At 41.6% G+C, this 116,172-nt stretch overlaps 2 protein-coding genes across 3 annotated transcripts in view; both read right to left on the bottom strand.

The window, feature by feature from the left end:
- Positions 1 to 8,320, bottom strand: part of LOC136381487 (serine/threonine-protein kinase MARK2-like) — a 14,837-nt gene extending 6,517 nt beyond the window's left edge. Inside the window, exon 1 of the mRNA XM_066350219.1 lies at positions 6,034 to 8,320. Coding sequence (XP_066206316.1) covers positions 6,034 to 8,320 — 2,287 coding nt within the window. The remainder of the gene's footprint in view (positions 1 to 6,033) is intronic.
- Positions 8,321 to 30,149: 21,829 nt separating this feature from the next.
- ZNF527 (zinc finger protein 527) lies at positions 30,150 to 89,900 on the bottom strand. Of its 2 annotated transcripts, XM_066348363.1 has the most exons (5): positions 89,689 to 89,900; positions 86,918 to 86,992; positions 82,789 to 82,915; positions 81,896 to 81,991; positions 30,150 to 34,740 (listed from the first exon to the last, which is right to left on the bottom strand). In XM_066348363.1, the coding sequence occupies exons 2-5, from the start codon at positions 86,948 to 86,950 to the stop codon at positions 33,182 to 33,184; spliced, it is 1,815 nt and encodes a 604-aa protein (XP_066204460.1). In that variant the 5' UTR covers positions 86,951 to 86,992; positions 89,689 to 89,900; the 3' UTR covers positions 30,150 to 33,181. The 2 variants fall into 2 exon arrangements, with proteins under 2 accessions (XP_066204460.1, XP_066204461.1); XM_066348364.1 differs by lacking the exon at positions 89,689 to 89,900 and having other exon boundaries at positions 82,799 to 82,915; positions 86,918 to 86,994.
- Positions 89,901 to 116,172: the final 26,272 nt, after the last annotated feature.

A 116,172-nucleotide genomic window follows, 5' to 3' on the forward strand; every position in this document is an offset into this window, starting at 1 on the left:
TGCGAAAGAGTGGATAGACTGGTTTAAAAATATTATAGTCCCATTTAAAAAGTAAAATATATTTTGTTTTGTTTTAATCTATAGACAAAGATCTATTTGCAATGTTTGCCTTTGTGGAACTAGTTTTGGAAAATTTTATATAAGTGATTCAAATCTTTTTAACCTTGTTAAAAAGACTTCTGTAATTTGAAAGTTTTACAAATCTATAACAAGATAGTATTAATTTTCATTGTTTCTATTAATTTCTTATATTACTTATTTGCATTTTAACAATATAATTAGTCTATCACCAATATTAACAAAATTAAATATCTATAATAATGACATATGGATCAACTGTGGTCTTCACTTTTAAAGAGTTTCATGGGTGGCAGAGAAACCCATTTGAAAGCATAAAAACTTTGCTCTTTTAACTCTAAGCTTAACGATTTTGACAAAAATAACTGATAGGTTCCATTTCAAACAACTGAAAATTTATATATTTCAGAAGTTACTTATAAATAAAATAGCCAGATAATTCATCCTTTCAACCAGGACAAGTAAAAATAAAATTGTAATAAAATAAATATAGGAATTTTTAGGAAAATTTTTTAATTTTTATTTTTCTAACAGAGACAGAGAGTCAGAGAGGGGGATAGATAGGGACAGACAGACAGGAACAGAGACAGATGAGAAGCATCAATCATTAGTCTTTTGTTGTGACACCTTAGTTGTTCATTGATTGCTTTCTCATATGTGCCTTGACTGTGGGGTTACAGTAACCTCTTGCTTGAGCCAGCGACCTTGGGTCCAAGGTGGTGAGCTTTGCTGAAACCAGATGAGCCCATGCCCAAGCTGGCAACATCAGGGTCTCGAACCTGGGTCCTCCGCATCCCAGTCCAAAGCTCTATCCACTGTACCACCGCCTGGTCAGGCTTAATTAATATAATTTAATAAATAATTGTTTAGTGCAAAAAACATTTAAGGTCTCATGTGAAGATTTGAAGGTGATTTATGAAAAACATGTTACTTGGCTAATCAGAATAATGCAGAATTCAGCATAAAGTAGGTGGGTTCATTCCCATGTCGCCGAAGGTTTCATAACTGAGTTGCCCACAGGCCTCACTATGATACTTTTCTCCTACGTCACCAGGACTTGATGGAAGTGCTAAGAGTGAGGCTTCAAGGTGGTCTCAGTGCGTCATTTTCCTTCTAGGAATGTCACTGTAGTTTCCATGCTTACAGCTCTGCTACTACTGCTTCTCTACCCAATGTTTTCTGATACAGTTCATTGGTATCGACATTATTCACAGTCCATTCACAGGGAGAGAGATGAAGGGAGTGGCTGGTGTGAGGGTGAAGTTGAACATAATTCTGGGATAACTTTGAAGGAAAAATAATAGAGTACATTTGAAAAGGCTTTTCTTTGTAAGAGTCAGTCTTGTTGAGAAGTCAGTTCTTCCCAAATATCTCTATCAATTAATTCCAATCAAAATTCTAAATTGTGTGTGTGTGGAAATTGACAAGCTTATTATAAAATTGATGTGAAAATGCATCAAATCTAAAACAATCTAAATGATTCTGAATAAATTTGGAGGATTTGCACTAATTGCAAGACTTCTTAAAATGCAAAAGAAAAAAAAAAGGCTTTTCTTACTCATTATCCCTTGCTGCTAAGTACTGTACAATGATACCTCGGTTTTCGTCAATAATTCGTCTAAAAACAATAGGCGAAATCCAAAACCAACAAAAACTGAGGCAATTATTTCCATATGAATCGATGTAAATCCAATTAATTCATTCTAGACTCTCCAAAATGTATACTAAAAACACATTTTATAGAGAATAAATGTAGTGTTTAATACTAAAATCAATAAGAAATTAATATAAAAGACTAATGTAAAAAATAAATGAACATTTAACATGGCATTTACCTTTCTGAAGACTCTTCTTGGCGCATGGAAGACGGTGAGGAGGGGAGAGAGAGGTGCAGATACTGTATATGCAGTGATCACTTACATGTCATTTTAGAATTAGCACTTGTAAGCAAATTAAAAAAAGCACGAAAACACTGGAAAGCAATGGAATTATTCGGCTAGACATGCGGGGTGATGCTCACACAATGAGAGACAATGCCACACTGAGCAGGAGAATGCGTGGGTCGCCCTTTGTTTTCGCAAAATTAGCGGTGAGGTTATGTGGGCAAACGGATGAAATCCACGGCAACCAATGAGAACCGAGACAAATTTTTCGTGGAAAAAGCGATGATAACCGAAGTCAACCAAAACCGAGGTATTACTGGAGTCCTACTTATCATGTATTAATAGAGACAAGGCATTTTCACACAGAATGTGGCAAAAATCAAAAGCCTGTAAAAAGAAAATAATTTAGTGTCAAGGCGCTCTATTGGGCTTATGTGTTTGAATATTGTCTACCATATCATTTCTCAAACAAGAGCCACTGCATCGTATCCATGGAAACCTCCCTAAGATCAAAAGACAGGAGCTGTCAAAGCAACTGTCTCATAACTATAAGAAAGACAATTTTTTCTTTATTATACTTTATCTCCAACTATGGCCCTTATATTGCAAATAGGCCATCCTTTGTAAAGGTTTTATTGAACATTTGCTTTAATGAACTTCTATGTGTTGGTCACTAGAGTCAAATTTAACGATGTCCAAGTACAAATGCAAGTTGATGTCCTTCCACCCCCATTCACTTCACCAGATCACTTATCTTTATGCAACAAATACCTATGAGACTCTCTGCGGTATCCTGCACTGTGCTGAGAGCTTAGAGAGACGTTTGACAGAAAAGCAAACTTTTAAAAAGTGTGACATTGCAACCTGTGGCACAACCTGTGAAGAGGCTCATGGTACTCTAAGGACATATAACATTTTAAGTAATTTAAGATTAATAATTTAAAGAATCTTAAATTTAACAGGGTCAGAAAGGCCAGGGGAGGTTGGCCCAGGAAGTGATGGTCAGAATTGTTAAAATCTGACCTGAAGGGTCAGGTGAACTAACTAGAAGAGGGGAGGGAGCAGTGTTCTAGGACAGGTGACAACATCAGACTTGTGTTTTGAAAAGGACACTCTGGCTGCATTGTGGGGGACATACTGGGAGGAGCATACACAATGGATGAAAGAATTCTTAGAGAAGACTGTTACCTCCTCTAGAGAGAGAGGAAGCTTGCCAGTACTGTATGCTTACTGTTGTTGCAAATCTCTGCCCCCCCCCCCCAACTGTAGGCCACCAGGTTGGACATTCCTTTCTTGACTACATGTAACTGATGGTGAAGGCACAGATCTGTGTGGATTGTAGGGAAGTGGGCTCAGTTGGATTCCTGAAACTAGGTGCCTTTAGGATGAAGGTTGTGCTGATAAGTAGGAATGGATTTAGGATCCTTGACTGAGCAGGGGTCATAGAAAAATGCAGAAGGATCAGTCTGATTTAGGAAGCTAAATTTTTGTTTGTTTGGTTTGTTTTATATTTGTATATTATTTTGGGGCACTACTAATAAATGCTCTTGTTTCTATAGAATAGTTTTCTTTAATAACACACAAATGTACTGTCTTGGCCAGATTCTTTTTCCAGGTCAGACTTCAGCTTTCTTTCTCATAAGAAGTGGTTTGGTGAAGTGATTAAATAGGCCATGCTCAGCGTGATGTGCACAAAGCCTGGCTTAGTCACTTATTAGCTCTATGACTCAGGAAGCTTCCCAACCCTTGAGGCTCAGTTTCCTCTCCTGTAGGGTGAGCGCACTAGGTACTCCCTCATATGAGCTTACAGGGACTAGGTAAGGTAGAGCTTGTGAAGCTCCAAGCGAAATCCCTGCCATTCAGTAATCAGATCACACACACCATTGCTCTTGTTAATCCAGAGTTGTCTGACTATAGATAAGCAATTAGGAAAAATAGATGTCTTAGCACCAGCTGGCAATGTTCTCGGCTCAGGGTTTTAGTCAATCTAGGTTGGACAGGTTCAAATGACTCACTTTAGGCAGTTCTATGCCACTCAGAATAGATGTGACCCAGTGCAGTGGCAAAGCAAGTTTGCTGAACTTGTGTAGTAAGGGACACAAGATGACTGTTGGAGAGTCTATTGCAGCGGTTCTCAACCTGTGGGTCGCGACCAGGGCAGGCGTCGAACGACCAAAACACAGGGGTCACCTAAAGCCATCGGAAAATACATATTTATTATACATTTTTAAATAAAATATGTATTCCCGATGACTTGAGGCTGTGTTTTGATCATTCAACCCCCGCCGGGGTCGCGACCCACAGTTTGAAAACCGCTGGTGAAAACGGAGTTCTGTGACAGTTATCACTGTGGTTTTTGCTTCCTTTATAATGGCTCAGCATAGGCCAGCGTTATGAGACCTGCTCTCAGGACACACGGGGGCTCTCAGTCTTGCCTATGATATGCCTCAGACAGCACTGCCTGTAGCACTCCAAGAGAGCAGGAGTACCTAAGGACTTGGCCCTGGAACCTGGGCACCTGCACAATGGTCTGACTTTGAAGAGCCAGACAGGAACCTGGGCCATCCGACTCTTTAATATGTCCTCTCTTCCATTATCAAATATGCTTTGACCTCTTGATGTTGTTTTTGGCATTGGATTAACCCTGTAGTAAATGACTTCAAAGGCGGCCAAGAAGAGGGACATACATATTCACAGACATGTATTCTTAAATCATCCCTTTTAGTCTTCTTCAAATACATAAAGCAAGAATAAGGGTAGGTTAGGCTACCTAGAAGATTGAAATATGAGCTCAATGTAAATAATATGGAAACTCAAGACAACAGGTTTAGTGGGATTTGTTATTTATGGTCTCTCAACAATGTAAATGTAAATGAATAATTAACATATGTGTGTGTATGTGTGTGTGTCTACTAGTTTGGGCTGTTCAACAGAAAAAGGAAGATATTTTTAATGTTTAAAATTTTTATGAATGAAAAAAAAATTTTATGAATGTTAAATGCTATTGTGGACATAGAACTACTATATATTTGAAAACTGCATTTATGGGAGTTAGTGGTATTGATTTTTTTTTAATATCAGCACTTTTTCCCTGGGCTTGTCAAAAGAGAAGAAGCTGTCATGATTTCAAAGAGCATGCAAACAATGTTTATCAATCTTCCAATTATTTTTGAATTTTAACAATAAACTGACAGCTTGAGTTAGAAGTAATCACACCTAAATATTCTGTGCTTGGGGATGACTACCTCCATTTACTTAATCTCTCAAAACCATATAAAAGTTAAATCTGTTCGTTTACCAATGCTTCATGAGAAAATGGATATGTGAATAGTCACCAAATTTATTGGTTATGTTTGAAATGATTTGATGTAAAACTGTAAGCTGTGTAGCATCTACAGAATTCACTTTGGGAGGCTCTGAAACCAGCCCAAGGAGAGGGATTATGAGGATGGCTACCAGTAAATATGAAAGGAAAGTGGGAGGTCGTCTGACTTTAAAACACAGACATAATTAAAATTTATGATATATTCCCTTTTGAGGGCCACTGTAGACACCTTAAATGGAGGAAAATTCAACTTCCAGAGGTTAAAAGTGAGGTCCATATGCTGCTCTTTGGAAAAGAACTATCCTACATTTTGAGAGAATTTGTATTGTGAAGACAGTCAGTGGTTTTAACAAATAATAGGACAGATGCTCAGAATTCCAGGCATTGATTTGCATTTGAGCTGTTTCTCACATAGGCAACTCTGTTTCTTACTCAAGGACTAATGGCAGAATTGTGGCAAGGATCTTAAACACACACACATACACGAATCATGGTTAATAGTTTTCCTAAGAAAAGTTGGAAAGTGCACCTAATAGAAAATATACCTCTTATTCAGCATTGAAAGTACTGACCTCACCCGCATCTTGCCTTGGCCATCAACAAGTCAAACTGCTAGGCCTTGCACGCTTTTCACTGATGACTTTGTCTTGCATAGGCCACAACAAAAACATTTTAAAAATCCCCTTAACACTCTCCTGGTCACCTTCCGCCAGCCCTGGTGGTGGCCAGGAGAGGCTGGGGTCCCACCATCAGAGAGCCTAGTGTTTCCTTCTTGGGTTCTACTCCCGCAGCTGGTGTTATTGCTGCTGGGTGTGGTGGGAGAGCTCACAGGGTCAGGCTGGAATGCTGGGCTGCAGGCAGCAATCATGGCTTCTTGGCTGGATGTTGGAACTCTGGCCCTGGCCTCGTGGCCGGATGTTAAAGCGATGGCCCGGGACGCTGGGCCAGATGGTAGAGCACTGGCCTGGGACACTGGGCTAGCTGTTGGAGTGATGTCCCAGTAGGCTAGGCCGGGTGGTAGAGAGCTGGCCCAGGAGGCTGGGCCAGATGGTGGAGAGCTGGCCTGGATCACTGGGCTGGGTCGTGGAGTCATGTCCCAGGAGGCTGGGCTGGATGGTGGAGAGCTGGTCCGGGAGGCTGGGCCGGGTGGTGGAGTGCTGGCCTGGGAGGCTGGGCCGGGTGGGGGAGAGCTGGCCCGGGAGGTGGGGCCAGATGGTGGAGAGCTGGCCCGGGAGGCGGGGCCAGATGGTGGAGAGCTGGCCTGGGACACTGGGCTGGGTGGTGGAGTGATGTCCCAGGAGGCTGGGCCAGATAGTGGAGCACTGGCCTGGGAGGCTGGGCCGGGTGGTGGAGAGCTGGTATGGGAGGCAGGGCAAGATGGTGGAGAGCTGGCCTGGGACACTGGGCTGGGTGGTGGAGTGATGTCCCGGGAGGCTGGGCTGGATGGTGGACCAATAGCCTGGGATGCTGGGCTGGGTGGTGGAGAGCTGGCCCGGGAGGCTGTGCCAGATGGTGGAGAGCTGGCCTGGGTCACTGGGCTGGGTCGTGGAATGATGTCCCAGGAGGCTGGGTCGGATGGTGGAGAGCTGGCCCGGGAGGCGGGGCCAGATGGTGGAGAGCTGGCCTGGGACACTGGGCTGGGTGGTGGAGTGATGTCCCAGGAGGCTGGGCCGGATGGTGGAGCAATGGCCTGGGATGCTGGGCTGGGTGGTGGAGAGCTGGCCCGGGAGGCAAGGCCGGGTGGTGGAGTGCTGGCCCAGGAGGCTGGGCAGGGTGCTGGAGCGATGGCCTGGGACACTGGGCTGGGTGGTGGGATGATGTCGCAGGAGGCTGAGCCAGATGGTGGAGCTCTGGCCTGGGAAGCTGGGCCGGGTGGTGAAGCGATGGCCCGGGAGGCAGGGCCGGGTGGAGGAGCCCTCGCTCGGCACTCTGGGTTGGACATACCTCCTCCTAGGGTACTGACAGAGACCTCCGCCACCGAAGCCTGAGATGAGTAAAGGATGATGTCATGAGTCTGAGGGCAGGGCCTTATAAGGACAGTGTATGACTTCCTCTGATAGTTTCTTGCCTCCACGAGGAGGTAGGTCCCCATTATGTGATTGTATGACTGTTCGCTCAGTGCCTTCTCTATATCACGGTGCTGGAAGCCCATGCGGATCATCTGTTCTACAATTTCGGGGTCCAGGTTCCCCCGGGGCACGTCGCCGTATGGCTTTAGGTGTTCCTTTTGGCCATTATTTACCCATGGATCTTTGAGGATTTCTTCAGCAGCTGACCTCTCGCTGGGGTTGAGAGCCATTAACTTCTTTAGTAAGGCTTGACATTCTACTGACAAAAAACCTGGTATGGTAAATTTTCCAGCCATAATTTTCTTTTTCACTTTAGTTAAGTCCCGGTCCTTAAATGGCAGCTCTCCTGTCACCATCTGAAATAGAATTACACCGAGGCCCCAGATGTCCACCTTCCGGCCCTCATAAGTTCGGCACTGCAGCATCTCGGGCGCCATAAACCATTCGGTCCCACAGTATGTTTTCAGTTCATCCTTTTCCACCTTCCTCCCTAAACCAAAGTCTGTGACTTTGATGTTTCTGTGCGCATCGACCAGGACGTTCTCCAGCTTTAGGTCCCTGTGGACGATACCCACCCAGTGGCAGTACTGTACTGCCGAAATGAGCTGCCTGAAAATGTGTCGCGCTTCCGACTCGGTGCTTGGGCGGTTGCTCGGTAAGTAGTTGGAGAGGTCACCGCCGCTGACATACTCCATAACAATGAATAGTGTGGAGTCCGTGACAATCACCTCCACCAGCTTTACCACATTTGGATGGTTTAAAGATTTAAGCAACTCAACCTCCCGGAAGACTTTAGGGTTAAAAGACTTTATGCTTAAAATTTTTACGGCGACGAGCATGCCCGTTGGCACGTGCCGGGCCAGCTTTACCGTGGCAAAGCCCCCTGTGCCCAGGGTGCGAATGAACATATAGTTTCCCACAGTGCCCAGCTTCCACTTACTGGTTATGTCAAAGTAACCAGACATGGTGACTTGATGATGTTCAAAATCTGGTCTAACTAAATCCAAAGCGCCCAAACCAAATCAGAATCCAAAAATCAAATCCGAGTCACAGTCCGAGTTCCAAATCCAATACAATCAATCCGAGTCCACAAATCAAAATCCAAAAGGAATATTCCAATTGGAAACCAAATATCAGTTCAAACGTGTCTAAAACCTCAGGTCACTGTAACGCTTCCTGGGCTGTAACAGACAAAATGCTCAGCCCAGCCAGGGCCTTCTATAGGTCAGTTTGGAATTCCATCACCATGGTGCCCTCATGAGGTCAGGGCCAATCATGGCCAATCACAGCTGAGGATAAACCACTGTGTTTTTTTTCCCCCATTTGTGTCTCAGGACACTTTTACTAAAGAAAATAAATAAAAGAACCCCCAAAGAGCTTTCTGTTATGTGAGATAGTAAATAAAGATTGATATTGACTATATTGAAAATAAAAATCTAAGATGCAAAACCCCTGGGGCAGGACCAGGCTGTGCGTGAGGAGGCCTGTGTGGCTGGAGTAAAGTGATGAGAGAGGGGGAGAGAGGGGGAAGGTGAAAGCAGGGAGGGGAGGGGGGCAGGTAGTGCAGGGCCTTGTGGGTCACTGTGAAGGCTTGGGCTTCTAGTCCAAGGGATGGAGGTGGGAGCCCTGGAGGGCAGTGGGCAGATGGGAGACAGGACTTGACCGGTATTCAGAGGCCTTTCTGGGGGCAGCCGTGAGCTTCTGGGGATGTGGGAGAAAGAGCAGCTGGAGGTCAATACTCACTGAAGAGGCCTCTCCGAGGGTTTGAGACCTCCACACCCTCCTTTCTGCCTTCCCTGCAGAACGCAGTACAGCCAGGTCTACTGCCATCGCCCTGCCCTGACGAAAGATAAAAGAGGCCAGACTGGCCAGATATCTGGGAAACTCTATTGAAACACGTCCGTCAGCCCAGCTGGGCCAGGCAGCTCAATACTGGACGGCCTAAAACCAGCAGCAATGCCTCCTAGGAAGGTGAGTCCTGGGTATGCTGACTGAGTGTGGGGAGGGGGACCCCTGAACACTCACAAACAACAGAGGCTGCCTGCCTGCCCCAATGGGGTACAGCTCAAGCTGGCTCCCCTGGCCACAACCTGGTGTGCTCATGCCCCAGAATGATACTTTCTTTTAGATCCAGGAGAACTCTCAGTCTCAATACATGCCTGCCTGCGGGGTGAATTCATGTTAGAAGACACACCCTGTGACTGGCCCCCCTCTCCCAGGATGCTCAGGATCTGAAGACCAGGTAAGTCCATCCCTCCTTCCCTGGCCTTTAGTTTGTCAAACACTATGAGGTGAATGCAGTCTGCCTGCAAACTGGAACCCTGAGCTCTGCCTTCTAATGTCAAGAGCAGAAGGGGAGCCAGGCAGAATTTTTCTCACATTTGCCCTACCTGGTGATCAAACCCAGGACCTCTGTGAGCCACGATGACTCTCTATCCACCAAGCCACCCAGCCAGTGTACAGCAAGAAATTTTCATTGGCTAACATTTTTACCCAGAATTGACAAGACAGGAGCCTATAATTTCCTTTTTGTTCAATGTTAGGTCATAAGGTCCAACCTAAAATCAGGGTCATCTTCAAGGAAACCAATGTAAAAGTTTGTTAAATTTGTGTTCGACATGGTACCACATGGTTTAAAATTGACCACAAAACTGAGGAGTCTTGCCTGAATAGTCAGGTTTTTTATTCTTCCCTCAAAGATCTCTGTTGTGGATGTTGATAGTCCTATTTTCTGCTGCTTTGTTAAATATATAGTGTTTCCTTTATTCCTCCTACCTCAATGCCCCACTCATATTTCAGGCTGGGACCTACTCCTAATTTAGAGCTCTCTTTCCCCCTTTTGCCAACTTCTATTATGAATCTACCTTTGCCACCCAGCTTAGTGTATCCCAAGGTTCTCTTTACCATGCCACAGTTGCAGAGCTCCAGGGAAAAGCAACCTGGCCTCATCTCTCCAGGCAGAGGAGAACAGAAGCTCCATATCCACACATGCTGCAGATGGCATTTCCAGTCTACCTGAATCATTACCAGCTGGAAGCAGCAGTCATTGGCACTTGGACGTGAGCTGCAAAGTATAGAATTGTGACAACAATTCCAGTGCCATGTGGACTTTTCCTGGATGTGGACTTTTCCTGGACTCCTGCTCCTTGTGACAGCTCCTTACAGACTGAACTGGGGTTGGGTTGCATTTTTCAGGGATTTGGCATGGTGTTGGGGCCAACTTGGATTTGGTGAACATGTTAAGGACACTACTCTTTTATGGATTCTTGCTGTATTGGCTAAGAGTTTGTTTAAAGGCTTTAATCACTGTAAAAAAAATATAAGACTGGATAAAGAAGATGGGGCACATATACACCAGGGTATACTATTCAGCCATAAGAAATGATGACATCGGATCACTTACAACAAAATGGTGGGATCTTGATAACATTATACGGAGTGAAATAAGTAAATCAGAAAAAAAACAAGAACTGCAGGATTCCATACATTGGTGGGACATAAAAACAAGACTAAGAGACATGGACAAGAGTGTGGTGGTTATGGGGGCGGGGGGAGGGAACGAGGGAGAGGGGGAGGGGTCGGGGAAGGGTACAAAGAAAACTAGATAGAAGGTGACGGAGGACAATCTGACTTTGGGTGATGGGTATGCAACAGAATTGAATGACAAGATAACCTGGACATGTTTTCTTTGAATATATGTATCCTGATTTACTGATGTCACCCCATTAAAATTAATAAAAATTTATTTATTAAAAGAAAAACTGAGGAGACTGGGGAGAAATGAGGAAGATTAGTGAAACATTCTTTTGGCAGCAGAGAACTAGCTTATTTTAGACCAAAACAGTCATCACTTCTAATCCTGTACATAGAAGCATAAGACAAATGATAAAGACTGATTACTTGCCTGACTGCCTCCAGCAAAAACACTTAATAAGTCCAAGATACTTTCAGTGATACCTCAGTAAGAGTCTATCAACTTATTTTGATATCATGAGAAATCCATCACTGGGGAACCCCCTGACTCAAACCTTTTTATAGACGCTTGGTTTCCGGGAGCTGAGATCCACCCTCTGATGCTCTCCCGGTCCTCTGAACCACTCCCGCAGGTAGAACCTCTTCAGGAATCGCTGCTGCCCACAGGATGTCCTCGGTGTCCCTTTCTAAGACTCAGTCCCGGACGCTGGCTCACCTTTGAGGCTTCTTCACACACTGCCTGGACCTTCCTTTGGCTTTTGTGACTTGCCCTCCTCCTGCCTCTGACCAGCTCCACTATGTCTCCAAGGGTCCCGCTCTTTCTGCCACCCGGTTTCACCGAGCTCTTTCCCAGAGTTCACCTCTCCATTATTTTCTCACACTGCACATCAGGTCCTGCAAAAAACCCTGAGCTTCCTTCGGGAATGACGAATTAATGAGTGTGTCCTTAAAGTCATATTCTGTAAACATGACTAGTTCTGCTTTTACAAAAAAGCTCTTAAAAGCTTGAGGAAGAAATTTATTTTCTGTGACTAGGTACATTTTGATTGCAGTACAACTAAGTGTTTGTAACTTAATTTTTATTTGCCCATATACCAAAATATTGGAAAAGAGAATTATTCACAATGTCATTTTCCTCTCACATCTAGTATTTGCTTTCCTGCATATTTCCCATTCATGTGTCCAAAGCTTGTTTTAGTAAAAACTTCATCCACATTTTTCTCTTCTCTTTCAACTTGATTTTCTTAAAGTTATATCTTATGTACTATTCCACAAAGCGAAACTAATGCAATGCTTTCATGCCAGATACACTGTTATTAACCACGTTTCATCTTTATTTGCACTGTTTTCCATTCCTCATATATCATAATCTACAGGATTTCTTTATCAGTTGTTTTTATTCAGTTTGGGACTTTTTAAAAACATTTAGGTTAAAGACTTTCCAAATACAGGCTTCTGTGAGTATACAGTGTGTCCGTAAAGTCATGGTGCACTTTTGACCGGTCACAGGAAAGCAACAAAAGACGATAGAAATGTGAAATCTGCACCAAATAAAAGGAAAACTCTCCCAGTTTCATACCTATCCAGTGCAGTCCAATGTGGGCTCACGCACAGATTTTTTAGTGCTCCTTAGGTAGCTATCCCGTATAGCCTCTACAGACTCATCACTGACTGATGGCCTACCAGAACGGGGTTTCTCCACCAAACTGCCGGTTTCCTTCAACTGTTTATCCCTCCGAGTAATGTTATTCCTATGTGGTGGCGCTTCGTTATAAACACGCCGATATTCACGTTGCACTTTGGTCACGGATTTGAATTTAGCGAGCCACAGAACACACTGAACTTTCCTCTGTACTGTCCACATCTCGACTGGCATGGCCGTGGGCTGCTCCGCTGTATACACGATGTTACATCATCATCTGTGCATGTGCACATGCTGCCACATCATCCTACAGAAACTGGGAGGGTTTTCCTTTTATTTGGTGCAGATTTCACATTTCTATCGTCTTTTGTTGCTTTCCTGTGACCGGTCAAAAGTGCACCATGACTTTACGGACACACTGTATATTTAAATTCTTCAATTGTACCCACGTTATTGGGAGCTCAGGGGGCTTCACTCTGGCTCATGGGCTGCGATGAGCCTGAGCACCGCGCCACCCAGAAGGAAGGTGACTCCAAGCTGCTAGCACCCTGGCTTCATCCCCTCTGAGTGTCTGTGTTGAACAGCCTACCACCACCTTTCCTGCTAAGGGCTCCTGGAGGGCCTGGAGGCCAGGATGGGGCCACGGGGAGGAACAGGAGGTCGTGTACGAGATACGAGGTCACGGAGGTGTACAAGGTTGGTGGGAGGTTCAGGGCTGCGCCTGTCAGTGTTTAGCTGTGTGTTTGGGTTTATACACGTTCCTGACTTTAGCTCTTACTCCTTGGGTTTGATTTATCTGTATTGTAAAGACTTGTGTTTTGGGATATAAGTGTGTTTCTATGAGTGTGTCTGCAGCAGCATAATCCTGTAGCGGTGTCCTTGGTGGGGAGAGTGTGTCTGTGTGTCCATTCATCTTGGGTGGGTGTGTACGATTCCAGCTGTGAGCCCATGAAAGTCTGAGGAGAGACCACAACACACAGCACAATTATTCTGGACCAAGGAACTGAACTGATGGGGCCAAGCCCCTTTACATCAAGGTGGTCTATTACCCACTGGAGGCCGATAGAAGCCAGATAAGAAGGAGCAGCTTCCTGGTGGGGAAAGTAATGAGCAGACATGTGGAGTCCCATCTTCTTTTGCTGCCTGGGGCCCTCACCTGAACAGGGTCTGAGCTGGGGCTGGGGTGGCCTGGGCCCGGGACCACACACTCTAGTTTCCTGAGACAGGCCATCTTGAGATGTGTTCCAGACATTCCCACATACGGGCAACCAAGAGCGGCCCCTGTGTCTGACTGTGGCCCGGTTTGCTTTTCTTGTACACGTGTTCACTATGGTGATGAACTTGCAGAGCCTGGCAGCCCTCTCTGAGGGAGAGAGGGCAGTACAGAACCCGCCCCCAGGTGTTTGCTCTGAGGCTTGGGCACCTCTGTAATGAAGGGGCCTGTGTGTCCCTTTCTCCAGGTGGAGGAAAGGGGTTACCAAGTGAATCTCAGGAGCCAGAGAGCAGCCGGGCATCCTGGGCACAGTCAGCTGGAAGCCCTGGGCCAGAAACCCAACAGGACAGCGTTCTTCCCTAGAGGGTGGAGTCTGGGAGAGAACCCTCAGAATGATAAAACAGGCCAGTCTCTAGAGCACCCTAACTGGCCTGAGTTGGCTGTTCATGCATGTTTGTCCAGGACCTATGCTGATTTGTTTGTTTGTTTGTTTTACAGAGACAGAGAGAGAGTCAGAGAGAGGGATAGACAGGGACAGACAGACAGGAACAGAGAGAGATGAGAAGCATCGATCATTAGCCCTTCGTTGTGACACCTTAGTTGTTCATTGATTGCTTTCTCATATGTGCCTTGACCACGGGCCTTCAGCAGACCGAGTAACCCCTTGCTTGAGCCAGCTACCTTGGGTCCAAGCTGGTGAGCTTTGCTCAAACCAGATGATCCCGCGCTCAAGTTGGCGACCTCGGGGTCTCGAACCTGGGTCTTGCGCATCCCAATCCTATGCTCTATGCACTGCGCCACCGCCTGGTCAGGCTATGCTGGTTTTAACATCAATAGTCCAGGGTCCAAAAAATCCCCATGGCCTGGGCACCCATGACATAGGCCACTGAAACCCAACCCAAGAACCAAACTGGGGCCTCCTGAGAGACCACTGTTTCTTGCCAGGAAGTGACCTCAATCCCCTCAGATCACTGTGTGGTGGCCAGGGACCAGGGCTGGGAAGCCTGGCTATCAGGCTCACCCACCTGAGACTGGCCAAGGCTGTGTTAGCCCGCGGCTCTGGCCCATGTCCTCCTTCCCTGGCACCAATGGCTCAGGGTGGGCTTTCTGAGGAGATTCAGCTGATGCAGCTTTTGGTCACCTTACCTTTGGTCCCAGACCTACTTCCTTAAGGTCCTGGAGCAATCCCACAAACCCAGGGGCAGAGAGTGTGGCTGGGGACCCATGCACAATTCACACAATCTCATTCACTGCTTCTGGTGAGAGAGGTAGACAGGTCCTGGCCTCATGCAAACCCAACAAACATGATTCCGGTGGGTTAAAAACAAGCAAGTTCTGCTATGTCAGGTGGGAGGTCACTAGCCTTTCATGTTAAAGTGTTAAGAGAAGAAACAGCTATGGCAAGGACACCCCTCCCCAACCACCCCTAAAGCAGCACAAGTGCCAAGACTGAGAGATTAGTGCTGAGGAGAATGTGGAGAAAATAACCCTTGTGTGCTGATGGTGGGAATGTAAATTGTTGCAGCCACTATGGAAAACAGCATAAAGGTTTTTCAAACAGTTATAAATAAAACTACTTTATGATCTAGCAACTCCACTTCTGATTATATATCCAAAGGAAGTAAAAACTACTGTATTTCAAGAATGCATCAGCATTGTTCATGGTGGCCAAGACATTGAAACAACCAAAACGCCTTCCAACAGAGGACTGGATAAAGAAGATGTGGTACATATATACTATGGAATACTACTCAGCCATAAAAAATGATGACATCGGATCATTTATGACAACATGGATGGACCTTGATAACATTATACGGAGTGAAATAAGTAAGTCAGAAAAAAAAAAAAAAGAACTATGATTTCATACATAGCCGGGACACAAAATTGAGACTCATGGATATAGATAAGCCCGCGCTCAAGCTGGTGACCTCGGGAGTCTCGGACCTGGGTCTTCCACATTCCAGTCTGACACTCTAAGAGTGAGTGGTTACCAGTGGGAGGGGAAGGGAGGAGAGTAAAAGAGGTGGGGGAGGGGAGGGGCATAAGGAAAACCAAATAAAAGGTGACTGAGGATGATTTGACTTTGGGTGATGGGTATACAACATAATAAAATGTCCAAATGAACTGGAGATGTTTTCTCATAACTCTATAGGTGCCCTGGCCAGTTGGCCTAATGGTACGGCATTGGCCAGCCGTATGGCTGTCTCGGATTTGATTCCCAGTCAGGGCACAGAAAAGAAGTGACTATCTGCCTCTCCACCCCTTTCACTCCCCCCCCCCCCCGTCTTCTCTTCCCACAGCCATGGCTCGATTGGCTCAAGCGAGTTGGCCTTGGGCACTGAGGATGGTTCCATGGCCTCTGCCTCAAGGGCTAAAAAATGTCTCTGTTTGCAAAAGAGCAACAGCCCAGACGGGCAGAGCATCACCCCCCACTGTGGGATTCCCAGGTGGACCCCAGTAGGGTGCAAGTCAGAGTCAGTCTCTCTGCCTCCCCTCTCACTAAAAAAAACATTTAAAAAAACATTAAAAAAAACTGTATGATCTCACTGTTGGTGGGAATGTAAAGTAGTACAACCATTATGGAAGAAAGTATGGTGGTTCCTCAAAAAACTGAAAATAGAACTACCTCATGACCCAGCAATCCCTCTACTGGGTATATATCCCAAAAACTCAGAAACATTGATACGTAAAGACACATGCAGCCCCATGTTTATTGCAGCATTGTTCACAGTGGCCAGGACATGGAAACAACCAAAAAGCCCATCAATAGATGACTGGATAAAGAAGATGTGGCACATATACACTATGGAATACTACTCAGCCATAAGAAATGATGACATCGGAACATTTACAGCAAAATGGTGGGATCTTGATAACATGATACGAAGCGAAATAAGTAAATCAGAAAAAACCAGGAAATGTATTATTCCATACGTAGGTGGGACATAATAGTGAAACTAAGAGACATTGATAAGAGTGTGGTGGTTACGGGGGGGAGGGGGGAATGGGAGAGGGAAAGGGGGTGGGGAGGGGCACAAAGAAAACAAGATAGAAGGTGACAGAGGACAATCTGACTTTGGGTGGTGGGTATGCAACATAATTGAACGACAAGATAACCTGGACTTGTTATCTTTGAATATATGTATCCTGATTTATTGATGTCACCCCATTAAAAAAATAAAATTATTATAAAAAAAAAAAAACTGTATGATCTCACATGTGGAGTCTTTTAAAGTTCTCAGAGATACAGAGAATACATTGGGTTACTGCAAAGTCAGTAGAAATGCTGGACTGAGCTAATCAGGCCAGGAGCAGGATCTAAGCTGAAGCACACTTCTGCTGGTCTCTGAGCCCTGCTGATCACTGTCTATTTGTTCTACAGGGTGACCCCAACATCCCTGCCGGGCAGCAGATGGTAGAGATCTACCTCATGCACCGCATCCACCTGCCTGATGCTGAGAACCTCCGCAACTTCAACGAGCTCTCTCGCATTGTCCTGGAGGTTCGCGAGCAGGTGCGCCAGGACCAGCAGCAGCAAGAAGACAGGGCTGGAGACAGCGAGGGCCACGAGCAGCACAGCCCCCAAGAGGCTCAGCAGGGCGCTGCCCAGCCCAGGGACCCTGGGGACAAAGTGGCCGCAGCTTCGGAGGAGCAGCCTGCCCAGTTCCTTCTGCCTGTGGGCGTGAGCTCAAGGAACGAGGACTATCCCCGAACCTACAGGATGTGGTAAGGACACGAGGGTGGGCGAAGTCCAGGCTCTGACCGGCCGGCTTGGCTTGCTGGACCGGAGAAGGAGCCTCTGATGACCTGGTCCAAGCCATAGCTCATACCTGAACAGGCTACACTTTTCCCTGGGCTGTACAGTGAGTTGTCACACCCCCTTGCGGAGCCTCGGACTGGGTTTATTAGAACTGCCAGGCATGGAGACTCCTCCCAGAATGCCTTGCGTCACATAGTAATTAAGGTAAAAGGGAGAGGAGGCAGGACGTCAGGCAGCACGGAAGCAGACAGTGAGGGGGGGACTCTCCCCTGGCTGCCTCTCCAAGGAAGCCAGCTTGGAGTTGGCCTGCATGTCCTTGCAGGTAAGGCCGGCCATGGGTTCTCCATCCTTCTAATGAAGGTAGTTCTGAAGTCAGTCCATTATTTCTTCCTGTACTTTCTTTCTCTTTTCTTTCCCCCTCCCTCCCTCCTTCCTTCCTTCCCTTGTTTCTGTTATTTTTGTCACTCTTCTGCCACTTTGGGCCAGTGCTCATTGGCCACCAGAGCGAAGCCCAGGCCAGACAACATGTGGAAGGGGCTGGCATGGCCCCTCCCTCCCTGCAGAGGTTAGACCTCTTGGGATAAGACCTCCCCCGCTCCCGGCAGCCAGGTCTTGCCTGACTTGCTGTTTTTACAGTTTTGCAGTTTTCCGCTGGGTCTTTGCTTTCAGCCACTCAGGCCAGTCCCTGCTGGATTACTTACGAGACCCTAGCCCTGTTTCCTACACTTTGGGGTTATTTCAGTTTCACTAAAATGAATAAAAGAAAACATTCAGGTCCTTTGTTGCACGGGCCACATTTCAAGTGCTCAGCAGCCCACGTGGCTGATGGCTAGCATATCGGACATGCAGGACTAGAATATTCCATCACAGAAAGTTCTCATACCATTCCTTTAGAGGACATTTTGGGGAAATAATCTATCTTCTGGCATGACAGCCGACTCTCTTCACCTTTCTCAAGTTATCTATAAAGGTTTGTCTCCCTTTACCTGTGGGCCGACTGCTGTCTCATGTGCCTGTAGTGGTGTGAGCAGTTATTTACGTATAGATGGGCTGACAGGGCGGGCAGCACGCTGAGCTCCATGAGGGGGATCTAGGTGTCTGTGTGGGCTGAGTGGAAAATACTTACTACATTTTCTTCTTGTTATACATGATGGTAAGAGTTACTGAATTTGTGTTTTCCAGAGGAAGACATACAACTAATATTACAATATAATTTCACCTGATGTGAATTCTTTTTTAAGATTTTATTTATTGATTTTACAGAGAGAGAGGAGAGAGAGACAGGTGGGGGAATGAGAAGTATCAACTCATAGTTGCTTCACATTAGTTGTTCACTGCTTGCTTGTCACATGTGCCTTAACTGGGCAAGCCCAGGGTTTCAAAATGGCAACCTCAGCATTCAGGTCAACACACTATCCACTGCGCCACCTCAGAACAGGCACCTGATGTTTTTGTAAAGTTTGTAAATTTTTTTTTCCAGAGAGAGACAGAGGGAGGGACAGATAAGGACAGACAGACAGGAAGGGAGAGAGATGAGAAGCATCAGTTCTTTGTTGCGTCATCTTAGTTGTTCATTGCTTTCTCATATGTGCCATGACCAGGGAGTTATAGTCAAGCCAGTGACCCCTTGCTGAAGCCTGGGACCTTGGAGCTCAAACTAGCGACCATGGGGTCATATGTATGATCCCACGCTCAAGTCGGCAACCAGTAATTATAGGACAAAGTCCAGAATGAGTTCCATTGGACTGACTTGGTTTATGACCCATTCTGAGCCAATCGCTAAGATAAGCTGGGTCAAACTTTTCTGCCCGGGAAGTCAGGGTTCCAGCCCATTTGAAGCACATGGACTGAGACTGGTGTGCCCCAACACCCACCAAGGAAAGAGCAGTCGTGTTGTCAGAGGTGGACAAAGGTCAGTTAAGGTCCCAAGCGCAGCTGTACAGGTCCTAGGCAGCAAAGTATGTGTAGAGTATGCAGTGTAGTAATGAAATAATGAAAATAAGTGAATATAAACATCAGGTTTTACCGCTGCTTGTAAACTTGTACGTAATTAAAATTGCATATATGAAACCAAACTTGGTATCATTAGAAAAATATGTTGGGGTTTTACGGGGCCCTTCAGAAGTTGAGTCCAGGGTACGCTTCTGGTGTGCCCGCCGTTAAATCTGCCTCTGCCTGTTTTTACCAGCGGGAAGCTTGGATGCTGTGCAGGGCAACATCCCATATCCTCTGTGGGTTTTTTTTAACTTATTTAATTTATTTGGGTGTCATTGGTTAATAAAATTATACAGGTTTCAGGTATACAATCCTATAATACATCACCTGTATTTTGCATTTTGTGTTCACCACCCCAAGGCAAGTCTCCTCTGTGTTTTCAAATATTAGCTGGATGAGTTGCTCTCACTGACTGGAAGTTATTGCTATAAGAAAATAGCAGTAATAATTATGATAATAATGAAACACAAAAACACTTGTATCACTCTTACGGTTCCTATGTTACAAAACACTTTGATACATGCCACTTTTGTGCCCACTGGAGATTACATATGGCCAACATTCTACAATTTGGGGAGGAGGTGAATGAGAAAGAACAACACAGAGTCTGGCATCCCACAGACAAAGCACCCAGGATTTTATGCTGGAAGGAATTTAATTAAATGTGCAGTTTGGACAGTGTTTTCCTTCAGTACTTCAAGTAAGCTCAGGAGTGACTGATAAAGCCTAGGAGTTGTGTTTGGCAGCTCCATGTCTTGCAAAGTTCTCACCAGGTTGCAGTGTTCCTGTCCTTCCCAAAGAGCCAAGGACAAGTTTAGCGGGAGTGTGCCCAAGCGAGTAGGTTCCGGAATGCAGGATTTCTGCATAGCCTGACATCTGGGAACCCAAAGACATTAGCCCAGGAGCCTGCACTCATTCTGTTGTCATGTCCTACCCCCTCTCAGGTGTATAAGGATGACCCCTCCCACCCCTGGGGTTTAATATGAGCCAGTTCCAGAAGGCTGGCCCGGGCCCTCACTCTAGCCCTCCTATCCCCAACCTACACCAAGCCCAGAGCTTTCTAAGCCTTCCTGTTCTTCTTTTCTGGAATAACACAGCTCAAACCCTGGGAAAGAAATGTGCCTCACAGATCTTTTGGTAAGGAAAGCCACCCTCAGCTACTTTACCCTAACCCCGACACACCCCCGTGGGTTGGGGCGAGCACAGAATGTGGGTCCAGAAGGAACATCTCATGAGTGGATGTGTCATACATGGGAAGTCCATGTTTGTAGGAGCCATCACCAAGGCCCCCAAATTTTCTGTGTAGGGGCACCCACTGCCTATCCCTAGCCCCCAGTTCCTCATGACTGCGAGACAGTTGTTTAGGAGGCCAGTGGGAAGCAACACTGCCCCCCAGCAGACCTGCCCCCAGCATCAGCTCCTTCATCGGCCCTGGAGTGGATGGCTTCCCCTCTCCTTCTTGCCTGTGGGTGTGGGAAGGATCCATGGGATGGCGGTGGAAGTGTTTGCAAATGGAAAGTGCTGTATGCAGTGACACATAACCACAAAAAGAGCAAGCATCTCCACTGGAGTTGGCTGTACGTCCCCACTTTCAGAGCCGGACTTGAGATTTGCTCATGGTATTGCAGCAGTAAGTGTCACGAATCCCAGCACATCTGTTCTGCAGGCTCTGGAGGTCCCCCTCTAAATGAGTTTGGAGGGCGAGCCACAGCAGCCTGCCTCTTTCTGAACTGCAGTAGGAGCTGAGACCCTGTCCTGGCCACTGATTATTTTGTATTTTTATATTTTGTTTCACAAAATTGCTAAACTAATTACAGTAATCCTAGTAGCTTTCATTGGCAGATTCCATCAAATTTTCTACATAAATGATCATGTTATCTGTAGATAGAGATGGTTTAATTTCTTCCTGTCCAACCCAGATGCCATTGATTGATTGATTGATTGACTGATTGCCTGGTACACTGCCTAGAACTTTCAGTACACTGTTCAATAGAGTGGAAAGATAAGACATCCTTGTCTTTTTCCTGATCTTGAAGGGATAGTGTAGAGGTTTTCACCATTAAGTCTGATGTTAGCTGTTAGTTTAAATGTCTTTATTCAGGAAATTTCCTTTTTATTCCTAGTTTTCTTTCTTTCTTTCTTTCTTTCTTTTTTTTTTTTTTTTTTTTTGGTGTGTGTGTGTGTGTGTGTGTGTGTGTGTGTATTTTTCCGAAGCTGGAAACGGGGAGAGACAGTCAGACAGACTCCCACATGCGCCCGACCGGGATCCACCTGGCACGCCCACCAGGGGCAACGCTCTGCCCACCAGGGGGCGATGCTCTGCCCCTCCGGGGCCTCACTCTGTCGCGATCAGAGCCACTCTAGTGCCTGGGGCAGAGGCCAAGGAGCCATCCCCAGCGCCCGGGCCATCTTTGCTCCAATGGAGCCTCGCTGCTGGAGGGGAAGAGAGAGACAGAGAGAAAGGAGAGGGGGAGGGGTGGAGAAGCAGATGGGCGCTTCTCCTGTGTGCCCTGGCTGGGAATCGAACCCGGGACCCCTGCACACCAGGCCGACGCTCTACCACTGAGCCAAACGGCCAGGGCCATATTCTTAGTTTTCTGAGAGCTTTTATTAGAAATGAATGTAGGGACCCTGGCTGATTGGCTTGGTGGTTAGAATCTCGGCCTGGCATGCAGACATCCGGGTTCTATCCCTGGTCAGGGCACACATGAGAAGCAACCAACAGCTTCTCTCCCCCTTTCTTGCCCCCTTCTATCTTCTCCTCCAACATTCAGTGGCTTGACTGGATCAAGTGTCGGCCCCAGGTGATGAGGACAGCTCAGTTGGTTCGAGCATCAGCCCCAGACGGAGGTTGCTGGGTGAATCCCAGTTGGGGTGCATAGAGCAGTCTGTCTATCCCACTTCCTCTCGCTTAAAAAAAAAAAAAGAAATAAGGGAGGGGGAGAAATGAATGCTGGATTTTGCCTGTGTCTATTGAGATCATATGATTTTCTTTTCTTTTTCTTTTTTTGGTTTGCTAATATGATAAATTACATTAATTAATTTTCCAGAGTCAAACGACCATTCCTATAATAAACTTGATTTAATCGTGATGCATCATCTATTTGATTAGAATTTTTTGCATTTGTATTCATTATGGATATTGGTCTGCACTTTTTTTGTAATGCTTTTGTTTTTGTATGAGGGTAATGCTGGCTTTGTACAATAAGTTGGAAACTATTCCATCGTTTTCTGGAAGACTTTGCGTAGAATTGGCAATATTTCTTCTTTGAGTATTTGGTAGAAGTTTCCAATAAATCCATATGGGCCTGGAGCTTCCTCTATGGGAAGGTTTTAACTACAAATTTAATTTCTTTCATAAATGCAGAGCTACTTCTTTTTTTTTTAAATTTATTTATTTATTTTTAGAGAGGAGAGAGAGAGAGACAGAGAGGGAGAGAGAGGAGAGAGAGACAGAGAGAGAGAAAAGGGGGGAGGAGCTGGAAGCATCAACTCCCATATGTGCCTTGACCAGGCAAGCCCAGGGTTTTGAACCGGCAACCTCAGCATTTCCAGGTCGACGCTTTATCCACTGCGCCACCACAGGTCAGGCCCAGAGCTACTTCTGTTATCTATTTCTTCTTAAGCTTTAGTAGTTTGTACCTTTCAAGGAATTTGTCCATTAAGTCATTGTGGTTGAATTTATTGGCACAATGATGTTCATAATATATTCCTATCACGCTTTTAAAATCAGTAGAATCTGTAGTGCTGCCATCTTTCTCATTTCTTGTTTTTTAATAAACTCTCAAAGAGGTCAGTGACTTCAAAGTAACTATGTTATATGTTCTAGGCAGTGATGATAGCCTCAGATCATTGTGTCATATAAAATTTCCACAGGGTAGGTATTATCACACCCCTTTAGCTGATGTCCAGAGAGGGACAGGGGCTTGTCCATGGCCCCATAGTCACTCCACAGAAGATCAAGGACTAGAATCCAGGTCTTTGGCTCTGAGTCCGGTCTGCACTGAGTTCTGCTGCTGCACACCAGGAAGGAGGTGGTCCTAAGCAGGATGGAAGACCTATAGGAGTCAGGGTGTGAACGTGTTTCACCGAAGTGGCTGCCTAGCCTCCTAGCTGGTCTCCCTGCCTCCATCCTCTCCAGCTCTGACTGTCCATATTCTTCCCTGGAGCCCTGGGAGGTTTATAACATGGATCTGGTTCTGTCCTTCTCCTGAGGTTCCCCATTTTTCTCAGAATACCGAACACGCTCCCTAACACAACAGCTGGGATTATTCCTGATCTTACCTCTGCCTCACTCCCCAGCCCCCTTTCTGCTTGCCCTGTGGGATTCGATTTCCCGGGGATTACTATTTCTTCAGAGAGAAGGCGTTAGGTTGCAAGTAAGAGAAAAGTGACTAACAATGGTTTCAACCAGGGTCTTTGGTAGAGATATGGGTTTTATGGCTTAAGGGTGTCTTCAAGGGTCCACATTCTTTTTATCATTCCATTCAGATTGTTGACGCTGTGGCCTCTAATGTTTCTAGATGGTGACTGCAAGTCTCTGTCTTACACTGCGATGCACATGGCAGAAAGTTCATAGGAGAGCATAGGAAGCTTACTTTGATCCTGTTTCTTATCAGGGGTAAAAAAGTCTTAGAAGGGGCCCTGGCTGGTTTGCTCAGTGGTAAACTGTCATCCCAGCATGTAGAAGTCCCAGGTTCAATTCCCTGATCAGGGCACATAGGCAAAGCAACCATCTGCTTCTCTACCCCTCCTTCTCCCCTTCTTTCTATCTCTCTCCCCAATCCTGCAGCCATGGTTCAAGTGGTCCAAGCAAGTTGAGTCTGGGCACTGAGGATGGCCTTGCCTCAGGTGCTGAAATAACTCGGTTGCCAAGCAACAGAGCAGCTGCCCCAGATGGGAGAGCATTGCCCTGTAAGAGGCTTGTCAGGTGAATCCCAGTCCAGGCATATGCGAGAGTCTATATCTCTGCCTCCCTGCCAACCCCACCTCTCACTTAATAAAAACAAAAAAAAGTTCTCAGAAGCCTGAGCAGGCAGTGGCACAGTGAATAGCATATCAGCCTGGGGTGCTGAGGATCCAGGCTCAAATAACCGAGGTCGCGGCCCTGGCCGGTTGGCTCAGTGGTAGAGCGTCGGCCTGGCGTGCGGAGGTCCCGGGTTTGATTCCCGGCCAGGGCACACAGGAGAAGCGCCCATCTGCTTCTCCACCCCTCCCCCTCTCCTTCCTCTCTGTCTCTCTCTTCCCCTCCCGCAGCTAGGCTCCATTGGAGCAAAGATGGCCCGGGCGCTGGGGATGGCTCCTTGGCCTCTGCCCCAGGCGCTAGAGTGGCTCTGGTCACAACAGAGTGACACCCCGGAGGGGCAGAGCATCGCCCCCTGGTGGGCAGAGCGTCGCCCCCTGGTGGGCGTGCCAGGTGGATCCCAGTCGGGCACATGTGGGAGTCTGTCTGACTGTCTCTCCCCATTTCTAGCTTCAGAAAAATACAAAAAATAAATAAATAAATAACCGAGGTCGCCAGCTTGAGCACGGGCTCACCAGCTTGAACGCAGCAGGGTTACCGGCTTTAGCATGGGATTGTAGACATGATCCCCTGGTCATTAGTTTGAACCCAAAGGTTGCTGGCTTAAACCTAAGGTCACTGGCTTGATCTAAGGGTCATTGGCTCAGCTGGAGCCTCCCAATCAAGGTATATATGAGAAAGCAATGAACAACTAAAGCGCCACAATGACTAGTTAATGCTTCTCATCTCTCTCCCTTCCTGTCTGCCCCCCCCACTCTCTTTCACTAAAAAAAAAAAAAATCTCAGAAGCCCAGATCCTGTCCATCTCTTTGACGTTACCGCCGACCCATTCCTGGCAGAGCCCCAACTGCCTGATGGTGATCGCTTGGACTGGCCAGTTTGTCCCATTAGCCTAATTGGGTTCTTTAGAGAGAGAGGATATGAGTGCTGCCCAGGTAGCCTGTAAGGTCTGCCCCGTGACGTCAGTTCTGTTATGCCCATCCTCGAGGGATCTCTAATGGGCACATGCTCTTCTGCCACCTTCTCCACCTAGCCAGCCCCTGTGACCTGGCTCGGGGGCACTTTCTCAGAAAGCCTCCTCTGGCTTGGAATGCTTTCCCAGCTCCGTCTGCTCTGCGGGATCCCGGCCTTTATTATTTCACATGGACAGTGCAGTGTAGTAACCCTCTGTGGGCAGGGTGGGGTTTTCTGTGCTTCTCTAGTAGTGCCCGCCGTGGAGCATGCACTCGGGAAGCAAGAGCTTAGAGGAGTGGGTAGAACTGGCCAGTGTCCTCAACCTGTTGAGCTAAAGGGTCACAGGCAAGGGGCGCCCATGCCATGGTGGCAAGAGGTGCAGAGGTGGGGGAGCGGGGTGCCCCAGGCCTTGCTAGGTCTTCTCGATGCATCAGCCCTCAGCCCCTCCCCTGCAGAGGCTCCTGTCGGTGCAGCTCATCTCACACGGGGCATCTGGCGCTCCTGGCAGCCTCGCGAAGTTAACAGGTTCGCTCGAAAGTAGTTTTTTATTGCTTCCTAAAATGTGTGACATGAGCACATGGTTGGGAATTCCAGCAATACGAAGGAGTGTGGTGAACGTAACTCTCCCTCATGCCCCCTGTCCGATTGCCCTGCCCTCCCCCCAAGGCTCCCTGTGTGTACTGAGATTTTCTGGGTGGGTTCTTTCACTCATGGTATATAGTATATTTTAACTAAACTTTTAGATGAACAGGTAAAAAACACTGGATAGGAAAAAGATCTCACATGATGGAGAAGTATATGGAAATATGCTCCAACTCACCAGTAATCAACAACAATAATAAAGTAAACTAAGACATCCAAGAAAGGTAATAGCAAGTGTTTGCAAGGACACAGAAGGAGGTGTTGCTGGCATCTTAGAAAATAATCTGGTTGTGCTTAGTAAAGTTGTGCAAAAAAGCCCTTTGCACAATATACAGGATAAATAATCTAGTTCGGGTCCACACGGGACACACACTAAGATGTTGTTTGTGGCAGCCAGGAGTTGTATCCATCACTATAAGAGTAAGTAGGTAAAAGTAGTAAATACATTCTATGAATTACTGCAAAAATGTTAAAAGTGATAGATAGTATTAGAGTCCTGTGGACAGAGGAATATGACTGATCTAAAAAATGGTTCTAAGTAGGAAAAAAATGACACTTTTATAGCATACCATTAAGGTAAATTTCAAACACACAACATATCGCTAATTTGATACACACACACACACACACACACACACACACACACACACACACATTTAAGGATTCATAAGAAATATACCTGTGCATGCCTTTGAGGGATAATACGAACAGGGAATGCTGGGGGGAAGAACCAAGGAGTGTTGGACTATAATTTTGATAATGAACTATGAATTGAGGTCCAAAAATATAAATAGAAAATCTGAATAGCCAAGAGCCATCCATATCCTTCCTGGCCTCTATCCTATTACAAGGCAGAGTTCTACCAAACTCCAAATCCAAACCGAGAGAGCTCTGGGAGACTCGGATAAGAGAGAAGGGCTGAGCATTGCTATTTGGAGCTCCAGATCTTGGGAGGCAGGACAGAGGGCAGAACTGGTCATTCAGTCTCTCATGAACAGCTTGTTCTCAGGTATGCAATTCAACTTCCTGCTTGATTTCATCATTAACAACTGCCATGTTAACTGTTTACATAAACATTACATTATCGCAAGTAATCCTCCCAAAAACTTAAAAGATTGAAATTATTTCATTTTTACAGATAAGTAAATTGAGCCTGAAAGAAGTATAATCACCTTTTCCAGTTTTCCAGTTAAAAAAGCTGACATCTACAGGAAGGTCTAATTCCAATGCCTATACTTATGCCAATAGTAGAAAGAACAAATAACTTCCACTACTCTTTTTGGAAGAAAATGTCAGGAATTACCGTGCAAATACATCTCAGGCAGCTGACCAAAAAGGTGACTCATTCCCCCGTCACTGAAATACCCTCATGTCATGGCTTCAAGAAATCTGCTCTTCTCCACTATATAATCTATTGTCTCTTTGTCTTGAGCAGTGGTTCTCAACCTTTCTAATGCCATGACCCCGCAATACAGTTCTTCATGTTGCAGTGACCCAAAACCAAAAAATAATTTTTGTGGCTACTTCATAACTGTAATTTTGCTACAGTTATGATTCAGAATGTAAATACCTGATATGCATTATGTATTTTCCAATGGCTTTAGGAGACCCCGGCAGGGTTGCGATCCACAAGTTGAGAACTGCTGGTCTTGAGGTTTGTGAATAAAGTTGAAAACCTTAGTAGGGTACAGCAAACTAATATGCTAACTAGGAAATACAAATAAATGTGAAATCATGTTCTAACATGGAAATATCTTTTTCTAGCTGTCTCTAAGAGTCCCAAACATAATGGCAACAACTTTGCCCAAAAGTCATGTGTGGTCCAAAATCCAAAGATAGTAACTACTAAAAGGGTACATGACTCAGTGGAATATTTAATTGTATATCACACAACGTTTTGCATTGTTTGCTTAGACATCTGTCTGAAATACTTTTAAAAAGAAAGAAAACCTTCTGTAGGAAAATGAGAACTGAAATTGTAAAGCATCTGAAGAAGCATTTTGACTCATTGACATCAACTGAGATAATTTTAAATTAATTTCCAAATGGTCATTTTTAAACCTCAATGATTGAAATAGTTTCACAAATCCTGGAACCTCTTTATAAAAGGTAATTAATATATATATTTCTTGTTTAAGCCAGCTTTGCTGTGAAGTTGGATCACTCTTTTTCTTTTTTTTTTTTTTTTTTACAGGGAGAGAGAGAGAGTCAGAGAGAGGGATAGATAGGGACAGACAGACAGGAACGGAGAGAGATGAGAAGCATCAATCATCAGTTTTTCGTTGCAACACCTTAGTTGTTCATTGATTGCTTTCTCATATGTGCCTTGACTGCGGGCCTTCAGCAGACCGAGTAACCCATTGCTCAAGCCAGCAACCTTGGGTCCAAGCTGGTGAGCTTTTTGCTCAAGCCAGATGAGCGCGCACTCAAGCTGGCGACCTTGGGGTCTCGAACCTGGGTCTTCTGCATCCCAGTCCGATGCTCTATCCACTGCACCACTGCCTGGTCAGGCACTCTTTTCTTCTTGGGTAATAGTAATGATAGAAAATATAGTATATAAGGAAAATGCAATTTTATTTTAGTATCTTTGTTTGGCTCCCAACTCTAGCTGGTAACATCTTTTACTGAGAAAAATTAAATTATCTCTTAAAATGAAAACTTCTGTTTCTAGTTTCATATCCTTTTTCTCCCTTCTTAAATTCCTTGGAAGGTAGCCAGCTAGCTTCATGACTTTGGGCAGGAAAGATTGCGGACGGGTCTAGAACATTCTATTATTGCCAGAAAGAATGCTTGCAAAGATGTCAGGGCAGTGCTGAAGGGAGCAAGGGATTAACATAAAATGGCCCCAGGGGCTAAGTTCTGATGATTTGAATATCAAAAATATATACATTATAATTAACTGAGATGTGTTCAGATTGTAAAAGCCCATGAATTCATAAGACAAAAGAAAAGTGTTAAAAATGCAATATGCAAATTCATAGGCATGATAAACTATAAGAATTCAGTAAGTCCAAAGTTTAAACACACACACACACACACACACACACACACGGATTTCCTATCCATTAAGTATATATATAAGCAGACTGAACTGGGGTTGGGTTGCATTTTTCAGGGATTTGGCATGGTGTTGGGGCCAACTCGGACTTGGTGAACATGTTAAGGACACTACTCTTTTATGGATTCTTGCTGTATTGGCTAAGAGTTTGCTTAAAGGCTTTAATCACTGTAAAAAAAATAGAAGACTAGATAAAGAATATGTGGCACATATACACCATGGTATACTATTCAGCCATAAGAAATGATGACATCGGATCACTTACAACAAAATGGTGGGATCTTGATAACATTATACGGAGTGAAATAAGTAAATCAGAAAAAACAAGAACTGCAGGATTCCATACATTGGTGGGACATAAAAACAAAACTAAGAGGCCCTGGCCAGTTGGCTCAGCGGTAGAGCGTCGGCCTAGCGTGCGGAGGACCCAGGTTCGATTCCCGGCCAGGGCACACAGGAGAAGCGCCCATTTGCTTCTCCACCCCTCCGCCGCGCTTTCCTCTCTCTCTCTTCCCCTCCCGCAGCCAAGGCTCCATTGGAGCAAAGATGGCCCGGGCGCTGGGGATGGCTCTGTGGCCTCTGCCTCAGGCGCTAGAGTGGCTCTGGTCGCAACATGGCGATGCCCCAGGATGGGCAGAGCATCGCCCCCTGGTGGGCAGAGCATCGCCCCTGGTGGGCGTGCCGGGTGGATCCCGGTCGGGCGCATGCGGGAGTCTGTCTGACTGTCTCTCCCTGTTTCCAGCTTCAGAAAAATGAAAAAAAAAGAAAAAATAAATAAATAAATAAAAGACTAAGAGACATGGACAAGAGTATGGTGGTTACAGGGGGCGGGGGGAGGGAAGGAGGGAGAGGGGGAGGGGGAGGGGCACAAAGAAAACTAGATAGAAGGTGACGGAGGACAATCTCTCTTTGGGTGATGGGTATGCAACAGAATTGAATGACAAGATAACCTGGACATGTCTTCTTTGAATATATGTACCCTGATTTGTTGATGTCACCCCATTAAAATAAAAATTTATTTATTAAAAAAAGTATATATATAAGGCAGAGAAATATGCATATGTGAGTAGTGTTAAAGAGATAAATCCAGGTCTTTAATCAAAAGTCAAATACAAAAGAGGCCTTCTGTGGCCACCCAATCTAAAAATATCAATCTGCTCCCCACTTCTTCTTTCATCTTTTTCCTTAGAGTTTACTCTTTTACGTAGTATATATTTTATCTATCTACCTACCTATGTATCTACCTACCTATCTTTAGTGCCTGTCTGCCTCATTAGAAATCAGTCCTATAAAGGCAGGGGGTTTTGTCTGTTAATTCATCATTTTTATCTCCAATGCCTGGCTTAGAACAAAGCCTGGTATATAGTAAGCATTTAATACAAAAATTTTAAATAAAATACAAATGCACACATATAAATAGAAACCTTCCTCTTAATAAAGAGTAAATATAAAAACTCTTAAATATGACAAGCAAAAATTACTTAAACTGTAAAAAGGCAGAAAGATATGTTCAACATAATAACCAAATCAAAAAGGAATCTAATGGTTCATTACCATTGATCACACTAAACAAAGTAGAAAGGATTTCACCAATATGTGCTAAATTAACTGAACTGGTGTTAATATCTAAGATATTAATGAAGCATGAGTTTTTTAATAAAGTTAAAAGACCAAGTCAAGGCCTTGGCCAGCTGGCTCAGCAGTAGAGCATCAGCCTGGCATATGAAAGTCCTAAGTTTGATTCCCAGTCAGGGCACACAGGAGAAGCAACCATCTACTTTTTCACTCCTCTCCTCTCTCCCTTCCCTCTCTCTCTTTCTTTTCTCCTCCCACAGCCATGGCTCAAATGGTTCAAGCAAGTTGGCCCCGGGCACTGAGTATAGTTCTGTGGCCTCACCTCAGGAGCTAAAATAGCTCAGTTGCTGAGCAACGGAGCAGCAGCCCTAGATGGGCAGAGCATCCCCAGATAGGAGGCTTGCCAGGTGGATCCTGGGGCACATGTGGCAATCTGTCTCTCTGTCTTCTCACCTCCCAATTAATAATAATAAAAAGACGAAGTCAATATATTACTAGACAATAGCAAATAAAACAAAATTTAGTAGTACCTCACTGTGAGTAGAAACACTAGATTATAAACTATAAAAACCTTGCTAATGGGTGTAAAGATTTTATCAACAATACAAATGAAGTTTAACTATAAGAACAATCAGCGGTTTGGGTACCATGGAGGAAGAAATCAGGTGCCATATTTAGATCAAGAATCAGTTAGTGAATAACTCAGACTCTTGAACTGTCTGAGTCATTATTCTTTTTCCTTTAGGCCTGGTAAGCTGACTGTAACCTTGGAAAGCTTTCTGAAATAAGTTAGTACTCAACCTGCAGAAAATATTAAAACAAGTATTCCTATACTTCCAGGAAATAAAAGGAGGAATAAAGAAATGTTGGCATAAATTTAGCTTATAATATTAATATATTTTTGATTTGATGCAATATGTCTGACAGTATTTTATTACCATTACATTTGTTTCTGTTCAAAGCTTGAAGTATTCAATAATGCTAAATCTGAAGTTTAAAGTTGCTGAAAGAGAATTTGTCTTAATACTTAAGTAATTTTCAGATTTTTGTTAGATATAAATACAGTATATCTATTAAAGAAATTATAAAAGTAGTAGCCATTGTTTCGTTCTATGCACATATTTAAATCCTTCACTCTTTCCTAACTCATTTGTTCTTATAGATGATCTCCAGACAATGCCCAAGATTCTAACCAGTTCTAACTGTTCAAGGTGCTACGTTTCCATATCATCAAGATTTACCTCCCTACATTCACCCATAAAATAGGAATATTACTGCCTCACATCCTCATGTTCATTACTCTGATTTATTCTTTTTTTTTTTTTTTTTTTTTTTTTAGGTGAGAGGAGGGGAGATAGTGAGGCAGACTCCCACATGAGCCCTGACCAGGATCCAACCAGAACCTCCACCTGGGGTCAATACACGAGTACTAAGCTATTTTTAGCACCTGAGGCTGATGTGCTCCAATGGAGCTATCCTCATTGCCTGAGGCCATGCTGGAACAATCGAGCCACTGGCCGCAGGAGGGGAAGTGGAGAGAAGGATGGGAGGGGGAGAGAAGCAGATGGTCGCTTCTCCTGTGTGCCCTGACCAGGAATCAAACCTGGGATGCTCTAGCCACTAAGCCACCAGCTAGGGCTCTGATTTATTCTTTGATAAATATTTTCAGTTCCAACTTATTTTTATCATTATTTGAAAATGGATTACTCTGTCTGCCAGCAATGTCTTTATTGGATATATCAAGTTCTAAAGAAATTATTCATAACTTCATTCAACTTTCATATATCACAAGGTTTCTCCTGAAGATAAATAATTATGCCATATAAAAGATCAAGGCTTTCTTATATTTGTAGCAAACATACAGTATATGAGTCAGAGACAAAAATCCAACTTAAATTAACTAAAGCAAAAAAAAAATTTATTGGCTTACTAAAGTGAAGGATGGGAGAGCCTTCAGGCATGACTGGATCCAAGAGATCAAACAATGTCACCAGATGTCTCTCAGACATTTTCCTCTGTATTGGATTTATCTTGTGAAAGCTTTTCTCATGTAATGGGAAAACAAAACCTGCTGGTGAGTTGCCAAACTTACTAAATCCTTGAAACTTCCAATTCCAGAAAAAAAAGTATTCTCTTACTACCATAATAATACACCCTTAAGGCTCCATTGGTCCAGAAAGGGCCATTTTCCAATCCCTTATTAATCACTAGGTTGAGGGAAATAACTGGTCAGCCTTATAACCAATTCACTGATTAATGGTTTTACCAGAATCACATGAATTAAGGTGTGGTACATCTCAAAGAGGGCACAGAACAGATCACAAAGTAACAGTTATCCACTACTCACACTATTTCAAATAAGGGATGCTCATAACTGAAGGTTTTTCCGTATGTACTACCTTCATAGACTTACTAAGCAAAGAATTCATTGATAATTATTTAATAAGGACTGAGTGATGACTAAATGTTTTCTTATATTTGTTATAATCAGAGAGTTTCTCTATTATGAATTTTCTGATGTCGTCTAAGGGCTGAGGCACAGCTAAAATTATTCCCACATTCATTACAGTTATAGGGTTTTTCTCCAACATGAATTCGCTGGTGTAGCCGAAGGGACAATATCTGATGGAAAGCCTTCCCACATTCACTACATTCATAGGGTTTCTCCCCAGTATGAATTCTCTGATGTTGATTCAGGTATGAGCCACAACTGAAGGCCTTTCCACATTTGTTACATTCATAGGGTTTCTCTCCTGCATGACTTCTCTTATGATGAATTAGAATTAAAGCATCACTGAAGGCTTTCCCACATTTACTGCATTCAAAAGGTCTTTCTCCAGTATGAATTCTATGATGTCGATTAAGTTGTGAATCAGTCCGAAAAAACTTCCCACATTTCATGCACTCATAAGGCTTTTCTCCAGTATGAATTCTCTGATGTTGATTAAGGTGTGAGCGATAGCCAAACGTCTTCCCACATTCATTACATTTAAAGGGTTTCTCTCCTGTATGAATTCTTTGATGCAAAGTAAGGGCTATGCGTCTGCTGAAGGCTTTTCCACATTGATTACATTCATAGGGTTTCTCTCCAGTGTGAATTCTCTGATGCTGATTAAGGTGTGCACTCTGTCTGAAGGCTTTGTTACATTCTTTACATTCATATGGTTTTTCTCCCGTGTGAATTCTCTGATGTTCAACAAGGAAGGCATAGCGGCTAAAGGCCTTCCCACATTCATTGCATGCAAAGGGTTTTTCTCCAGTGTGGATTCTCTGATGTTGAGCAAGGTGTGCACTTTGTCTAAAGGCTTTGTTACATTCCTTACATTCATATGGTTTCTCTCCTATATGAGTTCTCTGATGTTCACTAAGAAAGAAGTCATGGCTAAAGGCTTTTCCATAGTTACTGCATGCATATGGTTTCTCTCCACTGTGAATTCTCTGAGGTTGAGTAAAGAATGAGTAACAGCTAAAGGCATCACCACATTCATTGGCTAATTTTCCAAAATGAGTTGCTTGATGCTGAGTAAGTAGTGAGTGGAAACTTAAGAGATTTGAAAAATCATTACTTTCATAAGGTTTCTCCCCAGGAGGAATTACTGTGTCATTAATAAGATATGTACTCTGGTTGACTTCTTCACATTCATTAACTATCAAAGATCCCTTCTCAGCATGTCTTTTATGTTCAGTTAGGACTGAATTTAGAGGAAACATTTTATCATAAATATCAAATTTATATTCTTGCTGTACTGTGGGAACTCTCTGTTGTGTTAGAAGTACTGACTTCAAGAGAACGCTTCTCTCAGAATTATGTTCATTTTCTCTTTTCACAGCATAGATTTCCTTAAGATTTGTCACTTGCCTGAAAAGCCTCTCCTGATTTTCGTGATGGTGCTCCAATTTACCCTCATATTTCCAAGCTTCTCTGAAACTGGAGCACTCCAAGTCATAATCTGTAAGTCTTCCCATTACTATGCTCTGGGATATTTCCTCTTCATCAATGTACCATTTTGGAGATAATCCCTTGATTTCATACCAAGACTCCCAGTCTGAAAAACATCAAGAAAGCAAATGTATCCTTTTTTCCTTTGCAAGGAGGGAGAAAACCAATAGAAGAAATTAAAGAATTTAATTGGAGGAATGAGGAGAGACAGTACATAGTTCTGACATCTCTCAAATTATGTTATGCCATGTATTAGATATTGGAGATATGTAATTTCCAACTGCTTATGGTCTATAAATGGATGGAAACTACATAGTAAGTAGGCTTACATATAATGTTAGATGAGGAAAGGTCTTACTAGACTGTTAACGTAGTTTAAAATCCAGGAGATTCTAGTGAGAGGAAAGATAGACAAGACCTATAGGAAATTTTGTTTTTTGGGTTTTTGGGGTTTTTTTTAGAGAGGCAGGGAAAGAGAGAGACAGGAACATCAAGCTGCTCCTGTATACACCCTGACCAGGGAATTGAACCTGCAACCTTTGCACTCCAGAATGACACTCCAACCAACCAAGCTATCTGGCTAGGGCTTAATTTTTATTGCTTTTTAGAGACAGAGAGAAGAAGGGGGAAAGTGGGGAGGCGGAAGAGAAACTCATCTGTTGTTCCACTCAGTCATACCCTGACTAGGCATCAACCCCCCAACCTTGTCATTTGGGAATGATGTTCTTAACCAAATGAGCAAACCGGCCAGGGCCGAAATCTTTTTTCTTTTTTTTTAATTAAAGTATAGGTGACATACAATATCATGTCAGTTTCAGGTGTACAACATAGTGATCTGACATTTCTATTCCTTGTGATCACAAGATTAAGTGCAGGCACCATCTGTCACAAGACAATGTTATTTCAATAATATTGACTATTTTCCCTATGCTGTACATTACATTCCTGTAACTTTTATATTCTTTAAAAAAACTGAAGACTTGTACCATATGGGGAAATATTAAAAAAGAGGGAATTTGCTACTAATGCCCAGAATATGTTCCAGTGAATAACCTGACTAATGACACAGCTTACAAATTGGATCTCCTTCTATAAAAGACTGTATAGAATTATGCTCAACCAGTATGTCAACCAGTAACCACATATAGCAATTTAAGTTAAAATATTTATGCTTGACTGGTGATGGCACAGGGATAGAGCAATGACCTGGGATGCTGGGGTCCCGGGTTCAAAACCCTGGGAAGGCAGGCATCAGCATGGGCACATCTGGCTTGAGTGTGGGATCATCAACATGATCCCATGGTCACTGGCTTGAAACCCAAGGTCGCTGTCTTGTCAAGGGGCAAATGGCTCAGCTTGGGCTCCCTGGTCAAGGCACATATGAGAAGCAATCAACGAACAACTAATGTGCTGCAACTACGAGTTGATGCTTCTCATCTCTCTCCCTTCCTGTCTCTCTTTCAAAAATTAAAATAATAAAATAAATAAATAGGCCCTGGCCGATTGGCTCAGTGGTAGAGCGTCGGCCTGGCATGCGGGGGGACCCGGGTTCGATTCCCGGCCAGGGCACACAGGAGAAGCGCCCATTTGCTTCTCCACCCCCTCCCCTCCTTCCTCTCTGTCTCTCTCTTCCCCTCCCGCAGCCAAGGCTCCAATGGAGCAAAGATGGCCCGGGCGCTGGGGATGGCTCCTTGGCCTCTGCCCCAGGCGCTAGAGTGGCTCTGGTGGCGGCAGAGCGACCCCCCCCCCCGGAGGGGCAGAGCATCGCCCCCTGGTGGGCAGAGCGTCGCCCCTAGTGGGCGTGCCAGGTGGATCCCAGTCGGGCGCATGCGGGAGTCTGTCTGACTGTCTCTCCCCGTTTCCAGCTTCAGAAAAAAAAAAAATAATAATAATAATAATAAATAAATGACAGATGACGTCAGAGTAATGGCGGGGTAGGAAGCGATTCCGATAAATCTCCCCCAAAACTCAACAAGATCTTCAACCAGAAACAGAAAAACCTATACTTGGAGCCTCCAGATGCTTCGCAATACACCCAAAGGTATGGTCGAGTGAAAAATTGGCTAAATATATAACCAAACCCCGAAGGAAATAGGGAGTAAGAAATGCTCCGCCTTCCTCACTAACCTAAACAGGGCGGCATTCTCTGGTAACTGTGAATATAGAAACTGAGGCGGGCAAAGGGGGTGAATAGATTCAGGCCACGGCACAAACGGCTGAACCAGGCTGTGGCACGGAGATCCAAGCCGAGGAAAAACTGATCCTGTGGCAACCCGGGCAATACAAGCTAAAACTCGCGCCAAACCCAAACAAAGAAAGACAAGCGGGGCGGCCATTTTACCCGGTCTCCTGGTTGGTGCGCAGTTAGTGGGCGAGAGATTTCTTCCTAGGCCCCGAGAGTGGGTGCCCGTGTTTCCCCACGGAGAGGCAGGGTCAGAGGCCTTTCTGTGGGCCGAGGGCAGAGTCTCTGGGCAGCCCCAGCGCCCTGGGAGAGCCACGCACGGGAGGGAGTGAGAACTAATTCCAACGGTGGAAATTTTCTGTGCTGCTGGGGTTTTCACTCAGAGGGAAACGCGGCCGGCCTCATATCCGGGTTTGCGCGCGCAGATAGTGAATGAGAGATTCCTCCGAGTGCCTCGGCAGTGCGCGCCCGTGTTATCGCACAGAGGGGCAGAGTCAGGGGCCTTTGTGTGGGCCAAAGCGGAATCTCGGGCTGCCCCAGCGCCTTGCAAAAGCCGCACACGGGGACGGAGCGAGACTCAATTCCAACGCTGCAACTTTTCCCTGCGGTTGGGGGTTTCACTCAGAGCGTGAGACTGCTGGCCGGATATCCTGGTCTGCGTGCACAGCCAGTGAGTGAGAGTTTCCTCCAAGCGCCCCGGAAGTGGGCGCCTGCCTGTGTTACCGGACAGAGTGGCAGACAGAACCAGAGGTCTTTGAGTGGGCGGAAAGCCCGCCTGATTATGCTAGCAGCTCTGACTGACTGAGCCTTACCCAGAGCCCTGTGCTGAGTGGAAATAGAGTGGGGAGTTGCCAGCTCTTTGAGCCTCTTACTATCCAGGCAGAGGCAGCAGCAACCCCATAGCTGGATTATCAGGCTACTAATTGAGGAAGGAAAGACTAGGAGAAAGGCTCCAGGAACACGGACTCTCTCACTGTCGGAGCCTATAAATGCTAATAGCCTCGACTGCCAACGAGACTAAAGCACAATACATGACATTGCCATAGAGACTTATCAACTGCAAACCTCTACCTGAGCGTGCCAAAGGGGCAGAACCCGGGGTACAGAGTCACCGACCAGGAAGAGGGAGAGAAAAGAAAAAGCAAGAAGATAACCTCTCAAAATCAAGAATAATCTGCAGACTTTATAACCTATCCCATTTTATTATATTTGTTCGTTTGTTTCTCTTATCTTCATTCTTGATACTTTTTTTTCCTCCTCCAATTTGGCCGATTAACTCTCTGCCGGTCTTACTCTTTCCTCTCATTGAACTACACTACCCATAAGTGTTACATCTCCCATTATCTTTTCTCTTCTCTTCCTTTCTCTCTATGAGGGTTGCACTCCAAAACCCTTAACTCTCTCTCTCTCTCTCCTTTCTTATTTCTTCTATTAGTCGTTCCCTCTTTTTTTCTCTCTCTCTTTTTCTTTTCTCCCTCTATATTAGTTTCTTCCTTTCTCCTTTACATCTCCTCTCATTCAAACCTCAATAACAAACAAATTATCTTATCTGGGACTCAAACTTATGTTTGTGGCATTTTGGGGGGGTTTTACTTCACCTTTTTAACTCACTAGCAGTGCTCCCATCCCTGGCTCTCCATTTTATCTAGTTCTTGTTCCACTAAATACAATAGTAATTTTTTAATTTGTCTCCCCATTTTTCCATTTTCCTCTTATTCCTCTCATCATAACTCTTAGACAACCAACACCTAAAAGCAAATCATTTTATTCTTGACCCAAATTTTTTCCTTATTTGCTTTTTGTGGGTCCATGTGCTCTTTTTTTTTCTTTTTCTCATTTTTCTTTTTTTTTTTTTTTTTTGCCCCTTTATTACTTTTCCCCAATTCAGGCCCTCCATCACAGGCATTGTTTGTTATAATTCACAGTTCACCACAATATTTTCTCAAGAAAGAGGGGAGAGGAGAGGAGAGGAAAAAAGGAGAGGGGAATAATTTCCTTTTTTAAAAAATTTTTATTTTATTTTATTTTTCTTTATTTCATTATTAATTTTTTTTAAAAAAAAAACTATTTTCGATTTTTTATTTTTTTTATTATTTTTTTTAATTTTTTATTCTTTATTAAATCTCATTAATACTATCAACAAAACCACCCTCAGATGCCATTAAGGAAGAGAAAATCGAATATCATGGATACAAAAGAAAGAGAGGTAACACAGCTAGATGAGGAAAAATCTATGGAGAAAAAATTTAATATATTGGAAACCTTGGAGCTAAATGACAGAGAATTCAAGATAGAAATCCTAAAAATCCTCCGAGATATACAAGAAAACACAGAAAGACAATTTAGGGAGCTCAGAAAACAACTCAATGAACACAAAGAATATATGTCCAAGGAAATTGAAACTATAAAAACCAATCAAACAGAGATGAAAAACTCAATTCACGAGCTGAAAAACGAAGTAACAAGCTTAGCTAATAGAACAGGTCAGATAGAAGAGAGGATTAGTGAAATAGAAGACAAGCAACTTGAGGCACAGCAGAGAGAAGAAGAAAGAGACTCAAAAATTAAAAAAAATGAGATAGCCCTACAAGAATTATCTGACTCCATCAAAAAGAATAACATAAGAATAATAGGTATAACAGAGGGAGAAGAGAGAGAAAATGGAATGAAGAACATACTCAAACAAATAATAGATGAGAACTTCCCAAGCCTGTGGAAAGAACTAAAGCCTCAAGTTCAAGAAGCAAACAGAACTCCGAGTTTTCTTAACCCCAACAAACCTACTCCAAGGCATATCATAATGAAATTGACACAAACCAACAGCAAAGAAAAAATTCTCAAGGCAGCCAGGGAAATGAAGAATACAACATATAAAGGAAGGCCCATTAGATTATCATCAGATTTCTCAGCAGAAACTCTACAAGCTAGAAGAGAGTGGACCCCAATATTTAAAGTCCTGAAAGAGAGGAACTTTCAGCCACGAATACTATACCCATCAAAGCTATCCTTCAAATATGAAGGAGAAATAAAAACATTCACAGATACAGAAAAGATGAGGGAATTTATCATCAGAAAACCCCCACTCCAGGAATTACTAAAGGGGGTTCTCCAATCAGATACAAAGAACAAAAAAAAAACAGAGCCACAAGTAAAAGCTCCAAGAAGAACACAATAAAACCAAATTTAAACTGTGACAACAACAAAAAGAAAGAGGGGGAGAAGATGGAGATTAACAGTAGCAAAGGACGATGGAGTGCAAAAGTACTCACAAAATAGTTCGCTACAATGAACAGGGTAGGGACCCTTTTCATTACTCAAAGGTAACCACCATTGAAAAAACCACCACAGAAGCACATGAGATAAAAAAGATAGCAACAGAGGAAAGATGTATGGAATATAACCAAATAAAAACAAAAGATAGAAAAACGAAAGAGAAGGATCAAACAAGACACAAAACTAACAGAAAGCAAGATATAAAATGGCAATAGGGAACTCACAAGTATCAATAATTACACTAAATGTAAACGGATTAAACTCACCAATAAAAAGGCACAGAGTAGCAGAATGGATTAAAAAAGAAAATCCAACTGTATGCTGCCTACAGGAAACTCATCTAAGTAACAAGGATAAAAACAAATTCAAAGTGAAAGGCTGGAAAACAATACTCCAAGTAAATAACATCCAAAAAAAAGCAGGTGTAGCAATACTCATATCGGATAATGCTGACTACAAGACAGGAAAAGTACTCAGAGACAAAAATGGCCATTTCATAATGGCTAAGGGGACACTGAATCAAGAAGACATAACAATTCTTAATATATATGCACCAAACCAAGGAGCACCAAAATATATAAGACAGCTACTTATTGATCTTAAAACAAAAACTGACAAAAATACAATCATACTTGGAGACCTCAATACACCGCTGACGGCTCTAGATCGGTCATCCAAACAGAGAATCAACAAAGACATAGTGGCCTTAAACAAAACACTAGAGCACCTGGATATGATAGACATCTACAGGACATTTCATCCCAAAGTGACTGAGTATACATTTTTCTCCAGTGTACATGGATCATTCTCAAGAATTGACCATATGTTGGGCCACAAAAACAACATCAGCAAATTCAGAAAAATCGAAGTTGTACCAAGCATATTTTCTGATCATAAAGCCTTGAAACTAGAATTCAACTGCAAAAAAGAGGGAAAAAATCCCACAAAAATGTGGAAACTAAACAACATACTTTTAAAAAATGAATGGGTCAAAGAAGAAATAAGTGCAGAGATCAAAAGATATATACAGACTAATGAAAATGACAATACGACATATCAGAATCTATGGGATGCAGCAAAAGCAGTAATAAGAGGGAAGTTCATATCACTTCAGGCATATATGAACAAACAAGAGAGAGCCCAAGTGAACAACTTAACTTCCCACCTTAAGGAACTAGAAAAAGAAGAACAAAGACAACCTAAAACCAGCCGAAGAAAGGAGATAATAAAAATCAGAGCAGAAATAAATGAATTAGAGAACAGAAAAACTATAGAAAAAATTAATAGAACAAGGAGCTGGTTCTTTGAAAAGATCAACAAAATTGACAAACCCTTGGCAAGACTTACCAAGGAAAAAAGAGAAAGAACTCATATAAACAAAATCCAAAATGAAAGAGGAGAAATCACCACGGACACCGTAGATATACAAAGAATTATTGTAGAATACTATGAAAAACTTTATGCCACTAAATTCAACAACCTAGAAGAAATGGATAAATTCCTAGAACAATACAACCTTCCTAGACTGAGTCAAGAAGAAGCAGAAAGCCTAAACAGACTTATCAGTAAAGAAGAAATAGAAAAAACCATTAAAAACCTCCCCAAAAATAAAAGTCCAGGCCCTGACGGCTATACAAGCGAATTTTACCAAACATTCAAAGAAGACTTGGTTCCTATTCTACTCAAAGTCTTCCAAAAAATTGAAGAAGAAGCAATACTTCCAAACACATTTTATGAGGCCAATATAACCCTCATACCAAAACCAGGCAAGGATGGCACAAATAAAGAAAACTACAGACCAATATCTCTAATGAATACAGATGCTAAAATACTAAACAAAATACTAGCAAATCGAATACAACAACATATTAAAAAAATAATACATCATGATCAAGTGGGATTCATCCCAGAATCTCAAGGATGGTTCAACATACGTAAAACGGTTAACGTAATACACCATATCAACAAAACAAAGAACAAAAACCACATGATCTTATCAATAGACGCAGAAAAGGCTTTCGATAAAATACAACACAATTTTATGTTTAAGACTCTCAACAAAATGGGTATAGAAGGAAAATATCTCAACATGATAAAGGCCATATATGATAAACCATCAGCTAACATCATATTAAATGGCACTAAACTGAAGGCTTTCCCCCTTAAATCAGGAACAAGACAGGGTTGTCCACTCTCTCCACTCTTATTTAATGTGATACTAGAAGTTCTAGCCAGAGCAATCAGACAAGACAAAGAAATAAAAGGCATCCATATCGGAAAAGAAGAAGTAAAGGTATCACTTTTTGCAGATGATATGATCCTATACATCGAAAACCCCAAAGAATCCACAAAAAGACTACTAGAAACAATAAGCCAATACAGTAAGGTCGCAGGATACAAAATTAACATACAGAAGTCAATAGCCTTTCTATATGCCAACAATGAAACAACTGAGAAGGAACTCAAAAGAATAATCCCCTTCACGATTGCAATAAAAAAAATAAAATACTTAGGAATAAACATAACAAAGAATGTAAAGGACTTATATAATGAAAACTATAAACCATTGTTAAGTGAAATCGAAAAAGATATAATGAGATGGAAGAATATACCTTGTTCTTGGCTAGGAAGAATAAATATAATCTAGATGGCTATATTACCCAAAGCAATATACAAATTTAATGCAATTCCCATCAAACTTCCAATGACGTTTTTTAAAGAAATAGAGCAAAAAATCATCAGATTTATATGGAACTATAAAAAACCCCGAATAGCAAAAGCAATCCTAAAGAAAAAGAATGAAGCTGGGGGCATTACAATACCTGACTTCAAACTATATTATAGGGCCACGACAATCAAAACAGCATGGTATTGGCAGAAAAATAGACAATCAGACCAATGGAACAGAATAGAAAGTCCAGAAATAAAACCACATATATATAGTCAAATAATTTTTGATAAAGGGGCCAACAACACACAATGGAGAAAAGAAAGCCTCTTCAATAAATGGTGCTGGGAAAACTGGAAAGCCACATGCAAAAGAATGAAACTGGACTACAGTCTCTCCCCCTGTACAAAAATTAACTCAAAATGGATCAAAGATCTAAAAATAAGACCTGAAACAATTAAGTACATAGAAGAAGACATAGGTACTCAACTCATGGACCTGGGTTTTAAAGAGCATTTTATGAATTTGACTCCACAGGCAAGAGAAGTGAAGGCAAATATTAATGAATGGGACTACATCAGACTAAGAAGTTTTTGCTCAGCAAGAGAAACTGATAACAAAATAAACAGAAAGCCAACTAAATGGGAAATGATATTTTCAAACAACAGCTCAGATAAGGGCCTAATATCCAAAATATACAAAGAACTCATAAAACTCAACAACAAACAAACAAACAATCCAATAAAAAAATGGGAAGAGGATATGAATAGACACTTCTCCCAGGAAGAAATACAAATGGCCAACAGATATATGAAAAGATGCTCATCTTCTTTAGCTATTAGAGAAATGCAAATCAAAACGGCAATGAGATACCACCTCACACCTGTTCGATTAGCTGTTATTAGCAAGACAGGTAATAGCAAATGTTGGAGAGGCTGTGGAGAAAAAGGAACCCTCATACACTGTTGGTGGGAATGTAAAGTAGTACAACCATTAGGAAGAAAGTATGGTGGTTCCTCAAAAAACTGAAAATAGAACTACCTTATGACCCAGCAATCCCTCTACTGGGTATATATCCCAAAAACTCAGAAACATTGATACGTAAAGACACATGCAGCCCCATGTTTATTGCAGCATTGTTCACAGTGGCCAGGACATGGAAACAACCAAAAAGCCCATCAATAGATGACTGGATAAAGAAGATGTGGCACATATACATTATGGAATACTACTCAGCCATAAGAAATGATGACATCGGAACATTTACAGCAAAATGGTGGGATCTTGATAACATGATACGAAGCGAAATAAGTAAATCAGAAAAAACCAGGAACTGTATTATTCCATACGTAGGTGGGACATAATAGTGAAACTAAGAGACATTGATAAGAGTGTGGTGGTTACGGGGGGGAGGGGGGAATGGGAGAGGGAAAGGGGGTGGGGAGGGGCACAAAGAAAACAAGATAGAAGGTGACAGAGGACAATCTGACTTTGGGTGGTGGGTATGCAACATAATTGAACGACAAGATAACCTGGACTTGTTATCTTTGAATATATGTATCCTGATTTATTGATGTCACCCCATTAAAAAAATAAAATTATTATAAAAAAATAATAAAATAAAAAATAAAAATAAAAAAAGTAGGAATTACACTAGAAAAAAAATAAAATATTTAAATTCAAAATAAAAAAAATTTTAAATTCAGTTTCTCAGTCACACCTAGCCATATTTTAAGTGCTCAATAGCCAAACATTGCTAGTGTAAAGGAAAACACAAGTATAGATCATTTCCATCATTATAGAATGCTCTATTAGGCAGCAGTGGCTAGAGATCCAGATTAATATGACAAAGATCTGGCTGAAGGAAGAAAGGACAGAAAAACAGGAACAGGAGTCAGTTAAAAGGAGAGAGAAACAGAACACAGATTTGGACAGAGGAAATGAGCCATTAAGAGGAGCAAAAGCCAGGTTACAAGTGGTAACACAATGGAAGAAAATTTGAAGTGAAGGAAATGACTGAAGATTACAATTGTTATATGATTGGAAGAGAGAAGGGAGTATGATATACAGAAACACTAAAAAGGCCTTTTAAAATTATTTCAAAGGAGATTTAAATAAAAATATAAGTTATAACTATACCAAATAAAGAAATATGTTATACATGCTTGTTCACCTCAATTTATATTAAGTCAATTTCAATCAGAATTCCATAAAGATTTTATTTCTGAACTTATAAAATTATTTTAAAAGATATATGGCAAAACTATCAATAATGTAAAAGAAGGAAGAAACTTCTAGGACCAATAATATGACCTAATCCTTGCATTTTATACCTTCGTTCCATTAAAATCCCTGTGAAAAAAACTGAACTAAGGTGGTATGTAAAATTCTCCATTATTGTAGGGAAATGCCAAAGGAAACATATCTGAAGCACAAAAACTTATGGGATCCAGAGAAGAACACAGCAAAGAGGAAGGTGAACCCCTCCCACATCTCGACCACAGCTAGTTGAAGGGAAAACAAATGGAAGGACTGCTGCAGGATTGCCACATCAATATGGATCGTGTGGGAACTACAGCAGAGGACCAACATTAGGGGTGTTCTATAACATTTTTCCTTTTTTCTGTTAAATAAAAATTATACTTATTATGAAATATCAAAGCAATTAAAAATGTATAAAGTAGGGGGATCCCCATGACCAAGTAGCTCATTTGGTTAGAGTGTCGACCCAATAAGCCAGTGGTTCTCAAATATTTTGAAATCAGGGTGAATTTAAAATCCTACAAATAATCGTAGGTACACTACATACAAATTTCTGAGAAATATGTTATAATAATTAAGTCAAATATTAAAGAAAAAAATATAAAGTCCAAGTATGCTTTTATGGTAATTAAATGAAATAAATATGACAAAATTAAATTTATTCTGACATTTAAAAATGTTTTTATGTTAAATTTTTTGAGTTATACTTTTAAGAATTCGTGCCCTGGCCAGTTGGCTCAGCGGTAGAGCGTCGGCCTGGCGTGCGGGAATCCCGGTTCGATTCCTGGCCAGGGCACACAGGAGAAGCGCCCATCTGCTTCTCCACCCCTACCCCTCTCCTTCCCCTCTGTCTCTCTCTTCCCCTCCCGCAGCCGAGGGTCCATTGGAGCAAAGATGGCCCGGGCGCAGAGGATGGCTCCTTGGCCTCTGCCTCAGGTGCTAGAATGGCTCTGGATGCAGCAGAGTGACGCCCCGGAGGGGCAGAGCATCGCCCCCTGGTGGGCATGCCGGGTGGATCCCGGTCAGGCGCATGAGGGAGTCTGTCTGACTGCCTCCCTGTTTCCAGCTTCGGAAAAAATGAAAAAATAAATAAATAAAATTAAAAAAAAAAAGAATTCGTAAATAAAAGGGTTAAAAAATCAAAAAGTGATAAAAAGTTATCTTTTTATATATATAGATACATTCTTAGTACGATTTAGTAAATTCGGCAGGTCCTGGCTCAAATGTGTTAAGTTTTTTCATTCTTGTGTTTATGAGAAACATGAGCCTGATGTGTCCTAGCGATTTTTTCAATGTTTGGGCATATATTTGAAAGGTAAACTCTCATTTCCTTGTCAATACATTGAAGAATTCCTCTCTTTTTACTCTTAATTGTGTTGAGTGCAGAAAACCCCCACCATACATATCATCTTAACTTTACACCAAACAAAGGATAGAAGAAACTTGCCTCCAGTCTTTCCGGGAAACATGGGGGGGTAGTGCAAACAACCCAGCACCACAGCTTAACAGCTTTTGCAACCTAATCAGGCAAGTGAGGTGGGGGGTTGGGCAGACTATCAGCTTACAGCCAATTCCCCACACTTCTGTACCCCAAAAATCTAAACTCCAAAAAATCCTGTTGGGTTTTTTGGTCCCCAACAGGCACATATTTCTCTGGAATACCATAGGGCACACCTGGAAATCTTCTAGGGCACACCATTGAGCCCTGGTGCACACTTTGAGAACCACTGCAATAAGCCATAGTTGTGGGTTCAATCCCTGGTCAGGATGCATACAAAAATCAACCAATAAATGCATAAATAAGTGGAACAAAAAATCAGTTTCTCTCTCTAAAATCAAGAAATAAAAAATTAAAACCTATTAAAAAATAAACATAAAATAGGTGCATCCAAGATGTCTATAGAGTAGGTTAAAGCTACACTCACCTCCTCCCAGTGCCAAAACAGATTTACAACTAAATTATAGATAAATCAACCTGAATAACCAACTGAAGGTTAGATGAACAGAAGTATCACAACTAAGAATTTATAGAAGAAGCCACAGAGACTGGTAAGAAGAGCAGAAATGCTGAAAGAGCTAGCCCAGGCTCTGCACCCACCTGTGCTGGTTGAAAATCTGGAGAGTTCTCTCAGTTGCAAAGGTTACCCCTGAGGAGTATGGGATCTCAACACCATGCCAGGCTCCCCACCTGGAGCACCAGAGCTGGGAAAAGGAGCTCATGTAACACCCAACTGTGAAAACTAGTGGAGATTCTGTCCGCCGGGGAGAAATAGGAGTCTGATAGAAAGCCAGGTACTCGCCTAAAGTACCCCCAAAATCTTATTCTCAGCCATTCATCTGGGGCTCTGGTGCGGGAAGGTGATTCAGAGCAAACTGGAGTCATACAGAGAACTGAGTTGCATGGCCCTGAGAAGAGATCTGGAGGGTTGCCAAGGTACCTGTGCTGAGCTCCTATTCCACACCATCCAGAGATGCCATCTTTCCTTGGTCAAGCACTCTTATCCATACAGCACCAGCCTGGGGGAGTGCACTAACCCCAACCACCTGAATTCTGGTAGCCCTACTCTGCAGAGCTATCCCTGCAGAAAAGTCTGCTGCAGCTTGAGCACAGTGGACTCTGCCTTGGGGAACAATTAAGGAGATTTAGGTCAAAGATTCAAGCAGACACTGAGTTGTACGGCTCTGGAGTGAGGACCATTCTCACTCCCTCCCCCACATGCCAATGGTGAAGTACCCCAACAGGAGACCCACTAGCCCCGTCCTCCTGAATCTGAGGAGCCCCACCCTGCCAAGCTTACACACTGCAAAAAAAGTGTGCTAGCTGCACCCAGCCAGGCCATTCGATGCAATTTTGTTCTTGAGGAGCTCTTGTCAGAATCTTGAACAGATGAGTTTTGTGGCTTCAAAGGGAGAGCTATTCCCCCCACCATGCACCACTGGTGCCACCCCTCAATAGGCCCACTAGCCCCATTTCTCTGACTCTGGGAGGTCCCACCCTGCCAAACTCCTGCCCTGCAGAGGAGTCTGCTACTTGCACCCAGCCAGGACCTGCAGTATGCTTCTTACTGAAGAGCTCTTGTTGGAGACTTGGACAGGCACTGAGTTATGTGGCTCTGAAACGAGAGCCATTCCCCCAACATATGTGTGACCAGTGCCACCTCAACAGGATACCCACTACCTTCAACCTCCTGACTCAGTGGCCCCGCCTTGCTGAGCTCATGCCCTGCAGAAAAGTCTGCTGTCTGCACTCAGCCTGGACCCATAGAGCACTTTTTCTTGGGGAGCTCTGCTTGCAGACTGAGGCAGAGATTGAGTGGTGTGGCTATGGAGTAGGGACCACTATTTACCCTTGAGTGCCTGACCAGAGCCACTCCCAAAGAGGAGCTCCACTATGTCCATCCTCTGAACCCCTACTGCCCTGCCCTGCTGAGCTCACACATTGCGGAAGAGACTGTAGGCTGCAGCCAAGCTGGGCTCAGACTGCAGAGTTTGTTCAGAAGGCTCTGAAGGCAGTCTAAGCAGCGTCAGGGCAATGGCAGAGAAGCTGACAGATATCATGCTACCTTGGGTCTTTTGCTGACCAGCTCCCTCTAAGCAGTTAGAAGCTGACCTTGGTACACAGCTTCATCCCACCCAAGCACAAAGTCAGCAGAGGGAGTCACAAACTGAGGACTGCTTGGTAGCTCCAGGCAGGTAGTGCAAGGCTGATTATAGGCAGCATCTGACAATGACCTGCACCAGAATCCCTCCCAAGAGTACCCACCGACACACCTGGTGGTAGACTTCAGATAACTCAGAGCAGGACCCAGTTAATTCTCCAAGTGGCACATTAAAGGGAGATCTTGGGAGCATCAGACCCTGATGGACGAATTGTGTGTCATGTGTTCAGTACCTACACAGCAGCTCATACACTGTGGGGGGGGGGGTTGATCCTCACAATCAGCCAGCTGAGGGTTGACTCAATTCACAGAAGAATGATCAGTCAAGACTCAACAATAACAGGAAAGTTCATATTACCACACAAGAACATTCCTGGAGTACCTTGCTTGGGTGTTCACAGAAACTGCACTACTGAGCCCCACATACAGGACACATACTACCTAAGGCTATCATACCAAGACTAGAAGACATAGCAAATATATCTGATATACAGAAATAAATACAGAGAAGCATCCAAATGGGAATACAAAGAAATATGCATCATGAAATAAAAGGAGAAATCACCAAAAAAGAATTAAATGAAATAGAGGCAGGCAATCTACCAGACACAGAGTTCATAACAGTGATTATAAGAATGCTCAAAAGAACTTAGGGGAAGAGCCTGACCAGGTGGTGGTGCAGTGGATAAAGCATCAGACTGGGATGCGGAGGACCCAGGTTCAAAACCCTGAGGTCACCAACTTGAGCCGTGGCTCATCTGGTTCGAGCAAGGCTCACCAGCTTGAGCCCAAGATTGCTGGCTTGAGCAAGGGGTCACTTGGTCTGCTGTAGCCCCCCAGTCAAGGCACATATCAGAAAGCAATCAATGAACAACTAAGGTGCCACAACGAAGAATTGATGCTTCTCATCTCTCTCTCCCTTTCTGTCTCTGTCCCTATCTGTCCCTCTCCATGTCTCTCTCTGTCTCTGTCTCTGTCTCTGTCTGTCTCTCTCTCTCTCTCTCTCTCACACACACACATACACACACACACACAACTTAGGGAAAGAATGAATTAACTCAGCAAGAACTTAAAGAAATAGCATAAAAAATGACAGAAACCATAAGAACCAGTCATAAATTAAGAATGTAATATCTGAAATGAAGAATGCATTACAATGAACTAACAGTTCTTTACATGAAGCAGATGAGTGAATCAGAGATTCAGAGGACATTATAACAGAAAATGCCAAAGCAGAACAGCAAAAAATAATAATAATTTTAAATAATTGAGGAAAGTCTGAAGGATTTCTGGGACAACATCAAGCATTTTAACATCTGTATCATAGGGGTACCAGAAGGAAAAGAGAGAGAGCAATGGATCAAAAACCTATTTGATGAAATACTAGCTGAAAACTACAATCAAACAACTATAAAAGATCCACACCAAGACACACCATAATTTTTAAAAGGCAAAGGTTAAAGACAAAGAAAAAAATATTAAAAGTAGCAAGGGAATGACAGTTACATATAAGCGAGTTTCCATAACACTTTAAACTGATTTCTTAATGGAAACACTGAAAGAGATTGACACAAAATAGTCAATGATGAGAAGCAAGGACCTATAATTAAGATTACTCTACCCAGCTAGGCTATTATTTAAAGTTGAAAGTAGAATGAAGAGCTTCCCAGCCAAGAAAAAGCTAAAGATATTTATCATCAACAAATCAGTATTACAAGAAATGTTAAAAGATCTTAAAAAGCCAAGAACAGAGTTATAAAGAATAAAATGGCAATAAATATATACCTGTCAATAATCACTTTAAAGGAAAAATAATTAAATGCTCCAATCAAAGGACATAGGGTAGCGAAATGGAAAAGAAAACAAGACTCAAATATATGTTGTCTACAAGAAACCTACCTTAGAAGGAAACACACAAAGACTTAAAATAAAGAAATAAAAAAAGATATTTCACACAAATGGAAATGAAAAAAAAAGTTGGGTAGCAATACTTATATCAGACAAAATAGACTTTAAAACAAAGGCTACAGTAAGAGACAAAGAAGAACACTCCATAATAATAAAGGGATCAATCCAACAGGAGGATAAAAAAGCATATATATATATATATATATATATATATATATATATATATATATACACACACACACACACACACACACACACACACACACACACACACATATATATATAATTCTTTATGGATATAAAGGGAGAGATAAACAGTAATACTGTCACAGTAGGGGATATTAACACACCTTTGACATCAGTGGATAGATCTTCCAAACAGAAAATCAACAAGGAAACAGTAGCCTTAAACGACATACTGGACCAGAGGGATTTCATTGATATTCTCAGAGTCTCAGAGCACTTCATACAAAGAAGCAAAATGAACATTCTTTTTTTAAAAAGGGGAGTAAAGAAACCCACAAAAATGTGGAGATTAAACAATATACTTCTAAAAAATGACTGGGTCAGGAAGAAATAAAAGCAGAGATCAAAAGGTATATACAGACAAATGAAAATGACAACACATCATAACAAAATATCTGGAATGCAGTGAAAGCAATAATAACAGGTTTATATCATTACAGATTTATACCAAGAAACAAGGGAGATTCCCCAGTAAACAACCTAACATCACATCTTAAGAAACTAGAAAAAGAAGAACAAAGGCAACTCAAAATCAGCAGAAGAAAGGAAATAGTAAAAATTAGAGCAGAACAAAATGAAATAGAGAACAAAAATACTATAGAAAAAATTAATACAACCAAGAGCTGATTCTTTGAAAAGGTCAATAACATTGACAAACCACTGGCTAGATTCACTAAGGAAAAAAGAGGAAGGACACATATAAACAAAATCTGAAATGAAAGAGGAGAAATCACCACAGACATCATAAATATACAAAGAATCAGAGTAGAATATTATGAAATATTATATGCCACAAAATTCAACAGCCTAGTGGAAATAGATAACTTCCTAGAACTATACAATCTCCTAGACTGAGTCATGAAGAATGGTAAAACCTAAATAAACCCATAACAAGGAGGAAATAGAAATAACTATCAAAAACCTCCCAAAAAACAAAAGTCCAGGACCAAATGGCTACACTACTGAATTCTACCAAACATTCAAAGAAGATTTGGTACCTATCCTTCTCAAAGTCTTCCAAATAATAGAAGAAGCAATACTTCCCAACACATTTATGAGGCTAACATAACCCTCATACCAATACCTGACAAGGACAACACAAAAAAGGAAAACTACAGACCAATATCTCTAATGAATACAAACACAAAATCCTAAACAAAATACTGGCAAATCGAATATAACAACACAGTTAATACAACAAAAGAGTTAAAGAAATAATACATCATGGTCAAGTGGTATTCATTATAGGAGCACAAGGATAGCTCAACATATGGAAATTGATCAACACAATATACCACATCAACCAAACCAAAAAAAAATCATATGACCTGATCAATAGATGCAAAAAAGGCATTCAATAAGATACAACATCCCTTTATATTTAAAACACTCGGCCCTGGCCGGTTGGCTCAGCGGTGGAGCATCGGCCAGGTGTGCAGAAGTCCCGGGTTCGATTCCCGGCCAGGGCACATAGGAGAAGCGCCCATTTGCTTCTCCACCCCCCTCCCCCTCCTTCCTCTCTGTCTCTCTCTTCCCTTCCCGCAGCCAAGGCTCCATTGGAGCAAAGATGGCCCAGGCGCTGGGGATGGCTCCTTGGCCTCTGCCCCAGGCGCTAGAGTGGCTCTGGTTGCAGCAGAGTGACGCCCCAGAGGGGCAGAGCATCGCCCCCTGGTGGGCAGAGCCTTGCCCCTGGTGGGCATGCCGGGTGGATCCCGGTCGGGTGCATGCGGGGAGTCTGTCTGACTGTCTCTCCCCGTTCCAGCTTCAGAAAAAATATATATATATTTTTTACTGTAGAGCCACGATAATCACAATAGATAGCATGATATTGGCAAAAAAGCAGACATACAGACCAATGGAACACAATCGAGAGCCCAGAAATAAAACCACATATATACGGACAAATCATTTTCAACAAAGAAGCCAAAAACACAATGAAGAAAAGAAAGCCTCTTCAATAAATAGTGCTGGGAAAATTAGAAAGCCACATGCAAAAGAATAAAACTTGACTACAGTTTGACTTCCTGCACAAAAATCAATTCAAAATGGGTCAAGACCTAAATATAAGATCTGAAACAATAAATGACATAGAAGAAAACATCAGAACTAAAATCATGAACCTTGGCAGTAGAGAACAACTTAAGAATCTGACCCCAAAGGCAAAGGAAGTAAAAAGGCAAAAATAAGTGAGTGGGACTATATCAAACTACAAAGCTTCTGCACAGCAAAATAAACTGACAACAAAACAAATAGGCAGCCCTCTAAATGGGAGATGATATTTGCAAATAACAGCTCTAATAAGTGGTTAATACCCAAAATATATAAAGAATTCACAGAATTCAGCAACAAACAATCCTATTAAAAAATGGGGAGAGGACCTGAACAGACACTTCCCCCATGAAGACATACAAATGGCCAACAGATATACGAAAAGATGCTCATCTTCACTAGCTATTCGAAAAATGCAAATCAAAACTACAATGAGATACCACTTCACCCCTGTTAGATTGGTGATTATCATCAACAAGACAGGTAATGACAAGAGTTGGAGAGGCTGTGGAGAAAAGGGAACCCTCATTCACTGCTGGTGAGAATGCAAATTAGTACAACCATTACAGAAGAAATTACGGTGGTTCCTCAAAAAATTAAGAATAGAACTACCATATGACCCAGCAATCCCTCTACTGGGTATATACCCCCAAAACTCGAAAACATTGGTATGTAAAGACACATGCAGCCCCATGTTCATCGCAACATTGTTCATGGTGGCCAACACATGGAAACAACCAAAATGCCCTTCAATAGAGGATTGGATAAAGATGTGGTACATATATACAATGGAATATTACTCAGCCATAAGAAATGATGACAGTATCACTTATGACAACATGGATGGAGCTTTTTTTTTTTTTTTGTATTTTTCTGAGGTTGGAAACGGGGAGGCAGTCAGACAGACTCCCGCATGCGCCCGACCGGGATCCACCCGGCATGCCCACCAGGGGGCGATGCTCTGCCCATCTGGGGTGTCGCTAGGCCACAATCAGAGCCATTATAGCGTCTAAGGCAGAGGCCACAAAGCCATCCTCAGCGCCTGGGCAAACCTTGCTCCAATGGAGCCTTGGCTGCAGGAGGGGAAGAGAGAGACAGAGAGGAAGGAGAGGGGGAGGGGTGGAGAATCTAATGGGGGCTTCTCCTGTGTGCCCTGGCCGGGAATCGAACCCGGGACTCCTGCACGCCAGGCCGATGCTCTACCACTGAGCCAACCGGCCAGGGCCTGGATGGACCTTAAGAACATTATACTGAGTGAAATAAGTAAATCAGAAAAAGCTAAGAACTATATGATTCCATACATAGGTGGGATACAAAATTGAGACTCATGGACATAGATAAGAGTGCAGTGGTTACCAGGGGGAGGGGAGGGATATAAAGAGAAACAAATACAGTTGTCCCTCGCCATATCGCGGTTCACTTTTTGTGGTCTCACTGTATCGCAGATTTTTAAATTGTATATATCTAATTTTGTATCATGGATTTTTCACTGTATCGAGGGATTTTGTGGTATATAGTTATCTTTTATATATTTATTATTTTAATTATTTTGTGGTAAAACAAGCAAAATAGGTGTTGGAAAGGTTTAAAAGAGTGTGGGGAGGGTTTCTAAAGCCTTAAAATATATATAAATAATAAAATAAATATAAAGTCGCTACTTTGTGGATTTTCGCCTATTGCAGGGGGTTCTGGAACCTAACCCCCAAGATGAGGGACCACTGTATAAGGTGATGAGGGATGATTTGACTTTGGTGATGGGTATACAATATAAAATGTCCAAATAATGTGGAGATGTTTTCTCTGAATCTATGTATTTTAGTTGACCAATGTCACCCTGTTAAATTTAATTGTCTAAATCAAAATAAATAAATTTTTTAAAAATGATATATGTTCTTTATATGTTATAGGGTTAAAAAAATGTCACATATATTTAAACATTTTTATGATTCCTCATAAACAACTTTTAAAAAAAAATCACAAATCAAATGAGTAGCTTCTATAGTATGTGTTTTTCCACAATTTTATATTTTACAGGATACATTTATAAATATAGAAATGTTAAATAAAACTATATACAAATTTTAAATATCAATATCTACCATCAAACTGCCTTCCAAAATAATTTTAATCAATCTGCATTCCTATGAGCAATAGAAAGTGCATGCCTTCAAACTCATCCATACTAACATCATTCTAGAATCTTTGCCCCTCCAAATAAAGAGCATCTCATTATTTTAATTTACAACTCTCTGATTATAAATTTGAGCATTTTTATATATATTTATGTACCTTTTATATTGTGGTTTCTTTGGTGAGTTCCCTATTTGTATCCTTTTGCACATATTTTGATTGCACTGTGCATCTTCTTTTAAGTGATTTACAGAAGTAATTTATAAATTTAGGGCATTAAGGCTTTAAATGTATTTTCTTCCTTCAAATCATCACTTTTTATTGTCATAAATATCATTTATAGTGCTTTTGATAAATTTTTTTAAAAAATTATTATAAAGTTAAATCTCTCAATTTTTCTACTTATAGAGTCTGGCCTTGATGTCATTCTTAAGGAGACTTTTCAAAAATTCAATATTATACAAGTATTAACCATAACTTTTAAGGAAATCTCTTTGTATCACTGGTTTGAAAAGATACTTTTATCTAATATTAATTTCACATATACATGGGTGTATTTATGTACTTTATTGTTCTACTAATGTATTTCACTGTTCTTGTATCAGACCAATCTCCTGTATAAAAAGTCAAAATTATTAAATATTAAAAATTTAATCAAGCAGTCTATTAGACAAACAATACTCATGATCTATTATGAAGTCCAGAAAATAGAGTTCAGCAATAGAAATACCCTTTACTATAAATTTTCATAGATGAAAAAAAAGTAAAATCACAAGAGAAATGAATATTAAACCACAATGAAATAACACCTCACCCCTGTTAGAATGGCTATCATCAATAAATCAGCAAACAACAATGTTGGTGAGGCTGTGGGAAAAAGGGAACCCTTGTACGCTGTTGGTGGGAATGCAGGTTTGTACAGCCACTGTGGAAAGCAATATGGAGTTACCTCAAAAAATTAAAAATGGAACTTCCTCCTGACATAGCTATTCCACTTCTGGGAAGATATCCAAAGAAACCCGGAACACTAATTTGAAAGAATATATGCACCCCTACATGTAGTACAACGTTATTTACAATAGCCAAGCTTTGGAAGCAGTTCAAGTGCCCATCGGTAGATGAGTGGATAAAAAAGCTATGGGACAGTTACATAATAAAATACTACTCAGTTGTAAAAAAGGAAATCTTACCTTTGGCGACAGCATGGATGGACCTTGAGATTATTAAGCTAAGTGAAATAAGCTAAGAAGATGCAGAGTAGGTGAAAGCTATAGTCACCAGCTCTCGGCTCCAAACCTGATTCACAGCTAAAACACTGAACATTCAACCAGAATAACCAACTGAAGGATAGCTGAACTGAAAAATTAAAACCAAGGATCTACAGAAGAAGCCACATAGAGACTGGTAAGGAGAGTGGAGGTGCAGAAAGGGCCAGCCCCTGCACCCACGTGCAGCGGCTGAAAAGCCAGAGGGATTGTGTGTCCAGGCAGCTCCCTCCCCCAGGAGAGTGGGAGGATCAAACCCATGCAAGGACCCCAACCCAGAACAAAGGGATGGGAAGAGGAGCTCACACAGCATCTGGAAGTGAAAATCAGAGTCCCAGACACTACCTTCCCAAGTACCAGTACTCCTATTGTCACAGCCAGGGGAGTGCACAGCCTATCCCCAACTCCTGGGTCGTGGGGCCACTCTGCCGTGCTGTCCTAACAGTGTCTTCTGTGGTGCCCTTTTTACAGGGAAGCTTTTGGCAGAGCCACAGTGACTAAACTGTGGGGCCCTGAAAAGAGAGCCAGCCTCCCGCAATCCCAGTGCACAGCTGCCTCTGGAGAAGCTTTTGTCCTGGAACCAGACAGGTGGGAGCAGGGGTGTTTGGAGTCATTGCAGAGACACAGCTCCCATCTCCCCACAAGCACAGCTAACCTGGGGAAGAGAAGATCCCAGCTCCCCTTCTATAGGCTGGGATGCACCATCCCCAAACGGGTCAAGTTGATATGGCCTTGTAAAGAGAGTACAGCAAGCTGGGAGAGCTGTGTGCCTGCAGAGTCAGGACTTTAGGACCCAGCCCTGCTCACAGTAAGCACACAGAGTACTACTACTGCAGAGACCTTCCGTGTCTGTCACCCTGATGAAGCTTTCTTTGTATCAGGAATCAGACAGGCAGGAGCTGTGAAGTATGGAGGCATCATGGAGAAGCAACTCATATCTCCCCATAGGTACAGCTACCCCAGGGAGAGAAAGGTCTCAGCCCCCGTTCTACAGGCTCCCGTTCTACAGGGTGGTGCACACCATCCCCAAAGAGGAAAAGATAGCGAGGCTTTGGAAAGACAGCACAGCTCCAGGAGAGCAGAGTGCCTGCAGAGTCAGGGCTTTGGGACCCGGCCTTGTCCACTGTGAGCTCACAGAGTGGTGAGAGAGAAGAACACTGCACAGAGAGCCAGGACTTCTTGAGGATCTGGCCTTGCTCACAGAGTGCTGGGAGATCACACCTACATGTGTGATGGGTCTGATACAAGAACAGTGATGAAGAGCGAGCCAGGACTTTCCAAGCTTGTTACTCCAGGGAAGCTCTGGTCTGGGAGCCAGACAGGTGGATACAGGGGTATGTGGAAACTGCACAGTAGAGGTGGTGAGTTGTGCCTCCCCTGCAAGCTCAAACCAAGCTACCCTGGGGGAGCGAAGAAGTTCTCCACCTCTTTCTACATGACTGCAGGCATCACCCCCAAAAGGGAAGCTGTTTAGATTAGCCCTGCCGAATTCAGAACACCCTGTTCCACTGGGCTCAGTTCCACAGGGGTAAAGATGAGAGGCAAGAGGCATAGAGCTTAGACATTCAAAGTGTTGTTCCTTGGAGCCTATTGTATTTAGGGTTTCAGACTAAGGGTTAGCCCCCTCCAGTGGGATGGGCCAAATAGCCCCAGTGAGAGACTCTCTCAATCTTCCACACTGAGACCAGTGGCACCTCGGGTGAAAGTGCTGGCCCCACACAACCTGAACTTGCTGATCACCCTCTGGGAGGTGTGGGGGGAAAGGGAAATAGAACTAGAGTATCCAGCAGTGGCTGAAGGATTGAAGCTCTGGAGTAGGGGCCATTTTCCCCACACAGAGTGCCTGACCAAGAGACCTCCCAAGTGGCTGCCCCACTAACATTGTCCTCCCAACCTCTGCTGCCTTGCCCTACCTACCAAGCTTGCAACTGGAGGAAGGGTCTGTTTGGCAAGGACAGTCTGGGAGCACTCAACAGTCTTTCTGCAGAAGGTTCAGTAGGAACTTCAAGGGGAATGGAGCAGCTGACAAATACAGGCAAATCTTAAGGAGCTTGGGTCCTTTTACACAGCTGTCCTCAGATATAAGCGGGAGGAAGTCAATTCAACCCTTACACACAGATTGACCCCTCCCACATATACCAAGGCACAATAAACACAGCCACAAACAGTTAACAGAGCAGTAGCTCCAGACAGGAGCCAGGCCTGGTTACAAACAACGTCTGACATCGATCCATACCTGATCCCCACCCAAGAGGACCCAGAACCAACACAACCAGTGGTGGGTTTCAGACTGTACTAGTGCTAAACCCAACTAGCACCACAAGTGGCACACCCACAGGGACAGTCCAGCAGGTACCAGACCCTGCTGGGATAACTCTACCCCAGGGGACAATCACTGCACAGCATCTCATACATAGTGACCAAGGTTGATCCTTAGATCTGGCCAGCCTAAAGAGTTAACTCCGCCCACGAAAGGGCCAACAGTCTACAAGACTCATCTAGAACAGGAGGGAGCATATAGCCCACAAGAAACATTCCTAGAGCTAGGAGCTCAGGTGGTCTGGAGGTTTGTACTACTAAGACCAATAAGACACTTTCACCATAAAGACATCACAACAAGTTTGGGAGTCACAGAGAGCTACCTAATACACAGACAAATGGTCAGACAAAGAAACAGACCCCAAAAGAAACGAGAGACATCCCCAGGAAAAAAAAAAAGTGAATGAAACAGAAGCAACCAAACTACTAGAAGCAGAATTTAAAACAATGGTTTTAATGATGCTCAAGGATTTTAGGGTAAGAATGAATGACCTCCATGAGAACTTAAAAAGAGAAATAATAAGCATTAAAAAGGAAATAGAAACCATAAAAAAAAAGGCCCTGGCCAGTTGGCTTAGTGGATAAAGCACTAGACCGGCATGTGGACATCCTAGGTTTGATCCCCAGTCAGGGAACATGTGAAAAATGACCATTTGATTCTCTTCCCCTCCACCCTCTTCTCATTCTCTTCCCTCCTCGCAGCCAGTGACTCAACTGGTTTGAGCATTGGCCTTGGGCACTGATGATAGCTCAGCTGGTCTGAGCATCAGCCTCAGGTGCTGGGGAGGACTCGGTTGATTCAAGCATAGGCCCCAGATGGGGGTTTCCAGATGGATCCAGGTTGGGGAGCATGCAGGAGTTTGTCTCTCTGTCTCCTCTCCTCTTACTTAAAAAAAGAAAAAGAAACCATTAAAAAAAAGTCAGAAATGATGAATATAATATCTGAAACAAAGACTGCACTAAAAGGAATCAACAGCAGGTTAGATGATCGAATCGGCAATTTAGAGGACAAGATAATAGTAAGCACACAAACAAAGCAGTGAGAAAAAAAGACATTTAAGAAGGCTGAGGAAAGTCTAAGACATCTCTGGGACAACATCAAGAGAAAGAACATCTGCATCACAGGAGTACCTAAAGAAGAGGAGAACAAACAAGGTATAAAAAACCTGCTTGAATAAATTATAGCTGAAAACTTCTCTAACCTAGAGAAGGAAAATGTCACATAAATCAGGAAGCACAGACAGTCCTAATCAAGATGAACACAAACAGGTCCACAACAAAACACATCATAATTAAAATGCCAAAGAAAGAATACTAAGAGCTTCAAGAGAAAAGCAATTAATTACCTAAAAAGGAGCCCCATATGGCAGTCATCTGATTTCTCAACAGAAACACTTCAGGGCAGAAGAGACTGGCAGGAAATATTCAAAGTAATAAAAAAAACAAGGACCTACAACCATGACTACTGTATCCAGCAAGGCTATTATTTAAAATTGAAGAATAAAGAACTTCCCAGACAAAAAAAAAAAAGCTAAAGGAGTTCATTAACACCAATCCAGTATTCTAAGAAATATTAAAAGGCCTGCTATAAGAAAAGGAAAAGAAAAAGAAATTGAGAGAACGAGGACTATAGATTTAAAGAATTAAATGACAATAAATAAACACTTATCACCCTGGCCGATTGGCTTAGTAGTAGAGTGTCAATCTGGCAGGTGGATGTCCTGGGTTTGATTCCCAGTCAGGGCACACAAGAGAAGTGCCCATCTGCTTCTCCACCCTTCCCTCTCTCCTTTCTCTCTATCTCTCTCTTCCTCTCCCACAGCCAAGGCTCCATTGGAGCAAAGTGGCCTGGCGCTGAGGACAGCTCCATGTCCTCCACTTCAGGTGCTAGAACAGCTCTGGTTGCAAAGGAGCAATGCCCCAGATGAGCAAAGCATTGCCCCCTAGTGGGCATGCCAGATGGATCCTGGTCAGGCGCATGCGGGATTCTGTCTCTCTGCCTCCCTGCTTCTCACTTCAGAAAAAGAATACCAAAATAAATAAATAAAAATACATACATACATATCAGTAATAACCTTAAATGTAAATGGATTAAATGTTCCAAACAAAAAACATAGGGTAAGTGAATGAGTAAGAAAACATGACCCATATATATGATATATGCTGTCTGAAAGACAAGAAATGAAAAAAAATATTCCATGCAAATTGAAAAATAAAAGCTGGAGTAAAAATACTGATACTGACAAAATAGTCTTTAAAACAAAGGCTATAGTAAGAGACAAAGAAGGTCACTACATAATGATAAAGGGAACAATCCATCAGGAGGATATAACCACTATAAACATTTATGCACCAATAGAGGATCACCTACATACATAAATCACATTTTGTTGGACATAAAGGGAGAGAGCAACAGCAATACAGTCATAGTAGGGGATTTAACACCCCATTGACATCAATGGGTAGATCATCCAGACAGAAAATCAACAGGAAACAGAGGCCATAAATAACACACTAGAACAGCTGGATTTAACTGATATCTTCAGAGTATTTCACCCCAAAGCAGCAGAATATACATTCTTTTCAATTGTACATTCTTTTCTAGGAAACACCCCATGATAGGACACAAAACAAGTCAATAAGTTTAAGAAGATTTAAATCATATCAAGAATTTTCTCTGACCACAATGGTATGAAACTAGAAATCAACAACAATAAAAAAAACCCTGCAAAACAGTCAAGCACTTGGAGGCTAAATAGCATGTTATTAAACAACAAATGGGTAAACAATGAGATCAAGGAAGAAATCAAAACTTTCCTTGAAACAACGACCGAAACTCTATGCAACAAAGCAAAAGCAGTCCTGAGAAGGAAGTTCATAACATTACAGGCATACCTCAGGAAGCAAGAAAAATCTCAATCTAACCCTACACCTCAAAGAACTATAAAAAGAACAACAAACAAAGCCCAGAGGAACTAAAAGGAAAGAAATTATAAAGATCAGAGTGGAGGCCCTGGCCAGCTGGCTCAATGGTAGAGCATCGTCCCAGGGTGTGGATGTCCCAGGTTTGATTCATGGTCAGGGCATACAGGAAAAGTGACCATCTGCTTATCTACCTCTTCCTCTCCCCTCCCTATTCTCTCTCTTTCTCTCTCTCTCTCTCTTCCACTCCCACAGCCATAGCTCTATTTGTTCAAACTCATCGGCCAGGTGCTGAGGATGGCTCAGTGGAGCCTCCACCTCAGGTGCTAAAAATAGCTTGGTTGTGAGCATGGCCCCAGATGAGAAGAGCACTGGCCCCAGATGGGGGTTGCCAGGTAGGTCTCAGCTGGGACGAGTGTGGGAGCCTGTCTATCCCCCCTCCTCTCACTTGAAAAAGAAGAAGAAAAAATCAGAGTGAAAAATAAATGATACAAAGAGTAAAAATCAATACAAAAATCAATGAAGAAAAAAATGGGGAGTAATGTCAGCCTGAGAGATACACCTGATCTCTCCCCTTGAAATTTCAACAAATTGAACACCTATAATGCTTGTAATGCAGCGAAGCAACCCCAGCTGGACTCACAAGACTGCATGAAAGATCTGGGCACTGAATGGACTAAAAATGGGAAAGGTTGCAAAGGGGGGAAGAAGAGAGAAGGCACTCAGGGTCAGTTCTAGAGAGAAGTCCAGAGAGACAGAGTTTTTTTATTTTCTCTGCTGCTGCTATAAAGAGGAGAGAAGCCTGGAGTGACTGGGTTTCTTCTCTCTGCCAGGGCTCTGGCAAAAAAGGAAACCCAGCATGACTGGGTTTTGTCTGCCAGGGTACTGTTGAGGGGAGAAGCCTGAGTAACTGGATTGTCTGCCAGGGCACTGTTGAGGGGAGAAGCCCAGAGTGACTGAGTCTCTTTCTGCCAGGAGGAGCAGAGAGACTGAAGGGCAGAGGGGGAGATACTAAACAAAAGCAGTAGCAGAATGAGGATCCCGGCCAATGTTCCCATGGCCTGCCTGCAGCCCACACTGGGCACAGAGACAGAAGATCAAAGTGCAGCCCCCAACCTCTCAGATACCATTTCCCTCATCTTGCGGAGACAGAGAGTGGCAGAGACAGACCCCACAGCTAACTCTCCAGAGCCACTCTCTCCCTAAAGAACAGAGGTGCTCTGCATGTAGTCCCCTGGTCTATTGAGATGTGGGGAATAGTGCCCAGAAGTCTGAGATAAACATTGCTAAAGCCATAAAGCCACAGAGCTGTAAAGCCATAAAGCCATATGCCCTCAAATCACACCCCACCTACCAATGTGACTATAGTGCCATCTATATCATTACAACAGCAACATCTCAGCAGAGGTCAGCCCAGAAAGTTCACATAGCTAAAACTTGTAATACAGCAACACCTACTGGAAGAAAACAGTAACCTCTTATAATTGAAAATTTCTTTCCCTTTTTTAACTCTTTTTTCTTTTTCCTTTTCTTTCCTTTTCTCTTTTTTCTTTTTCTTTTGAATTTCATTCTCTTTCAATATTATATTTATTTATTTTTTATTTTTTGTATTTTTCTGAAGCTGGAAACGGGGAGAGACAGTCAGACAGACTCCCGCATGCGCCCGACCGGGATCCACCCGGCACGCCCACCAGGGGCGACACTCTGCCCACCAGGTGGCGATGCTCTGCCCCTCCAGGGCGTCGCTCTGCCGCGACCAGAGCCACTCTAGCGCCTGGGGCAGAGGCCAAGGAGCCATCCCCCGCGACCGGGCCATCTTTGCTCCAATGGAGCCTTGGCTGCGAGAGGGGAAGAGAGAGACAGAGAGGAAGGAGGGGGGGTGGGGGTGGAGAAGCAAATGGGCGCTTCTCCTATGTGCCCTGGCCGGGAATCGAACCCGGGTCCCCCACACGCCAGGCCGATGCTCTACCGCTGAGCCAACCGGCCAGGGCCTATTATATTTATTTTTTTGTGGGCATTTAGTTTGTTTTGATTTCTATTTTTGGTTTTTGCTGTTTCTTTTTGTGGTTTTTCTTTTTTACTTGTCATTATTTTTAAATTTTATATTTTTCATTGTATTATTTCAATTTTTAGTCTTCAATTTTTTTAGGGTTTTTTTGTTGGAATTCTTAAGAATATTGCTCTCAAATGGCATCAAGGAAGAAGAAATAGAAGACCTTAGATACATAAGACAGAGAGGCAGTTCAGAAAATGAAAAATCTCCAGAAAAAAATCATATGGAAATTTTGGTAAATGGTAGAGAATTCAAAATAGCAGTTCTGAAAATACTCAATGAGATGCAAGAAGACACCAATAATAGTCAACTTAATGAGCTGAGAAAACAAAACAAATACCTCACTAAGAAGACTGAAACTTTAAAAACAAAGATGAAAAACTCAATACATGAATTGAAAATGGAGGTAGCAAGTTTAGCTAATAGAATAGGCCAGACAAAGGAAAAAATCAGTGACATCGAAGACACGCAACTAGAGATGCTACAAAGAGAAGAGAGACTCATGAATTAAATAAAAGTAAGACAGCTCTAAAATTGCCTGACTCCATCAGAAAGAGCAATTTAAGAATAATGAGTAAACAGAAGAGGGATAGCAGGAGAAGGGAATGGAGAGCCTATTCAACAAATAATTGATGAGAACTTTCTAAGTTCATGGAAAGAGTTAGAGCCTTAAATCCAAAAACCAAACAGAATGCCAAGTTATCTCAACCCAATCAGACCTTCTCCAAGGCACATTGTAATAAAATTGTCAAAAATCACTGACACAGAAAGAATCCTCAAGGCAGCTACAAAAAAGAAGAACATAACATATGAAGGAAAGCCCATTAGATTAACATTGAACTTCTCAGCAGGAACTCTACAAGTCAGAAGAGAGTGACCCCAAACATTTAAAGTACAGAAAGAGAGGAATTACCAGCCAAGAATACAATATCTATCAAAGTTATTCTTTAAATATGAAGGAGAAATTAAAACTTTTGGAGACATATATAAACTGAGGGAATTTATCACCAGAAAATGACCACTGCAGGAAGTACTCAAGGGGGTTATTGGACCAGATACAAAGAACAAAACAAATCAATACAACAAGTAAAAACTCCAACAAGGTCACAATAAAAACAAGGATAATCTTTGACAACACACATAAAAGGGGAGAGAATAAAGATTTGCAGTAGCAAAGGAAGACGGAGTGCAGAAGCACTCATAAGACAAAAGACTCTTGTACATATGAACATTTTTCTCTTAATAACCTAATGGTAACTACCCACAAAAAACACACTACTGAAATACACAGCTTTAAAAAAGAAGAAACAGGGGAAAGTAGTATGGAATACCACCAAAAAAAAACAAAAAACTAACAGTGTTAATAATTACCCTAAATGTAAATGGACTGAACTCACCAATAACAAGGCACAGAGGAGCAGATTGAATCAAAAAGCACAAATCAACTTCATGTTGCTTTCAAGAGAAACATCTAAGCTGCAAGGACAAAAGTAGACTCCAAGTGAAAGGTTGAAAAACAATGCTCCAAGTAAATAATATCCAAAGAAAGCAGATGTAGCTATACTATGATCTGAAAATGCTGACTTAAAACAAAAAAGGCAATGAGACAAAGATGGACATTTCATAATGATAGAGGAGACACTGTATCAAGAAGTCATAACACTTCATAATATATATGCACTGAATCAGCAAGCACCAAAATATATAAGACATCTACTAACTGTTCTAAAAATAGAAACAGAGAACAACACAATCATACTTAGAGATTTCAATACACTATTGATGGCTTTAGATAGATTTTCCAAACAGAAAGTTAATAAAGAAATATTGGCCTTAAATGACAAACTAGACCAAAAGAACATAAAAGACATTTACAGGACACTTCATCCCAAAACATCAGAACATTCTTTTCTAATGTGCCTGGACATTCTTGAGGAAACACCGTATGTTGGGCCACAAACTTAACATCAACAAATTCAGGAATATTAAAATTATACCAACCATATGTTCTGTTCATAAGACTATGAAATTAAAATTCAACTGCAAAAAGAATGTAAAGAAACTCACAAAAATGTGAAAATTAAACAACATACTTCTAAAAAATGACTGGGTCAAAGGAGAAATAAAAGCAGAGAAAAAAGACGTATACAAATGAAAATGACAACCTGACATATCAAAATTTCAGGGATGCAGTGAAAGCAGTAATAAAAGGGAAGTTTATATGATTAATAGCTTATATCAAGGAACAAAAGAGATCCCAAGTAAACAACCTAACATCATATCTTAAAGAACTAGAAAAGAATAACAAAGGCAACTCAAAGTCAGCAGAAAAAAGGAAACAGTAAAAATTAGAGAAGAATTAATTGAAATAGGAGAAAATTATAGAAAAAATTAATACACCAAAAAGCTGATTCTTTGAAAAGATCAGTAAAATTGAAAAACTCCTGGTTAGACTCACTAAGGAATTCATATATACAAAATCTGAATGAAAGAGGAGAAATTACCACAGACATCATAGATATATATACAAAGGATCATAGTAGTATACTATGAAAGATTATATGCCACTAAATTCAAAAAAATTGAAAAAAATGATTAAATTCTGAGAACTATACAATCTTCCTAGACTGAGTCATGAAGAAGTGGAAACCTAAATAGACCCATAAGCAGGGAGGAAATAAAAACAATTATCAAACACCTCCCCTAAAATAAAAGTCCAGGATAAGATGGCTACACTAGTGAATTCTCCCAAACAGTCAAAGATTTGGTACCTATCCTCCTCAAGGTCTTCCAAAATATAGAAGAAGCAATAATCCCTACACATTCTATGAGGCCAACATAACCCTAATGCCAAAACCTGGCAAGGACAACACAAAAATGAAAACTACAGACCAAAATCTAATGAAAACAGATGCAAAAACCCTCAACAAAATACTAGCAAATCGAATACAAGAGCACATTAAAAAAAATGATACATCATGGCCCTGGCCAGTTGGCTCAGTGGTAGAGCATCAGCCTGGTGTGTGGATGTCCTGGGTTTGATTCCCAGTCAGGGCACACAGGAGAAGCACCCATCTGCTTCTCCATCCATCCCCCTCTCATTTCTATCTCTCTCTTTCCCTCCTGAAGCCAGGGCTCCATCAGACCAAAGTTGGCCTGGGCGCTGAGATTGGCTCCATGGCCTCCACCACAGGTGCTAGAATGGCTTCACTTGCAATGGAGCAACGCCCCAGAGAGAGACAGAGCATTGCTCCCTAGTGGGCATCCTGGCTAAATCCCAGTCAGGCGCATCCAGGAGTCTGTCTCTCTGCCTCTCCACTTCTCACTTCAGAAATATACCAAAAAGAAAGAAAAGAAGAGAAAAGAAAAGAAAAGAAAAGAAAAAGAAAGAAAGAAAGAGAAAAAGAAAGAAAGAAAACATCACGGTCAAGTAGGATTCATTCCAGGAGCACAAAGATGGTTCAACATACAAAAATCGATCAATGTAATACACCACATAAACAAAACAACAAAAATAATTTGATCCTATCAATAGATGGAAAAAAGGCATTTGATAAGATACAACATCCTTTTATGTTTAAAACACACAATAAAATTAGTATAGAAGGAAAGTAGCTCAACATAATAAAGGCCATGTATGACAAACCATCAGCAAATATACTAAATGGTGAAAAAATGAGGCTTTTTCTCTAAAATCAGAAAGAAGACATGGCTTCCCACTCTCTTCACTCTTATTCAACATAGTTCTCAAAGATTTGGCCAGAGCAATCAAACAAGAGAAAGAAAACGCATTCATATCAGGAAAGAAGACGTAAAAGTATATCACTTTTGAGAATGACATGATCCTGTATCTAGAAAACCCAGAAGACCCCACAAAAGACTACTAGAAACAAAAAATCTATACAGTACTGTTACAGGACACAAACACAATATACAAAAGTCTACTGCTTTCCTATATAACAATGAAACTTTGAAAAATGAACTCAAAAGAACAATTCCATTTACAATTGCAATAACAACAACAAAAATACCTAGGAATAAACAACAAAGGATGTAAAGGATGCATATAATAAAAACTACAAAACATTATTGAAAGAAATTGATAAAGACACAATGAAATGGAAAAACATTCCAAGTTCATGGATTGAAAGAATGAACATAGTTAAAACGGCCATATTACCCAAAGCAATATACAAATTCAAGGCAATCCCCATCAAAATTCCAAGATCATTTTTAAAAAAATAGAACAAACAATCACCAGGTTTGAATGGAACCATGAAAAACCCTGAATACCCCAAGCAATCTTGAGGAAAAAGAATGAAGCCAGTGGTATTACACTACTTGACTTCAAATTATACTATAGCACCATGATAATCAAAACAGCATGGTATTGCCAGAAAAAGAGACATACACACCAATGGAACAGAATCAAAAGCCCAGAAATAAAAACACATTTATATTGACAAATCATATATGACAAAGGAACCAAAAACACACAGTGGTGAAAAAAAAACCTCTTCAATAAATGGTGCTGGGAAAATTGGAAAGCCACATGCAAAAGAATGAAGCTTGACTACAGTTTTTGTCCATGAACAAAAATTAATTCAAAATGGATCAAAGATCTAAATATAAGATCTGAAACAATAAATTACATAGAAAAAAACATAAGTACTAAACTCATGGAGTTTGGCCGTAGAGAACAATTTATGCATTTAACCCCAAAGGCAAGGGAAATAAAGGCAAAAATAAGTAAGTGAGACTATATCAAACTACAAAACTTCTGCACAGCATAAGAAACTGACAACAAAACTAATAGGCAGCCCTCTAAACAGGAGATGATATTTGCAAACAACAGCTCCAATAAGTAGTTAACATCCAAAATATATAATATATAAAGAACTTAAATGCTCAGCAACAAACAATCCAATTAAAAAATGGGGAAAGGGCCCTGGCTGGTTGGCTCAGTGGTAGAGTGTCGGCCTGGCGTGCGGAGGTCCCGGGTTCGATTCCCGCCCAGGTCACACTGGAGAAGCGCCCATCTGCTTCTCCACCCCTCCCCCTCTCCTTCCTTTCTGTCTCTCTCTTCCCCTCCCGCAGCCGAGGCTCCACTGAAGCAAAAGATGGCCCGGGTGCGGGGGATGGCTCTGTGGCCTCTGCCCCAGGCGCTAGAGTGGCTCTGGTCGCAACAGAGCGATGCCCCGGATGGGCAGAGCATCGCCCCCTGGTGGGTGTGCCAGGTGGATCCCGGTCGGGCGCATGCGGGAGTCTGTCTGACTGCCTTCCCGTTTCCAGCTTCAGAAAAATACAAAAAAAAATGGGGAAAGGATCTGAACAGACACTTCTCTCATGAAGACATACAAATGGCCAACAGATATGAAAAAATGCTCATCTCACTAGCTATTAGAGAAATGCAAATCAAAACTACAATGAGATACCATCTCACACCTGTTAGATTGGTGATTATCAACAAAACAGGTAATAACAAGTATTGGAGAGGCTGTGGAGAAAAAGGATCCCTCATTCACTGCTGGTAGGAATGCAAACTGGTGCAGCCATTGTGGAAGAAAAGTATGGTGGTTCCTCAAAAACTAAGAACAGAACTACCATATGACCCAGCAATTCCTCTACTTGGTATCTACCCCAAGAACTTGAAAACATTGGTATGTAAAGACACATGCACCCCATGTTCATCGCAGTATTATTCCGGTGTCCAAGACATAGAAACAACCAAAGTGTCCTTCACTAGAGGACTGGATAAAGAAGATGTGGTACATATTATACAATAGAATATTACTCAGCCGTAACAGATGATGACATAACACCATTTGTGATAACATGAATGGACCTTGAGAACATTATACTTAATGAAATAAGTAGATCAGAAAAAGCTAAGAATTATATGATTTGACACATAGGTGGGATATAAAAATGAGACTCATGGAAATAGATAAAAATAAAGTGGTTACAAGGAGGAGAGTACTGTGGGAGAGGGGAGAGGGGAAAGAGTAAAGAGGGACAAATATATGGTGACAGAAAATGATTTGACTTTGGGTGATGGGTATACAACATAATCAGTTCAAAAGCTATAAAAACCGTTTAACTGAAACCTATGTACTCTAATTGATCAATGTCACTCTGTTAAATTCAATTTTCTAAATAAAAATTAATAAATAAATTAATAAATGATACTTTTAAATTAAAAAAAGAAAATAAAAGAAAAAAACCAAGAGCTGGTTCTTTGAAAATGATAAATTAGATTGACAAATCTTTAACCAGACTCATCAAGAAAAAAAGAGAGGACCCAAATAAAATTAGAAAGAGGAGAAATAGCAACAGACATCATAGAAATACAAAAGATTGTGATAAAATATTATAAAGAACTTTATGCCAACAAATTATACAACCAGGGCAGATGGATTAATTCCTAGAAACATACAACCCTCCAAAATTGAATCTGAAAGAACCAGAAAACCTGAACAGACTAATTACAACCAATAATATTGAAGCAGTAATCAGAAGAACTCCTAGCAAACCAAAGTCCTGGACCTGATGGCTTCACAGAAGAATTTTACCCAACATTCAAAGAATAACTGACATCTATCCTTCTCAAGCTATTCCAAAAAATTCAAGTGGAGAGAAGACTTCCAAACTCATTTTACGAGGCATGCATTATTCTAACTCAAAAATCAGCTAGAGAAACGACAAAGAAAAAAAACTATAGGCCAAAATTCCCAATGAACAAAGATGCTAAAATTCTCAACAAAATATTTGAAAACTGGATCCAGCAATACATTAAAAATATCATAGACCATGATCAAGTGGGATTTATTACAATCAAGTGGTGCAATATTTGCTAATCAATAAACATGATGCATCACATAAAATGAAGGGAAAATATTATCATATTAGTAGATGCAGAAAAAGCATTTGACAAAATCCAGGACCCATTTATGATTTAAAAAAATAACTCATAGCAAAGTAGTAATAAAGGGACTATATCTCAACATAATAAAGGCAATATATGACAAACCGAGAGGCAACATCATACTCAAGAGGCAAAATCTAAAAGCAATCCCTTTAAGATCAGGAACAAGGCATGGGTATCCATTTTTACCACTCTTATTCAACATAGTACTAGAAGTCCTAGCCACAGCAATAAGACATGAAGAATAAAAGGTATCCAAATTGGATAGAAAAAAGTAAAAGCATCATTATTTGCTGATGACATGATACTGTATATAGAAACCCCTAACTCTCCACCAAAATAACTACTAGACCTAATAAATGAATTTGGCAAAGAAGCAGGATACAAAATTAATATTCAGAAATCAGTGGCATTTTTATATACTAACAATGAACTATCAGAAAAAGAAATCAAGGAAATAGCCCTATTTACTACTGCAACAACAATAAAAAAAAATTAAGTACCTACGAATCAATTTAACCAAGGAGGTCATGAATAGGAATAGTTAACATAATTAAAATGTCCATACTGCCCAAAGCAATCTATAGATTCAGTGTAATTCCATTAAAATATCAATGGCATATTTCACTGATCTAGTACAAATATTCCAAAAATTTATATGGAACACCAACAACAAAAAAAAACCTGAATAGCCTCAGCAATCTTGAAAATGAAGAACAAAGTGGGAGGTATCGCGCTTCCTGATATCAAGTTATACTACAAGGCCATTGTACTCAAAACAGCCTGCTACTGGCATAAGAACAGGCATATAGATCAATGGAACAGAAAAGAGAAGCCAGAAATAAACCCACAGCTCTATGGACAACTGACATTTGACAAAGAATACAGGAGTATATAATGGAGTAAAGACAATATCTTTAATAAACGGTTCTGGAAAAACTGGACAGATACTTTCCAAAAAATAAAACTAGAACTCCAAATTACACCATAAAAATTCTAGAAGAAAACATAGGCTGTAGAATCTGAGATATTCACAGCAATATTTTTGCTAATACATCTTGTGCAAATGAAACAAAGGAAAAAATAAACAAATGGGACTATATCAAACTAAAAAGCTTTGCAGAGTAAAAGAAACCATTAACAAAATTAAAAGACAATCCACTCTATGGGAGGGCATATTCACTGATACATCTGATAAGGGGTTTATAACCAAAATTTATAAAGAACTTATAAAACTCAATACTAGGAAACAAACAATCCAATTTTAAAAAAGGGCAAAGGATCTATATAGACACTTCTCCAAAAAGGACATACAGATGGTCAGTAGCCATTTGAAAAAATGTTCAATGCCACTAATCATCAAAGAAATAAAAATTAAATTCACAATGAGATATCACTTCATACCTGCCAGAATAGCTCTCATCAACAAAGAACAAGGGCTGGCATGAATGTGGAGAAAAGGAGCCCTTGTGCACTGCTGGTGGGAATACAGACTCCTACAGCCACTTTGGAAAACAGTATGGAGTTTCCTTAAAAAACTAAAAATGAATCTTTTGACCCAGCTGTCCCACTTTTAGGAATATAGCCTAAGAATCCCAAAACCCCAATTCAAAAGAAGATATGCACCCCCATGTTCACTGCAGCTTTACTTACAATAGCCAGGATCTGGAAACAGCCCAAGTGTCCAGCAGTGGACAAGTGGATAAAAAAGCTGTGGTACATAGACACAATGGAATATTACACAGCCATAAAAAAGAAGGAACTCTTACCTTTTGCAACAGCATGGATGGACCTGGAGATTATTATGCTTAGTAAAATGAGCAAGGCAGAGAAAGACAAATACCAGATGATCGCACTTATATGTGGAATCTAATGAACACAATAGCTGCAGAACAAAATAGAAACAGATCAGGGTCACAGGGAACAGACGAACATCTGTAGAGGGAAGGGAGAAGAGGAAAGTGGATTAAAGAACATGAAGAGATTAGCCAAAAAACATAAATACATAACACATAGATACAGACAACAGAGTGGCAGTAGGCAGAGGGAAAACGAGGAAGGAAATGGGGGAGGAGAAGGTAAGTGGAAAGAAACTTTGCTGGGGGGGCATGATGCTGTATGTAGATGGTGTTAAATTGAGTTGTACACCTGAAACCTCTATGGTTTGGTATACCATGTCAACCCAATAAAATAAAAAAGAAATTTAAAATAATAAAATCAAATCAAATAAAAATAAATAACAAAAATTATATTTTAAAAAAAGATATTATATTGGTGGACTCTTAAGTTGTTCTATTCCAAAATATTTTTAAAAACAATGTTTTTAAAAATTGTTTTTAAAAACAATTCTTGGAAAAAAAACAACAATTCTTGGTCCTGGCTGGTTGGCTCAGTGGTAAAGTGTTGGCCCTGCATGCGGAAGTCCCAGATTTGATTCCCAGTTAGGGCACACGGGGGAAGCAACCATCTGCTGCTTCTCTACCCCTCCTGCTCCCCCTTCTCTCTCTCTTACCCTCCTGCAGCCATGGCTTGATTGATTTGAGCGCATTGACCCCAGGCACTGAGGATGGCACCCTGGAGCCTCCGTCTCAAGCACAAAAATAGTTCAGTTGGACTATGGCCCCAGATGGGCAGAGCGTTGGCCCCAGACGGGGGTTGCCAAGTGGAACCCAGTCAGCAGCATGCAGCAGTCTGCCTCTATCTCCCCTCCTATCACTTAGAAAATTAAAAAAATAATAATAAAATAAAATAAAATAAAAACAATTCTTAAGATATTGAAATAGTATGTTATAGCAAAACAAAATTTTGTGTATTACTATATAAACATTAAAAACACATATACAGAATAATTAATCTTAGCATATATTCATATACTGTTGTAAGTTTGTCATTTTTTTTAGCTGAGAGGAGGGGAGACAGTAAAGCAGACTCCCACATGCGCCCCAACCTAGATCCACCTGGCAACCCCATCTGGGGCTGATGAAGAAGTACAGAGCTACTTTTACTGCATGAGTCTGATGAGCTCAGACCAACTGAGCTATTCTCAGCATCCTGGGCCACGCTCAAACCAATCGAGCCACCTGCTGCAGGAGGTGAAGAGAGAGAGAAAGGGGAGAGGGAAGAAGAGAGAAGCAGATGGTCGCTTCTCCTGTGTGCCCTGACCAAGATAGAACCTGGGACACCTATATGCACTGAGCCAGTGGCCAGGGCCTGTTGTAAGTTTCTTAGCCCTATTTATAATAAAGTAACACTAGTATTCTGAAGAATGTATGTTTTTTATTTTATTTATTTATTATTATTATTTTTGGTGAGAAGAAGAGAGATAGTAAGGCAGACTCCTGCATGAGCCCAGACCAGAATTCATCTGGCAACCACATCTGGGGAATGCTTGACGACCAAGCTATTTTTAGCACCTGAGGCTGATGTGCTCCAGCAGAACTACCTTCAGCACCCAGAGCCACGCTCAAATCAGTAAAACCATTGACTATGAGAGGGGAAGAGAAAGAGAAAGGAGAGAGGGAAGGGGGGAGAAGCAGATGGTGACTTCTCATGTGTGCCCTGACTGGGGATCAAACCCTAGATGTCCATATGCCAGCAAACTATCCACTGAGCCACCATCCAGGACCAAGAATGGTTATTTTTTTCTTTTAATTTTTTTTTTGTATTTTTCTGAAGCTGGAAACGGGGAGAGACAGTCAGACAGACTCCCGCATGCGCCCGACCGGGATCCACCTGGCACGCCCACCAGGGGCGACGCTCTGCCCACCAGGGGGCGATGCTCTGCCCCTCCGGGGCGTCGCTCTGCCGTGACCAGAGCCACTCTAGCGCTTGGGGCAGAGGCCAAGGAGCCATCCCCAGCGCCCTGGCCATCTTTCCTCCAATGGAGCCTTGGCTGCGGGAGGGGAAGAGAGAGACAGAGAGGAAGGAGGGGGGGGTGGGGGTGGAGAAGCAAATGGGCGCTTCTCCTATGTGCCCTGGCCGGGAATCGAACCCGGGTCCCCCGCACGCCAGGCCGACGCTCTACCGCTGAGCCAACCGGCCAGGGCCAAGAATGGTTATTTTTTAAAAAATGACCTGAGAAATCCCCCATCCATCCTTATCTTTGTGTGTGTGTCTGTGTGTATGGGTGGGTCCTCTCTCTCCTCCTCTCACTGGCTAGCTTCAGAGGATCCAGCAGAGGACAACATGACCCTAGCCGATCGTAAAGCCAATAGATGAAAGAGGTTGTATATCTGAATGACAATATACAGCAGAGGCTTCAGATAACCTCACATTTGATTGTGACATGTACAAGAAATATTTACTCAGTTTTTATTCACTGAGACTTTGTTAAAGCAATCAGCTTTACCCTGACTAATGAGTCAGAAAATTGTTGAAAACTAACAGAATAAGTATTAAACTGGCTAGACATGTGATAAATATATGCAAATCAATACCTTTTATATATATATCACATATACCAACCATAGCCAGTCAAACATCTAAAGCAGGGGTCTCAAACTCAACTCAACATGTGGGCCGCAGAGCAAGATCACAGCCGTTCGGCGGGCCGCACTAGGTCTACAAAAGGCAACTGTCACACAACACTTTTCTCACTGCAGTTGAAAACAAAAAAAAATCAGTACAACATTGTTCGGCGGGCCGCGAGTTTGAGACCCCTGTTAAAGGGAACTAAAGCTATATAATAGAAAACAGCATTGACAGGAATAAATAAGTAGATTAATTGAACAAAAAATAGAGGACAGAAATAAGAAACGTGTAGATATAAGAGAAGAACAGGGTCCTGGCCAGTTGGCTCAACAGTACAGCATCAGCCTAGCATGTGGAAGTCCTGGGTTCAATTCCTGATCAGGGAACACTGGAGAAGTGACCATCTGCTTCTCTACCCTTCCCCCTTCCCCTTCTCTCTCTCTCCCACTCTCTCTCTCTCTCTCCCCCCTCCCTTCCACAGGCATAGCTCTAACTATCCAAGCAATTTGGCCCCAGGCACTAAGAATGGCTCCATGGTCTCACCTCAGGTCCTGAAATAGCTCAGTTGCCTAGCAACAGAGCAGCGGCCCCAGGTGGGCAGAGCATCGCCCTGTAGGGAGCTTGCAGGCTGAATCCCAGTCAGGGCACATGTGGGAGTCTGATTTTGCCTCCCATCTCTCAATTTAAAAAAAAGAGAGAGAGGAGAACAGGGCATATCATTGAGGTAGTAGCACTGTCAACAGAGAAGAAATGGATTAATCAAGCAAATGCTACTGGGAAAACTAATGGAAAAACTTCATGTGAAGAAAACCTCACACATCATATTTTTAAATTAAAATCCACATAGATTATAAGAAGAGTACAAGTAAAAAACAGAACCTTAAAACTATTCAAAATAATACCGGAGAATATTTTTATGAGCTCAGTTAGGGGAAGACTTGGTAAACAAGACTATAATAAGGCACAAACTATAATGAAAAAGGTGGGTGAATTGAATATTATCATTAAAAACTGAGTGAGAGAAGAGAACAGTCTGGGGAACAAAAACACATAGAAAAATAATTAGTGCCCAGAATATATAAAGAAGTTCTACAAATCAATATAAAAAAGTCAAATAACCTAACCCCAAAGGACAGATTAAAAATATGAGCAGGAGAGATAAACTAAATAAACAATGTATTTCTGGGGAAATGCTCAACCTTACCAAGCAAATCAAAACAACTTCAAAAGCATTTCTCTTATATTATACTGACAAGAATTTAAGTTAGACAATATCAAAGGCAATATCAAAAACTTAGATTGGAGAATACCAAACAAATACAGAAACAGAAACTTTCAAAGATTGTTAGTAAAAGTATATACTAATACAATCACTTTGAAGAACTGTTTGAGTATCTAGTAAAATAAAGTGTAAACTTCTATGCCCCAGCAATTTCATTTCCAGGTACAAACCTTGACAGACTCTTACGTGCATGTGCAAGGGAACATACACTGCTAATTGAGATTCAAACAATGGGAACACGCTAAATGGCCATCAGTAGAAAAACGGTTATGTAAAATGTGGTAAACATATTCCATATTTTTAAATTAAACTTAGTATCACATATTCAAAATATGGAATACTATGTATATAGGATTTAAATAAGAACTACAGTATATATATAAATTTACCAAAGATATACACTGAATTCATGACTTGTTTCTAAGAGTCAGGGGTAGATGAGGGAAAAGGAACTAAGAATAAGGAAAAAAGAGAACCTGTACTTAAAATAGTTTATCGCTTTATCAAAAAATTAAAAGGTTATCAAAATACTAATGTATTTTAACTTTATCAATAAAAAAATATTTCCTAAAATAAAAACTTGACTCTCCATTGTAAAAGAGAACGCTTGTACCAGGACAAAGTAACCCAAAATGGTCAAGACTGAGACATGTCTTAATAAAACAACTTTTAAAAAACCACCCAGATCAAAAAATTATAAAGGAAAAGCATCAATCTGGCATCAAACTTCTTCACAAGACCATTTAACACCAGTACTATATAGTACTATTTTAAAGAAGGAACGGTCAATTATAAAAAAAGAACTTGAGAAGACATTATTTGCACAAGCCCCTTTTGAAGAGACTGCCAGAGGACAAACCTTAGCCAATCAAGAGATGTCTTGAAAAATTTTAGCAAAAGGACTAGGAGAAATCACTTAATATATTTCACAACAGAACTAAGACTAAATGAAAAGGTTGAGATGAATTTGATAGAACATGTAAATATTAATATAATATGCCTTGACAATGTAAAAACCACATAATTAACTAAATTTGGGAAGAGAAAATGGGGAATATAATAAGCCTACTCATCTGTAACATGTAAAAATCAAAGGCTAGTTTTTAAAGTTGACCAATTGAATAAGAGAAAGAATACTATCTACATAAACAGCAGAGTACAATCATGAAGGTAAACACTAGAAAAAAAGAAAATTTCCTAATTATTATAAAAAGTAAAGTATTACATGACAAAAAAGGTCTAGAAAAACAGATAACTGAAAGTCTATTTTTAAAACTATGAAACCAAAAAATATAACATAAAATCATATACAGAATTAAGCCCAAATACATCGAAAATGCAATTGGACTTTCACTTATTAAATTGAAAGCATAATCGGATTGTTTCAAAAGCAAATCTCAATTTCATATTGTATATAAATCCCAAAATTTAAAACAAAGTGATTCTACAAAGTTGAAAATAAAGGAATGGGTAAAAGCCCTAAAGAAAGGCAAGGAAACAATTTCACCCAAAGTGACTTCAGAAGGCAGGCAGGCTGCTGACATCTTGATTTTAGCCCTGTTAGACCCATTTTTGACTTCTTGACTCCACAGCTGAAAAATAATAAATTTCTGTGGTTTCAAGCTACTAACATTATGGTCATTTGTTACAGCATCAATAGGAAACTAATATAGAAGTCAAACTGGTACAACCTTTTTGGAGAGATATATGGCAATTCCTAACAAAATTACATATGCACTTACTCAGCATTCCCACACACAGAACTCTACCCTGAAAATAGTACCAACACAAAAAAATACACATATCCAAGGTTATTCAGTGTAGCATTGATTGTTATTGTAAAATACTGCAAACAATCTGAATGTCCACACATTATAATAGTGGAATAAATTATGATAACATCCACATAATGGACTATTTTACAGCTGTTAAAAAATGATGCTCAATCCTGGCTGGTTGGTTCAGTGGAAGAGCATCAGCTGGGGCTGTGGATGTCCTGGGTTCAATTCCCAGTCACACCACACAGGAGAAGCATCCATTTGCTTCTCTATCCCTCCCCCTCTCTCTTCTCTCTCTCTCTCTCTCTCTCTATCTATCTATCTCTCTCACTCTTTCTCTTTCTTCCTCTGCTACAGCTATGGCTCAATTGGAGTGAGTCGGCCCCAGGTGCTGAGGATGGCTCCATGGCCTCTGGCTCAGGTGCTAAGAAGAGCTCAGTTGCTGAGCAATGGAGCAATGCCCCAGATGGGCAGAGCATTGCCCCTTAGTGGGCCTGCCAGGTGGATCCTGGTTGAGGCACATGCAGGATCTGTTTCTGCCTCCCCTCCTCTCACTGATTAAAAAAAAAAAAGAAAGCTCCCTATTAACTGATATGAAATGATTTTCTGTATATATAGCTAGTGAAAAAGCAACATGCAAAGATCATCTATTGTATGCTACTTGTCATGTAACATACAAGGAAATACAAGAAATTACATATATATCTGCTCATCTGTGCAAAAGAAACATAAAAAGGACAAACCTGAAAATAAAGAGACTGGTAATCCATAAGGGATGGGTAAGAAAGGGGTAAGAAGAAGCAGGGAATAAAAACAGGATAGCAGAGATAAGAAGAGAGCAACATATTTCTGAGGATATATTCTTAAAGAACTCTAAATTTTTTTAATAGCACAGTAATGTTTCAGAGATAAATAAATAAATCCCAATAAAACCAACCAGAATATGATAGGAACCAAAAATACAATATAAACAGTACTAAACAAACATTAAAAAAACTAACCTAAATAACTTCTAAAGATAGTATATTGACTGAATACTGTAACATTAAAGGCAAAAATATATATATATAAATAATGTAATCTAGTTGCTAAATTTGTTTCTCACACAGAAATAGATTGGAAGTCCTGAAATTACTTTATGTGAATACTAAAATTGAGCAAATAGGTAAAAATATTGTTTTTCATTGTCATAAAAAGAAATTACTAATAAGCAATAGAGGAAAGTTACAATAAACCCTGTGGAGCAGGACTGGAATCAGGGTATCAATATAAACCGATAGTTTTAATATATAAAAAGATAGAAGCAGAAACATAGAAGTATGTGTATGTGTGTGGTTTGTATGTATGTGTGTGTATGTGTGTGTGTGTGTGTTAGTACACATATATACATTTCATAGCTCAATCTGTGGTGAGGGTGTAGGGGCAATGACATCTCAGTAGCACTGGGCACACTTAATGTCCAGATCTTGGTTTCTAAACATCATTTCCAAATAAAAGGAACCAGGACTCCTTGGAGAAGTGGTTGATTCAAGGCTGGGGTAAATAAAACAAGATAAATCTGGAACAACTGTAACTGTAAAGGAAGGAAGTGCTCAAAAATGATGGGGACATGTCAAAAGGTCATGAAGGAGATGCCAATGGGCAAAGCTAGCAAAATTTGAGCAACAAAATAGTGATTCATTGAATTTACTTCACAGAAAAAATAAAAGTCCATGATTCTATAAGCATAAAGATATAAAGAAACAATTATATATATAATGAAATGTGAGCGAAGGAACAGCTCTTCCCTACAGAGCAATCCTAATATAAGAGGGAAGTAGAAAAATCAACATTAGGTCAAGACTACAGTAGTAACTGTTGTAGGCAAGATCTATTAAGCCAATGGATACTAAAATTAGTGAACAAACATTTCAAAAGAAACTGAATAGTCTCAACATATCTTCCCCAAGATATTTATTAATTACAAGAAAAACTATAACTTTACAATGGAGAAACAAGGCAGATACTACCTTCACCAAGTAATCAAAGTTAACATCATCAGTAATAAGACATATTATTAGCACAGGTAGTTAGCTAGATATTAATAAAGAAAGGAAGCAAAGGGAATCAAACATTTAAAAGCCTGCTTCATTAGGAAGCTACAGCCTCAGAGGCTCCTTAGGGGACCTCTGCATTTTCAGCTCTCAGAACCTAATCCCCAAAGTGGACAAAAAAGGACAGAAGGGAACAGAAAGGATCGCAGCTAGTCATAACCCAGAGAAGAATAAAAACAGTGGGAGAAATTCCTTAGCTGGGCGCATGTCCAGAAGTCAAGATGGCACACGGGGAGGTAAGCACATGCACAAATAAGTCAACATGGTGCAGGGGAAGGTGCTTCCATTTTGACGCATGTGCAGAAGGAAGGCAGATGGAAATCATAAGGAGCAGAGACTGACAACATGACAACATACACAAGGCCTTTTTTTCTCTCTCTCTTGCCCAGTTCTCTCTCCATAGCAGCCATACGGCCCCAGCAGCCATACGGCCTCCAAGTACAACTCCAAGCAATGCAGCACCAGCTGAAATGGAGACTACACTAGCTGGACAGAAACAAAAGCTGAACTGGACTAAGCTTTGATATGAACTGAACTAATGACACAGAATTTGTGGACCCTGGCCTTTGTTCTGGGCCTGATGAAGACAAGGTTGGACTTCTTTCACAGTGGGAGAGAGTTGAAACTGGGACAGTCCTTTGTGTTTGCTCCAATGACCTTACCATTATGTCATATCCTTTGAAATGCTTTCCTTGCAACCCTCTGAAAGGACTCAATTTCTACTGGCAATAATATCAACATTATGAATCCCTTGGTATGATGCACTCATGAGAGGAAGACAACATTATGTTCATGGCACTCTTTTCAAAATGCATTGCACCTCAATCCAATCATGGGAAAAACATCAGATAAGCCCAAATTCAGTAGATGCAGATACAATAAGCCATCTATTCAGAGTAAGGTATATCTGAAGACTGGAGATTTCTCCCAGATGACCAAATCAACAGATTACCTCATGCATATGAATGTCTTAAACTAAGTAAAAAAAGAAACAAAGAGACAAAATCCCCAGATAACTACAGGCACAATAAAGAGTTATACAGAAAAAGTAATCTTTATATACACAGCATCGCTATACTAGCCCTTAAAAGCCACAAAATGTAAACACTTAACTGTAATTTAATCAAAATTCAATCAACTGTGATTTTGGTGAGACTGAGATTGGGGGATGAGAGATGTATGTGTGTGTGTGCGTGTACACATGTACATATAAATTGGATTCAGTATAAAAAGGTACTAAATTCTTATTTTCTTGGTGAGAAGATATCAATAGGAGTTAAACCTTTAAAAACAATCATGAAATAGCAACATAAACATATTTCTTAAAGACAGGAAAGAAACACCAAAAGAAACTGCAAACGATAAGAAAGTAGCTCCCTCCCTCTAGGAAAGGGGAACCGGGGAAGCCCAGCAGGAGACTGCCTTTTTTAAAGGATTAAGTCTAGCAAAACCACTGACTCTTTAAACACTGTGCATATATAACTTAGATAATAACTTCCATAAAATACTCTAAAGATAAATCTATAAGTGTATACAATTCTGACTATAAATAGGAAAGAAGAACTGGAAAGACTGGAATTTAAGATATAGGTAGAAATATTATAGAGTATAATTTAATAGAAATAGGAAAGAAAAAAATCCAAGGTGTAGGTGAGGTTTCTAGAGAAGTGCAGGCTAAAGAGATTTCAGTTTTCTTCTGGAACCAGGGCAGCCTGCTCATGACCACCTGGGCTGGCACTTTATGACAGCCCACTCTGCCCGGTTCCCTGTCACTTACCTGTATATTGACCATCTGACATCTCTTCCTCCACCATCCAAGGTTCCTTCCCTTGCTCCAATAAGAAGATCATATTGGGTTTGGAAATGGAGAGTCCTGTTTACAGAATAAAACGAGAGCAAGAGAGACAGAATCTGCATGCGATAGCTGTTCCAGGACTCGCACTCGTGCTCTTGGTCATTAGGCAAGAAAGGACCTTAGAGGAAGGGCTGGAGAATGGAATGATGTTTGTAAGGGAGATGAAACTTTTTCCATAGTGATGGTTCTCAAAGTGCTAGAGCAGAAGAACCATTACCTAGGAACTTACCAGAAATACATATTCTCAGGCCCCAACCCAGACCTACTGAATCAGAAACCACAGTGCTTCTCAAACTTTCATAGGCATCAGAATCACTTTGAAGGGCTCTTTAAAAACTAGTGGGCCTATTCCCAGAATTTCTGATTCTTTAGGTCTACAGTGGGACTCCACAATTGCAATTTAATAAATTCCCATGCCATGGTGATGCTGCTATTTAAAACCATCTTTCTACAGCAGAAGGAATTACTCATTTGTAACTCTATAAAGCTACTTCAAATCATTTCTTGGAAACAGAGGTAGAAATTCAGTTAAGCACTTAGATGCCCAGGTCAGGGGTCCCCAAACTTTTTACACAGGGGGCCAGTTCACTGTCCCTCAGACTGTTGGAGGGCCGCCACATACAGTGTTCCTCTCACTGACCACCAATGAAAGAGGTGCCCCTTCCGGAAGTGCGGCGGGGGCCGGATAAATGGCCTCAGGGGGCCTCATGCGGCCCGCGGGCCATAGTTTGGGGACACCTGCCCTAGATATTCCCAATGGAGGAAGCAGAACACCCCAAAGGGAGATTTTGAGTTATGGGGAGAGATATCCTTACCAAGCCATACCAAATTCCTGTAGTTCTCCAACATGACATCTCTGTATAAATCTTTCTGAGATGGGTCCAACCATTCCCACTCTTCTTGGGAAAAATCTAGAGCCACATCTCTAAAGGTTACCAACCCCTGAAATAAAAAAGAAAAGAATCTTGTTTGCCAAGTGTTCTCAAATAGTCCTAGGGGAAAAAAATAATAATTCTGCAGGAGTTCAAAGCTCTAAGTGGTCCAAGGAAAATCATAATATAGGGAACAAGTATATACCCAGGTTTTTCAAATATTTTAAGAGAATGAGAGAAATATCAAAAACAGACTCACCCCTTAAAAATTACATTTTTTATGAAAAAGAAAAGGACATATATACAGGGAAAAATTAGCTTATAGCATAAAATATGAGTTTTATGACATGAAAGTATATGAGTAAGAGCAAAGTTTTATGTTACATATAACAAGTATCAAGACATTCTTTTAGGGAGAATTCTTTTATATTTCCCAAACTGGGATATCTTCTGGCTCAGAGTATTGAAAGAAGGCCTTGAACCATTGGGCTTTAACAAAAGGGTATGGTCTGAAATTTAGACTATACATGTGGAAAAAGTTCCAGGAGTATATCTTGAAGAAATAATGAAGTATGTGTGAAGATAATTAGATTGGAAGGTTATATAAAAAAATATCTGGAAAAAACTTACATGGCCAAAAAATTAAGAGTTTAAGCCAGGGGTCTCAAACTCGCGGCCCACAGGCCACATGCGGCGCGCGGGCCGCGAGTTTGAGACCTCTGGTTTAAGCTATGCCACCGATCTATAAGCTGTATGAATATGAGAGGAAGAATATATGTTTTATACACTCAGGTACATCCAGTATTAATTACAAAACCTGTCACATTGTAAAAACTCAGGAAATAGTTGCCGCTTAGTAAGTGGTGAATATTCCTATGATACGTTCATATGCTTAAAAAATGACAGAGCTCCATTTTGCATAGAATGGCCTCATTTCTTACTAAAAATCATAAAATATCTACTATGGTTATTCTACACAGTAAAAATATGAATAAATGTGACTAGAGGGAAAAAACATACAACTACATAGTGTTGTACAACTTCCATGTACCCCTCTACACGTCTGGGTTGTGGGAAGCTAACCTGTATTGACTTCCTCAAGAGACTCCCTTTTCCCACCCCATTTCTGGTTGGGTTAAGCCGCATGCAAGACATGGGAGGGAGGTGAGCGAGGCACGATATTTATTCCCCTGGCTCTCTCCTTGCAGTACTCTCTGCCCTTCAACCAAAGGTCACAGTGGCTGTCAGGGGCCCTCTCCACTCAGATATCTCCTTCTCTGGGTTCAGGCCTAGACTCGGTAAAGGAGCTTTGCTGTTATCGCAGGGTATAGATCTCACTATCCTTTGCTGTTTCTCTATATACTGTAAATAGCCCACTTTTGAGTTTCTTGCCAGAACCCTGATACACATGTTGAGCAGACGTACTTTGAGAATATGACCAGACAATCCACAAAAGCACCTCTAAGCAACTCTACTACCCTTCCTTAATAAACTCATTCTCTCACACTCCCAGGGCCGTTCGATGCCTTCTGCCTCTCTAACTGCCACCAAGTCCTCCCTTGTTCTCGCTTTGAATTTCCTCATCCTCTAGCCCACCATATGTGTTTATTGACCTGTATCTGCCTTCCTTCTGTATTCTGCCTTCCTTCTGTTATTACAGACAAAACTCTAGGCTTCCTATCCAAGACCAATCTTTCTACTTGTTCGTAAAAAGACATTGTCTACTGTCTCCCTTGTAAACATCACGGAGATATTAGATATCTCCTTTGTATTACCAGTATTTTCTCACTTTACTGGATTATTCCTGTCAGTATACAAACAGATGCAATACTTTCCATCTATAAATAAACAAATTCTGTTCCATGACCTCACCCATTTCTCTACTCCTTTTAATAACAAAACTCTTCCAAAGAGCTGTTTAGATCAGTGATGTCCAACAGAATACGTGAGCCACATATGCAATTTAAATTTTTTCAGTAGCTACATTTAAAATATACATAAGTAGTTGACTTGTTAAATAACATTTGTTATTTAACCCAATATATCTAAAATGATATTATAACCTATAATCAATATAAAATTATTAATGCTTTACATTTTTTTGTACTGAATCTTCAAAATCCGGTATGTATTTTATACTCATATAGCACATCTCAATTTTTAGTAGGCTTATGTGATTACTGGGTACATTACTTGACAGCACAGAAAGTAGAGACTCATTGTCTCTATCCTCACTTTAATGGCCATCTATTCCCTTCTAAATCTGTTGCAATGATGCTTTCATCCCAACCACTTTCATCCCAACCACTTTCATCCCAACCACAATGTAGTGCTTTTCAAGGGTATCGGTAGCTGCCATGTTACCAATTCCAGTGGCCAGTTCTCAGTATCCATCTTCAATCTCTTCAGAAAAAATCAACTCTGTTGATCGTCACCTCCTCAAAGATTTTCTACTCTTGACTTCCAGGACCTATCCTGTTCTGGTTCTCCTTCTATATCAGTACTTCTCAGTCTCTTTTGCTGGTTTCTCTTCTTCTTGTCAGCCTCAAAATGATGACTGTCCTAAACTCAGTCCTTGGACCTCTTTCCTATCTACATTAACCACAATCCTGCCCCCAAGATAATCTTATCCTGTCCTCTGGCTTTAAATATACTAATAGCTCTCAAATTCACATCTCCAGGCCTGCACTCCAGATATATAATCAATATTCTATTGATATTCCAAAGGTCTTTCAAACTTATTTATATATAGAACTCAATTTGTGATTCCCAACTCACCCCACCCACTCTTTCCATTTCAATAAATGGCATGATCATTAATACAATTGCCCAGGTCAAAAATTCTTATAGTCATCCATGACGATTTTCTTCTTCTCACATTTCAAAACCAATCTCTGATCAAATCCCATAACCTCACCACCTCCAATGCCACCACCATGGTCCAGGCAGCTATAACCTCCTATCTGGATTACTGCCGTACTCTCCTGAATAGCCTCCCTTCTTCCACCCTTACTTCCTTGCTATCTCTTTTTCTTTTAAAACATAAATCACAAACACTCCAATGGCTCGCCTTCATGCTTAGAACAAAACTTGGAAGTTCTAATCGTGACTTTCAAGGGCCTACATAACTTGTTCCCCAGCAACCATTCTAACCTCACAGTGCTCATCTGCCCCCAACAATACTGACTCATTGCTATTCCTGGAACAAATCAAACATGCTTCTGGCCCTGGCCGGTTGGCTCAGCGGTAGAGCATCGGCCTGGCGTGCGGGGGACCCGGGTTCAATTCCTGGCCAGGGCATATAGGAGAAGCGCCCATTTGCTTCTCCATCCCCCCCCCCTCCTTCCTCTCTGTCTCTCTCTTCCCTTCCCGCAGCCAAGGCTCCATTGGAGCAAAGATGGCCAGGGCGCTGGGGATGGCTCCTTGGCCTCTGCCCCAGGCGCTAGAGTGGCTCTGGTCGCGGCAGAGCAATGCCCCGGAGGGGCAGAGCATCGCCCCCTGGTGGGCAGAGCATCGCCCCTGGTGGGCGTGCTGGGTGGATCCCCATCGGGTGCATGCGGGAGTCTGTCTGACTGTCTCTCCCTGTTTCCAGCTTCAGAAAAATACAAAAAAAAAAAAAAAAAAAAAAGCAAACATGCTTCTACCGCAGTACCTTTATACTTGTTACTGCTTCTACTTTTAAAGTCCTTCCCCAAATCTCTACAAAACTTACTCTCTACTTTCATTGAGGTATTTCTTTGCTTCCTCCGAGAGGCTATCCTTGACCTCCCTACTTAATAAGACACTTGATAATCACTCTATCCTTTGTTTCACTAGCATTCATTCCTAATACAACAAATCATGGTTCATCTAAAGAGGAGATTTCTGTTTCATCACACACTTGAGCATAACACTGAGTAAAAAAATACTAACTGTTTTACGGAAGAATTATATGAACAAATGGTGGAAAGAGAAGTGGAGAGGGTGCTCACTAGGCTGTCTGTGACTCTTTCTATAGTGCAAAGTCCTAAAAAAATGTTACTAAATTACCAAAAATGTTTGTTTCCAGAAATTTCTGAAAACATCAACTTACCTGGGACATGGATTTACAAAGTCCGACAGCCATTCTTCCTTCCTCCTTCAATTTTTTCTTTTGGAAAACAAAGTCCTAAGAAGGGAGAGTTAAGAAAAAAATATCCAAACATCACCATATTACTGATCTGAGCCTAACAAATATAGAACTACTGCCCCTTTTATGGTCCCCACAGCGTCAGCCATACCCACATCTAAGATCTGAGAAAAAGACCAAAGCTCACCTTAATCCCTGAAGATCTGATAATAAGAACACATAGCCTGAATTTACCAAAATCTAAAGTCCGTCCCATGACCAACAAGGCAGTTTATGACATGGTCATGCCTGCCCCTTGTACCTCATTTCCTATCTGCCCTTCTCCCCCTTGCTCACCCCACTGTAGGCTTGCAGATTTCCTTACAGTTCCTCAAACACTGTTTGTACTCTTTCTTCAGGGCTGTTGCCTTCGCTCTTCCTTTTGCCTGGACATGCCTCTCTCCCTGTCTTCATTCCTATCTGGGTGTGCTCAGTTGTCACCAATCAGAGGGACTTCTCTAAAAATTCTATCTAAAGAGAATTTAGATAGAATTTTCCTTTCAGTCTCTTTTTCCTCATCTTGATTTATTTTTCTTCTTGGCAATTAATGCCATTGAACATGTTACTTTTGTTTTCCTTTTTACTGTTCTTTCCAATCAATAGTGTAAGATCTAAGATAGCTAGGATTTGTTGGGTCCACTGGTATATCTCTAGTGCTAGAATAACACTAAAACCATTGCAAGTGCTCTAAATAGTTGATACATGAATAAAGTGCCTCCTGTAATATAGTGATGTTACACATGTTCTATGTCATTATCTTATTTAATCTTCAGAAAACTGCAAAGGTAGGTGTTATTATCACCGTTTTACCAACAAATAAAATTGAGTTTGAAAAGCTTAAAACAACTAATTCAAAGTCACAAGAGTCAAACTGGACTGTGACTCAAAAACTGAATCTCTTTCAAGAGACCACATGTCCAAATCGGATATATTCAACATAAACTGAGAAATCAATGCCATATATGTCTTAGAAAAGCATGTTTAGAGATGGCACATGTTACCCTTATGATGCCACAGAAATGCAGCCTGAGGCAATTATTGCCGAATTTAACACTAAACCAGTAACAAACTCCACCGCCTCAAAATATGTTCCTTGTACTCTCAGAGCCAACACATCTTCATTCTGAAAATGAAAATAGTTGTGTTAGACCTAGAATTTAGGATACGTGACCCCCTGATCTGGGCTACTTTGCACTAGTCAACTCAGCCTCTTACAAAGTTATTTCCTTAGTGCAATGCAGCTTGAAATTGTCCATAAAAGCCTTTGCAACCTGAGAGGAGACTAGAAGTCTTCTCAGCATCTGAGAGCCCTAAGCAGTATCTGCATAAAAGAAATATATTTTAACTTTCTGTTTGCCAATAGTTGAGTATCCCTCAGGCACTATTTTCCACGTTTAAGACGAACTATCTGAAAGAAAGTCTTGTTAAAGACTTGAGCATTATAGAGTCCCCAACCAGCATGCAGACTTTTCACGCTTTCACTCACTGGCTACAAGACCTTGGGCAAATTAATCCACCCCTCAGAACCATTTTTCCTTACTGTCAAGACTGTATGAGCCAATTCCTGGCAAAGAGTAGTGCCTCCCTTGTTTCCACTTAGATTTTACATACACAATTGGAAAGGAAATGAGAACATTTTTCTTTATTAACTGCGAAAATCAGAACCAAAAATTTAGCTCACTTAGTACAACAGAAAAAAAAAAGGTCCCGATTCAGCGCCAAACATGGAAGAGTTTGACAAGGAAAATGCTAAAATCTCTAATTCCCTGGCCTAAGGAGAGGAAGACTGAGCTTTCAGGGAGCGTTTTCCTCCCCCAGAGGCAGCCAATTTGAGGATGGTCTCACTACAATGTATTCAGACTGGGTTCTGTGATTCACAAAGGGACTGAAGGAAGAGACCAGATTTATTATAGTTCCCATGTCCCAAATGTTCCTAATCCAAGACCACAAACAACCCTCTAGTATACTCTCAGAACCCAGGGCCCGTATTTTTTATTTAAGTACTGTAATTAAAAGCAAGGACTCTAGAGCCAAATCGCATGGGTTCACATCCCAGTTTTGTCACTTACTGACTGTGTGAACTTGGGCAAATAATTTTCATCTCCCTGTGCCTCTCAATCACACTCTAAATCACACATACACACACAAATTCTTGCCCAATCACACACATATACATGATCACACAATCACACCTGTAATGTCACACACATCCACAGTTGCCTTAACACAAAGATAGAGATGATACACAATTACTTCAACAGAGAGACAATCATACACAATCACACAGTTATGCATCACACAAGGTTACACATTCTGTCACAATTACTCATACAAAATTATACTGCAGAGATAGATAGTCATGGGCACATCTGCTGTCACACACATCTAAACAGTTATAGCCACAGAGGCAAGTGGTCAAACATAATCACACACACACACACACACACACACACACACACACACACACACTATGTCACACTCACAGTCTCTCACAAACTGATACGCAGTTAACAGTTTTATACCACAGTAGACGGTCACAGTCGCTCACAATCACACATACGGTAACACACAAAATCACATTCTGTCACACCCGCAGTCTCTCACACAGTTATACGTAGTGACACACTGTCTCTGCAATTACACATGCCTGGTAGCCGTCTGCATCCCAGCTGGTCCACCCCAAGTCTGTCCCTTACCTCTGGCTCCAGCGTGAAGCCAGGCCCAGTTCACCTCCCGGCACCACGGGTTCTGGAAACCCGACCAGTGACCAGAGACCCGCAACGTTGCCTCCCAGAACCCCCAGCGAGACGGAGAGGAGTAAAGGTTGAGGAGCGCTGAACCCCAGAAGTCAGCTGGGGAAACATTCAACTGCAAGGACTGGGAAACCTATACTCTCTCAGCTTTTCCTTGCGACACTGGGAACCACCACCCCCAGAAGGCTTTGCGCTCCATGTTCTGAACTACATTTCCCAGAGGGCCCAAGGCCCGCCTCTGCTGCGCTCAGGCGTTAGAGGGGCGCCGGCCTTAGGTGCTCCCACCGACCGCCGTGTACGAGTCGCCCTGGGCATTTAAGTGACCCTGGGCAAGTGTGTGTGTGTGTGTGTGTGTGTGTGTGTGTGTGTGTGTGTGTGTGTGTGTGTGTGTTAAGTGACCCTGGGCATGTGTGTGTGTGTGTGTGTGTGTTAAGTGACCCTGGGCGTGTGTGTGTGTGTGTGTGTGTGTGTGTGTGTAAGTGACCCTGGGCGTGTGTGTGTGTGTGTGTGTGTGTGTGTGTGCGCGCTCAGGCGTTAGAGGGGCGCCGGCCTTAGGTGCTCCCACCGACCGCCGTGTACGAGTCGCCCTGGGCATTTAAGTGACCCTGGGCAAGTGTGTGTGTGTGTGTGTGTGTGTGTGTGTGTGTGTAAGCGACCCTGGGCGTGTGTGTGTGTAAACTGAAGCTGCGTACATCTGTGCCTGTGACTGTTTGTTTAGGTGTGGTGGTTTGTGTGTGACTGTTACAGTAATATGTTATAGTAAATATATAGAAATATGGAAAAATATAGAATATATATAGAAATAAATTAGGCTATAATATTAAAAGCTGTTAAGGCAAGTGAATAAGGCTACGCCCTCTGGGTGGGAGCTAATCTAGTGTGTAGGGATGTGATAGGCAAGACCGTGCCCTCTGCGCAGGGCCCAGTCAGTGTGTGTGTGAAATTATACATAGATAAAACGAGCTCCCTGTGACAACCCCTTAAAATCATAAATTCAGAATTGGCTTGATGTGACAATTCTGTAGACTAACATAAAAAAAATTTAGCTCCATGCGAGGAACTCCCCAAAAGTGGCTTGATGTGATAATCCCATAGATTAACACCTGTTAGAAGGCATATACCAGAAAACACACTTAAACCAAGGGGGCCCCAGCTGCAGTCAGTCATCTAGACTCCAACCTTGATCGTGGACTGTCTCCACACCGTTCTGACCAAGGACAGCCAAGAGGAGCTCACTGTCAGGGTCCCATTAAGCTGAACCCAGGCACGCCATAGGATCTGTGAGTAATAAACTACCTGTATGATTCTTGCAAATAATTTATGTGTTGGCCGTGTCTTTCTTCTGGTGGCAATTGGTCTCAGTACCTGTACGTAGACTCCTCGTAGCCACCTCAAGAGTAGTCTCAAAGAGGCCACCAACCTTGCTGTTAAGCAGAAGTGTCCCACTGCACAGAGAAGTTGGATCAGGGATTCCTGATCAACATAGAGCTTGAGCTATACTGGGACACTGTCACTGCACATTTTTGTGCTTGTGCACCAGGGAGCGACAGGTTCTGTTATTGCAGCCAGTTTCTGAATTTTAAATCACATCCTGTGATTGGGAGCCATGGTGTTGGACAGGTTGAGGGTCTGTCATGCCAAGAATGTGAGTGATTGTGGGTGAGTGAGAGTACTGTCGCTGACTTTGAGCTCGACCGGTTTATAGCTGTGTTGCTATCCCAGAGGTTTCAGGAGTTTACCTATAACAGGTGATGGAACTTTATTTCTCGTCATACTTTAGGGTTGAGTCCGAAGAAGAAGTCTGTATGTGTGTCTGTGTGTGACTGTCTCCAGCTCTGACTGTTCCAACCCTCACCCCCAGCCACTAGCAGGGGTCACTGTTATCTTCATGTTTATATCCCTTTTCTACTTGCACCTGATGTGGGCACAGAAGGGTAATTAGATTCCATTTGTAGGAAGAAGCGCATTTGCACCAAAGCCATTTATGTTGTAGCCAGTAGCTCTGGGGTTTCTCTTGTTGCTGCTTCCACTTTTTCACTTTACAACTTTATTTAGTGTCCAGCTTTAAGAAACTGCCCAGCCTGACCTGTGGTGGCACAGTGAATAAAGCCTCAACCTGGAACCCTGAGGTCGCTGGTTTGAAACCCTGGGCTTGCCTGGTCAAGGCACATACGGGAGTTGATGCTTTCTGCTCCTCCTGCCTTCTCTCTCTCTTCTCAATAAAATCGATAAATAAAATCTAAAAAAAAAACATCTATTATGTAAAAAAAGAAACTGTCCACAGTCAGGACAAATGTGAGCCCCTGAGTGATGTTAAATACAGAGCTACACAGTAGTTAAGTAGTAAAAGAAAAAAATTATTCAGGAACTATTTCAATAAGGGAAAAGAGACTTCAGTATAGAACTGGGCTCAATTCGTACTGTTATTAAATATGCACCATTTCTTATAATTTTGTGAGAATGAATAACATTGTTAAAAAGTTTGGGGGAAGAAAAATGAACTTGGAGGAGTATATAAATTAATTTACTTTCCAGCAAATTTAAAAAGGATAGTGTGGTGATTGTTGTCATTGCTTAAAGCTGCAAGCATGCCTTTCTCTATTTTGTGATGCGGGGGCTGAGACTCTGACAGACACCTCCCAATCTTTCTTGCCAACTGGCTTTCTATTTTAGTTTGCCAATAGAGGCATTAAAGGGAGATTCAAAAGGAGAAAGGGAGAACAATCTCACTTTCCACTCAGTTTTTCAGTGTCTCTCTAGCAGCAGAGGAGAGCTATAGCTGGCCTGCAGATTCTTTCCGCTTTCCTAGCAGAGAGATTATTTTCAGGTAACAGCCAGGCTGAGACCCCTCTTCAGAGATCTTAGGCTCTCATAAATCCATCTCTTTACCTTTTGGTCCCCAAGCTCCAAGGCATTCGCTGTTTCTTGAAGTTACAACTGTACCACCCCCTTTTTTTTCTTTCAGTCCTTCAACATTGTGTGATTAACTTCCTGTAACTAATCCCCTGTTTGAAATTCTGCATGTAGTTCTGCTTTCTTGACTAGACTCTGATGGGCTGTCCTACAATTTTTTAAGTAGTGTAATCACTTACTTAGTTGGCAGACTTCGAGGACCACTGCCCTACTCTACTGGAGGTGACTGTGACCAACTGGTGTTGGACTTGGTGGTTTGAGATAAGAAAATAATGACAAAAAGTCATCCTATGATCAACTACTGGCATATGAAGACATGATCATACACATACAAAGTTTCTCTGAAGGTATTCCTTGCCAGTCAAAAATCAAGTATCTTAAATTTCTAGCATTTAATTTGAAATGTCCAAGATGATCTCTAACCTGCATGGTAATCAAGTCCAGGGAAGAGCTATTTGATGGATTTGCCAGTAGCATCACAGTTATCATTCAAACAATGCCTACCTAGTAAGTTTCCCCATTAAAGCAACCAACTATTAAATGCTTATAGAGCCTTAAAAAAATTACTTGCTTTTTTTTTCCTGAAAGTAACAATGCCAATTTCATAAACAGCAAATCACTTCAACCCTAGTAGCCAGACTCCCTTTGTTAATGACTCTGGCCTTCACCAGAGGGCTGTTTGTGGGAAAGAGATTAGAGAGATTATTCTCTAAGGACGGGTTCTCCATTCAAGAACTTCCCTTTCTTCCACATATCCCTACTTACAAAGATCTTCACTCGGATGCACCTTCCAGATCTTCCCCGGTCTAGTGATGAAGAAGAATGCTGCTTTTCTTTTCTTTTCTTTTCTTTCTTTCTTCCTTCCTTTCTTTTTCTCTTCTTTTCTCTTATTTTCTTTTCTTTCTTTCTTTTTTGAAACTTTACAAAGATCTTCACTCGGATGCACCTTCCAGATATTCCCCTGTCTAGTGATAAAGAAGAATGCTGCTTTTCTTTTCTTTCTTTCTTCCTTCCTTTCTTTTTCTCTTCTTTTCTTTTCTTTTCTTTCTTTCTTTTTTGAAACTTTCACTGACAAAGACTCTCCTTGATCAAACTTGAATCAGGCTCCTCTGAACACTTCTCAACCTGACTTTAACCTTTCAACTTCAATGTTTGCCTTTGCATCACTTAGTTTTAGAAAGAATTCTGTCAAGTCGGTTTAGCCACAGTTCCTGATATGTGATCACAATATCTAATTGAATACCTTATCCACCCAGGTGATATGTGATCACCCTGGCCTCTCCTCACCAAGAACCTTGGTCAGTCTAGCAAGAATTCCTCCTTACCCTGATGTCTCTCTCTTCTTAGTAATTTTCTACACACTGGTGCCCCCCTCTCCAACTTGCTCCTTGCCTATAAATCCCCATTTGTTATTTGGATGAACTCATATTTTTACCTATATTCTTGTAATTTATATAATAAATATACATTTTCCCAACTTGGTTATTATCTAATATAAATATTTTATGATGAATCACTAATTGTTCTCATGAATTCATAGTGTGAGAGTCATGGTATGTGATTTTTTGAGGTTAAACTATTATATATGAAAGGCTGAAACCACAGGCAGAACCAAAAACATATGGCTAGTATGTTCCAAAAGGAAAATTTATTTTAAAAACACCTGGGTGCAGGCCCTGGCCGGTTGGCTCAGTGGTAGAGCATCGGCCTGGCGTGCAGAAGTCCCGGGTTCGATTCCCGGCCAGGGCACACAGGAGAAGCGCCCATCTGCTTCTCCACCCCTCCCCCTCTCCTTCCTCTCTGTCTTTCTCTTCCCCTCTTGCAGCCGAGGCTCCATTGGAGCAAAGATGGCCCGGGCGCTGGGGATGGCTCCTTGGCCTCTGCCCCAGGCACTAGAGTGGCTCTGGTCGCGGCAGAGCGATGCCCCGGAGGGGCAGAGCGTCGCCCCCTGGTGGGCAGAGCGTTGCCCCTGGTGGGCGTGCTGGGTGGATCCCGGTTGGGCACATGCGGGAGTCTGTCTGACTGTCTCTCCCCGTTTCCAGCTTCAGAAAAAATAAATAAATAAATAAATAAATAAATACTTAAATAAAATAAATAAATAAATAAATAAATAAAAACACCTGGGTGCAGGTGGGTTGGGACAAAAAAAAAAGGGAGGGGTCTCAGCCCCGAGCTGTGGGAGGGAGCAGTAGATACAGGGGTTACTGCAGGCATTTGCTGGCATGGGGCTGGGTGCACCTGGACATGCTCTGATTAGCATATCTTGGTCTGTGGCCTTGGTCACTGACTTGTCAATCAGCAGGAGGAGGTTGATTCAGCTGTAGAAACATCTCCTCTGCGAGTTCTTTCTGATGTAGCACAGGCCTAATCAGCATGGTCCTCTCTGGTGTCCTTGGTAAATCTTGAAGACAGTCAAGGTCAGGAATCTCCCAGGAATAGCTAGGTCCTGGCGCCTCTGGGCCTGTGGCTAGGCTTTTACAAACCATCATTGTGATATAAACTCCTCTAATCGTCAGGTCCCTCCCCAGTGTAAGCTTTTCCCAGCATTCCTGCAAAGGTAAATAAACTTTTTGCTCTACTTCAAAGTAAAGGCCAGAAAGCCATTAAGAAAGAATAGCAAGCAAATGAACTACAGCCTCACAGTGGGGGATGGAAATGTTCTGTTTTGGACACTTCCTCCTCCTTGGGGCCTGCACCATTCTCCAGCTGGTAGCTGAGTAGTCATTTTATCTATCAATATACATTAGGGTTGGGGGTTTTTTTTAGGTTTTATTTATTGATTTTAGAGAGGAGAGAGAGAAAGAGAAGGGGGGAGGATTGGGAAGCATCAACTCATAATAGTTGCTTCTCGTATGTGCCTTGACTAGGTGAGCCCAGGGTTTGGAACTGGCAACTTCAACATTCCAGGTTGATAGGGTTTTTTTGTTTTGCTTTTTGATGTTGTTGTTTTTTTAGTGATGGGGGGGGGGGACAGACGGGGACAGACAGACAAGAAGGGAGAAAGATGAGAAGCATCAACTTGTTGCGGCACTTTAATTGTTCATTGGTTGATTTCTCATATGTGCCTTGACCAGGGAGCTCCAGCCAAACTGGTGACCCCTTGTTCAAGCCACTGACCTTAGGCTCATGCCAGCAACCTTGGGCTTCAAGCCAGGAACCATGGGGTCATGTCTATGATATCTATATATCTTGCAAAATGATCACCACAGTAAGTCTAGTTACCAACATCATACATAGTTACAAAAACTTTTTTCTTATGAGAACTTTATAATAATTTTAAATATGCAATATGGAGTCATTGTGCTGTATCTTATAATACCCCTACGGTGTAGAGGCCCTGAATAGAAACATAGAACAGGAGCAAGTTCAGTGCCATAGGGCAAAAGCCACGGGGCATCACTGACGGAAACTACCAAACACAGTACTATGCTGAACACAGAACATGACGGGGATAGAATTAGAAATTCTGGTTAATCAATAGACGGGGTAGATATCTCAAAAGTGAGGTACTTCCCTTGCCCTTTTGTCTGCTCTAAAGAAGGTCACCTTCCTGACTTCCTTATTCTTGTCTCGGCTTCCCTTTGTGTCTATCAATAAGTACCCATAGGGACCGGGGATCAGGGCCATTCTCATGAAACCAGTATAGGGGATTGTGAGGCGGTCTCCCCAGGTCCCGCAGTGCACCCCATCTGGTCTCCGAGTAGTTATTGTCTCTGCAACACCATGACTTATTTATTTTACTACTGGAAGTTTGTACCCTTTGAGTCCCTTCACCCATTTTGCTCACACCCCACCTCCAGCAAATGTCAGTCTGTTCTCTGTATTTGTGAGCTCAATTTCATAAGTTATTTGATATTTGAAGTCAGTAGTTCTTGTTTGAATTAAGAATGAGATAAAACTAAGAGTGAAAAAACCAAGAATGATTTCTTATCTTTATTTTTAATTTGCCACTCATATACTTTGCACCAGAATGTTTTTCTATAACCCTGCCAGGGGAAGGATAAAAGCACAGTTTTACCAGGGCTTATTTGTCACTGCTTATTGAGGCATTTGGAAAGAATCCCTAACCCTAATATGAATACTAGTGAAGAACTTATCCATACCATAATTTGTAAATTTCAAATACAGATAAATAGAACACACTTGGCAAATTTCTGGCAAGGAGAATTTATACATAATTGGTAAATTCTAAAATTCAAGAATTGTGTAATTTATTTTGTAAATGTTATTTATTTTTCACAATACTATATTTATTCTTACCAATTTTTCAGTTGGGGGAATTAGAACTCAGAGGTCTGACAACTTAAGAAAGTTCATATAAGCTGATATGGGACAGGATTCAACTGTATTTACTTTTCTTTAACATGTATGTCTGTGAAGGTAGGTCTTGATACATTGTGACAGACCTTGATACATCATTTACTAAGTTTCATCCTCCTTAATGAGGGCAATGGTCTTTCAAATATTTGGCTACATTCCCCTTGAAACAGTTTTAAAAAATAATGTACCCTCTTTTACATTTTTAAGTTTACTTTTACAATATTTTCTTCTTAAGTTTGAATAACAGAAAGATATTTCTAGCATGTTTCAATATCATTATTCATTAAATGTGCATGAGCAAGATTTTTAACACATTTAGAAATCTTGCACCATACATTTTTAAAAAATCATTTATATTCCATTTTCATCATTGAATTTTATCTTACTATAACAATTTCATATCTTTAATTTTAAATTAATTACCTTGTATTACTTCTCTGCAACAAATATTGAACTTGAATTTTTTTTCTGTGAACAAAAGGTTCTGAAGTGTGAAATTTTTTTCTTAAAAATTCAGTTGCTATTATTAGTGCCCAGTTGATCAAAAGACCAAAATATTTTATACTTTAATAATTATTAAGCCTGACCTGTGGTGGCGCAGTGGATAAAGCATTGACCTGGAAATGCTGAGATCGCCAGTTCGAAACGCTGGGCTTGCCTGGTCAAGGCACATATGGGAGTTGATGCTTCCAGCTCCTCCCCCCTTTTCTCTCTCTGTTTCTCTCTCTCCTCTCTAAAAATGAATAATAAAAAAATAAAAAATAAAAAAAAATTGGCCCTGGCCGGTTGGCTCAGTGGTAGAGCGTCGGCCTGGCGTGCGGGGGACCCGGGTTTGATTCCCGGCCAGGGCACATAGGAGAAGCGCCCATTTGCTTCTCCACCCCCCCCCTTCCTCTCTGTCTCTCTCTTCCCCTCCCGCAGCCAAGGCTCCATTGGAGCAAAGATGGCCCGGGCGCTGGGGATGGCTCCTTGGCCTCTGCCCCAGGCGCTAGAGTGGCTCTGGTCGCGGCAGAGCGACGCCCCGGAGGGGCAGAGCATCACCCCCTGGTGGGCAGAGCGTGACCCCTGGTGGGCGTGCCGGGTGGATCCCGGTCGGGCGCATGCGGGAGTCTGTCTGACTGTCTCTCCCCGTTTCCAGCTTCAGAAAAATACAAAATAATAATAATAATAATTATTATTATTATTATTATTAAACATGCAAAAGGCCATGATTTGGCCCTCCTCTGGTAATACCTTCTTCTTTCTGGTGAGAAGCCCATATGCAAAATATATATATATGCCTGTCCAGAGCTCGTAACTCCCTTTTTAACCTGCTTTGGGTAGTTGAATTTCCAGAACTTCCCACTAAAATGGCTTCAAGCCTGCTTCCAGGGCTGGTACCTCTTTAATGCTCAAAGCTTCTTCTCTTGATCTGTCTTCTGAAAGATGAATGGCTGCCAGTGTGCTTGAGGTGACCAAGCGGCAACTATAGGTATTTGGTAAGACTTGACAGAGGTTACACACGCAATCCTCATGTATAAACGTGAGGCCCCTTTACAGTGTGGGGAAAAAATCAGGGAAGAAAAAGGATTGTTGGGCACTTGACTTGTACTGTTGACCCAAGTCTCTAAATGTCAGTGGCACATTTGACTGTGTACAATCTGTTTTAGAGACCACTGGTTCTGTTAAGATATGATGGTAGCCTGACCAGGTGGTGGCGCAGTGGATAGAGCGTCGGACTGGGATGCAGAAGGACCCAGGTTCGAGACCCCGAGGTCACCAGCTTGAGCGCAGGCTCATCTGGCTTGAGCAAAGAGCTCACCAGCTTAGACCCAAGGTCGCTGGCTCTAGCAGGGGGTTACTCGGTCTGCTGAAGGCCCGCGGTCAAGGCACATGTGAGAAAGCAATCAATGAACAACTAAGAAGTCGCAATGCGCAACGAGAAACTGATGATTGATGCTTCTCATCTCTCTCCGTTCCTGTCTGTCCCTGTCTATCTCTGCCTCTGTAAAAAAATAAATAAATAAATAAATAAAAATAAAAAAAGATATGATGGTAGTTTGAATTAGGGTAGTAAAGTATGGAGGTAATGATGAATGTCAAATTAGTGTAGAACAGTGGTGGTTTATGCTTGGATATGAATATGAAGAATAGATGTTGAATATAATGTTTTAAACATCTTGATGAGCCCTGACCAGTTGGCTCGGGGGATAGAGCATCAGCCTGGCATGCGAACATCCCAGGTTTGATCCCCAATCAGGACACACATGAGAATTGACCATCTGCTTCTCTTCCCCTCCTCCTCCACCTTCTCCCTCTCTTCCCCTCTCATAGCCAGTGGAAAAATTGGTTCAAGTGTCAGCCCCAGGCACTGAGGATAGCGTGGTTGATTTGAGCATCAGCCCCAGTTGGGAGTTATCAGGTGGATCTCAGTGGGGGCACATGCAGGAGTCTCTTTCTATTTCCCCTCCTCTCACAAGAAAGGAAGAAAGACGAAAGAAAGAGAAAGAAAGAAAGAAAGAAAGAAAGAAAGAAAGAAAGAAAGAAAGAAAGAAAGAAAGAAAGAAAGAAAGAAAGAAAGAAAGAAAGAAAGAAAGAAAGAAAGAAAGAAAGAAAGAAAGAAAGAAAGAAAGAAAGAAAGAAAGAAAGAAAGAAAGAAAGAAAGAAAGAAAGGGAAGGAGGGAGGAAAGGAAGGAAGGAAGGAAGGGAAGAAAGAAAGGGGAAAAGAGAGAGGGAAGGAGGAAGGGAGGGAGGGAGGAAGGGAAGGAGGGAGGAAAGGAAGGAAGGAAGGAAGGAAGGAAGGAAGGAAGGAAGGAAGGAAGGAAAGGGGAAAGGAGAGGGAAGGAGGGAGGGAGGGAGGAAGGGAGGGAGGGGAAATAAAGAAAGAAAGAAAAGAAGAAAGAAAGAAACATACAGAGCTTCTTTTTTCTTTTTTTCCTTAAGTGAGAAGCAAGGAGGCAGAGAGACAGATTCCTGTATGCACCCTGATGGGGATCCACCCGGCAAGCACCCTACTGGGCAATGCTCTGCTCATCTGGGTTGTTGCTCCATTGCTTGGCAATTGAGCTATTTTAAGTACCTGAGGCAGAGGCTATGGGTCCATTGTTAGCACCCAGGGCCAAGTTGCTCCAACCAAGCCATGGCTGTGGGAGGAGAAGAGAGAGATAGAGGGAGAGAAGAGAGGGGGAAAGGTGGAGAAGCAGATGGTCACTTCTCCTGTGTGCCTTCACTAGGAATCAAACCCCAGACATCCACATGCCAGGCTGATGCTCTACCGCTGAGCCAACTGGCCAGGGCCAACATATGATGCTTTGAGTTTACGACACTCACTCCCATAAAAACTTTAAAAAATTGAGATGTGAGTGTTTTGGTTTATGCTGTTAGCATCACACTTATGGACTATGTGGACAAACTAGTTTGGTTGTGTGCAGTGAACGAATACAAAGTATTATTTTTCTGTGGCTTTGTTGTATTTTTATGTTCTAGATTATGATTTTACAACTGTGTTAGGAGAGGTAAGTGACTTAGGCTAGGGTGTGTTTCGACTTACACCAAAATTCAGGTTACTTCTTTGTTGTAGAAACAGAACTGTGTTGTAACCTGAGGCCCCCCTGTACTCTTTTCCATATGGCTCTTGGTTAGAGTGTCAGAAAGATACTTACATAAGATTTGGAAGGTGGAAGAGAAAGAAGAAATGGAGAATTCTGGTATCTTTATGGAATTCTGACTGATAGGTTGTCTCTGAGTGGTGAATTGGGTAAACTGTAGGATATGAGTACTATATATCCATTTTACAACTTTTAACTGAAACTTTCCTAGATTTGGCCAGTAGGAGCCCCTGCCAAGGTGGTTCTTGTGTTGTTTTTTTTATGTCTCCAATATTCTTTGAGCATCTCCAACTTCTTGACAGAGCAAGACATAAAAAGCTCATCTAGTACTTTCACAGCATCAGTCTTAGAATCAGGCATTTCTCCAAAAAACTATGGTTGCTTTTAGTGGAGAATGATATTTATCAACAAAGACTTAGGCAATAAGTGTATGCATGCTTTTAGGCTAGCTCTGCTGACAGAGCTACAAAATGTATATGTATGTGTATATACACACATATCTATCTATCTGGAAAAAAGTCAATTCACACGGATACCTCCAGTTCCAATTGAACACGATAAGGTTCATGCTAACATTCTTTCTACATCTGTAACTCCCTTTCAGTGAGAAACTTGGTTCCCATTTTTCATAATATTTGTTCATTCTTTGAATATATATTAAGTAGTTTAATAATTGTTAATGCACACTGCTGTGATAAGAAAACTTATTCATTGTAGTTTATTATTTTTTAAAGTAAATGATATAAAATGCATTTAATATAAGTGTTTAGCTGCTAAGCCAACTAAACTTCTTGCCAAGTGGAGAAATAAATACCTTTAGTATAAAAGCTATTTCTGGTTGCCCAGTATATAACTTCCAGCTAATAGTATCTTAATTGAAATTCACAAAATCTTTTGCTAGTATCAACCTTTTCACTGAGACCTACTCACAAATATCCAACTGCCTACTTGATATCACCTCTTTGATCTCCAATGAGTATCTCAAACTTAAGATGACCCCCTTGGCCCTGGCCAGTTGGCTCAGTGGTAGAGCGTCGGCCTGGTGTGCGGGGGACCCGGGTTCAATTCCCGGCCAGGACACATAGGAGAAGCGCCCATTTGCTTCTCCACCCCCACCCCCCTCGCCTTCCTCTCTGTCTCTCTCTTCCCCTCCCGCAGCCAAGGCTCCATTGGAGCAAAGATGGCCCGGGCGCTGGGGATGGCTCCTTGGCCTCTGCCCCAGGTGCTAGAGTGGCTCTGGTCGCAACAGAGCGACGCCCTGGAGGGGCAGAGCATCGCCCCCTGGTGGGCAGAGCACCGCCCCTGGTGGGCGTGCCGGGTGGATCCCGGTCGGGCGCATGCGGGAGTCTGTCTGACTGTCACTCCCTGTTTCCAGCTTCAGAAAAATGAAAAAGAAAAAAATAAAATAAAATAAAATAAAATAAAATGTACAGAGATGAGGAAGATTAGCAACTAAGGCTCAGGAAGAGGAAGCAAAGAAGTAGGAAAATGACCGGTGAGTATGCAGTTCTAAAACCCAAGTGGGAAACTAAATCCAAGGACATCAAATGACATTGGTATATCAAGTAAGACAGGGACTGATAATTGTTTGTTGAATTCATAAACATGGATGCCATTTGTGAGTTAAAAAGCAGATTTAGATGTTTGGTGAGGGCAAAATCTGATTAGAGTGGGTTTAAGACATAACAGGAAGAGGGAGGTGTCCAAGATGGTGGTGGAGTAAGTGCAAGTTACACTCACCACCTCCCAAGACCAAACTGAAATTACAACTAAAATATGGCACAATCAACTTGAATAAACAACTGAAGACTAGCTAAACAGAGGTCTTATACCCAAGAGTTTTTATAGAAGAAGCCTCGAGAATGATAGGAAGGGCAGAGATGCTGAGAAGAGCTGGTCCCACACTCATCTACAGTCACTAAGCATCTGGAGAGATATACCAGCTGCAAAGGTCCCCTCTGAGGAACATGGGGTCTCAACCCTAGGCTGCGCTCCCCAGCCCAGAGCCCCAGAACCAAGAAGAAGATTCCACATAATATCTGGCTGTGAAAACCAGTGGGGATTGATTCTGTCCTCCAGGGAGAAACAGGAATCTGGTAGAACCCAGGTGCCCTCTTAAAGGGCCAGCGCACAAAATCTCATTTGCAGCCACTCACCCTGGGCTCTGGAAGAGGCAGAGTGGCTTGTAGTGAACTACATTCATGTGAGGAGAGATTGGATTGTGTGGGTCTAGTGAAATAGCTGAAGGGATAACCACCAGGGTCTCTGTACTGAGCCCCTGTCCCACACCACCCACAGATGCCATCTTCCTTGGGTGAACACTCTCCCCTATATGGCATCAGCCTGGGGAAATACAGGAGCCCCACCCTCTCAACTCACTGTTGCTTCACTCTGCCAAACACACACCCTGCATGGGAATCAGCTCTGGGTTCCAGGTGTAGAGGTCTGGGAGGACACAGAGTGTCAGAGACCGAGCTGTGTGGTGCTGAGGTGGGAACGACTGTCACTTCTCACTTCCAGCAAGCCTCATTGGTGATGCCCCATCCCTATCTCGTAGCAGCCTCCCAACTCCAGGCAGCCCTGTTCTTCCACGTTAGGGCTGTTGAGGAGGTCTGGCCACAGACAAACTGAGTTGTGTGGCTCTAAGGAGGATGCCATTTTTCTCTCGCACACTCAACCACCAACAACATTCCTCATCAGAGCCCTCCCTTTGTATGGCCAAATCTTGGTTTGTTTGAGACTGATAAACTCTAGTGGCCTCACCTTGACAGCTCCTGGAGAACCTGCCCCAACACAAAGGTTCATGGGGAGCCAACAGGTGACAGCTGGTCTTGGTGTACCAAGAAAAGTCACTCAGGGGCTTTCCTGAATGACCTCAGACTGAGCACTGGTACTGAGTTTGACTCAGTTTCAACCTGCTGGACAACACTCGCACCTACCTGGTGACTTACTGAGATATTACCTCATATAACTCAGTTACTACCAAAGGTGTTTTCAATGAATGAGCCTATCAGGCTGCTGACAGGTGGAGGCAGATCTCAGGTTGCCTTTGGCCTTTTGCTGACCTATCTCTTGGCTCAGTGCAGGTAGAATCCAGCCTTTGTGTGCACCTTGGTTTCTCACACACACACCCAAGCCCAGCAGAGGCAGCCACACACTGTGGATTGCATTGTAGCTCCAAACAGCACAGGGCTAGTCACAGAAAGCATCTGACATTGACCTGAGTGAGAGTCCCTACCAAGAAGTCTTAGAAGTCTCAGAACCAAGACACCTGGTAGAAAGGCTTCAGACCACATCAGAGCAAGACTCCACTAGCTCCACAAGTGGCACATCCAAAGGGAGATCTCAGCCCGCAACAGACCCTGCTGGGGCAAATTCTGCTTCTGGTGGTAAGAACACACACAGAAGCTCATACGGAACGGTTAAGGCTGATCCTCATTGTCAGCCAGCCTAAAGGTTGACTCATGAAGTGGCCAACAGCAATCAAGACTCAACCAAAGGGCTCATATAATCCACACAAAGGACATTTCTGGACAACTTTGACCAAATGATAAAGCTGACTGTGCTACTGAGCTCCACAGGACACTTAACTATATATGGCTACCATAAAAAGACTGGGAGACATAGCACATGTACCTAATACACAGAAACAAACACAGAGGGAGACAAAGAAAAATGCCACAAATAAAAAAAATGACATCCCCCCCCAAAGATAAATAAATTAAATAGAAGCAAGCTGTCTATATAATACAGAGTTCAAAATAGTGGTTATAAGAATGATCAAGGAACTTAGAGAAGGAGTGGAAGAACTCAGTGAGAACTTAAAGATATAAGATAGCTGAATGGATAAGATAGCTGAATGGTCTCTTGTGCTTTTGACAAGAGACCCAGCTCAGAACAAAAGATATGCACAGACTGAAAGTAAAAATATGGAAAAAAAAGTATTTCATGCAAATGGTAATGAATAAAAAAAAAAGCTGAAGTAGCAATACTTACATCAAACAAAATAGATTTTAAAACAAAGACTATAATTAGTGACAGAGAAAGACATATTTAATGATAAAGGAATCAATCCTAAAAAGAGGCTATAACCCTAGTAAGCATTTATGCACCCAACATAGCAGCACCTAACTATATAAAGAAAATCTTGATGGACGTAAAAAAAGAAGCTCAATGTTACTAATCATCAGAAAAATGCAAATTAAAACCACAGTGAGATATCATCCCACACCTGTCAGAATCTGTCATCAATAAATAAACAAGTGCTGATGAGGATGTAAAGAAATGGGAACTTGCAAACACCGTTGGTGAAATGCAGATTGGTGCAGCCACTATGGAAAATATGAGGTTTTTAAAAAAATTTTAAATGGTACTGTCTTATGACCCAGTGATCCCACTTCTGGATATATAGCCAAAGAAACTCAAAACACTCATTCCAAAAAAATACAAATTGTTTATGTGGAAAATAGTACAATAGTTAATAAGAATAAACTGTGTTTTGCCTACTCATAACTGTAAACCTATCTTTGTCCCACACTGTATATAAAATGAAATATTACCTGACCATAAAAAAATAAAATAAAATCTTACCTTTGTGACAGCATGATTGGACCTAGAAGGTATTGTGCTAAGTGAGATAAGTCCATCAGAAAAAGGCAAATACCATATGATTTCACTTACGTGTGGAATCTAAAGGACGATATAAACAAACAAAACAAGCAAACTCATAAACATGGAGAACATACTAGTGGTTTCCAGAGGGGAGGGGTTTGGGGGGACTTGGTAGAAAAGGTGAAGGGATTGAGAAGTACTGATTGGTAGTTACAGAACAGTCATGGGGATTAAACTATAGCCTAGGAATTATACTTAATAATATTATAATATCTATGTATGATGCCAGATGGGTATGGAAATATCAGGGGAAGATTTTGTAAAGTATGTGATTGTCTAACCACTATGCTGTACACCTGGAACTAATAAAATAATATTAAATGTAAACTGTAATTGAAAAAGGAAATTTTTAATAAGAGAAAGACAGACAGATAGACAGACAAAGGGAGATGAGAAACATCAACTTGTAGTTGTGGCACTTTAGCTGTTCATTGAATGCTTCTCATATGCACCTTGACCAGGAGGCTCCAGCAGAGCTAGTGATCCCTTGCTCAAGCCAGAAACCTTGGGCTCAAGCCAGTGACTATGGGGTCATGTCTATGATCCCAAGCTCAATCCCGTAACCCCCGTGCTCAGGCTGGTGACCCCACACTCAAACCAGATGAGCCTGCACTGTCAGTGACCTTGGGGTTTCAAACCTGGGTCCTCAGCACCCCAAATGGATGCTCTAGTCACTGTACCACCACCTGATCAGGCAAAAAAAGAATTTTCTAAAAGACATAATAAGAGGTTGGAGGCAAAAGTATAGACAACCTTTTCGATAAATTTTGCTAATAGAGCCAGAAAGAAATAAGGCAGTGGTTGAAATAAGAAGTAAAAAGAGCCTTAAAAAAAGAAAAGAGAATTAGTACAATCCTTATATTTTTATTCATTTGAGCAGAAATTTGATGATAAGTATTAATTTGTTTTCCATTTTTCCTAGGTACTGTGTGCCATTTTAATTAATATATAACAAGTTTACTTTTATACCTAGAATGTTTCCATGGTTTGTATCTTGAAATCTTTTTTTAAAATTTTCATTATTTTGGTCTCTCTTTTGAAACTTCAGTTATGCCTATATTGGACCTCCTTTATATATTTTTCATAATTATAATTTTCTACTACATTAAATATATTCTTATGTCCATTTCATTTTTCTTGATTTTTGTGAACACAACCTCCATGCCCCTTACTGTACTCCTGGTACTTTAAAGTTCCCTTTTTTGCTGTTTCCAAAATGGTCCTAATTTCTATTTTTTTCTCTTCTGCTTTCACCCTGAATTCTGTTTATCTTTTATGTCTTACTGCTGTTTTACCATATTATCTATGGGATTTTGTATCTGTGCTTTTATTTATTTATTTTTATTTATTTATTTTTTTTATGGGCCAACATCTTTTTTTTTGTATTTTTCTGAAGCTGGAAACGGGAAGAGACAGTCAGACTCCCGCATGCACCCGACCGGGATCCACCTGACCGGGATCCACCCGGCACGCCCACCAGGGGGCGATGCTCTGCCCCTCCGGGGCATCGCTATGCCGCGACCAGAGCCACTCTAGCGCCTGGGGCAGAGGCCAAGGAGCCATCCCCAGCGCCCGGGCCATCTTTGCTCCAATGGAGCCTCGGCTGCGGGAGGGGAAGATAGAGACAGAGAGGAAGGAGGGGGTGGGGGTGGAGAAGCAAATGGGCACTTCTCCTATGTGCCCTGGCTGGGAATCGAACCCGGGTCCCCCGCATGCCAGGCCCCAACGCTCTACCGCTGAGCCAACCGGCCAGGGCCTGAATTGACTTTTTATTGGATCAGCTCTTTGAATGAGGTTTGTGTTTCAGATGAGCAAGAATTCTTAGAGCATGTGTGTAAGAAGAAAGGGACGGGAGAGAGCAGGGGTCCCCAAACTACGGCCCGCGGGCCGCATGCGGCTCCCTGAGGCCATTTATCCGGCCCCCGCCGCACTTCCGGAAAGGGCACCTCTTTCATTGGATGCATCCTGTGCTCCTGGAGTACTGTATGTGGTGGCACCACAAAGCATGGCATCGCTCACGTACAGTACTACTTCCAGTGACGCAGGATGCACACATCACGGCTCCAGAAGCATGTCATATCACTTGTTACGGCTAGCAGTGACAAATATGGAACCAGACATTGACCATCTCATTAGCCAAAAGCAGGCCCATAGTTCCCATTGAAATATTGGTCAGTTTGTTGATTTAAATTTACTTGTTTTTTATTTTAAACATTGTATTTGTTCCCATTTTGTTTTTTTACTTTAAAATAAGATATGTGCAGTGTGCATAGCGATTTGTTCATAGTTTGGTTGTTTTTTTTTTGGTTTTTTTTTGTATTTTTCTGAAGCTGGAAATGGGGAGAGACAGTCAGACAGACTCCCGCATGTGCCCGACCAGGATCCACCCTGCATGCCCACCAGGGGTGACGCTCTGCCCACCAGGGGGCGATGCTCTGCCCCTCCGGGGTGTCGCTCTGCCGCGACCAGAGCCACTCTAGCGCCTGGGGCAGAGGCCAAGGAGCCATCCCCAGCGCCCGGGTCATCTTTGCTCCAATGGAGCCTTGGCTGCGGGAGGGGAAGAGAGAGACAGAGAGGAAGGGGGGGGTGGAGAAGCAAATGGGCGCTTCTCCTATGTGCCCTGGCCGGGAATCAAACCCGGGTCCCCTGCATGCCAGGCCGATGCTCTACCGCTGAGCCAACCGGCCAGGGCCCATAGTTTTTTTTATAGTCCAGCCCTCCAACGGTCTGAGTGACAGTGAACTGGCCCCCTGTGTAAAAAGTTTGGGGACCCCTGGATTAGGGGAAGGAGGAACAATTTTAGCCCTTACTTTACAACTAAAGAGAAGTGGATATTAAAGGGCTGTTAACACTACAAAGGCACCTTTCAAATTTATGCCTTACCAGCAGATGAGCATCTTTACATTTTACATTTTTGGGTCTTTGTTCATCCCTGATTATCCATTTTCTTCTTACTACCAAATAGATTCAGAAAAAGTTTAGAATTCTAGCCTGTGCACTGTCCCAACTATTTCAAACAAGGATGGCTATTTTATTTTGCCTTTTAATATATACTACTTTGAGAACTTGACCCACACCATCTTTTTCTGAAATCTCTAGTGATGAAAATTTTCTCTTATAATTCTTTTCTATAACATCTACTTTCCCTGTAAAAAATATATCAGTAATTTTCAAACTTTTTTCCTCATGGCACTTAAAACTAATTAGTAATTAGTTTTGCCCCTGACTAAATACAACCTTTTTTAATCTCAAAGCACACATAAACTAATTGCCAAGGGAAAGGAGGTCAATGTGCCTCTTTTCTTTTAGTAATTAGTTTATGTGTGCTATGAAAAAAGAAGGTTTAAAATTGCTACTCTGTATTATTCTATTAAATTAAAAATGTGACCAAGTTTCTTCAAAGAAGGAAATTGTGTTCTTGTGTCTTGGTCTCCTAATTGGCTTTGGGTGATTTCTGAAAATAATATATATCTTTTGGAAAAATACTTTGAGGCTATAAAAATATCCTGTTTGTCATCCTATTTTTGCCCACTGATGTTATCAGCCATTGATGATTAGCTGAAACAATTGTTAACATGCAAATTGCCATATAGTAATTTTCTATTTCCGCCATTCCTTGTTCATAAAACCATCTACATTTTTTCATAAGAGCTTTTTAGTCTTGTGCATTTATTTATTCAATTATTAATTTATATCATTATGGATTTCTAGATTCTTAGTTTATTCAATAAGTTTTAATCTATGACTATCAGTATTTATTTTGATACTCAATTTTGGTTCAAAGGAGCCCTTTTAATTTGGCTACTGTGAGCCTTTTGACATGCTCTCATCATTGTTTGTATTTTCTTTCTTGATTATAATGGATTAATATTGGTTAATAAAATTATATAGGTTTCAGATTACAATTCTGTAATATATCATCTGTATGTTGTATTGTACATTCAAAACCCCAAGTCAAGTTGTCTTCTGTCACCATTTATTTCCCCTTTACCTTCTTCAACCTCCTCCCACCCACCCATCCCTCTGGTAACATACAGTTGTCCATGTCTGTCAGGTTTTCTTTCGTTTGATCCCTTTACCTTTTTTACCTAGACCCCAACACACCTCCCCTCTGACAGCTGTCAGTCTGTTCTTTGTATCTAAGAGTCTGTTTCCATTGTGTTTGTTAGTTCATTTTGTTTATTAGCTTCCAAAATAAGTGAAATAATGTAGTACTTGTATAAGAGGTTAAGTCACAGTAATTTTTGTAAGCAGTTAAGTCACTGTAGATAGCTAGAAGCTTAGTTCACAAACTATAATCTTTACCTTGTTACCTAAGAAATTCAAGGAGTTCTCCTGCAGATAGTTCCCAGAGGCATCACGACTGGCTGTTCCGGAGATAGAAACAAGGATGCCAAATAGATGAGCCAGCATCAGGGGACATTCCAGGAACGCACTCCAATGGACCTGTCTCATACCTCCTGTGCCCTGATATGTGCATGCTCTATGATAAATCACTAATCTCCCCAAAATATACATACAGGCCAGCCAGCCAAGACTGTTAAGACAAGCTTTGGATGCAGTGAGGCTGCCTTCCTTCTCAGGTTGCTGGCAATTTGACTAAAGACACTTATATTCCACTTGGTACTCATCTCTGTAATTGGTGTGGTGATGGGCAGCTTGAACCTCAGCTTGTTCCAGTAACACCTGTCTTTCTCTGACAGGCTTATTTCACTTAACATAATAATCTCCAGGTCCTTACATGTTGTTGCAAAAGGTAAGGTTTCTTTCCTTTTTACAGTTGAGTAGTATTCCATTGTGTAAATGTACCAAAGCTTTTTTTTCTTTTAAGTGAGAGGCAGGGAGGTAGAAAGGCAGGGAAAAAGAGAGACAGGCTCCTGCATGTGCCCCAACTGGGATCCACCCGGCAAGCCCCTCACAGGGCAATGCTCTGCCCATCTGGAACAGCTGCTCCATTGCTCAGTAACTGAGCTATTTCAGCACTGGAGATAAGGCCATGGAGCCATCCTCAGTGCCGAGGGCCAACTTGCTCAAACCATTTAAACCATGGCTTTGGGAGAGGAAGAGAGAGAGAAAGAGACAGAATAGGAGGGGGAGGGGTGGAAAAGTAGATGGTCACTTCTGTGTGCCCTGACCAGGAATCAAACCCAGGACTTCCACAGGCCAGGCCGATGCTCTACCACTGAGCCAAACAGCCAGGGCTTTGTTTTTTTTTTTTAAATGAGAGAGAGAGGGACAGACAGACAGGAAGGGAGATAGATGAGAAGCATCAGTTCATAGTTGAGGCACTTTAGTTGTTCATTGATTGCTTTCTCATACATGCCTTGACCAGGGGTCTCCAGCTGAACCAGTGACCCCTTGCTCAAGCCAGTGACCTTGGACTCTAACTAGTGACCTTGGGCTTCAAGCCAGTGACCATGGGGTTATGTCTATGATCCCACATTCAAACTGGTTACCCCATACTCAAGCTGGGGAGCCTATGCTCAAGCCAAGTGAGCCCGTGCTCAAACTCTCAACCTTGGGGTTTTAAACTTGGGTTCTCAACATTACAGGTCGACACTCTATTCACTGTGCCACTGACAGGTCAGGCCCAAAGATTTTTTATCCACTCATCTACCAATGGGCAATTGGGCTGTTTCCAAATCTTGTCTATTATAAATAATACTGCAATTACTATAGGAGTGCTTGTGTGTGTGTATGTTTTTTTTAATTAGTGTTTTGTGTCTCTTTGGATCTATTTCCAGAAGTGGAATCATGAATCATAAGGCAGTTCCATTTTTAATTTTTTGAAGTAACTTCATGCTGCTTTCCATAATGGCTGCACCAGTCTGCATTCCCACAAACAGTGTTTTTATTTGCTCCACATCCTCACCAACACTTGTTTATTTATTTATTGATGATGGCCATTCTAACAGGTGTGAGGTGATATCTTATTGTAATTTTATTTATTTATTTATTTATATTTATTTTATTAATTTTAAAGGAGAGGGAGGGAGGGGGAGAAAGAGACAGGAACATTTATCTTTTCCTGTATGTGACCTGACCAGGGATCAAACTGGCAACCTCTGCTTCGGGACAATGCTCTAACCAACTGAGCTATCTGGACAAGGCTCTCATTTTAATTTTAATCTGCATTTCTCGATGTCGAGCATTTTTTATATGTCTATTGACCATCTGTGTATCTATCTGTGTATCTTCAAAGAAGGATCTATTCAGGTTCTTTGCATAATTTTGATTGAATTTTTTGTGTTAATTTTTTATAAGTTTTTTTAAATTTTTTTATTTTATTTATTCATTTTTAGAGAGGAGAGAGTGAGGAGAGAGAGACAGAGAGGGGGGGGAGGAGCTGGAAGCATCAACTCCCATATGTGCCTTGACCAGGCAAGCCCAGGGTTTCGAACCAGCGACCTCAGCATTTCCAGGTCGACGCTTTATCCACTATGTCACCACAGGTCAGGCTTTTTTATAAATTCTTTATAAATTTTGGATTTTAACCCCTTAATTAGATATATCATTAGCAAATATATATTCTCCCATTCAGTGGCTTGTCTTTTTATTTTGTTGATGGTTTCCTTTGCTGTTAAAACTTTTTAGTTTGATGTAGTCCCATTTCTTTATTTTTTTCTTTTGTTTTCCTTACCTGAGAAGGAAGGAAATATTCTATGAGAGATATCTGAGATGTTACTGCCTATATTTTTTTCCAGGATTTTCACACCCACCACCAAACAACAAACAAGAGGCCTATATTGAGTTTATTGTTGCATATGGTATAAGAAGGTGATCTAGTTTCATTTTTTGTGCATAATTTTTTCAAAGTTCATCTATCTAATAGATGAAAGCAGGTATCAGATCTCAGATCTTTATTTCTTTTTATGGCTAAATAATATTCATTTGAAGGTATAGACCCCATTTTGTTTTATCCATTCATCTCTTAATAAACACTTGGGTTGTTTCCACTTTTTGGCTATTTTGAATACTTCTGCAGGGAATATTGGAATGCAAGTATCTGTTCAAGTACCTGTTTTTCAGTTCCTTTGATTATATACCTAGAAGTAACTGGGTTATATAGTCACTTTATGATACACTTTTTGAGGTATTACCAAACTTTTCTCATAGCAGCTGAAGTATTTCATATTTTTTTTATCTTTGTATTAGAATTTCAAGTACTTTACATGCTCACTAACACTTATTTTCAGTTTTATGATAACCATCCTAGTAGGTTTAAAGTAGTTACTTATAGTTTTATTTGCATTTCCCTAATTACTAATGTTGAGTAATATTTTATGTGTTTATTAGCCATTTTCATGTCTTCTTGAGAGAAATATATATTCAGGTTCTTTGCTCATTTTTAAATTGGGTTATTTGTCTTTATTGTTAAGCTTTAGTTCTTTATACATTCGGTTATTAAACCCTTATTAGATAATTGATTTAGCCCTGGCCGGTTGGCTCAGCGGTAGAGCGTCGGCCTAGCGTGCGGAGGACCCAGGTTCGATTTCCGGCCAGGGCACACAGGAGAAGCGCCATTTGCTTCTCCACCCCTCCGCCGCGCTTTCCTCTCTGTCTCTCTCGTCCCCTCCCGCAGCCAAGGCTCCATTGGAGCAAAGATGGCCCGGGCGCTGGGGATGGCTCTGTGGCCTCCGCCTCAGGCGCTAGAGTGGCTCTGGTCGCAACGTGGCGACGACCAGGATGGGCAGAGCATCGCCCCCTGGTGGGCAGAGCGTCGCCCCTGGTGGGCGTGCCGGGTGGATCCCGGTCGGGCGCATGTGGGAGTCTGTCTGACTGTCTCTCCCTGTTTCCACCTTCAGAAAAATGAAAAAGAAAAAAAAATTAGATAATTGATTTAAAATATTTTTACCCATTCTGTAGGTTGCTTTCTTGTTATGTCATTTGGTGCACAAAAGTTTTTAATTTGAATGAGGTTCAATTTACTTTTTCTTCTGTGGTTGTTTATGCTTTTGATGTCACATCTAAGAATCCATTACCAAATCAAAAGTCATTTTAGCTTTATTTACACAGCATTATTACAGTGTATCTTTTTCCATCCTTGTATTTTTAACTCATTGAGTTATTTCTCTTTGGTGAAATTCTTCTAGGCAGCATACAGTTGAGTCATGGTTTTGTTTTGTTTTTAATCCAGTCGGACTCCCAGTGCCTCTTAATTGGGGTGTTCAGGTCATTTATATTTAACATAATGATAGATATAAACCTTTTATCTTGTAATTTGTTTCTCATGTCTTATTTGTTCCCCTCTCCTCTTTCGAATTGAGCATTTGTCTGTTTTTATTTTGTCTCCCTTGTTGAATTATTATTATTTTTATTAAGTGAGAGGCAGAAAGACAGACTCTGCATGTGCCCCAACCATGACTCACCCAGCAAGCCCCCTATGGAATGATGCTCTGCCCATCTGGGGCCATTGCTTCATTGCTCAACAACTGTTGTAGCACTTGAGGCTACAACCATCCTCAGCACCCAGGGCCAACTTGCTTAAATAAGCCAAGGCTGTAGGAGGGGGAGAGAGAGAAAAAAGAGGGAGGAATGTAGAAGCAGATGGTTGCTTCTCCTGTGTGCTCTGACCAGAAATCAAACCCAGGACTTTCAAATGCTGGGCCAACACTCTAACGCTGAGCCTACCAGCCAGGAATGAATAATTAATTATAACTTTTTGTTAGCTTAGTGGTTGCTTTAGAGCTTAGAGTTTACATATTTTATTATCAGCATGTTTGTTCAAGTGCTATTATATTACTTCACATAGAATATAAGAATAGTTTATTTTCATTTACTTCTCTTCTCCTGATCTTTGTGCTACTGTTTTCATACAATTTAATTATATATATGACATATATCCTAAACTACATTATTTTTATTTTTGTTTTAATAGTAATATATCTTTTTTTTTTTCAGAGACAGAGAGAGAGTCAGAGAGAGGGATAGATAGGGACAGATAGACAGGAATGGAGAGAGATGAGAAGCATCAATCATTAGTTTTTCATTGCAACACCCTAATTGTTTATTGATTGCTTTCTCATATGTGCCTTGACCGTGGGGCTACAGCAGACCAAGTAACCCCTTGCTCGAGCCAGTGACCTTGGGTCCAAGCTGGTGAGCTTTGCTCAAACCAGATGAGCCGCACTCAAGCTGGCAACTCGGGGTCTCAAACCTGGGTCTTCTGCATCCCAGTCCGATGCCTGGTCAGGCAGTAATATATCTTTTGATGAGGTTTCAAATAATAAAAAAAATGTCTTACATGTTTACCCTGTAGTTACTGTTTCTGGTGCTCTTTATTCCCTTGAGTGGATCAAGATTTCTATTTGTTATTCAATTATACATATATAAAGCTTTTGAGGTTGTACTTCCACTCACTCATATTCTCTTTGCAACTTTATTTAAGGTTTATTTTCTATTTTCTCTGTTTCTATTTCAGCACCTCAAAGAACATCTGGGACACAGTAGGTACTTTCTAATCAGATAACACAGAGAAGAATTTCACACACAAACCCACATCCATTAGTCTAATCATCATGCTCTGTCACACACACATATCACTCCTTTCCGCTCTCTACCACTCTGTCCTTTTCCATTATAGACCAGTCTCAGAGGTAATATCACAAATCTTGCACACACAATCACACATACATGGTCACAGAAACACAGCATGCCCACTCTAGCACACAGAGTTTTACATAGTTACTATCAGTGGTGGGATTCAAATAATTTGACAACTGGTTCTCTGTCCTGTTTTAAGTATAGAAAAATGATATACCAAGAGGTACTTTATTATTTCATGCATTTAATACTTAATTAAGAACAATAAAAAAGGTATACAAAACTAGATTATAAGAAAGTTTTAAAATATTAATGAAAAATATTAAATAATACCTGACAAAAAACCTTACAAGTTGTCACCCCTATTTGTTTGGCACTTTTTCTCTTTATGTTATATGTTTGTTACTGAAGTAATAAATGTGAGGGGATTAAAATGTAGTATTTCATCAAAGGTAAAATGAGTTTTATGAAATGAATAAATAAATATTACAGGCATAGTTCTGCCAAATTTTTTTCATCTATGGACAGAACAAACATTACTACAGATGCTTAGAATATGCTGTTGCACAGATGGATGTTAAAAAAGAGTAAGGAATGTAAATTTGTGATTTCAGCATTGGGCAGTTGCCCAGGCACCCACCTTAGAGAGAATACTGATTACAAGTGCCATTTTAACAACTGGTCTCTGAACTCAACAAAAAATTAGGTATTGGTTCTGCCAAACTGGTGCAAACTGGCTGAATCCCACCACTGGTTACTACCATAGAAAAAAACACAGTGACAGAATTAAAGGGTTATACAGCAACTCACAAAATCACAGTCTAGTCTCAGACACTTGTGGGTAGACAATAAACAAATACAAAATTTAGGTCAACACGAGAAATATCCAAAAACTGTGAGAATTTTTTATGAGTTTATTTGAGCCAAAATGACAACAATTGCTAGGAAGCAAAATCTCAAAGGATTGAGAAAATGCTCTGGAAAATGGCAGCTTTACGACTTATTTTATACATCAGAAAATCAAAGGGGAAGATAAAATGAGGTTACCTGAAATTCACTGATAATATAGGGAGGAGGGACAAAGCAAAGCAGTGAGATCTCAGGACTGGATAAAAAGTAAAAAGGATAGACACATACTTTTACATAGCTGGGTATAGGATAGTTAACAGTTAACAATTAACATAATAATAAAAATGAAGGGAATTGTGGTCTCTGTGCTAGTATGCTGGTTGTGCTTTGAGGGGTCCAATAAAAGGAAATTACTTTGATATTCCAAATGTATGCTATTATCAGGTATGTTATCCTAGATGCAAAAAGACAACAGGTTCAGTTAAGGTAAAGATTGACTTTAATCAGGGGAAAGATTTCATTTCAGACCATCCTATATGGTTAC

The sequence above is a fragment of the Saccopteryx leptura genome, chromosome 9 (assembly GCF_036850995.1).
Source record: "Saccopteryx leptura isolate mSacLep1 chromosome 9, mSacLep1_pri_phased_curated, whole genome shotgun sequence".
NCBI lineage: Eukaryota > Metazoa > Chordata > Mammalia > Chiroptera > Emballonuridae > Saccopteryx > Saccopteryx leptura.

Bases quoted from the DNA above. Each gene is read 5' to 3' on its own strand.
- ZNF527 (XM_066348363.1), bottom strand. From the start codon at position 86,950: ATGGCTGTCGGACTTTGTAAATCCATGTCCCAG. The intron at 82,916-86,917 runs GTAAGTTGATGT...TTTTTATTTCAG, and splicing joins TTTGTAAATCCATGTCCCAG to GGGTTGGTAACCTTTAGAGA. The intron at 81,992-82,788 runs GTAAGGATATCT...TTCTGTAAACAG, and splicing joins CAGGAATTTGGTATGGCTTG to GACTCTCCATTTCCAAACCC.